The 121,797-nt window shown below is 42.4% G+C and overlaps 2 protein-coding genes across 5 annotated transcripts; both read left to right on the forward strand.

Moving 5' to 3' along the window:
• The first annotated feature begins 924 nt into the window (after positions 1-924).
• Positions 925-32,213, forward strand: eif2ak3 (eukaryotic translation initiation factor 2-alpha kinase 3). Of its 3 annotated transcripts, none has more exons than XM_072677827.1 (17): positions 925-1,414; positions 15,222-15,351; positions 21,644-21,838; positions 21,941-22,071; positions 22,484-22,760; positions 23,029-23,197; positions 23,290-23,430; positions 23,615-23,737; positions 23,876-24,102; positions 24,444-24,553; positions 25,049-25,171; positions 25,276-25,425; positions 26,815-27,496; positions 28,072-28,248; positions 28,397-28,498; positions 28,602-28,664; positions 29,814-32,213. In XM_072677827.1, the coding sequence occupies exons 1-17, from the start codon at positions 1,143-1,145 to the stop codon at positions 29,997-29,999; spliced, it is 3,258 nt and encodes a 1,085-aa protein (XP_072533928.1). In that variant the 5' UTR covers positions 925-1,142; the 3' UTR covers positions 30,000-32,213. The 3 variants fall into 3 exon arrangements, 2 of the variants coding, with proteins under 2 accessions (XP_072533928.1, XP_072533929.1); XM_072677828.1 differs by having other exon boundaries at positions 24,447-24,553; XR_011979635.1 differs by lacking the exon at positions 29,814-32,213 and having other exon boundaries at positions 28,365-28,498.
• Positions 32,214-35,585: 3,372 nt separating this feature from the next.
• atrn (attractin) lies at positions 35,586-121,520 on the forward strand. 2 transcript variants are annotated; one of them, XM_072677831.1, is made up of 29 exons: positions 35,586-36,027; positions 43,046-43,129; positions 46,468-46,581; positions 49,925-50,053; positions 54,251-54,453; positions 57,864-58,032; positions 58,171-58,261; positions 58,715-58,964; positions 59,217-59,400; positions 60,240-60,394; positions 68,974-69,058; positions 71,560-71,780; positions 73,711-73,832; positions 74,959-75,097; positions 75,444-75,625; positions 76,283-76,502; positions 76,631-76,816; positions 77,886-78,134; positions 78,578-78,715; positions 78,834-78,927; positions 80,637-80,689; positions 81,094-81,188; positions 83,102-83,180; positions 83,273-83,430; positions 89,438-89,499; positions 95,937-96,015; positions 109,795-109,902; positions 114,072-114,186; positions 116,174-121,520. In XM_072677831.1, the coding sequence occupies exons 1-29, from the start codon at positions 35,801-35,803 to the stop codon at positions 116,296-116,298; spliced, it is 4,116 nt and encodes a 1,371-aa protein (XP_072533932.1). In that variant the 5' UTR covers positions 35,586-35,800; the 3' UTR covers positions 116,299-121,520. The 2 variants fall into 2 exon arrangements, with proteins under 2 accessions (XP_072533932.1, XP_072533933.1); XM_072677832.1 differs by lacking the exons at positions 109,795-109,902; positions 114,072-114,186; positions 116,174-121,520 and adding an exon at positions 100,173-100,745 and having other exon boundaries at positions 35,587-36,027.
• The last annotated feature ends 277 nt before the right edge of the window (positions 121,521-121,797 follow it).

Below are 121,797 nucleotides of genomic sequence, written 5' to 3' on the forward strand. Positions count from 1 at the left end.
TGGCTAAATGAAGCACAGCACATGATGGATTAAATAGCCAAAATAAAAAGGGCACCGTTATGTTGACCAACAATTTAACATACTTAGAGATTCAGAGTTAATCACTGGCTATTCTCTTAATCTTAATTTTTGAACAAACTGCTTTAAAGTATTTTATATATATATAAAAAAAAACTTTTATAAAACCCAGATGTATCAAACTAACTCCCGAACGCAAACCAGCCGTGTTTCCAGACACGTTTTATTTATTAAAAACCTCCAAACTTGTCGGAAGTGAGTGAGTGTACTTTAAATTGTGGCGCTTGTTCCACACACACACACAAGCAGTGCTGATGAACCCTCTCCGGAAAAGGAAACGTGAACTTGCTTTGCCCACGACCAAGCGGCCACGTCGCTCTTTCCATCTCGCTGTTTTCTGCCTCACGAGATCTTCTGTTGATCAGCTCGTCAGCGGCAGATCCGCCCTTCTCAAAAGCTGGAGGGACTCGCTTGACAGACAGGCTTGCGGAGCAACGGGCAGCTCTCCGTGCGTTTCGCGGCCAACGTGAACGTACCAATGAACGACCTCTGAGCTAAGTCTGTCATTCCGTTGGTCGTATCAGTCTGCTCTTTCCACTAATGCGTTAGGAAGGGCTGGACCCGCCACGCTCCTCTTTTCCTCTTTCGGGCTGAGCCCCTCCTCAGGGGACGTGACTGACGGGGTGGCAGCCAGTAGTATTCTCTGTTTGGGGGGCGGGCCTGCATCGCAGACTGACAGCCCCACTGCGCAATCCCCTTCTGCTTAGTAGACGAGCTGCTCGGATTGATGTGCGCGTGCAGCTATCGGAGCTCGCTGTTTGGGCCGCGCAGGAATCGTGTGTCCCTCCGCGGCCAATGTGCGTTTGGATACGGGGCGGGCTTTAGGTTACCACGGCACGACCGACGGCGCTATAAAGCCAATAACATGGTGCCTCAGCGACTCGTGTTTACGCTAAGAAAAGAGATCCGAAAGTCGCTGGAAAGCTTGTGAATCGCTCAATTTTGGTTTCTAAATCGTGCAAGAACCTTTTTATTTTTAATAACTGGGGTTGTTTTAAAATTAGCGTTGCGTTCTGTTTTGGTATGGGATTGCCTATCTACTAGCTAATGTGCCACTTGTCCCAATGGAAAGGGGGCTTCGGTTTGCAATCGCGGGCATATCCCTTGTGCTGTTGTTGATTTTAAGAGGCGTAACGGGGACTTTGCAAACGAACTCCCTCTCCGGGAGAAATCTGGAGGCCCCGGCAGCGGGAGATGGAGCCGTAATGGAGCGGCTGGAGAGCCCCGGAGCTCCGGGAACAGGAGACGTGACGGTGGAGGACGAGAACGGGGCGACTGGAGGAGAAGGCGAGGAACCGTCTGGAGACAACGACGCAAACTTCCATCAAAACAGAAGGTAGCTAGCGAGCTGAATGTCCCTGTTTCCTACTCCTAACAGACAGAGGCTTTCTAGAAGGCAGCGGGCAGCGTCTTCGTGTCGGGGGCTTTAACTGTCAGTTTGGCAGAACGGAGCTGAACTTCCTGGAAGTTTGCTAGCTAGCTAATCCACTGAGCCGACCTCCAGTTAGCTAGCTAGCTCTGTGCGGCCAGCAGGTTTCGTTAACGGAGAAAGTTAGCTAGCTGAGTTAGACAGCCAGGGCAAAGGAGGGTGTATTAACCAAAGTTATTTAGCATACCCCCCTGGACCAAGTGAAATAATAATAATAATGATGATGCTAGCTAGTGTTAACCGAGTCACTGCGTGCAGCCTTTGTTGTTGTCGTCGACGGTGACAGTTAACTTGGCCATGCCAGGTCGCCTCTGTTAGAGGCTGCTGTTTTAATCCTGTGGTATTTTGAGAACCAGCTATTTATGTCCTTTAGGTTAAAGAGTTGTTGTTGTTGTTATTAATATTGTCATATTACGAATCGTAACCAGATATAAACATCGGAGGCTGTGAACATCTCCGTTATGTATAGCTATATATATATATAAGTTCTCCGACGCCTCCAATGTCATTCTCGGGCTGTCAGCGTTGTGGAGGTGAGACCTTCACAGGTTGACTTGTAGGTTTGCTACCGAGTCAGTAGCAGGGTTTAAAGAGGGAGAGGGCTTAATGGCTGTGTAAAGATAACAGCAGTCCTCCAAACATACGAATAATGAGCAAATAAAGAGCACTGCTCTCTCTGGCAGCAGTGTCTGAAATAGTTTCTAGTCAAGTTGCTGCTAGAACTGACATTTTGGCTTCAAAACCACTCCAGTGTTTGGCTCATTTCGGTAGACTCCGACCACTCTTCACTGGAGCAGCGCGCAGGAGTAGCTGAACCTCCCCCGAAACCGAGTCGAGCAACAGGAGTTGGAGCTCCATTCCTTCAGCGGGCTCCAACTTTTTACTGACTGAAGTGTTATTGGGATTATTCTCTGACCTTGGCGTGTTTGTTAAGCAGTAAACAGTCAAAGCAACCCCAGTCCGTGCGCTACTACAGGCAGGAATGACGAGCGCTGCGATTGACTTGGTGTAAATTGGGAACTTTTGGGGGCTTGGTGCTGTGATTAAAGCCGCATCCTTGGTGAGCGTGCCGACCCCACCCTAAATCTGAATCCGAAACCCAGAGGATGGGCACGCATGCAGACCTGTTATTGCAGCAGTGGACTGTCTCTCTAATGATGCCTGCCAAAATAGACCCATTAGCCCTTCTGGAGTAATGAGGGAAGTTATTCTGCCTACATCTGCTGGTAGATTCAGATTCTCTCAGACTCTGAGGTCAGTCAGCCGGTCCCTGTTTTCATGGAGCTTCCCTGAGCTGTCCCCCCACTTGTGCACCTGCTCCCAAAGTCTCATTCAGATATTTATTATTATTATTGTTGTTATTCTTATTTTCCCTCAGAGTGTCGTTATTCCCAGCTCAGCTGGTGGTGGAAGAGGCGGGAGACAGTGGGGTAGACTGCGCAGTGTGGCTGAGTGCTGTAGAGACCGACACACAGCTGATTTGAGAATTCAGTGTTGCTTGTTTACATTACCAACCAACCGGTCTCTTGTGGTCGAGGTTCAGTTTGAGCGAACTTGCCTGATTTCAGTTTTGCTTCGGTTTGACAGTCACTGGTCACTGAAGCATATTGATCCAGTGCAGACTGATCGGCTACTGGGTGTGAGAAATCTTTAAGGAGGGGGGGGCAGGAGAAACTTCAGTTAGGTGGACCATTCCTATGGAAGGATCAGTGATTTGCCACACCTTAAAGGGCTCATGGCGTTTGTGTGGGGGTGTGTGTACCAAAAACAGTTGTCAGTTATTTTTACTCAACCATTTTCCAACCTTCCTCTGTATGTCTGTATGCCTTACAGTTAACCAGGCTGTTGCTTACTGTACCTTTTTATATATATGACAAAAAGCAGTCAGAGTGTAAACATGGTGTGAATGGGTGAAGTTTAGGCTCATTTGATGGCTATATGTCTAGACTATAAAGTGTTGATACCCCCCCCCCACACACACACTGCTGTCCAGTGAAAAATATGTCCATTTCTGTCTGTTTCCATTCGTTTTTGTTTGAACCCCGTAGCTGCTCTGTACACTGTGTAAAAAAAACCCCGGACTAATAGATCAATAGAAATGCTCTTAATTACTTAGAATAAAGTCTTAGTTTACATTGACTTCCATTTAAAGTTCAGAACATTTTTACCTTCTCCTGTAAATGTACCTTTTTGGAGATGCATGTTTTTCATTGGACATCAACAATATGTACACAGTTACATATATATAAATGTCATATTTAATATTGTTTCAAACATGTAGATAAAGGTGATGAGATTGCATCACCTTTGCAAAAACATTTATTTAACAAAAAAAACAATTCCTACTAATGAAAAATAGGTATACCTGGTATACCTCCCTTTGGCTGAAGTAAACAGAATTCTTTCAGCTGTGTGGTGTTTGAGAGGTATCTTGCATGCACAGCCTGTTTCAAACCACCCCACAGCATGTCAAGAGGATTAAGATCTGGGCCTTGACTTGCCCGCCCCAGAATGGGTCATTGTCATGTTACGTGGTCCATCTTTGTTTCAGCTACACTTTTTGGACAGATAGGCTCACATTTTCTTTAAGCACACGCTGATAAAATAAAGAATTTGTATTCAATTCTGTGATGGCGAGCATGTCAGGCCCTGCTGCAGCAAATCAGCCCCAAACCTTGATCTTTCTACATCCATGCTTCACAGTTGGGATGAGGTTCATGTGCTCAAATGCTGTGTTCAGTTTACAAAAATCATGTGTTCTGTTACTGTGGCCAAATAATTCAGCTTTGGATGCATCTGTCCAAAAACATTGTTTCAGAAGTTCTGGTCTTTCACTAGGTGTTCTTTGCCAAATGAAATGTTAGATGTTTAAATGAGACGGGCTTCTCAAAAATCCTTTCGGACAGCGTTCTAATCAGCTATAGCTGATGTGGAGCACACACTTTTAATTCAACTTTTTATTTTTCCCTAAAAATAGTTTTCATTATTTTATTCAGTTTTATTTGGTTAGATAGATTTCCTCCATCTCTCAATATTGATACATTGAAGATCTATGTTAAAAGTCCATATGTTAAAAGACCAAGATTTTCATGGAGTGTGTCTTTTTTATTTTTCTATTTTTTTCACGTGACCGTATACAGACTAGTGGTGTCAATTTCACTATTCAGTATTACTCCAAAATTTGAGTCTGAGAATATCTTCTGAGAATAAATTCTATATTATATCAAATTGAGTATTTTGGTAAGAAGGTAGCTGTATTTGGCTACTATGTGCCTGTATTGACACAACAAGAGAGGGAAAAAATGTTTTGTTCACCACACACACCGTTTACACCTGGTCACATGCATTTTGAGTATCAGGATTATGTCTGGATAAGAGCACATAAAAACGAAAGTGTAATCAGATTTCCTGTGGCTAAAATCTTATCAGCATACAATCCAGACATTAGTCACATGAAGTGACTAAACGGAGACCTGATTACTGTGCTTGCACTGCAGTTGATTATTTGAGAGTTAGATGATTTTTAAGTTTACATCGAGTCCCAGTCGGGCTGAAGACGCCCCCACCCACCCACCGTGACTGGTACATGGATTCAAAACGCCCTGATTGACCTGTCTGAGTCCAGACTGACATAAAAGGAGAACCAGAAAGTTTAGAAAATGTCAGTTGCAGCATATATTGACAGCGAGAAAGACTGCTCAGATCTTCAGACAGTTTCACATTTTAAACCGTCACACTCGTCTAGACTGAGACCTTATTTCATGAGGAAAGATGGGGAAAGGATTCTTGCACATTTACTTGATTTACTGTATGTTTTCTGTAGTGTTCCCCAGTTGGTTTACCCTAATATCGTCTTTTCAGTTCATGTTCTTATGATTATGAATTGGATTATTCTGTTTAATCTTACACAGGGATTCCTCTGTGAACGTTAAAATATTAACCACACCATGCTGTTTTTCCCACAAAATGGACTGATAGTGTTAAGATTAGGTACACTCTTGGCGAGTGCTGTACCATGTGTTCTTATAGCACAATACAAAGCAGTATATTGCTTTATAGGACAGGCACTAGAAATAACACTGCACTAAAGCTGTCACATCAGGACATTAGAAAATTCAATACATCAAATGGATGAAAAAAAACATTGTTCCCAAATGATTTGTAATAACATTATATTCATGCACATGAAAAGTTACCTGAAGTTACCATTTTGGAGATTTGCATCCTCAGCATTATGGTGCTTGTGTAAGCTTGGGTTTCCATTGAGGGGAATCCTTATTAACAGTATGCCACTTATTTACAGTATACAAAAAAACAGAACAATATGTTAAGAAATTAATGCATTCATGATGATAAAAAACAGTGATGAGCACTAAAATCATAAAGCACAATACAATAAAATCTTACAATAAAAACAAATATAAAAAACCCCAAAAATATCTAAATAAATACATAAATTAAAGATACATTGAATAAAATAAATAAAAACTGATAAAAAAAAAAGATTGCAAAACGCGCAACAACAAAAAAGTGGGTTCTTTGGTTTGCAGTGTTTTATTTTGTTTAAAAATTTGGTAAGGCAACAGAGTTGACCTAAAGCAGGTTAGTCATTGTTTCTGTTGGCATTACATGTGTGACACATGCACACACACACACACACACACACACACACACACACACAGACTCTTCAAGGATGCAGGGAACTGTGCGTCCGTAGTACCTTGCTCCCGCTACAGGGGTGGAATCATTAGCTGCCTTCACATCTGCTGCCAAGCACGCGCGCGCACACACACATACGCACGCACACACACACACACACAAACGTGCTAAACACAATACACCTTGCACATTCACACCTCTGAATGGACCCCTGTGACTTCTGCCTCTTTACCATCTTCAATGGGGCACATCCCAGTGCATTAGAGTCACATCTTCAGTCGTATAATATGGGACTCATAATAACTCCTGTGTTTTATTATACGTGAATAGGCAATATCCAAAGTAAATAAATAACTAGGCGATAATAGTAATCGCTCTGCCCTGTTCACCAGCCGACGAGCACAGTCTACGAACACAGCGGCGCAGAGACACTGGAACCGACCTATTGTGTTCAGTTCCTCGCAACTCCGATGTTAATCAACACCCCCAGGCCCTCCCTGAGACATGGAACAGCTTTACTGGGGGATGGTTTTCTCTAGGGATGCTTTTCTGTGATGCACAGCCTGGCGGACTGGCAAGCGGGAGCCTAACCCAGAGAACCCGAGAGACTTCCACATACTCCACTACAAAAGCAAAAATAGAAGGCGAACGCTTTGTGATGAAGAACCTCTCAAAGATTGGTACCCTTATTCAGTTTGCAGGGCCCAGCGGCAGAAAGATCAATCATATGGGGAGTGGTGGAGGAAAAAGAAAAAGCGCTAATTTCCCCTGTGTGGGGTTTGTAGTGTTGGGTCAAAGACAAAGTCAACAACTCTGGCAGCGAGGTTCAGTTAGACATCACGCATATGCATTTAAACACGGTGTCTGCTTTGACCAAGCAGTGGCCCGCAGCTCCTGTAGGTCATGGCTGTAGGTTACTTTGAGGAACCGGTCAGTTGTCGTGTTTTTCCCTTCAGCTCGATCAGCCAAGACACGTTTCATGTTCAGCTACAAGGTTGTTGTAGCCAACAAGTTATGGAACTCTGACAACCACAATCGTATTATATTAGACATGAAAGCTCCAACACAAAACTATAGAAGGAAACTGTGGACGCCAAACATGTCCTGGACAATCGATTCCTTGTCTTATGGTCTTGGGAGAATTTGTATGATTAAAAAATTAACCACTATCTCTTCTTAGAATGAGAGGTCAAATGGATTAGAGTTGGAAAATAGCACCCTGTTTTATAGAATTACTATAATTTTGTTATTGCGATACATAATATGCTTTTCTGAGCATTGAAAACTCCTGATCAGCTGTGATTTTTATTAAAAATAATATGACTGTTTATTTAGATGGAGTGCAGGGAAAGGCTTTGAATAGCACTTTTTAAAATCTGCGAATGCTGATGCTTAAAATATCATGTGCAAGTCTTTAACTTGTTACACCCCGTACGTAGACCCACACTTCTGTTATTCACCTTCATAATTAATGTCCTAAATAACAACAGTTTCACATGCCCTAAAATAGAACCCTGGGGGACTCCTCAAAATATACTAAACAGTTACCAAATAAGTTACTTCAGAGTCAGCTCTGCATTTGGACTATCAACAGAATAACATATAGGTGTTATGTGATTAATTAAAAATGATAAACTTTTATTAAAAATGTATTTAAACCCCCCCCCTTAAAAACAGATACCTACCATAAATAATTGTGGTCTAAAGCTTTACAGTAATTTACAGTTAATACTTTGCATGTCAGCTCAGCATTAACTATTAAACAATGTATTGTATACAAAATAGCACAAATCATATGAAGGTAAACATAACCAGACAGTGTTTCTGTGTCTGGTGGCTACATGTACAGGACGTGCATTTGTTTGATGCAAAACAAGTGTGGGTTTCTGGACATCTGAACTTTTGTTTCAATGTTTTTTTTTTTTTTTCTTTCTCCCCCACAATAATAAATTTAGGCCATAAAAAGAAACCCAGCCAAACTCGTGACCCTCTCTGAGAGTCTGAGAAGCAGTGCGGTGCCAAATCAAACACAGGAAATCATGTGTTTGTGTGAGTAAATACACTACTGCAGTATCACAACCTTCTCTTGGAAGAAAAAGAAAGTCATAGAAGCAGCCGAGAGGAAGAAACAAGCAGAAGTGAACTTTTTTTTCCAATGTGTTTTTAAAAAGCAGTAAAACCTGGTTAAAGCTAAACCTTATTAAAACGGTTTTTGTTATTATCCTCCACAAAGTTGTTGTTGTTATTCTCCTTAGTGAGTGACCTAACTGTGAATATGTAGACCTGACATTTCTGAAAGGTAAGCTGCCTGCATTGTTTTTGTTTACATGCTCCACTGAAAGCTCCTGCCTGCCTGCGAGGCCTGGTATGATCCAGGCGTGTAGCTCCACTTGGCCTGATTGTGTGTATTTTTGGACTAGCAGAGATTCCAGAGAGACCTTTTGTAAAAGTAACACTTTGCTTGAGGTGCCCTATCTGACACGCGCGCACACACACACACACACACACACAACTTGCTGTTACAGCTCTCTCTTCTGCCTGCCTGGCACAAACCGTAGCAGACGTCTAGCTCCAACTGCCTACTGCTTAGCAACAGCCAACCAGAAGGCTTGAGTCGGGAAACTTGTTAGCCAATTAGAAGGATGGAGGGAGAAAGTGCTCAGAATTTGAGTTGGGTGCTGAGGGAGAGACGGAGGAAGACAGAGGAGGAGGGAAGGAGGGGATGGAGTTTGGATGTCTCTTTTTTTGGGGGGGTGGGGTTGTTGTTTCTAATAGCTTGAGTGTCACTTCAATATAGATAATCCAAAACATCTCAAAGTGTTGAAGCATTACATGTTCCTTAAACTTTTCTCATTTATTTCTGCCCTTTTATGATTTGATTAGTTATGTGTTGATTGAACCAATCACTGAAGAGGTATGAGCAGCATTTGCTGCTGTCCTAAGAAAACCTTATATTTCTAGAACTAAACTTTATATATCACTTTTGCTGTGTTCAAAGTCATTTAGACAGTTTCTATTGACGAATTCGTTACAAAATATAATGTAGAGGCCGGCTGGTGCTCTCATTTGGTACAGAATGGAGTAATTGACCATAAGGATATGAGGCACCTGCATTAGAAAGTTGTGCTTAACCCTGGGGCGTAAGTATCCCAGCTATCCAGGCTGTTTCTGATCATTTTGGGGGGCGAGTTGCCCTATTCTCCTCACCCTTGCACTCACTGCCTGTTTTTCAGGAGTTCGGTTGAAGCACTCAGAACCATTACTGCTTTGCATGCAGGCCGCTCCGGGGGCAGCTCCCGCTTCCTCGGCGGAGGCGAGGGGGGTCCTCGTCAGGCTGCGCTGTTGGGTTGTTGAAAGTTGTTTTTATTTGTTTATCGATTGTTTGAGCTCGGCTTCTCACTTCAGTCATTGCGGAGGACCCACCCTGCTGCACTGCAGCAGTCGGAGGAGCAGGAGAAAGGTGGGGAGAAAGGAACGAAAACGAGGGGAGAGCGACGGAGAGAGAGTGTCAAGCCGAGCTGTTGAGAAAGTGAGGGAGCGGGAGCGAAAAGCCGAGGGCACTAGGACCCGGCGTCGAACGCGAGCTTGTAGTTTGGTTCCTCACTGCTTAGCAACAACAAATCAGCCACCCAGATCAAGGCCAGGGCTTGACCAATAAGAGGAGTGGAGCGCCATGCCACAGAGTTTTGATTTCACCGCCCGTGAGCTGTGTGTGTGTGTGTGTGTGTGTGTGTGTGTGTGTGTGTGTGTGCGCGCGCGAGAGAGAGAGAGAGAGAGAGAGAGAGCAAGGAGGCACAGGAGGAAGACTTGGAGACAGAGAGAGAGAGAGAGAGAGAGAGCAAGGAGGCACAGGAGGAAGACTTGGAGACAGAGAGAGAGAGAGAGAGAGAGAGAGAGAGAGAGAGAGAGCAAGGAGGCACAGGAGGAAGACTTGGAGACACAGAGAGAGAGAGAGAGAGAGAGAGAGAGAGAGAGAGAGGAAGGGGGGGATGGCATGTCTATAGAGATGTATGTGGGGTTAGATGGGGATATGATTGAACATACCTGGATTCAACTCTTACCGTGGGTGTGAGTTTGTGTGTCTGTGTGTGTGAGAGAGAGGGAGACGTAGCTAACTTCTTAACATCACATGCTGAAGTAATGGTGAAGGAGGAACACTTCCTGCCACCGTGTGGATGCTGCGGAAAGTGTGAGAGCGGCCAGATCAGTTTAAGAGCAGAAAGAATGGTGATAGTAGAAGAACAGCCAGAGTTGTTTGTGCCCTTGTATGGAAAGAGTGAACGAGTCCTGCAGGGTCAGTTTAATGAGCGAGCCGGCGCACGTGTGTGTGTGTGTGTGTGTGTGTGTGTGTGTGTGTGTGTGCGCGTGTGCTGCTGCTGGATATGGTGGCGGCTCTTGGTTTGGGTGTGGCTGTAAGTGACATGAACTCCTGGGGAAAGAATTCCTGTGCACAGACTCTTGTATTGATGAAGGCATGTGGGAGAAAGGAAACGTGTCCATGACCATAAAGGTCGTACTTGGTCCTCTCTGAGGGCCAGTAGCAGAATCCCAGCACCTCGGCTCTGAGACTGCAGCTTTTTCAAACGCACTGATAACACTGTAGAACTTCAGAAAGTGTTCAGCACAGCGATGTCGTGTCTGTATCAGCGATAATGACTTGAAAACAAAATACTGACCTCGGACAGATATTAACCGATTTGACCGATATTTCTGGCTGATGCTCGATGGTGCATTTGTTGAACTCCAGAAGAGCAGCATATTTAGGTGATTCTAGACTACTTCACTGAATATCTGATGTTTAGTCATTTTACTCAATTTGTAACCAGTTCAATACCAGTAGTCTCAGTTTCTCTGTTTTTATCTGGCAGAAAAGTTCAGGTAGCAGAATCAACCCCCATCCGTGTTTTTCCACAGCCTAAATAAACATCTCTACGTCTTTCTTTAAGACCTGCAGGTGTCTTTGAATGCTGGCCTACATAAATCTTACTGTTTGGTTCTTCGCTCTGCACAACATGTCAGCACCAGTGGCACACCTTGTACCCACAGTGTGTGTGTGTGCGCATGTGTGCATGTGAACACTAAAAACATGGAAAAAAAGAAAGTCTGGTAAGAGATTTAAATAGCTGCAGACTTAACATACTATGTTCCCCTCATGCTTTCTATATTGTTGTAAAATAACTATCTAACTAATAATTAAAACATGAATAATAGTAATAAACTAAAGAGTAATAGGTTATTACCAGCTATTTTATGATCTGCACATGATTACATTACATTTCCACAGAGTGTACGAGGGCGCAGGTGTTTTGTAATGGTTTATAAAAATAATGGGTGGAAGTCTGGCTTTATGAGACTTATGATAGGACAGTGACCGTGTGTTTCTGTGTTTGGGCTGCACTGCATTATGTGTAGACTAGTGTAGTTTGTTTTTCTTTAGCTTTGAGAGGCCTGGGCGGCTTCTCTGCTGTGAAGCACCTCGGCGCTCTTCAGCTCTGGAAACTGTTTTGAACTCTGCAGCTTCTCTGCAGGGGTGTGGCCTTACATCCACAACTTCCCCACGTGCTCCCGTACCAACCCCCCCCCCCCTCCCCCCCCTCTCTCATTCTGTGTGTTGCGGTGGTACTTGAGGCTTCACAGTGGGCTGACGAGCTGCTTGCTGTTGCATGGTTACAGCGAGCTCTCTCAGCCCATTGGCTAAGCCTTTTCCATGCTAGTGCTTTCTGATTGGACGCCCTGAAGCACATCTCGGTCGTGAGTGGCTGGGAGCTAGAGAAAACTTGTGCGATTGGGCGAAACACCTCAGATACTGTGTAACCGAGTGTGTGTGTATTTTTGCTTTGGTAATGTCTATTTACGTCAGTTTTTGGGGTGAGATCCTCTCGAGTTTCTCTGGGGGCGAGAGATGGCGAGTGAGTGAGAGAAGGAGGGATGGATTGGCCGCTAGAGGTGTGTGTGTGTGTGTGTGTGTGTGTGTGTGTGTGTGTGTGTGTGTGTACTCGAGGATTTGTTTGTTTAGCGTATTTTTTATCCTCGCTGCTTAGAAGGCGTAAGGACGAGGCTGGAGAGGCTGAAGCTTTAGCGGTGTTGACGGAGACAGAAGGCGGATAGCACACGGTGTCGGCCGGCGTTGAAGCAGGCGTTTAAGAAGCTGACTGATGTGCGTTTCACTGACGCTCAGCACAAGCGCTCTCCACAGCCTGTCACACACTCTCAGCGTCCAACTTCGTCCAGTGGTGTGCTGGAAGAGTCTTATCGTTACTAATTACTTTAGGAGCTAAGATGAATTGATCCCAAGCTTAGAAATGATAAATGCGTGACTGGATTCCAGCAGACAGTCTTACATGTATACATGTCTGTGTCTGCTGATTCAGATTTTTAGATTATTTTTTCCATTTAATCAGAAAATACACACTAATGGTATTGAACCAGGAGTAAGTAGCTTTAGCACATTAGCTATTCAAATATGACCTCTTGGCTAAAAAAAAAAAAACTAAACTAAGATCCCAATTAAAAATCTAGTAGTATGGATCTACTGTGTGCTTTCTTTCTTTTTTCTTTTTTAATTACTTAAAGAAAGAAACCACACAGTACATCCAGATAAATAAGTTGAGACGTATTGTGAATTTCACATTTCCTCAAATGTAATTAGAATATTTTTATACCATGTTAAAAATGTATGAGCGTTTATCTGGATCATAGGCTGACTTGTATTGTTGGCAATAAGTAAATATTAAGTTTTACTCTAGTCTGATACTACCCCCTGTTAACTTTGTTTTTTGGCCACCTACTTAAAGTTCAGTTCTGGGTGTTTCCGTCTGAGCATGTTCTGGGAAATGAGCTAAAAGCTGAAGTAGACACCAGAGAGCTCTCTTTTTGTGGCCTGGTCAGTTTTTGCTTTGCCTCATGCCGTGACGGCAATTTTTTCCTTATTCTTATCTTTTTTTTTTTTTGTAAGAGCAGCACAGTGGTCATTAACTCGAAGTTTAATGGGCAGAAATTTGCAGGATTTGAAGTGGAATGAAGTCGGTGTTGAATGGCTGGGGTTAATTCCATTTGAAACAGGTGGAAAAAACTGCCTCCGTCCATTTTCGACCTTCCTTCTGTTTCCCTGAGAGAAATGATCCGATGAAGAGTGCTCTTTGATCTTATCCAGGAAATGAGATTCGTTCTCATTCTCTCTCTCTCTCTCTCTCTCTCTCTCTCTCTCTCTCTCTCTCTCTCACCCACACTCTCTCTGAGAGACACTCTCCTTCTCTCTCTCTCTTTTTTTTTTTTTTTTTTTTTTTTTTTTTTTTTTCCCTCAATCACACAGAGAGGGGTGTGGCCAGTGCAGCTTCCTCATTCATCCTCACAATACCCACTGCTTAGCAACAACCAATCAGTCCAAATATTTTTGGAGGGGGCTCTCAGCCAATCAGGAGTGATGTGTTGTAGCGTTTTGCACTCCTGAATCCCATTGGAGGAGGAGGTGGTAAAGCAAACAGTGTTCGCCTGGAGCAAAGGAGTGATTCCATAGGAACTGAGGTGCCCCTAAAATGGGACCCCCTGAGTGCGGATGACTGGTGTGATGTGTTAACTCCTTTAGACTGGACATCAGAAGCTCTCCTTCACCTCCTTGTCAGGACTCCATGCCCTCTTCACTCCATATCACTCTATGTCTAAGCAAGCCCTTCTATCCAGCGTACTGAGTGTACAACTGCTGCATCTATGGGTGGGGTGGGGAAACCTGCAGTAGGAGCTGAGAGTAAGGTTTAATTGAGCTTGATGAATTGAATGAATCTACTCAACTGTTGATTAGTCTCTTATTATCTGTCAAGGCTTCTTTATTGATGCACAGTGTTTTCAAAAGGATTCCAGGAGTAACTGTGAGAGATTTCAGCTTTACATGAGGCTTGATGCTACACAGTCTGTGACCCACCCGACCACACACACTGCTTTTAGAGACCTCCTTTTAGAAGTATTTAAATTGCTGTGTCACAACACTGTAATTTCACTGCGAACAGTGAGTGTATAATTTCCCTTTGCTGGAACGGCCTCTGCTTCATGAAGTAGGACTTGCTGTATAAAAGTGAAATGAATTGGACAGAATTGCTGAGGAATCAGCAAAAAAGCAGCAAGTCATAGATTTTAATCACTGGCTTGGGTTTGCAGTGAGGGACCCAGTTTGCGTAAGCAATGCTGCACAGTAGAAATGTGAAGCCGTTCATACCAACTTCTTGATTTCTTAATATGAAAAACACTTTAGTCATTTTGGCTATTTCTATCTAAAGTACTCAGACAAACTTTCAGAAAATGTCTGAGGAATCATGTTCATCTACCCTTTCACACATGTATAGTACAGCCAGTAGTTTTCTGTGTCAGATATGTTCACACTACAGGAAATGTTCTGCGTGGTTTAGGCAAGGGGCAACATCTATGTAGGATGTAAAAAGTATGCTGAGGAAATAGTGTTTTGTTTACAGCACATCAAAGATGGCAAACAAGGCTACTGACTCCTCCATAATAGTGTCATCGACACGATCATTGTGAATTCTCCAGAAATTACCTGCTCTGTCCAAACATGTGCTCACGGAGGAGCTATATGTGTGAACGCAAATATCCGGCTCAGTGGTACTGGACATTATCCTGCTAGCCTTCTTGTACAAAGTCCTGGTAAAGTCTGGGTCATGTCTGGTACAACTGATCTGGACATTTGCGTTCACACGTACAGCTGAAATGTTCTGGGTTACTGTTAATGTCTGAAAGGGGCTTCAGTCGTCCTGGATTTTTTATTAATATTAGTATTATTGTTATTATTAGAAGTAGTAGTAGCAGCAGTAGTAGTAGTAGCAGCAGTAGTAGTAGTAGCAGCAGTAGTAGTAGTAGCAGCAGTTGTTGTAGTAGCAAGAGTAGTAGTAGTAAGAGTGGATGTTGCAGTGAGCATACTGTTACTATACAGCACTGTATGGAAGATGGATGGCTCTGTCTGCTTATAGTAGGTCATGGTGGCCAGGTGCTGAAATTGCTGCGACTCTCTGTTTATATATTAAACGTGCTTTCCTTTTGTCTTATCCAGGAGCCTGGTGATCATCAGCACTCTGGATGGACGGATTGCGGCCCTGGACCCTCTGAATCAGGGGCGTAAGCAGTGGGACCTGGACGTGGGCTCTGGCTGCCTGGTGTCATCTAGCCTCAGCAAACCAGAGGTATAAAACCAATTCAGACTCCATGTTTTAAAACCCTTCATACATGAAGAGTGTTAGCGGAATTACATACACTCATAGACACCACACATAGAAATACTCCCTAAGTAAAATGTGCCTCATTCTGATATTGTGATATACAAAACCATATGGGTAGCTCTGACCACAGAGAGAATGGTTTGGCAAAGTCCTGTGTCTGCATGCTGGTGTTTGATTCTGTGTGGGAAGTGTTTGTGAGGACCTCTAACCCCGCAGAGATGAGCATGGCCAAGAGTCATATGGGTTTTGAAACACATAATGGTATGTACCCATGAACACAGTTGGAGAGAGCAGAACACTGTTCGCCAGAGACCAATAAGCAGCCTGGGGGAAGATCTTTTTGGCAGCTTTGCACAGTACAATACGCACATGTACACATGCGTGCATGCCGCAAAACAGTCCAAACGGTGTACGAGCTACTCCAGCTCCTCCGGCTTAGCCAGTTTTGAGTGCCTGATCTTAATTACTTATTTAAAAATGTGTTTACATTGATGTAGATGTTTTTCTGCATTTGGAAATTAAGTCAAGATGTGTATTTGACTATGCTTTACTCACCCTGGAGTTTCCACAAGCTCGCTCTCTCTCTTTCTCGCTCTCTCGCGCACTTGCTCACCCCTCTGTCTGGTTTGGCGGTAACCTCAAATGCCTGGCTGCTATGCAGGAACCACCGCTATTGGTCACAAGCTCCCTCCCCCACCTCTTTTACCCCCGGGTTGCAGTGAGCGGGGGCCCTGATTGGCTGGTGCTGTCCCTCCGACAGCAGTCTGCTCAGTGATTAGAGCACGCGGCCCCCATCTGATTGGCCCTCGCCATGGTGCAGGCAGGGAGCACTTGCCTATAGCAGGCCACAGCACCAGCACAGAGGCCAGCAGTAAACAGCATTGTCTGCACAATCACACTGTCACAACAGAGCGAGGGGGAGGAATGATGAGAACGAGAGCGCATTGGAAGCGGAGAAGAGAGGAGAGAAGAGAAGTGTGCGTGTGGGGCGGGGGGTGGGGGGGAGAATGGGAGGGAGGTGTAGAGAGGAATGCCACTGATGGTGTTGTGGTGTGAGTCATGCTGTGTGGATTTAAGATGAGATAATGCCTTATGTGTAGGATGATGTCATCCACCCAACACGCGCATGCACACACATCCACGTGCCTGCACACACACACTATGCATTTATCTTTTGAGTGAACTCTTTTCTTTTAGGAAGAGCCTAATTGTCATATCTCAAGGGGCCCTCACACACATGCTGTATTATCCCGTTAGTGGGTAGGCAGTAATTGAGGGATTAATGATCTTTATTACAGTGGAGTTTCTCTCTTTTCTAAACACATCTGTCTGTTGATCTGCACTGCTTCATTTGTGTGTAAATGTGTTTTGTTTTGAGCTGCAGAGGGAATTCAGAGCCTGCCGTGGCAATTATGATGAATGTTATTAATTCAGAAATACTGCCAAAATTGATTTTTTCTTGTGCTTAAGGTATTGGTACTGCATATTGTGGGGTGTGGGGTTGTGTTTTATTTTTATTTATTTGTTTGTTTTTTGTGTTAAAACCTGCATCTGAAATATAAAAGTTTTATTTATTTCTTGAACTCAAGATGTGCTTAATGTTTCGGCAGCACTGGCTAAAATAGCTGCACTAAAATAGCTGCATGTGCTGTCTGAATTTCTGTATTTCCCATATTGGTGCATTATTATTGTTGTTATTGTTGTACTTGCTGGACCGCCTAGCGAGCCTAGAAGAGGAAATTTCACATACTGACTGACTGGCTAAGTGAATGACTGAGTGACAAGCCTTGTTGAAACACGCATGCGCAAGGACTGCCTCATTTGCCTAGCAGAGACATTTTCTTGTACTGACGATCTGCCTTTTGCCACAAAGCTAACAAGTATATGTGCTAACTCCCCATTGTTGAAATGCAATTAAATATTCTATGCTGCCAATGGCAGTCCAGCAAAACTAGGCTTGACTAACCTGATCAGCCATAACATTATCAGAATTGACTGGTGAGGTGAAAACATTGATTATCTTTATCTACAGAGGCATCTGTCGAGGGATGGGTTATTATATTCAGCATCAGGAAAAAGTGACCACCATAAAAACCTGTGGCACTTTTGACGAGAGCCAGACTTGTGATGGCTAGGCGACTGGGTCGGCCTAGTACCTATTAGTACCTCACAAAAGTGCTCACAGGAAGATCTACTCACTGTGCTCACAGGAAGATGCTCATGGAGGCTCCACCTCACAACTTGCAGGGCTTAAAGGATCTGCTGCTAACGTCTTGGTGGCAGATACTACAGGACGCCTTCAGAGATCTTGCGGAGTCCATGCCTTGAATGGTCATATCTGTTGTGTTGGCACAAAGGGACCTACTCTATTCGGCAGGTGGTACTAATGTTATTGTTGATTTGGCGTCACCTCTCTGTCGTGCAAAAAATATTATCTCAGTTTTTGCAGTTTTACACTTTATTATTCATTATTTCAATCTGGATGTTGTTCTGTACTCTGGCCCAATAGAAATGCGCCAAAATAAATAAAATCTTTTTACATTGACTTCCATTGAAAGCTAGGAATGGTCTTCCCTTCTCTTGTAAAGTTGCCCTTTTGGAGATTGTATCGTATATGAGGGCATTAGCCATTTGTTTGATTGTAGCAGTGGTCTTGGAATGTATAGTACTTCTGGACTTGACAGGAAGGGCCATGCAGGGCTGTGAGGTAAATGAGGTAATGGTGAGCGTCAGAAATGCAGACTGTTCATTGTTGATGACTCTGTGCTTTTTGGACACGGCTGATTAGGGGACACACACACACACACACACACACACACACACACACACAGAGAAAAAGTGTAAGAGACCGGGGTCTGTGTGTGCGGACAGTCGTGGAGGTGCAGTGGGTTGATGTAATGGTATTTGTCCGATGCAACATCTGAAGAGATGCCATAAGCAGAAGGTCATTGAGTGCAGAGCACGATCCTGTACCTTCCTTCTGTCTCTCTCAGTCGATACAAAATCTTAATCTCCTGATCTACGCAATCTCTCCAGACCAAAGCCAGACAGCTAAACCCCTGAATTTAGGGTTAAGATCCAGTGTCCAGCACCTAGTAAAAACCCAGTAAATGGTACTTAATAACATCCTCTTTGAAAGATATCACAGTTTACAAGTGCTTTTCATAGCTGAATGAGTATCTTTTTGTTTTAGTTTTTGAAGTGTTCACCCCTCTTCCTTGCATGATTGTTGTTGCCCTGTGACATTGCCTTTTGTGATGGTAAGGTTTTCTTCTGATGACCTTTCCATGCAGATCATGTTCGTGTAAGCAGTGCTGCACAGTAGAACAGCAAACCACTGCTACTGTGTCAGCTGAAATTGTCCCTCAGCTCCTTTGCTGTCATGTGGGGCTTGTTGGTGTTGCTTTGCTTTTCTGAGAGTTATCTTGGTCTCTCAGATCTTGCCTTGCCTTACAGAACAATAAGCTTTTCCCTTAATAAAGTCCTTAATAAATGTTAAAATGATTTCTTAGTTAAATCTTTTAAAGACTATGCATGTTATTTATTTATTTATTTTGGTTTACTAGCGTTGAACAATCTTTCAGCATCACTGATTTCTTTTGCCATGACAGATCTACACCCACCCTATTTATTTTACTCCAATATTGGATACTTTTCCAAGATCATGAGGCCCTGTTGTTTACTTTTTTTTTTTTTTTCCCTAACCTAATTGCTCAATTAATTATGAAGATTCCTTTATTAGTAACATAATCAATAGTGATAGGCTGAAATCAAAGGAAAGGTTGTAGTGGTGAATGGTAAATCGATTGTTGTTATGCGTGAGTGGAGGGCGATTAAAGCTATGTGAAATCCTCCAGGAGATCCTGTACAGCTGGAGATCATACACACAGATCACATGCTGGATTAACCCAGTGTAGCAGAGAGATGAGTCATCAACACACACACACACACACACAGACTGTTTAAACCTCTTAACCACTATACCACGAGTTGGCCACAGCAGGTATTCATCCCTCATTGTGCATTTGATTGGCAGATGACCTCATCTCCCCATGCTGCAGCCAATCTGAGCCTCCCGGCTGCTTTCTTTCCCACAGTGAATGGTTTCAGGCTGCCTCTGCTGGTGCGAGTAGGTGTCAAGGTTAGATTAAGTACAACAGGAGGGCTGTGTGATCTCATTTCTTTTGTAGGGTCATATGATTGGATGCACCTCTGTATGTGAGAACAGGCTCCATAGCAGGGATGTGGGTCAGTTACTGAGGCCAGATTTATGTAATGGTCTTTAACAACTGGATTTAATCTGTGTTTAAATTGGAAGTTAGGGCGATGAGCTTAATCTCTAAAGATGTGGTTTTGCTCTGTTGTGTAATCTTTAGATTATGGGCTAAATCTGCCTAAACCAATAAAAGTTACTGTCTCAAACCTGATTGGTCCAGGTCACCCTGAACTGAGGCTCATGGGTTGTTTCATGGGTGTTTTTCCCCCCCCTTCTTTCCCTCCTATCAGTGTTCTGCCTATCAGCTCCATATCAGAGCTGGAGCTGTGTCTTGAGCACGGCAAAACTCACGGATGTGCGTGGCTGTCGGCTCACTGAGCCATGCAAGAGGCGCAACTCACTCACTCACTTTTCTAAATCGCTCTAATGGTGCGATTCTAATGTCACTGCATATCCTGTAACTTAGTTAGGACACCCACTCCTCACCACGTAAACACAATTGAAGACGAAAGCACCTTATCTTGGTGCTCTTTAGTACTCTTCAGTAGAGCTGTTTTTTGACCTTGAGCTGTGAAGAGTGCTCTGCTGCCTTGTGCGCAGGTTTGTTTGTTTGTCAAGTGTGTGTGTGTTTTAAATCCCTGGTAATGTGGTGTTAGTTTGGGGTGCAAAGTACAAATCATGACATCTTAGGAGTATATACAGCTTTCACATGAAGCATACTAACTTATAGGGGTGGGAATCACTAGGCACTTTTTATTTTCTTTACTAAGTTCCTTTTGATACAGTTTGGTACTTTTAAATCTTTTAATACTTTTAAAGTATTTGTAATGATCCTTAATGAATTTTCTTCTAATATATTTTGTTAATGACCCTAATGGAAGTGATTTGGCAACTGGGTCAACTGGATGGTTCTGCAGTGGGGCTGCAGTTGAAAAATGTTAAAAAAAAACATCATAAACATAATTCCTCTTGCCCTAAACATAATAAGCATAATACATCTTACCCTCCTTAGTAGCCTTGACACAGTGGGCCACTGGAGCACTGGCTGAGAGGCCAGGTTTAGCATGTGGGCATACATTTCCCATGTAAGAATTTACCTAGTTCAGCAGCCAACTCTTTGAGTGATTTAGTGATCTGATGTTTCTCTGCTATAGTGTGCTACATCTCGGCCCAGTGATGTCATAGGGACTTCACATTTCATTGGTGATTCAGCGGTTAGAGATCCGGGCCATTGATAACAGGGTTGTGGGTTCGATACTCTGGCTCGGCAAGCTTTTGGTTTTGGTCTTCTTGTAGAGTGTGGGGATCTTTGCTGTGTCAGTAAAAGATCTTTGAGAGGCTGCTGTATCTTTACTCCAAAGTGTGCTTAGCAAGAAAGTCCTGGTTCTCAACGACTGCATACAGACACTTGTCTTTGGCAATAAAAGCTTCGATAGAGTTTGTACTTTGCTTTGTCAATCCAAACTCGACAATCCAAACTTTTATTTGCGTCTACCACATGCTAGCTTTTAATGCAGAGGGTGCCGGTCGGATTCCTCGCTCATCCATCTTGTGTCTGTACTGTCCCAGGGACTGTCAAAATGTACATGATCAATTATGATGTAATAAGTCACAGAGCGTACTACTTTCATGGTACGGTGATTTTTATATATTTTTTTATCTAAAATGTACTGTACTTCATTCATTAAGTAATTAGTCAATTGAAAATGCTCAGAAAAAATATATGGTGAATCATAACGTTTATCATAATATGCCCACCACTAAAGGCACCTCCTCCAGGTGGTATTCCTGCTTTGCTCCTAATTATTCCTGGTAGGCTCCAGACCCATCATGACTCTGACAGGAAAGAAGCTGATGAGCTAAAAATTCATGGATGGCTGTACCATCACAAGTGCATTTTGTCTACCTGTCAAACTAGTGTGATAAATATATTGTGTGATGGAAAAATTTTAAATAAATGCCTCATCACTCACCCCTTTAGCTGTAAGTGTCATATCAAAGCAAAGCCTCAGTGTTTGACCATGCATTTGTCTTCCCCAGGTGTTTGGGAATAAGATGTTCATCCCCTCCCTGGATGGAGCGCTGTTTCAGTGGAACAGGGACAGGGAGAGTATGGAGGCTGTTCCCTTCAGTGTGGAGTCTCTGCTGGACTCGTCCTACAGGGTTGGAGAAGACACTGTACTGGTTGGTGGAAAATCCCTCACCACCTATGGTCTGGGAGCCTACAGCGGCAAGGTACTGCTGCAGGCAGAGTACTGTGGGGCTTTACCAAGCTGAGTGTTCTGAAGTCCTGAAGTCTTATCTATCTTTCTTTTCTTCCTCTCTGTCCCTCTCTAGCTAAAGTATATCTGTTCAGCGGTGGGCTGCAGTCGTTGGGGAGAGGAGGAGACGGAGCCAGAGGACATGCTTTTGCTGCAGAGAACACAGAAAACTGTCAGGGCTGTGACACCTCGCAGTGGCTTTGAGAAGTGAGTCTCCCTTCCTGACTTCTTCCTCCACATTGATATGTTTTTTTTCACAATTGTCAGTAGGTCTGGTTTAAAAAACAAACAAACTACTGCATGATTGTGTCGTTCATATCCAAGAAAAAATGGTGCTTTTATTGCAATTGTGCATTCCTTCCATCTTCCTTGTTTGCACTTTGTGCTTTTCTCAAATGCTCCGATAATAATTGGTTATATAGTGTGACTTGTGGACAGCTTCTTTTGAACCGTTGAACACGCATGAAGAATTGAGCGCCGCAGTCTGCCATAATAATAACGGCAGTCAACACTGTTGACATCGTGAGGAGATCATCAAATCACCCAAGCCTACCAGAGCCGCATTATTTTCCCTATTGCCTCATGTAAATAGTAATATAGCCCTGTCTCCATCTTTCAGGTGGAACTTCAGCGTGGGGAACTTTGAGCTGAAGTTCGTTTCAGAAGTTCAGTCTCAACTTGGCTTCTTGGAAGGGGAAACCGGCAATAAGGAGGTGTGGCGTGAAGTCCGACCTGACGGGTCACGCGTGATCCTGGAGGAGGTGGAATCTCAGAACCACGCTAATGCACACATTCAGGGAGACGGCCTGAACCTGGTGATCAAAGTGTCCGTTCCAGACTGGAAGGTCATGGCCTTCAGCAGTGAGCCAGGAGGACAGCTCATCTGGGAGCATCAGGTGAGCTCTTAAGTTTTCAGCTTCACTGCTGCTCAGTGAGGGCTGTTAGAGCTTAGAGTCTAGACCTGGATCTTCAAGCCTCTGAAATCCTGCTCCTACTTTCAGTCTTTAAAGCACTAGTACAGCCAAACGTCTGTGACTAATTTCGAAGAGACTCCTTCCTTCTGCTTTCTGGCGCTGTATGATGTACTGCCAACTGTTCAATTGGACAGTAGTATGTTGCATAGCTTGAGGGTGTTAAGGGTCTCTCTGTGCTCCTCCTCTGTAGTTCTGCACGCCCATAGCCTCAGCCTGGTTGGTTGGCGGGGGGAAGGTGACTCCCATTAGTCTGTTTGACGACACCACCTACACTTCCCACCCAGAGCGTGAACCTCAGGAGGAAGATGATGACCTCATGGAGGAGGCACGAGAAGCCACAGAGTCCAGTGTTTACCTGGGTAAGGAAGCTCTTGGATATGAAAAAAGAGCATATAGAGATGTATTTATTCATTAAAATTTGTAATTTAACTGTCTGTTTGCCTGTTTACAGGCATGTTTCAGGGTCAGCTGTACCTACAGTCATCAGTCAGAATGTCTGAGAAGTTTCCATCGAAGTCCAAAGCTCTGCATGGCCGGAGTACTGGCAGAGACATTATCCCTCCACCTACTGTGAAATGGAAGCCACTAATCCGTGAGTATATTACCAAACACTTTATCTCTTTCAGCTAAATTGGGACTATTATTTAATAATCACTATAAACTAGTTCCTAACTTTATGGATGAGATTTTTCAAATATATACCTAACTACAGTAACTACAGAGCTAAATTACAGGTCATGCCAACTCATTCCACCTCTTTTCTTTACTGTTTTCAGACTCTCCTTCTCGTACTCCAGTGTTGGTGGGTTCAGAGGAGTTTGATAAGTGTTTGAACAATGACAAGTTTTCCTATGAGGAATACAGCAATGGTGCACTGTCTGTTCTACAATACCCTCACGGTACGCACTACTGTCTCTTCTTTTTAAGCCTGGAAATTAGGGTCTAGTTTTTACATGAAATATCTTATTGCTAGTTGATGGCATTCCATGACCTGTTCGCTACACATGTATAACTCCTCTCTGCTGTTGTATACACAGATAACGGGTACTACTTCCCATATAATTCTCGCTACCGTGGTCGGAGGGAGGTGACTGCTGTCAGTGTGTTACATACAGATGAGCCTGGGGTTCCCAGAATGAGGAGGAAGGACCCCGTGCTACTGTTGCCCTGGTGGAAAGAGATTTTGGGCACCATCATATTTTGCATTGCTGCTACCACATACATTGTCCGCAAGTTCTTCCACCCCCATGCGGTACACATACGGGTAAGAGGGAGAACAAATACTCACAAATACATTAAAAGTATCTAGCATTTAGCATTTTTTATATACAATATAACCTTATGTTTTTTATATATATATATATATATATATATATATATATATATATATATATATATATATATATATATTTATATATTTATATATTTATCTAATTTGTTTGTTTATTATTATTTATTTATTTATTTATATAGACCGCTTTCATATACTACAGTTCAGTAGAGTGCATACAGTACAATGTACACCTCAGCTAGTTCACTCCCTCAATGAACAAATGTTTATTAGCTTGTTTCAGCGCTCATTGTGTGGCTTTCTGTTTATTTCAGCAGAGGAAAGAGTCTGAGACGCAGTGTCAGACAGACAGCAAGTTTGAGCTGGATGTTCCTGAACCCAGGGAGGTCATCTCAGACACTCGTCCCAGTGAATATGTGTCCAGGTAAAAAAAATGAATGGTTGGTTTACGTGTAGGTTTTGGCTTCTCTTCAGTGGGGAGGGACAGCTGCAACAGCCACATGAGACCGAACCTTACCAAACACACACATGCGCACACCCTCACAACCAACACCCTCCACAAACAGCTGAACGCACTCTCCACAGTTTGCCTCTTGAGTCATTGGTGAAGAGCATATGGTTTTGAGGAGTGGTTAGAATTCAGGTTTATGAACAGCTGGTCTATCCATTCCCAGAGCTGCAGATACAGCACCCATCCTTCTGCCTGCTAGCACCTCATTACTTTAACACTGACATGAAATGTGTCCTCCACATGAAGGCAGACACGGAACATCCATGTTCTAAATGATTCAGCATCTGTGATCTCTGTACTTACTGAATGAAAAATGAATGAATGAATGAGTGTTGCTGTTTCACGCACAGATGATCTCTATGATCTAATAGTTTTTTGATGGCCTTGCTGTGTTTGTGTGTGGAAAAGGTACCTGACCGACTTCGAACCAGTGCAGTGTTTGGGCCGAGGTGGATTTGGGGTTGTGTTTGAGGCGCGGAACAAAGTGGATGATTGCAATTATGCCATCAAGCGAATCCGTCTGCCCAACAGGTAACACTCATCAGCAACATCTGCAGGAATGTAGGCCCACTTACAGTATCTGTATGCATCTGTATGTTTAATATTTGTGTGTGTGTGTGTGTGTGTGTATACAGGGAGGTGGCCCGTGAGAAGGTGATGCGGGAAGTGAAGGCCCTAGCCAAGCTGGAGCACCCGGGTATCATTCGCTACTTCAATGCCTGGCAGGAGAGTCCGCCTCAGGGCTGGCAGGAGGAGATGGACCAACGCTGGCTTAAAGATGCCAGGTACAATAACAAGCATAATTAATAGCGTCAGAAAATGTTCACATGTTCATCAAACGTTCTGTATGTGAATTTAATGTATATATACTCACTAACAACTTTTATTAGGTTAACCTGTTATGCTGCCAGTCTCCCATTCTACCTCATCCCAAAGGTGTTCTATTGGACTTGGGTCTGGTGACTGGGAAGGCCACTGAAGAACACTGAATTCATTGTCATGTTAATGAAACCAGTTTAAGCGATTTTTCTGTTGGGTCATAGAGCATTAACATGCTGGAAGTGTCCATCAGAAGAGGTTTAAATTGTGACCATGAAGGGATGCACATGGTCAGCAACAGTACAGTACAGCTGTGGCATTTGAGTGATAATTGACTTCTGTTAACAGGCCCAAAGTGTTTCTAAGAAAACAATGCCCACATCATTACATCCCCAGTCTGGACTGTTGATTCGTAGCAGGTTCATGCATTCAATTCATGCCAGTCTCTGTTTTTCCAGTCTTTAACTTCAACAGTTTTGGTGAATCTTTGCTTGCTGCAGCCTCAGCTTTCTGTTCTTAGTGGAACTTAGTGGAACTTGGTGTGGTCGTATGCTGTTGTTTTTGTGTTGCTGCTGATGCCGGATCATGGGCTGATTTAGATCATTGAATGCATAGGTCGATATGCAGGTTTTTCTTATAAAGTGCTCAGTGTGAGAGAGTGTGTGTGAGAGTGTGTATATATATATATATATATATATATATATATATATATATATATATATATATATATATATATATATATGGTTTGTGTATATAGTACTGAAAAAGGGAACGGGGAACCCTTGGTGGTGCTGTATAGGCAAAGAATCAGTTAAGCATTTGAGTTGTCATGGTTCTGTATTTAACTATTGCCTTTATTAAAAGACCCCTGAACGGTTCCACAATGGGCCGTTCAGTGCAATGAATTCCATTCAGCATTGAGTGGGCAAGGATTTTCCTTTCCTTTTCTGTTGTATTGCTGTACCCTGCATTATTAAACAGGGCATTGTGCTTTCAAGTGGTTTCAGACCTGTAGTGGGGAAGTTCTTGAGCGTCAAGAGTATTCTCTTTTGATACTCAGAATGAACAGTAATGTGTAAATCACTTGTCTAATGTTCCTTGTATAACCATGAAATGCTTTTAAAAGCAGGTGTGAGGGGAACAAATAGCGTTGTTAATCAGTGTTTAGCGTTTTCACCTTCATGATGAAAACCTTCAGATGATTCTGTTGTTTATGGAACTAATTGTATATAGAAATGTTTTGACCTTGACAATTTTTGACCCCATTTTTGTGGTACATTGAGATCTAATGATTTGTTTTTTTGTGTTTTTTTTTTTTTAATTTTTTAATTTTTTAATTTTTTTATTTCCATCAGTACCACGGACTGGCCGCTCAGCTCTCCTGACCACGTGGAAGCATTCTCCGTTAAGGTCCCAGTGTCCACCCCGTCTCCACTGGACTCGCCTTGTGCGTGTGCTGCTAGCAGCGACGAGAGTCTGCTCCTTCGGGATCATGTGTGTGTGGAGGGTCTGGCCCCAGACAGCATGATGTCAGATCGAGACAGTCCTGCTGACCCTGTTTTGGAGCTCTCAGAGTCCCCGCACTCCTTCGAACTCTGCCCTCCACGAGCTCATGGTGCCCATGGTGACTGTACCTCCTCGTCCTTTGACATCGTTTTTGAGGACTCGGGCTGCGATCAGCGCGACAACGACACAGACAGCCGAACCACGCCCATTCAGACCGTATGCCCCTCCCACTCTAGCTCCAGATCCCATCCTGCCGTTTCCTCAGGCCCCACCTCTTCCTCGCCTCCCCGGCCCACTTCTCTTAAGCTGCCGCCCTGCCCCCCGACCCTCAGTGTCCGGCCACCCCTTACCCCTAAAGTCTACCTGTACATCCAGATGCAGCTGTGCAGGAAGGAAAACCTGAAGGACTGGATGGCCCAGCGCTCTCAGCCCGAGCTCAGGGAGCACTCACAGTGTCTCGCCATCTTTTTGCAGATCGCTGAGGCTGTGGATTTCATCCACAGCAAGGGCCTCATGCACAGAGACCTGAAGGTAGGACACGTGTAAGAATAGGTGTACATAAATAAATAATATAAAAATAAAAAATCTAAGTAAAAATAAAAGAATAAATAGATACAGTACACAACTTTGTAGATTTACACAATTTTACCAACTGAATCTATGAACTATTTCATATCATACCACTCTAAATAACTTTTTTCTGAATGATTTGTACACTGTATGTCCAAATGTTTGTGGACACCCCTTCTAATGATATGCATTCAGCTACGTTAAGTTGCACCGATTGCTGACACAAATAATGTGTGCGCACAGAGCTTATCTAGTCCCTGTAGAGAAGTATTACCAATAGAAAAGTACTCTCTGTAGCAGATAAACATGAACCTGTTGGCACCATTCTTAATGCCAGCAATCCTCCAAAATCTAGTAGAATCTCCTTCCTGGACAGTAGAGGCATATAGTGTAGAGTTTGAAAGATCAGTTGTATTCCCCTTTAACTAAATTCCTACATTATCATATACATATATAATCATACATACTCATTCAACTGGAACATTTTGAGACTGGAAGTTTGGAAAATAACTGTATAATCCCTTCTTTTCTCTTAGCCCTCTAATATATTCTTCACACTGGATGATGTGGTAAAAGTTGGGGACTTTGGGTTGGTCACAGCTATGGACCAGGAGGAAGATGATGACGAGGAGCTGAGTACCCTTACGCCAATGCCAGTCTACGCTCGGCACACAGGCCAAGTGGGGACCAAACTCTACATGAGTCCAGAACAAGTGAGTTTCACTACAAAGACTTCTGAAGCTATCAGATATTCAAACCTATGTTCATTTTCATTGTTTATTTATCATTCATTCCTTTACTCATTTTTAGAGTCTCTCTTTATATGCAGTTGAGTCAGAATCGCTCTCTTTCGTTCTGCAGATGTCAGGGAACTCGTATTCGCATAAAGTGGATATTTACTCTCTGGGGCTGATTCTGTTTGAGCTACTCTACCCATTTCGCACACAAATGGAGAGAGTCAGGGTAACTATACACACTCTCACACTGTGACACATACGCCTGTATGTAATCATACAGGGATCCTTCTGTAGTTTTTAATCGTTACTCATTGCCTTTTTTTCATCAGACTCTCACTGAAGTCCGAGCCCTGCAGTTTCCTGCTGCGTTTTACAAAAACAACGTTCAAGAGGTGAGTGTGTGTTTGAGTGCTGAGGGTTGTTTGTTTTTGAGACCGACAGGACAAGCAAAAAAAGGGTAAAAGGGAAAGAGCAACTGAATGAACCTGGAGAAAGCTATCTGCTGCCCCCTGTTGGTGCATTGTCAAAAATGCAACATTTTATTTATTGAAATCTTGAGATCTGTGCATTGTTCAAACTGATGCACACTCAGTTAAAATGTATTTCACACCCATGCCACAGGGAGGTCTGTATTCATCTTGCATGCAAAGAAAGAGTAATATGCAACAGCAAAAAGTGCCCTTTTTTGTATTAACAGTCCAGTTTATCTTAACCTGTTCAAGTGTTTTAGTATTAGAAATCAGACAGTGCCCTCTGCTGGTTCGACCTGGTTCAACAGTATATTTAATCAGACACAACAGCCTGCAGCTTTTAATGAAGAAATGGCCCAATTATTTTGTTTTATCTTTAGTTTGGTTTGCTTTAGATTGGTAAAGTGAGTGTTACTACCATGGTGAGATCCAAAGAGCTTTCTGAGGCCTTTAGAAAGAGTGTTGTAGATGCAGGTGAGTCTGGGAAGGGGTTTAAAAAGAACTCGGAACACTTAAACAGCCGTTCCACTGTCCGCTAAATCATTCACAAGTGCAATAACTGCCAAGATAGCTAAGTCAAGTTCAGTCCAACAGACCACCTACCATCAAAAATAGACCACACAGCTCTCCAACATAGAATCCACTAGGAATTCTATGTTTTGAATCAGAGGGCGCTTGAGGAAAATGTGAGACCATCTCTCTAAAAACTAAAGGTGAAACGTCACACCGCTGAAAGAATTCTGCATGGAGGAGAATATATAACACATGAAATATATAAAAAAAAATAAAAAGTTTTTTTGTGGGGTATATTAACTTATTCACATGACTATACAATCGCAATTAAACTTCTTAAAGTAATGGCATGCTTACACTGTACACGTTCAGTATGTCCTCTACTATAGCATCGTGATTGAGTTGAATCGGGCATATAGAAAAGGAAATGCATTAAAGTGAAGAGATCCGTTATGCATTATGTTTTCCTAGGTCACCTGTGTCCAAGCAGCCGCAGATTGAGCTGCACCGTACCATACTGTTCTGTACTGTCCTGACCCTTGTTTGTGTTCGTTTCAGGCTCAGATGGTGCACTGCATGCTCTCCCGCGTGCCCGCAGAGCGGCCTGAGGCATCCGAGATCACGGAGGCTCCCCTGTTCCAGGAGCTGGAGATGCCCTGCAGGATCCGACAGCGTTCACGAACGTACAGTGCGTCCTCCACCGGCCGGCCCTCGCGACAGATTTCCAGCTCCAACTCCAGCTAAAACAGGCATTCACACGAACACGCAGACATCTCATATACAGTGCTCTTTCTCAACATGCAGAGAGCTTGTCGTTTGGAGACTACGGAGGTCTTGTCCACTCTCGCCCCTGCATTTTAAACGCACACTCTAATCTCAAGTTTTTTTCCTTTTTCTTTTTAAACCATGGCCAGTAGGAAAAACTGAAGCATCTCAGATTCTCAGTCATTCCGTGTTCTGCTGACAGACAAACGTATGCCTTTCGTGTGTCTCAGGCAACCACTCCAAACCAAACTCACTCTCTGCCCACTTACTCGCCCGCCTCACTGCCTTCACTTTGCCTCACTGCCGAGGAGGCTGCCTCTCCTCCCTTCTTGACTCGCTTCACTCAGGAGAGAAGATTTGAACTGAACCGCTGGACTCACTCACTCACATACGTACATACATACATACTTACTTGACCGGCTCTCCAGCTCCGTCTCTGAAGCTCCACGATGCACGCATTGCCATCTTTTACCTCAGTTACTCTTTCTCACACTGCACACACACACTCTTGCGTGGAACTGGCCGAGCTGGGCATTGTGGAAATGGGCCGGGGTTTTTTTTCCAGTTTTCTCAGTGCTGATGAATGCTGACAAACAAGCTGCCTTGGACCGCTGTTCACTCAGCATGTCTTAAAGAAGAGGCTGTGTGGAACCTGCCTCCTCTGAATCCTCTCCACTGTAAATAGACTTCGACTCTAAGTGATCAAAAGGCTTGATAATGATCGGAGAGTGAATGCACGGTGAGTTTGCTGTTCGCTGGCACACAGGATCAGCATACCCAGCTTTGCGATGGAGCACTTGAGGACTTGAATGGGAATTTGTGTGTGAAGTGGGACTGGAGCCATTCAGACCTATATAGAGCATGATTTTTCTAGGTATGACTGATTGACAAGTCAGGCCAACTGACTTGATGCAATGAAAGCAAAGAGATGTTTGAGACTATGGATGTAAAGCTCATCATGTAAAATACTGCATTTCATGAAGACCAGAAGAAAAAAAACGGGTTTATGTACTGTATCTCGAAGTGAATTTCTCTGTAGGTCGCACGAATGAGAGCACGTGGAAGAGACTGACTCTCAACAGCAAGTGTTTTGTTTAGATCAGAGGTGTAGAATGAGATACAGCAAGAGGAATTACCAAATATGTGACATACACACCGTTCATTGTACCATATGAAGTAATAATTCACTATAAGAGGGTTTAAAGGGTTTTGATTAATGGGGACCTTTTTTTCCCCCCAAACTGCTTCTGCACAAATTTTCCCTTAAAAACCAATTGTTGTACAAATGGAGTCGTGAGTTCAGAGTATGGAGACAGAGTGGGTCTTTATTGCTTGACGATAGTGAGTGTATTAGCCCTGTTTGATCTAGAGCAGCTGTTAACAGCACTAGGTGCCTCTGCCCCCATGTAGGAGCAGCAGTGTGCATGTGTGTGCGTGCGAGAGAGAGAGGGTTGGATTGTGCACAGCTTATTGAATGACCCATAACGGTGCTGCAGGAAGGACATGAGATTATGACCTGTGACCTTTGTTGTTTGTTTGTTTTTAAATGATGTTCATACACCCCTAAGCAGGACCCCCCCCCCCTTTCTGTTACCACTGTTATCGTACAGCCTTATGAGCACAGCTACAGTGTTTCTTCCATCAAGCATGCCAGTGGAGGACAACAGATAAAGTTCCTTTAGATTACTGTGTCAGTATGTGATCACAGAGCAAGCGTCTGTATAGATCTCTTCATGTCTAATGATGTTCCTCAGTCCACAGGTCAGATTAACTCTGTCTGAGTAGTCAGTCATGATCATTAACTGTTACTTTGACCAGCTACAGTCTTCTGATCTTTTGCTTTGTCCGTTATCTGTATCAGTGGAATTTGACAATGTTCAGTTTGGAACGGTTCTGCATCTCCTCATTGTTATATGCTTAATCCCGGTTCTCATGCCCTGATCTGTCCATTTTGCTGGCTTCCCTCCTTGTAATCTCTGATCTCCATCTTTGGGCACAATCCTCTCTCCAACGGTCAATGTAAATATGTTCTTGTTTTTATTTATGTCCTTTTCAGAATCAATCCTTTTTTTGGGTTGGTGGTGATTATATAAGTACAGAATATGAATACACTTCATGCAGAGGAGTGTGTTGGAATATTGTGACTTCTTACAAGTCAGAATTTAATAAACATTCTATGACCTTTGTTAAAAATGGTTTCCTGTTTTTGTTTGTTTGTTTGTTTTTTTCCCTTTTGTTTTTTTGTACTACAGCACATTTGCTTACTGTGCTTGTGTTTGTCTTACAAGGCAAAGGATAATCAATGAAATTTACATCAGCTATTTTTACTTTTTTATAATCTAACCTCACTGAAAGGTTAGACTTCTCATTTTGCATCAAGCTTCTAAACAAAAAAATGCATTTTCTTTATAGTCCTTTTCTCCCCCAAGGTTGCCAATAATAACAGTGCATGAAACCTATGAAATCTCAGTTATAGTATAATTAAATGAACCAGTAAGGCAAAAGCATAGAATAAAAAAAAAAAGTATGTTGCTTAAAAATGAGAGAAAATGGAATACAATTTTAAAAAAAGCAACAATAAAATGAATATAAAAGGGAATTTTAAATATGAAAAGTAAATATGAAAATATGCTAATATAAACAGATCAAGTAAACTAAACATTTTCAGCTGTTATATAAATATATATGTAAATAGGTTTAACCTTTTTGCAAGTACGGTTCTACCCATAGGACTTGAATGTTCAGCTTTGACTGTGACTCAACAATTAAGCAATAATACACAAGAGGGAGTGAGCGATCGGCACTGGTGTAGTGCAGTTATAGGCACGAGGTGGCAGGCCGAGTGCTTAAGATCAGTCGCAATATACTGTTGCTGACATTTTTGCTAGGTTCAGCTTCAGTCAGAGTACCATTATCGTGCAGTTGCCAATACTATTCTCCTTGAATGTGTCTCAGCCAATCATGCTCAGACCATCAACTAACAGTGGTATAATCAGCTTTAATTCTACTGCTTTATCAAATCCGTCCACTGATTAGTGTTCCCACAACATATAGCGCATCCCGAAAATGCAGGAATCTAAGTTACAGAATGGTACAGAACAACAGCAGCGCACATGCTAAACGATCTCACTCACTCTGAGCAGGCTGTTACAGGTAGCTGGAGGCTACTAGCAAAGGGGTTTTAACTAGGAACAGTAGGTTTTTTTAAACTGATAACAGAAACCTGCTTCACACAGCCATCATCTGTCTGTGATGCATTCACTTTAATTGCTATGATTTCTTTTTTATTAAATTTCTCAATGTAAACATGGGCTCCCAGGTGATTCGTCCATCTAAGTGTTGGCCCCATTCCAAGTAGATTGCCATAGTGTGATTATCAGCGATGCCATACCCACCAGGTAGCATAACTGGGGGAAGTGTCCTTTATACCTGACATAAAAGAAGTCGATGCATTCAGCTCTACACCCTCCTATCATTAGTAGCATTGTGTAATGAGGAATTACAATGGTTTAAAAATGGAAAGAGAACTGAGAACCCCACCCAACACCACAATTCCCATTTCTATTTAGGACAAGGTTCCTCATTTCTAGTCCTGGAGGGCTGATGTCTTGCACAATTTGCCACTTTCCCTGGCAGTTCACAGTTAGGCAGATGTGTTTAAGTAGCAAATTGCTAATCATTGCTGAACACCAGCTGTCCAGGACCACAACTGAAAAAGCTGTTGGAACTGTGGTGATCTATAGCAGGGTTTCTCAGTTCTGGTCCTGGAGGACATCATGCCCTGCACATTGTAGAGTTTCCTCTGCTCCATGTGTTGAGGCTTTCCTGGGGTGGGCTGTGTGTGTTAGGGCAGAGAATACAGTCCAGCATGGATTACTGAACTAGATTAGGGAGTGTAATGTCAGGACAATTCTTGAAAAGAGCTTTAGCGCTATTGTTGGTATGAGTTAAGCTCAACCTAGAACTTAAGCTTAATTTAAACTTATTCTAAACACTACAGTGTGGCGCTCATTAACAAGACCTCATAGTTCAGGATAAGAGTGAATTCTATTAATGAGCTCCTCCCGCTTCCATTCCATTCCCAATTCTGTCTGGACGCACGCAATCCAAGAACATCCTAAGAAATTCAAATGAAAGCTACATTTAAAGCCTGCTCTAGATCTTTTTCTAATTTCGGAAGATTCTTGCATGAACCAATGATGCCAATGGCACTTGTCTGGGTAAGAAACAGCTATAGATCTGATTCACCAATTCTCCCATTACGTCTGCTCCTCTGAAATGAGGCACTATGTACTGCATTCATCCAGTTCCAGAAATAAGGAGTCATTCATTAAAAAATATATTCAACTAACAGCTGTAACTCCACTTGTTTAATGGAATATGTTCCGGAGTACAGAACCTAAACAATGAAAATAGTGTTACAGTCCAACTAGCAGACTCCACTACCAGTACCACAAATCTTCTTGTATGTCTTGAATACATTTGGAGTTCAGATAAATCCAACTATGAGCCAAATGCATCACGTCAAACACGAAAATAACACTTTCTACTTCCTCCCTGAATTATTTACAATGGGAACATATGTAACTACAATTTAACCAGATTACAACTACAAGATAGAAAATTCTTCCAACCCCTTAAAAACAGACGTGTTAAGTAGACACAACAGTCTAGTTCAAGGGAACTCAAAAAAGTTCAAAGTAAAACATTTTAATCTCAAGTGTAGTTTAGGGCACATGTTCATGAAGGGTGAATGAAGTTCCTCAGGAATGATTGAGTTTTGTAAATGTGAATGGTTGAGCAGTTGAGAGGGATGTATTATCATGAAAACATACATTTCAACCTTTTAACTGATACACCCACAATATGGTCACAAGTATTGGGATTTCATCTGAAAGCGAGGTTATTGAATAAAGCTTATCATGCTTGTGTTGTAGTAACTGTTTCTACTGTCCAGGGAAGACTTTCTACTAGCTCTTGGAGCACTGCTGTGAAGATTTGATTGCATTCAGCAACAAGAGCATGAGAGGGGTCAGGGAGTTGGAGGATCACCAAAATTATTGGAAGAAGATCGCTCCACAGCTCATTTATTAGGGATAATAAATAAATAAATAAATAAATTATTTATTTATTTATTTTTAAGTTGTCAGGAAGAAATTATTCATACTACTCCCAAAATCCCCGTTTATGTGTAAAACATTCAGTATATTATTAAAATGTAGTTTTATTATATTAGTAGTATTCTATATTTCGTTTTTATTCGGTATTTAATGGATTGTTTAGTTGACTCTTTATTTTCTCTCTCATTACCTTATTTATTCAGTCATTTAAATAAAATTGTAGCTTATCTTTTTTTTTGGTAAAATCTATTTGATGTTTTTTTTTCCTGTAATTTATGTACTGTTTCGTTCTACTCTATTCTGCTGTTATCTATCCAGTAGTTTCATAAACTGTGTAGGATCACTCTTTTTGATCTATTCTATTATTTTCCTTTATTGAAAAGCGCGATTTTCCTCAGTGGCTCTTAACTTCCGTGTGGATCTGCGCGCTCGTCATATCCGCTGTGTGTCACTGCGGTGATAATGATCTCTCAGATGTAAATGGAGGAGAGGGAAGATAACAGTGGGACAGAGAGCACAGTCCAGCCGCTCCGATCCTCAGCGACACCGCAGACCCCGCTCTCCCTCCTCCGGCTGGCCTTTCGATAGCCTGTCTCAGCAGCAGCAGCAGAAGCAGCAGCAGCGGCCTCGCCACTCACTGTGTCAGCCATTTTCACGCGGATGGCCGGTCAGGTTTGGAGGGCCGCTGGCCGGAGCCGCGGGCCTCAGCTGCGGACTATGCTGGTGCTGTCGGCGCTCGGAGGACTGGTGTGTATGGTCGCCGCTGCTGAGGCGAAGGACTGCGACAGACCGTGTGTGAACGGGCGCTGTAACCCAGCCAACGGCAACTGCCTGTGTGATCCAGGGTGGGTAGGGGACCAGTGCCAGCACTGCGGCGGCCGCTTCAGGTAAGAAAAGCCGAGCATCCGCCGAGTGGACAGCTAGTGCTAGCTACTCCAGCGGCACCCTGTCATTAACCCGAGAGCACAACAGGCGAGGCGCCTCACCTGCCTCAGTGGAGCCTGCTAGCTTAGGCGTGACTGTCCGCTCCAAACTTCAGCCCTTTAGTGCTGTAGGTGCTGGAGTCGGTGAGCAGGAGAGCTGAGCAGGTTGTGTGAATGTGGACAGAACAGTTTTATCTGCTAGAAAGGTTCACTGACAAAAAAAAGGCACAGCAGCCAAAGTTAGCTGCCTTGCACACCGTGCTGTTTACAGGGGTGTAGGTGCGCCGTACGGGGCACGTTTTCTGGACGCAGATTAACGCCTAGTGATCTTGGCTTTAAATATTAAAGAGGATTAAAATAATCTCTGGTCTTGGTCCAGGTCTATAGTGGTACTACAAAGCTTGCTCTAAGAAGCTAGCTAGCATGCTGGGCTGTTGGTCATCATATCCGCGCTCGGTGTGAAAGTCTACCGGAACTGGTGACCGACTGGCGCTTTAGCTTTGATCCAAATGAGGTCTGGCTCTCATGACTGAGGGCTCTGACCAGACATTAAAAGGGCTGCTTGTTATTGCTGCAGTGTGACAATAGGCTACTGGCAGCGTTTTTGGAATAAGGCTTTAGTGTGTCGAGAGCCGCAGGCTGTTAGACTGTGGACTGGGACAACTGAGGGGTTATTGATGGGCTGCTTGTGCTCAGTGTGGGGTTGGCTAAGGTGAAGCCGGCTCCAGATTGCGGGAAAGTGGAGAGAGAGTGAAGCCAAGCGATCATGTGGTGTCAATCATGGAGCCAACCCTGTTTGGAGCCGGACAGAGGAGGTTTTGACCCTCCTTGTTGAGGATGGGATCTGTCGCTACATCATGGGACATTCAAACAAATACGCTCACAAAGTACCACACTGTCCACTTGTCCTCTGCTGTGCGTGTCTGGGCTTTCTCTAGGGAGCTCTTTGTGGCTTGATGGCCTGTACGCACGTAACTGTAATCCTGGTATTTTTAAGGCATGTCAAGGTGTGTGGCGTGTGAAGTTGAATAGTTCTGTAGTTCTGCTCTCTGTTCAGTTCGATCAGTGCTTGGAGACTTGGTGTTCCAGTCCCAGATTAGGGCCTAAGCTTGGTGGCAGTACAAGGGGGTCCAAGCACTCTCTCAATCTACAGTAAATCTTAAACACTCAGTGGTGGACTATATTGTGTACATGTGAAATGTTTGCAATCCAACTCTATGTAGACTTAGAATCCAAACACTCTCGTGGGCACACCTGGGACTCGAACCCCAAACCACCAAGCCAACAGACGGGTACTCTTATCATACCAGTAAGCCATGGTAAGACCATGTTTCCATCGTGGCTTTCGGCTGATGCTCTTCTCCAGAACTACGTACGCTTGAGCCCTGTTACGCAGCTAGGCGGATGTCGTATTATACAATCTTGCCCAAGGGCTCTTTTTGGTTTAGCGGGGTGTGCTGGCCTGGCTGGGTCTGTTAGCTGGTGATTTCATTTTCGTCCAAACCAAACAACCAGTGGCGCAGTCCAGCTCTTGAGCATTTTGCAGCGTTTCTCAGTGCCATAACTCAAACAACCACAGCCATACCTGTGTTTTCAGACATTTCTGAACAAGCTCTGAAAGAGCTAAATGGATCCACGCAATCCGCAGGGTACAGGGTTCCAGTTTTCAAATAAATGCTGGTGATCATGTCTGTAGTGTGGTGCTGTACCCTGCCGTTTCTCTTTCTGCCGAAAGAATAACTTTCAAAAGCCAGAGATTAGAGTAGCTGTTGTGATGTTAACTGCCAGAACAAAGAGCAGCATGCCAATGAGGAAGTCAACATGTCTTAAGCATCTGACCATGACTATGCGTCTGTGGACTGTCTGTCCACCTCCGGTAAATGAATCTGCTTATTAGTATTACAGTGTAGGCGTAGTTTGTTTTGATACTGCTGTATAGAGTTCTAATCGAGCCATCCTAATTTTCACATGTAAAATTGAATGGTTTCTTAATATGCTGTCTGTTGTGGTTAACCTTGGATATTCAAATATTCAGAAGTAATAAACAACTGAAAGTAAAAGTGAAATCTTTTCATTTGTAGATGTGATTTTACATGCACTATTACCATTTCCTCTTAACAATATTATGCTAATTCAGGTTAACAAAGACAAACAACCTGTTCTGTCAAGCAAGCATTGATTGAGTTTTAGGCCCGACCAAGGAGGACTCAAGGCGAAAGTGTGACTATAGGAAGCAATAAGGAACCAGTCAACATTTCATCAACTTTCCACTGCTCATGTCATGCCTGCTGATGAGGGAACGCTTAAGAACATTTCTCCTCGGGTTTATGGAGCTGAAACTTGTGCATGCAAGTCCCACGCTGGTGGTGACCGCTCAGATAGGAATTGAACCCAGGCACATGTTTCGAAGGTGACATCATGGCCCATGCCAACACTGTAGTTCTTGAGACATGTTGGTGCAAAAAGGAACCAAGTACCTTTACAGCAGCTAGTTCTCAGCACCTCTGTTCCTACTTATTGATTTACTGTTGATTATAATGGGCAGAAATGTGTTGAACACATTGGTTTAAATCAACCAATTAAATGATTGGCTATGAAATGACCCTTAACCTGCATCTGATTGGTTCATATGATATGGGGTCCTGGCACAAATAAGTAAACGTAATTATTTTTATTTTTGTTAAGGTCACCAAGCATTATTAGGGCTAGTAATGTTGGCGCACGTGTAATCAGGTAAAGAATTACTGTTGTGAACGGGGTGAAATGAGATGATCATTGGATTTGGAACAACACTTAAGCATGTTTAACCTGCATTGATTGCTTTTTTTATGTGCTGCACAGGTCTGCATTTGCATTTGCATTTGCATAGAAGCCCCATGTTGCTAGAGACTGTGGGATTGAACCACATGTAGGCAGGCGACTTGCTGTTGAGTTGCTTCTTTAAACACCGAGGGAACTATTCTTGGATTTTATGAATAGCTCCACTTTACGGCCAACTGACTTCAAATGTCATAGTTCGACAGTGTTTTTGTGTTTTTCAAATTTTAAGATTGGCCAAAGCTGACCTTTGTCTAATGCATGCTGAAAACTGATTGGCCAGTGACTGCAGTTTACCCAGTGCAGCAGCAGCAACAGCCAGATCGGATGTGTTAACAGTAACTACACCAACTCTTTCCTTGTGATTTCTGCTACATCTCAGCCAGATCCTCACCTGTGTGGCTCTCCTCAAGGTCTCAGCATTCATTCACAGCTCTGGTTTTGGAGCACATGAGATGGTAGCTGCCACTCGTCTCTGATGAAATGTGAAGTCACGGTGACATAAGATTCTGTGGCAGTGGATGTCCAAGCATCACATTACAGCCACCCTACCCGTTTTCTTTAGTGATTCCATGACCTCGCTTCGGGTCTCGTTGTAGAGTGTGGAGATATTCGCTGTGTCAGTAAAGTATTTTTGAGATATTTCTCTAGTGCGAAAGCCCTGATTCTCAAATCCCTGGTGATAAAAGTTGTGTGAGATTGTAATTCACCTCGCACCAACTTTCCAAGTTAGACGGCAGCTTTGACATCGTTTGCTCCGTGGTTCTCTGGTTAGCAGCAGTTGCTTCCATACACTAGCTTTTAAGCTTTTAGAGGATGCTGTTATGTGCATGCCATGGACTGAGTTGTCCACATCGAGATGCATCTAAGCATAAACGTTTTCCCCAGCCCTATCATTGACCGAGCAGTTCAGTTCAAGATTAGGCTTAACCAGCCAGTTCTTGGCGTCTAGGTACTTCAGGTGTGTTTTTACTCCCTAGTTTTCCTATTTATTGTTGAGCACTGAGAAACTACACTCAGAGCTCTGGTATCATTCTAACCCCGTTTTTGGGTGTGGAACTGATAATTGCGTGCGGTCTTCACGAATGCCGGACTTCTTTTTGCTTCATACCAAATGGCTGTGCGTGAGAGTCAATGAGAGCGATGTTGGCTCATTTTAGTAATGGCTGTCATTCCCCCTATCATCAAGGGTTTGCCATTAATAGAATTATATAAAAGCCATTATTCTCATTGAAAGTGGGTCATTAAAATGGTCAGAGGGAGGATGTGTATCTGCACTGAAGCTGAAGAATAGCCCTGTATGTTCTTTTCCTTAAGTGTCCCTGCGTCTGTGATCCGTAGCCAACTTCATCATTCTGTAACTGAATTATCACAAGCTCAATCTGCTGTAATAAATAGGCAGCGTTTATTGCACTGCTTCGGGAATGACAGAAGCCTAGCTGTCTGCCCTGTCCCATAAACTTGCCAGCACACACAGTCACAAAGAGTCTCCTTCCTCTGTACAATCTTTAAATAGATGAAACGCACATTCCCACCCGAGTTCCAGTGCCGCACTGATGCATCACATCCTGTGGAGTTTTGTAGATGCTGTGCGAAGGCTTTATAAAGAAGAGTCTTTCCTCGCTCTTTGTGTAGCTGCTCTCTTATTGAAGCTGCTAGCTCCCGGTGCTCTGCCGCTCTGCTGCTCTGCCTGCCTTTATTTCATTCTCCTTGCTTTTTTTCAACTCAAGACTGCAGACAGTTTTGACTGGTTCTGTCGGACACCTGTTAGAATGATTGGGTTGTGCCTCTCGTCTGCTGTATCTTGGGGGTGCTTTTTAAAACCTTAGTGTTTTGATAAATATGATTTTAAAAGAGCTGTAATCTGCAAGCTAGAGGTTGGGTAAAACCAGAAGATTGCCCTGGATAGTGAGGAGTTACATCACAGGTTTGTTACAGAGTGTGGTCCTTAACAGAACACACTGAAGGCAGACCGCACACTATAATAAAAAACAAAACAATGGGTGCATCCTCAGAGGTACAGCCTGTGACCCTTAATGAGGTAATGGTACTGAAGATGGAATACTCCAGTGACCTGGACGGAATCAACCCAGTGAACATTAGGTGCCCCTTTTCTGAGTGTGTGTTTCCCCCTACTGTAGAAATCCTCTCAATTGTAGTTACTGGCCCACTTATCCCATCCTAATAGTATTATTATTATTATTTTTCCTCATCAAGCAAAAACCAACACTAGTGCCACAACACCAGGATAGACTAGACAGATTTTAAAAAAGTTATACACACAGACATACACTGACCAGCCATCCCATTAACACCATAACACTGCCTGTTTCTACACTGGTATAATAATTACAGGCTGTAGTGCATCTGTTTCTCTGCATACTCCGTTAGCCTCCTTTCACCATGTTCTTCAATGCTCAGGACCCCACAGGACCACCACAGAGCAGCTATTATTTGGGGGGGTGGTGGTGGTGTTGGTGTGTGCGTTAGTGTTTGTATGAGTAAGAGTGAATCAGACCCTCCTCAGCGACACTGCTGAACTGAGAACAGTCCACCAACCAGAAATATCCAAACGCGAGCGTCCTGTGGAAGCGTCCTGTGACCACTGATGAATAACTAGAGGATGACCAACACAAACTGTGCAGCAACAGATAAGCTTCTCTTCATAATTTTACATCTACAAGGTGGGCCAACTAGTTAGGAGTGTCTGTTAGAGTGGACGGTGAGTGGACACACAGTGTTTAAACACTCCAGCAGGACTGCTGTGTCTGATCCATTCAGATGCACTCAGTGCAGCACACAGTTTCTGGCACAATTTTTGTCATTGACCAGACTTTTTTCCGTATCTGTGGACAAAAGTATTGAGATGCTGGCTTATTCATTGCTTCATCCGAAAATTAAGGAGGGGAAAAAAAATCTGGTGTTTGTTGGTGTAATTGTATCTGCTGTCCAGAGAAGTCATTTTAGATTTTAGAGCATTTCTGTAAGTATTTGATTGCATTCAGAGGCCAGAGCATTAGTGAGCACCTTCCCCAACTCTAGCCATTTTTTATTTTTTAACCTCTTTGTGCAGTGTACTGGTTCCACTGGTACCATGGCAGCCCCAGGGCATGATGCTAGCACCACCATGCTTACTGTTAGTACTCACCTATACTCCATCAAACTTCTCTGGTCAGAATGACTAGGGCGCATTTAACTATGCAACCTTTCTCACCCGACCATAAAACGTTCCTCCAGAAGGCTTTTTTTTTTCTGTGCCTGTGGTCAGCTGGCGAGTTTGATGGTGACTCTTGTCACTCTTTTGGAGTGGGGGCTTCTTTCTTGGCCTCTCCATCCATGACCTCCAAGAAACATTCCTGCTTATTGTAAATCTATGATCTTCTCCGATCTGCACTGAGCTCCTTGAACTTGCACAGGAGGGTGAAAAGTAGTAGTGGACCATCACTATGATTTTATACTGTTATTTTAAGGGGAAAAAAATCCACATACTGTTGCTTTAATGTCTTCAGAATTGTTTTTGGTCTGGTCATCTTTTCAGCTGTACTGTTCAAAATCACACCCAGAATTCCCTGAAAATGACCGTGTGTTTGGTGTTTTCCCAGTTGAGGTACTTTTTACATATTAGATGTTTACATCAATGTTTTGACCATTTAGTGTGAGTAAGACGAGGCGATGTGAAACTGCTCTCACCACGCTGAATGTTTCATTGTTTTTGTGCTGTGTACAGCTTAAGGCCATACATTTTAAAATTGAGTTGAAGCAACTACCATAAAAGGCAGGCCTTTCTGCAAATAACAGCAGGGCTATACTGCAATACATGGAGCGTTTCTAGGACTTTGTAGTCATTTTATCTAACCGTGGTGCCATGAGCGTATCATTGTTTTGTTGGATGTGTTTGGCAGTGACTCAGAATACACCACCTACCTTTTACATATTTACTAAAAAAAAAAAAAACCTTTGAAACCACAAAGCCTCGCTGTGCTTTACTGTCAGCCCTTATACTTTTACATGTTATCAGATGAGTGATGGTGAAGGGTACTTTACACAGTAGGTTATCTACATCTGGACTTTGGCTGTTGATCCTGGCTGTGTTTTGGTCTGTCCACTAACGTGTGTTTACACTTTGATTGTTGTTGATAGGTTTTTGTGTCAATCCTATCCACAGGCTAACTGGACCCTCTGGATACCTGTCAGATGGACCAGGAAACTACAAATACAAGACCAAATGCACCTGGCTCATAGAGGGACAGTGAGTATCCTCTTTTGCTTCCCCGTTCTTCTGAAAATCAGAAGCCTCTTCCACACTCAAACGTCTGGGACATTACTAGGGTATTTTTACTGGTTATTTTCAGACTGTGTTGTCATTCACACATGCAGTGGGAAAACCTGAAAAGCCAAAAGTTTCTTCACTTCTGGATTTTGTGCAGCACACATTTTCATGATCGCACAAAAAAATATTACAAACTGTATATTACAGTATATTACAATTTTATATATATATATATATATATATATATAATACTGTAGCTGTAAAAAATAATAACTTTCAATTAAACATATATATATTTTTAATAGAAATACGCATAATTTTTTTTCTCTAAATTGAAACCATATTAAAATATATTTTCATATTATCAAATATTTTCTGTTTATACATTTTTCACATAATTTAAATAATTATGTAGTAAACAAAGAGGATCCACTCCAAAATAAGAATAAACAACAAATGTTTTTGTAGCTTTAATAATAAAAATAAATAATAAGCTCCATTTGGTATAAGTCATATGTTGTATGTCTGAATTCATTCATGTAATGGTGATGCACTTAAAGACTGCTGTAAGTGGTCTTTCTAGGTGATATTTCGTAGACCCTCCAGACCTTCAGGTATTTCATCTTTTTATTTCTAAACTGGAAGGGGTGTTTGGAATAAAGGATAAAGCTCCAACCAAACAGACAGGCAATAATTCCAAGTGTTTCTACTCTAGTCTTTTGGTGTTATTAAAAAAAAAAAAAGCTCAGCGTGTGGTGTGTGGTATGGGGTATGTGGTGTGTGGTATCAGTTTAAGGAACAGTTCAGTGAAATTGAAAGTCCAATATTGCCAAGATATTCATATCCATGATGAGTTTCTGTAAAACCTCCGACCACAACAGTATCATATGGTTATAGATATCTACAAACCCAGTACTTTGTGATCAAAAAGCACTCTGGTGTAAATAATGTTTGTGGCTGAAAATCACTGTAGCTCAGTTTATGCTAATGTAATAACTAGCCTTTGTCTGACAGATCAAGAACAACGAGTCTCCTTGTAGTATCAGTTCTGCTTTTTTGAACCCTTTGGGCTTTTATAGGACATGGACCACAGGCTATGACAGATGAGACAGATGATGTCATACTAAAAGCCCTGAGATGAGAGTTCTGTGTTCCTGTGGCAAAAACATCAAGAACCAAACAGATCTGCCCTTGTTCACTATGGAGAATAAGGCACTCTAGTAATGATGGCCAGGCAAGAACATCACTATAAAATTAGTTGCTAAGACATTAGCACTGATCACAATTGTGAAAAGGGCTCAGAATTGGACAAAAGCTTTTGATGCAAGGTCACTAAATGTCCATTAACCTCCCTAGTATCTGTGTCACCATAGTCCAGCTGCATAAGGCTATTTATTTATTTTTTCTCCCCTCTATTCATCACTGATCTTTATGCTGGAACTCCCAGCATGGTTCTGACACAAGGTCTCCCAGTGGTTCTCATGCTGGATTGCCCATTACACCTGGTGACGACTCTCCTACTGGTTCTGATGATGGTTTTCCTGTTTTTCGTATCAATGGGTCTCCTCGCTGGACCTGACGCTGGGTCTCCCTGCTGTGTCCCTATTTGTCCTTGGTCTGATGCTGAATGTTGCACATGCTGACACTGGATCTCTTAGGACCCCATGCTGCCCCTAAAACTCACAATGACTGTCATTCTGAAGTTGAGAATATACCATACCTGCCTATAAACGTACGGACATCAATAATTTGACTTCGTGTCTGTGGTGGTATGAGCATTCTAACAGTGTTCCACTATTCTATTCAGAAAAGCCTTCATCCATTCATTGATTCCTTGGCTGACCATCTGGAACTGGACAAGGAAGATGATTGCTGCATTACTCTAATGCGTCTATATAAAAATGCTGGATGCTGCAGTGGTCTGCATCCAGCTATTTTGGTAAAGCTAGATGTTGGACGAGAGCCTGGGTTGTCCTCTAGCGTGCCATGTTTGGATGGTATAAAGTGTAGGGCGTTTTCGGGAAAGTAAGCATAGTTCACTTTCTTCGTTTTTAAGCACAGACCTCAGACTCAAATAAAGAAGTGTATTAGAAATACTGCTACTTGATGCCTGAATCTGGAAGATTTAGTTGAAACCAAGGCAGTGTATCTGCCACAGTATTTAAATGATTTGCGTTATTAACTTGCTTTCAGTTTTTAATAGGGGTGTTACAGTACATGTATTTGTCCCGAATTGCCTTGGTATGCTGTCGCATGGACAAAACACGGTACACACTATTAAGATAATTACTGTAATTGCGGTAATTCCATAAGCGCGCGGGCCACCCGAAGGCCACTGGATTTGCATGATATTGTGGAAACTGTAGTGTAGGAGTATTAGTATGCTTCTCCCTCTCGTCTCTCTGCCTCTCGCTTCCGCGTGTAGAGAGAGCGTGGGACTCAGACGCTCATTTTTACCTCTGTTTATTCTTTACCTCTCACTGCTCTCAATGTTCTGGATTGATGATTCGATTAGGGCGATTATGTGTTGTAAGAGGGTATGCATGTGACCTCACAGGTGGCTGGGGGTTCCTGTGGCCATGCCCACTGCAGGCCAAAAAGGCTGACTCCGTTGCAGCATTAGCGTTCAGTGTGAATGTCGCTAACGCAAAATCGAGCTATTGGCCGATTGACTGTACAAACAGATTTGGTTGGAGTTTGGCGCTCCCTTCTTACAGACTGCTGAGAGCTAAAGAGAAGAGCAACTAAAGGACTGCTGCAATTCACAGAAACAACTGGAATCTAGGTACTGGAACGTGTGGAAGCTCACGGAGTTGTGAAATCACGCTCTGAAAACATTTGGGGCAAAAAACAAGTTTACACGTCGGGTTAATGTGCACTAACTAGGGTTAGTGTAATGTTTTTGTGGCGTGAACCGAACTGTGACTCTTGTTACACCCCTATTTTTGTGTATGTTGAACATTGATTTTTTTCTGTTTAATTTATAATGTAAGGTATTACATTTTATGCTGTTTATTACATTACACTACATTATTGTGCTGAATGAAGGCTTGATCACATCACCAGCAATTTATTCTGTTTACACAAAGCAGTCTAGTCATTTCCCAGATGTTGTACTAGAGCACAAGTTCACCCCGGTCCACTCTAATGGGAATTCTTGTGTCCTCCCTTAACACCTACCTGTTTAATTAGCAGTAAATACTCCGGTAGTCAAGAGTGCATGTGTAAAAGGGTCCAGACATACTCCCGTGTCATTTTCTGTGAATTATTCATAACATTTACGCACAGTCACACACTGATGTTTACTCTGTGTGCAGGGCTAACTCAATTCTGAGACTGCGCTTTGAGCATTTCGCCACTGAGTGCAGCTGGGACCACCTGTATGTGTACGATGGAGACTCTATCTACTCCCCTCTACTGGCTGCATTCAGGTAAATGAGCATGTTTATGAAAAATGTGTGTTTAAAAAAAACAAAAAAAAAACAAAGTCTAAGCTCAGCTTTACATGATTATTATCTTGCACCTTCTTGTTTCCACACGTCTTACAAGCTTTCAGGGTTTTTGTTTCCCTTAATATAGTGTGTTTATTACAGGTGCTCCGCTGTGGGTTAAGTGAAGTTCAGAAGGAGAACGCCTCTTACTTTCTAACCTAAGTTTCCATTTAACTGACACCCCACTGCTTCCCCTCTGATTATGGAAACAAGGTGGTTCAGCCTTTTACTCTTAATTTAGCGAAATCTGTGCGTATTTCAGTGACTAAAATGTGAACAGTCATTAAGAGTGAGTGATCTAAAATGTTCCTCTGTAGAGACACTAACAGAATTGTTCACAGTGGTGTTGGGAGGAACCACACACCTAAGGTTTAACACCTGTAAAAGCTATGCTTAAGACATGGCTTTATGGTTGTTTTGAGAAGCCTTTGACCTTAAACATAAGCTGTGTCCAGCACTGTGCCCTGTGCATGTAATGCACTACTTTGGGGTTCTGCCATTTTATAGTGGTGTCCGAAATTGTAGTGCCGAATTTTCAGTGCACTGTAATGATCCCACAATGCACTGCAAGAAATAGCTTACAAACGATGTACACTAAAAGGATGTGGTGTAATCTCCATGATCCATCCCTTTGTTTGGTTTGAAGATTCGTGCTCAGCTTATCTGAGGAAGACCGTTGGTCGGATGGTTTATGCTCACGCAAACAGTGATGCGTCCGAAATCGTTCACTACCTCGAGTTTTGTTCCCCACAATAGTGCACTATATAGTAATCTGGATTTTCAGCCATACCTCAGAGTCTAGTTGCGGTGCCTTTTCCCGTCACAACCTGCTCCAACCCTGCTGAGCTCGGCTACTGTTCCTGTTCCAACCCTGCAGAGCAAGGTGAATAGAGTACGGTTTGGCACACAGCTATAGTTTTCAAAATCCACTGATTGTGGAGAGTAACTTGGGCATTCCAAGGCAAAATAGCTCCTGATTGGGAATAATAGCAATAGCATTGTGGCATTGCAACCCCTGGTTCCCATTGCCGCCACTGAAAGGAATCTGACAGTTTCCTCTTCTCTCCTGACCATGCATCATTTTACACCAAATCACTCTGAATAGCTTGGCTTACATGTCAAGCATTTAACTATACAGTGGTGAAATCTTAGTGGAATTCCCCTTTAAGGGATCAGACACACCAGACCAATGAGGAAGGCTTAGCACCAACTAAGGCTGAATGATCTCCTTCTGTTAGCTCTGTCTTCTCTTGTGTTGTGTAGAAGTTTGTAATGTGCACATGCCATAACAACCTGTGTGAAAGAAAAGAAATCTCCATAGCAGGAGGGGGGCTGAAGGCTGTGTTTTAAATCAAAGAAAGAAAGAAAGCTAAAGTATCCACAAGGGTGCAGGCTGGCAGATTTGACCAGAAGCGAAGGGCTAACAGACTTTTCCACAAGGGTAAGGCTTTAAGTAAAGGCTGCTGTTGAAAAATGAGGCTACGCTCACTGTGTACCCTCTTGAGAGTGCAGTTTGTTTACTTTGCTCTCGTTCATTTCTCTCTTAGTGTGCTGATTTGCAGCCTTCTCCCATTGCCGATGGCTATGTAACTTGCTCCAGTGGCCCGAGTGGTGCTAACAAAGTGCCGCTACCTAGAGTGGGACACACTAAACAAACTTCAGGTGCCCACTGACCTTTTTAGAGTCATCTTCCCTCCTACAGCATGTAAAAAATAAAAAATACAAAAGAAATACAAGACTGCTATTTAATCTGCCTGTTTAATCAATTAATCATGTGTTCCCCTGATTTGCTGATATTGCAGTTTCCAGTTTAGAGAGGATGGAGCCATGAGTGTACCACTCAACTCAAGCTTGTCTAGAATTTACAGTTATCAGCCCACATTTCAGCTGTAGTCCAGGACTGTAGCAAATTAACATGCAGTGGCCAGCTTATGTCCAGAGAATATGGTATTTTGTGTTGCTTATAAAACACACAATGACTGTACGCACACACGCTCAGAGCGGTGGGCAGCAAGGTGTCGAACCCACAACCTTGTCATCAGTAGCCCGGTGCTCTAACCGCTGAGCCACCACTGCCCCTCAGTAGTAACGGTCACTGAGCCAATAGGCATGCTTTTCCCTGGTGATAGTTAGTCTGGTACTACATTCATGTTCTGAACATCAGCACTATGTGAGCTCCAATTCCCAAAAAGATTTTGTAAACGTGGATTTAGAATGGCATCTAAACACACTTATGAGTTTTAGATATTTACAAATATTATATTATTTATTTATATCATTTTCTTATTTATGTGGCTTAGACTCAGACCTCCACTGTATGATCCTTTCTGCTCATGCTGTGCTTGTTAGCATTGCAGCTATCCTGCTCCTAACCTGGTGTATTGCATCAACATGTTGGGTGACTTGATGTACAAAACTTAGAGATTTCCACTGGAAGAATATTTGGACTGTCTCTTTCACCTGAACGTTTCGTGCTGCACTCTGCCATCTTGCATGCATGCATCTTACATCCTGTCCTCTCGACTGTTCCATTGGTTAAAGTCACGCACATGATTAATTGTCCCTCTTCACGCGGCTGTCGTACTTATATGCCAGATTAAAATTTATCAAAAGATATTTACTGATAATTTCTGAAGTTTTTAGCTTGATAAAATCTTGCTATTTAACTTTATTTATTAAATGTGAATCACACTGGCATATAAAGCTGTTACCAACAGGTAAAGCCAGTTATTGTGCACTTGCTATCCGCTATCGAGCTAACCTTGTGCAAGATCAGCATATAATTAGGATCCAAATAAAATAATAAAGCGAAGTAAAAGGAAAAAAAAACTACAAGATACAAAACACAAGATATAAAACACTATGAAGGCGGGGCAACTCGATTGGCTAACCAGTAGCATGCTAGCTACATCGGCTGGCTGACGTATTGGGTCCTAAATGGTCCTTCTGTAAGATGATTTCAGAGGGGATAACATGTGTCCCAGGGGATAGGATATGTCCTGACACCGGACCGGCTAATAAACTAAAGGGCCAGAGAGCAACACACAGAGGATGTATGGCTTCATTCTCTGCTCCACTACATCCTTATGTACTTAATTGTTTGCCTCTATATCAAAGTTTAACACACTTTTCTTGCTGAAAAGACTTCCTCTTCTTCTGAAACTTCTTCTTTAGTGCTGTCAGTACTTCACATCCGATCATCTGAGAACTTCAGCCTGCTGAACATGGATTTCTTTCATTCAGGTATGTTTTCAACACTAATATTCGCTCTCTTTTGTTGCAGTGGACTGATTGTTCCTGAGCACTACAGCAATGAAACGGTTCCAGAGGTGGTGTCCGAGTCCGGCTATGCACTCCTGCACTTTTTCAGTGATGCTGCCTACAATCTTACTGGCTTCAACATTTCCTACAGGTGAGCTCTGAATGCACATCACCCCAAAATCGTTTCTTTGAGTTGTTTTTTTTACCTCAGATATGGTGAGGAAATGCATCTGAAACAGAACTTTCCAAAAAGGAGAACCAATGATTTCCCTTTTTTTCACTATTCACTATCAGGCCTGTGTTATCTGTCCTTCTCTAAAAATCTGGTTTTCCTGTTTGCGACAGTAGTCTGTCACTGACAGGGTGAGAACATTTAGTCTTTAGCATTTCTTAATGCTTTTCAGAAAGGAGAGCATTTGCTTCCATTTTGTTCACTTAGCTTTTTTTATTGATTTCTTAAAAGCAGTGTGTCTGTTTAATTGACAGGCTGAGTTTAAGACAGTTATTAAAGGGATTTATAAATAAATAAATAATTTCACATTTGTGCCTAGGCAACCTCTGAAAACCTGTGGACCACAGAAAATGTAAGATTCTACATATGGACTAGAGATTTCTTTTTTTTTTTTTTTAATTAATTGGCCATAAAAGTCTAAAATTGGACTAGTGAATTATGGTTTGCAATTAGCAGAGAATTTTCTCTAACGTTATACATAGTCTTATTTTATCGTCTTGTATATCATTGCTGTGACGGCCCAGTCTAGAATCAGGAGTTTGAGAATGGCCTCTTTCCCCCAAAACCCTCTGCCAGACCAAAAACCAGACATTTGCAGGAGTGTTTATGCGGGGTTGAGCATGTGCGAAAATTACAAAACTGCTTCCACAACATAAGTCCTTGAGGAAGTCCATTCACTCTGCGGCCATCGCCCGGCAGTCATGAAAGACCAGTCTCTATCTCTATGAATGGGGAGAGACAAAAATACTGGAAACTGAAGGTCAAATTACCATTTCAAATGTAAATCACTGATAATATCTGATGAAAACCCATAAGTTTGTAGCATTTGGGTCAGTAATGCACATAATGTGACACTTTATCTTGTTTATCTCCACGTCACCGGGGGCGGTTCCTCGTCCCGTGATGTAACAAGCAAGCTGATTGGCCCTTTATGTTGAAAGGCGAGACTTTATCCGTAAACCGATGCCATGTCTCCTCATTTATTACTTCTCTGTTGCAACACAACCAGACCAGAAATAAACTAAACAAACCTGAAATAAAAGAAACCCTTAAAAAAACAATAACTTCCTGTTGCAAAACAGAAAACGGTTAAAGTCCATCTACCTTTTCCCCCTGTTAAAGTGCCGGATTGCTCTGAACAGGATGTCCAGGTCATCTCTTTGCTGGTGACAGCTTCCCTCCAGGTGGAGTCTTGTGCCTTTTTCTTTTATAGAGTAAGAGCCCTGTGTGGCCAGTCATAGATCTGCGCTTAGGAGACCCAGAGGCCAAAAATGGAAACTTTACATAAGAATAAAAACCTTAACTTTCAATGGAAGATTTTATTTCAAGTCATTTCGGAGCATTTCTGTTAATCCTGAAAATTTCGCACAGTGTAAAGAACAGTTTTGCACAGTGTCACATTATGTCAAATAGTGAAACAGACAAAAATGGAGATCTAAGGAGACTGTTTCTCCATTCTCATATTCGGTAACATGTATACCTCACCAGAGGGCAGTATAGAGCCCACGTCTTGCCTTTCGGTCAGATGTTCTAATCTGTTGAGTCCACTGAAGGAAATATAGAAAAGCTACTGCAGTAATCTAACTGATGCCATGCGTTGTGCTCTACCACAGCTGCACCACATAGGAAGCAGCACGGAGAAGCTCTGATGGACGCCACACTCAAGCTCATGTTACACTTCCCTCACAGATTTAACAGATTTGACTGAAGTCTCCATCCTTCACATAGATATTAATGGGTCCAATCCACTGCTTAGTGACCACAAAGATGAAAGTCACATCTAAGTGTGGATCGTAACAGCACTGATGACTCCTCATCCAGCTAGATGGGGTCTTTTTCCTCTCATCTCGGAGCACCCTGTGGGTTGTCCCCTGTAACAAGACTGTGGCGTAGGGAAAGAGGGAGCACACAGATGTGTTTGATGGCTTTGGCCTCAACGTCTGGGGAGTTCTGGTGCTTACTGGTACGGTTTCTATAGCGACAGCATTCATTTTGGACCCCCCCTTCCCTCCCAAAGAAACACTGTGGAGTGTGATATCAAAAGAACATCAAACACAACCCCCCCCCCCCCGGTCTCTGTGTCTGTCTGTGTGTGTCTCTCTCGGTCTCTCTCTCTCGCTACAAACACACATTCATGCTCATCCTTCAGACACTCCTCTCTTATCCACACAGAAAAACAAGGCTCACTGAAGAACATCAAACAGATGCTTGACTAGTTTGCCGCTCTCCCTTTCACACACGCCCTTGTACACACACCCTGGGCTCTGTTCAGCTGTAGAGGAGAGTGAGCTGCCTACTAATCGGGGAAGCAGTAGCTGTGCTATTACCAGCGCAGGTTTAAAAGCAGCTCCTGGGCTGAGAAAACTGGCTAGAGCTAATGTTAGCGGGCTGGCGCGCTCTTTCTTTATCTGCTCAAGCTAATTGTATTTAACACTCTGTGACTAATGTCAGCACAGCTGTGTCTGTGTTTACACCTGTTCTGTTGGTGATTTAAGGGAAAACAAGGGTTCAATACCAAAATTATACAATGATTGTCCAAGACGTACTTAAGGAATCCTACAAGGTGGGGGGGTGACTACTTATGTAAGAGAAGAGGTGAAAGTGTGTGCAGAATGTGTGCCGGTGTACTTCCTTATTGTTCTGGCTAGAGCTGCTCAGTGCAGCAGGCTAGTCATGTGTGGTACCAGAATGAAGTGAAGATTATTCATTTATTCATTTTAAAGGTCTGCATTCTTTCTCTTCTTAAGAAGCTTCATGAAAACTGAAATTAATATTTGTATTATTACCGATGACCTGTCTCTCTGTCTCTCTCTCTCTCTGTCTCTCTGTCTCTCTCTCTCTGTCTCTCCCTTGCTGGCTGTCTGTGTCTCTCTCTCTCTCTCTCTCTCTCTCTCTCTCTCTCTCTCTCTCTCTCTCTCTCTCTCTCTCTCTCTCTCTCTCTCTCGCTGGCGTGCTGGCTGTCTCCCTCCCTCGCTGTCTGTCTGTCTGTCTGTCTCTCTCTCTCTCCCTCGCTGTCTGTCTCTCTCTTACTCTCTCTCTCTCGCTGTCTGTCTGTCTCTTTCTCTCTCATTTTTAGTTTGGGGTTCTTTCTCGCTCATGCTCTTTTTTGCTTTGTCTTGCTTTCTCTCGCTCACTCTGGCTCTTTCTCACTCCCATTTTTATTTTGTCTCTTCTATAACTCTTCTATTTTTTGTCTCTGTCTTTCATTTTTGATTTGTCTCGCTTGCACACCTGTACAGATGTTCTTTTCTTTTCTGTAAATACATCTTTCAGCTCTTTATTACCTTTATTACCTTTAGTACTTTCTACTTTTTTTTTTATTTATCCCCTACCCTATTTATTGTTTAGTGTAATTTTCCTTTAGTTTAAGACTGTGTTCTGTGTTTCTTTGTTACTTGTCATACGTGTTGCTCTCACCAAGACAAATTCCTTGTATGGGTAACATACTTGGTGAAATAAAGAGATTCTGATTCTGATTCTGATTCTGATTGCATCTTTATCAGTCTTTCACTCTGTCTCTCTTGCTCTTTCAATTTGCTTTGTCTTACTCTGTTTATTGCTCTGTCTCTCTCAAGCTCTCTTACTTTCTTACTGTTTTTTCTCTCTCCCTCTGTCACTCTTTCATTGTTGCTTTCTCTTGCTCTGTTTTTCTCTCTCTGTCTCGCTGTCCTTTTTCATTTTTGCTTTGACTTCTTTCTAACCCTCGTTCTGTCCCCCTCTCGCTTTTATTTTTGCTTTATCTTTTTCTTTCTGTTCTCTCACCCTCACTCTGCCTCTCTGTCTGACTCACTCCTCTGTCTTGCTCATTCTCTGCTTCTCTCTCTCTCTCTCTCTCTCTCTCTCTCTCTCTCTCTCTCTCTCTCTCTCTCTCACTCCCTGTGTTGTCCCTCTCTAAGGTGTAAGACACATTTGTATTTGCGTATGAAGCTCTGTCTGTTTAGCTGAATATTGTTGATTATGCTGGTTTTTCTACAGTGTAGGTGTAATGATGCATACTCTGTAACAAGTAATAACACCTTATTATGGTCTATAATTAATGTTCTGTCCTGTCCAGTTATTAACACGCACTCTCTCTCTGTCTCTCTGTGTGTAACTCTTCCCCACCCCCTCTCCCAGGATAAATACGTGTCCCAATAACTGCTCTGGTCATGGTGTGTGTCGGCTGGCTAACTCCAGTGAGACGGTGCAGTGTGAGTGTGAAGAGGGCTGGAAAGGAGAGGCGTGTGCCGTGTCATACTGTGCCTTGAACTGTGGTTACCCTGTGCGGGGCCAGTGCCAAACCAGCACCAAGCGCTGCCGCTGCAAACCCGGGTGGCAAGGTGGGCTATGTTTATTTGTGTACGGCCAAAGACAAAAGAAAGAAAACCCTTCTGTTTCTGTGCTCGATTTATCTGACCTGCTGTGTGCATTTGCTGAAAACAGGAGATGAGCTCTCGCAGCGTTAGCCTGCAAGGTGCCTTACTCCAGGGCTAATTGTCAGATCACACGGTTTCAGTGGAAACTTGGCAGAAAACGCTGGCTCGGCTGAGGCTGGCCGGTATTGATTCATGCTTTTATTTGTGTGTGTGTGTGTGTGTGTGTGTGTGTGTGTGTGTGTGTGTGTGTGTGTGTGTGTGTGTGTGTGTGTGTGTGTGTTTTTCTGATTAGGTTCGCAATAGCACGCCCATCTCTATCGGTATGTGGCAAATATTGCGTAGCTGCTTGTCATCTGGCCTACAGAGTTTGTAGGTTTATGGCTCTATAAAAATTCCCCTCTTGTAAAGCTATTTTTGAGGTGTGTTGAAATGAGTCATGGTGGATATTAAGCTGCCCTTGCTGTTCCATCTTTATGTCTCTGCAGAACTGTTTTCTGTGTATCTTCCTAGTTCATTTTCTCTCTCAGTCTCCCAGTCTTTTTGTCTGTAAGTCTGTGTACAGGATTTACCACATTACACCCTGTACTTAGGCACATACTTCAGTCCTTCACCCTCTTAACTGTACTCTCATAACATCAGTTTCCTAGACCCTAAAAAAAGAACCCTGTGGGACCAAACCATTTGTTGTAAATCCAACATAATTATACACTGACCCAGCACTTCATTAAAGCCATTGTCCCTTGTCTCTATATCAGCTTCCCTTACCATATAGGGGCACTTGGTGGTTAGGTAATTCTGTATTGTAGTCAATGGTCAGGACCCCACAGGACCACCACAGAGCAGGTATTGTTTGGGTGGTGGGTTTTTCTCGGCACTGCAGTAACACTGGCATGGTAGTGTTGTGTTTGTGTGTGTTCTGCTTGTACGAGTGGATCAGACTGAGCAGCAGTAGCCAGAAATATCCACACTAACACACCACTACCATGATGTCAGTGTCCCTGCAGTGCTGAGAATGACCCACCACCCAAATAATACACTGCTCTGTGGTGGTCCTGTGGGGTCCTGAGCATTGAAGAACAGGGTAAAAGGAGGCTAACAGAGTATGCAGAGAAACAGATGGACTACAGCCTGGAATTATAGAACTACACAGTGCTCTATATGGTGAGTGAAGCTGATAAAATGGACAGTGAGTGCAGAAACAAAGGAGATGGTGTTAATGAAGTGGCTGTTTACTGAAAACCTAGGGTTCAGAATGCTAGGGAAATGAACATTTGAACAGGTTAGGGGTGTGAGGCTGGCACTAGTAATAATGTGGCTAGACCTGAAGTCTGAGCCGGTGTTGATGTGTAGGTATGAGTTCTGAAGAGGGCTCACTCTATATTGCTTTGTCACTGCTGGCATCATGTTCTTCTGCTAGCGGGCTGTGCTCACGCAGTCCGCACTGTGTCAGCACAGTTCAGTTTTATATCACTCACTGCAGTCGATACAGTCTTCCAGGGCCAGATAGCACTGCAATTTACTGTCTGTGTGTGTCTGTTGATTCCAGACAGAGGTTTAATGTATAAAACTACAGTTTCTGCTTGACTGAGTAGCACTTCAGCTTGCTTTTTGTGCTTCGTTTCTGTATTCCAGTCAGATGTACATACAGTGCCCTCCATAATTATTGGCACCCCTGGTTAAGATGCGTTCTTTAGCTTCTAATAAATTGAGTTTTTTCTAAATAATATAGAACCACGATGGAAAAAAAGAGTAAAATCCAACCTTTAACTCAAGTGAATTTATTCAGTAGGAAAAAAATCCCACATTAAGAAATAATTGTTTAACATCAAATCATGTGTGCCACAATTATTGGCACCCCTGATGTTAATACTTTGAACAACCCCCTTTTGCCAACAAAACAGCACCTAATCTTCTCTTATGTTTCACAAGATGGGAGAATACAGATAGAGGGATCTTTGTAGACCATCCCATTTCTGTGTAGATTTGGCCATATGTTTTGGGTCATTATCTTGCTGAAAGTGACGACCCATTTTCAGCTTTTGGGCAGAAGCCACCAGATTTTGTTTTAAAATGTCCTGGTATTTCAAAGCATTCATGATGCCATGCACCCTAACAAGGTTCCCAGGGCCTTTGGAAGAGAAACAGGCCCACAGCATCACTGATCCACCCCCATATTTCACAGTGGGTATGAGGTGTTATGCCAGACCCACTTAGAGCATTTGTTGCCAAAAAGCTCTATCTTAGTTTCATCTGACCAAAGCACACGGTCCCAGTTGAAATGGCCTCTGTTTCACATCATATTTATACCCCAGGGAAACAGGAAGTTGTGAATTACTAATTAAATGTTCCTACATACTCTGATCAACTTCGTAAACTACTGTAGAATTGACAAATACTTTAATTACATTTATTTCCTAAGAAAGGTTAGAGGTGCCAATAATTGTGGAACAGGTGATTTTATGAAGAATAATTATTTCTTAGTCAGGGATTTTTTTCCCCCTTAAAATTCACTTGAGTTAAAGGTTGGATTTTACTCTTTTTTTTTTTTTTTTCCATCGTGGTCCTATATTATTTAGAAAAAAAACTCAATTTATTAGAAGCTAAAGAACACATCTTAACCAGGGGTGCCAATAATTATGGAGGGCACTGTATAGCTATGTTTTAATATTTAAAATTTAGTGTGCTTTTATATCTGGATACTGCAGAATGGAATTAGCATTGCTGTCGAGATTAGTTAAGTGTTCTTCTACATCTCTTGATGTTACAAGGCCGGAGCAGGAGGTGGTATTTTGTAAATGGACCTAATGTTTGCTTGTGCTTGGGGTCATTTTCATAAGTAATGGTAACTAATTGAATTCATTTTTGCAGGCGCGTTTCATCGTTTTACGTGTCAGGTTTTTATATAGCGTTTAATTTGCTCTTCAGCTTGATGTTCCTCCCATTGCACAAAAACACACTCTGCTCAAGATCTCATAACTACAGGCCAGCATTGATTCTGTAAGTCATTCAAGCAATTCTGATTCGGCTTGCGGCTTGTCGATGTAGATTAGTTCTGCATATTTAGCCATATAATATCATTTTACTTCTGAAAATACACATTGATTTAAGATGCACCAGATATTGGCAGTGATTTGAGAAGAATTCAGTTTAACTTAAGCTTAAGCATGTCTAGAAAAAGTGTGTATTTCTCCAACTCTTATTTTTATTTATTTATGGACAAATTCTGTGCTTCCTGCTTCCAGTGATAATACCCTCCTAGTTTTTGACCTTGTTTGTAGGTTAGACTTCAGCGTGTCTGGTAGGGAAGAGATAATGATTGAACCATCTTTTTATGATGTGAGTTAATAAGTGACGTGTGTGTTTCTTTCTCTCAGGCCCTGATTGTTCGGTGTCTGTACCTGCTAATGTTTCTTTTTGGACACATGAGGAGTACAGTGGGTATGGGCTGGCTCGGGCATCCCATAAAGCTGTGGTGCTTAGAGATGTCATGTGGGTGATCGGTGGACACGTGTTCAACTACTCGAACTACCAGATGGTGACAGCGTGAGTTTGAATGGAAAAAAATCGTGGGGGGGGGTGGTGCACACATATATCCACCTGTACCATGAGGAATGACCTCTCTCTCTCTCTCTCTCTCTCTCTCTCTCTCTCTCTCTCTCTCTCTCTCTCTCTCTCTCTCAGGTTCAACCTCTCCTCTCAGACGTGGATATCTCTGAACCGTTCAGTCAACTATGTCGCTGCACGCTATGGTCACTCTCTCGCTGTGCATGAGGTGTGTGTATGTGGACATTTTAATTGTGGATTCTACTGTGAACCACTCCAAGCATGACCAGCCTTTTAAATGTGAAGCACCTCCACATCCCATTTAGATTAAAAAGAACCCTAGAACCCTTTGTCACATTGCCTACCAGTACAATGAATTTCAGTCTCCGTAAGTGAAATGCTCTGACTGGTGATGAGAGCAGTGTTGACGCTCCACCTCAGCACCCTGGGGAGCAGTTGAGAGATTAGGTGCTTTGGTTAAGTAAAACTGCAGGATTCTCCAAGTGAGAGGGCTTTTCACATTTAGCATTAATCACTGAAATGAAATGTCAGTCCTGGTCATATGTACTTGTGTGTGTGATGCTTTGTGCAATAGTGTAATGCTTTGCATCTGTGACAATGTTTTATGTCTGTATAAACAAATGTTTTATTGTGTGTGTGTGTGTGTGTGTGTTCCTCTCAGGATAAGATTTACATGTACGGAGGTAAGATTGATTCCACAGGAAATGTGACCTCGGAGCTGTGGGTGTTTCACACGCGGAATCAGTCATGGGAGCTGCTAAGCCTTCAGGCTAAAGAACAGTACGCTGTGGTGGGTCATTCTGCTCACACCGTCCACCTCCAACCCGATGGATCGGAGCCCGTCATGCTGGTCATATTCGGACATTGCCCTCTCTATGGATATATCAGCCAAGTGCAGCAGTACAACATCGGTCAGCAGCGCCACACACACTTGTCACGTTTCCCTTAGTAATAATATAGATCATTTGTATATGTGCACAATTTAATTAATTAATTATTTATTTTGATTGATACCTGTGTGTTGTCGTTAATATGTAATATTATCGTTAATACGTTAATATTTTTTTCAGTTAAACCCATTTCTACTAGATTGTACTGAAACATTTTCTGCATGAAGAACCCTTTCAGCTGCAGTGTGGTCTTGTATATCTTCTTGTATCCAGTGAAGAACAGGTGGAGTGTTTTGGATACAAAAGGTGCACTGGTGCATGGGGGCTATGGCCACAGCAGTGTGTATGACCCTCTCACCCGTGCCGTCTACATCCATGGAGGCTACAAAGCCTTCAACGCCACAAAGTACGGCCTGGCTGGTGACCTCTACCGCTATGACGTGGACAATAGCATGTGGTGAGCTGATGAGGAGTCCGTCACTGTGCTGAATTATCCTTTACTTATAATAAACTGCATTGACCAGGAAGGGTCTTCAGGCATGAGCTGGCACACAAACAGCTAATAATGTGTCTCATGTTGTGTAACATTAAATTGTGATGCCTTAGCAGACCTATATATGAAAGTATTTCATCAGGATGATGGTGTTTGTTCAGTGTGTTTGTTGGTTTGATTTGAGTTTCTAGTGTCCAAGACAAGGTTCAAGTCATTTATGTCTTATATTTTCTTTCCAGTGAAGAAAGTCTGAGACTGGGCTTTGAAAGCATATGTTGTTTGAGTTTGAATCCCAGAGTCTGAGACAACACTATTGGCTGTACTCTCTCTGAGAGGGTAGATGGCACTCTCTCCCCTTATTACTCTTAAGCGATGTTAGCCAGCACGGGTGTCCGTTAGCTTGTGCGGCAGAGCAGGGGAGCTGGTTGTATTTGCAAAGAGGTAGAGGCTGGTTTCGCATGTATCAGAGGAGATGCAAAATAGGTTAACTGGCAGTACCAAATTGGGATAAAAAGGGAACATTTTGACCAAAAAATACATTTTTCATACTTGTTGCGTACAGCCAGAGATCAGGCATTAGGCAGGGGGCAGCGCATGCAGGAGGCACGGCAGGCTGTAAAATCTGCTGTGGAAATAGCAGTGTTTTGTTTACAGCACCAAGATGGTGAACTAGGCTACTGGCTACAGGTTTTGCACCGTAATGTAGGCGTGGTCAGATGTGTATAAAGCTGTTTGTGACTTTGACCTCTGTAATACCAAATAAGCCTCTGCAGTTTCTACAGTGATGTAACATTTCTTCGCAGGTCGATCCTGAAGGACAGCAGCTCTTTCCGCTACCTCCACACAGCTGTGCTGGTGGGTGGCAGCTTGCTGATTTTTGGAGGGAACACCCACAATGACACGTCCATGAGTCACGGTGCCAAGTGCTTCTCTTCTGACTTTATGGCGTATAGCCTGGGTGAGTAACAGTCTTTAATGCTCCACTCACTCCTGCGACGTCCAGTGCAGCTCCTTTGTTACATTAGCAAAAGGTAAAGTAGGCTTAATCTGTTTAGGACTGAACACTTTGTTGGCTTAATGAGTTTATAGTTTTTTGATGACCCCATTGTTTCAGTCTTAAAAAAACAAGGGACAGGTGACTTACAGGTAATGTTGTAGTACTCAAGTCTGTTCTAGGTCTTAAAACTGCTAATGAATGGTCTTGGTCCTAAAATTATTTTGACTCTAGTCTCAAGGCAAAGCTTTTTGCTTAGATATATAACTCTAACTAAAAGTCAAACTGCACAGCTGGACTAATAATGTTCCTAATGTATTACTGTATCACATAATGGAATGCCACCTGCTCCAGGTCTTGGCATCATCTCTACATATCATCTTGTTTACAACACTTGCAGTTAGTTGTTTCAGGGACTTTACCCCCCTGTTTCTTTTGCTTCTACTGCAATGCATTACATTCTTATTTGGCTATGCACCCTTTATGGTGCACCTAGGTTCACCAGATTTTAGCAAATTTTCACCAAGATTTACTGGAATTCAGCAAACATTTACCACATTTCCACCAGGTTTTACCAGAATGTTCTATTAATGATGCACTCTGTGTATCCAAGATTGGAGTGAATTAAAAGATACTGCTGTATAATGTGCGTTTGATGCGGGTGTCATGGAAAATGAAAACAAATTTACCTTTTGAATCAAACAACAAAGAAAAGAAAAAAGTTGTAGCATTACTTGTTTTTATTTAATATACCTCATGAAACATCATGTGATATGACACATGCACACATTGCAATGACAAAGCTGAAACAATGTACTGTGCAGCCCTAAAATACAGTAATATCCAAAACACCTTCTGAACCAAGTTGTACTCTGATCTGAGCTTCAGAATTTTGCCTCTCTTGTTCTTCACTGACCTGTTATATTTAATAGCAGTATGCAATGGCTTTCCCATGCTGCCGGTATGTCTGAAGCCTGAGCAACACAAGTAGTAATGTTTTTATAAAATAACAATTCTTACATTAATAAATAATATAGTTGTGTATATTACACTTACGTCAAATATGCCTCAGCCTTGTTTTACAACCAAATCTATCTTATAAATCCAGTGATCATCATATTTAAAAGTTTTACAGTCAAACAAAAAAAAACACCCAAACACTCTCGCTCTCCCCCTCTCCCCCTCTGAGGTGATTGTCGTTTGCACAGCGAAAGATTTATAAGCAACAGGACACGTAATTTAGTTATTACTTCATGAGTGACCGATTTAAATATTACCAGTTCACAGGGGATCTGAAAAATGACTGGCTGGCTGTTTTTGTTTTAATTGTCATGTAGGGAAAGTGAACAGAAGAGAAATTCTGTAATTAAGAAACAATTAATGCAAATGTGTCATGGCTGTTTTTATAGCTGACATCTGTAGTGGCTCTGCGAGTTGAATGTCATTAAAGTCTAGCTTTCTTAATGCGTGTTTAATTGCATGTAGATGTGTTTCTTTGAAGACTTTTTAACAGCACAGTTGTAACCGTAATAATACCCAAATAATAATAATTGCCTTCATGACATGTCTGCTAACTGCATCAGATCTGCTACCTGCATTTTCTTCATCATGTCTGTCGTGGGAACAACACAAGTTACACACAATCGATAGATTGAGCGGACGTTTTCCGAAGTTCCCGCTGGCTTCCGGTTTGCACCACCATTCAATTTTTTTACTTTCTTGCTGCTGTTCCAGCTGGTTATCAGACTTAATTTAACGCAGACTTAATTTAACTAAGTCAGATTTAACGCAGTGCTGGGCTGATCACTGTGACATAATAGGCCTATATAGTCTGGCAGGAGTGAGGTGGCTGCAGTTTTCAGAGCCAGGCGCCGCTGTTCCTTTCAAGCCGGCAGAGTCTGCTGAAAGATGGCTTGAAGACGACATGGCTTAGTCTTCATTGCCAAGCCTGTGCTGACAACTGGTTAGACGTTCTACTGAGTACAGCATGCAGCCTTTTGAAATGTGTGAGGACTGTGCTTATTTTCAGGTGTACAATTCATATTTCTGTTCTGAGCTACAGGAGCTGTCTGATTTGCGTTGTTCAGGCTGCAGCTGGGGGAACTTATACAGCTTCATGACTGGCTTTTTAACTCTTCACTTGACAAAAAATGATTTGATTTTGTCTCACTAGCATACAAGCAGTTCTCTGAGTTACCTCGGTCTTCCAAATCTCACCGTGACCCCCACAATTCATCTGAACTGCCTTTTTCTAACATATCACACTGAAGAAAGAAACTGCAAGCGGTAACTGCTTGGCTGTGTCCTTATGGCCTTTCCCTGCCTTGCGAGCATCGATTCATTCAGTCAGATCTTCAGACTTAGAAGAGCCCATGTTGGAGAAGTGTTAGGAGTTTGGAGAAGGTTTGTGGAGTCTGAGAATTAATAAAGCTGACCGTTCCCCTTTACAGTTGAGCACATACCTGAGGCCTGATTTGCTCATCAGAATTTTACAAGCCTTTGCAGCGTTTACTTTTGTAAACCCGTCCGGTTTTGCGTCCAAACTTTGGAACACGTTACACTGATGATTTGGATACCTTGGGTATCTTGGCTGCAGTCACCAGAACAGCCAGCAGAGGGCAGTGTACACCAAGACATGATGCCAGACAGATCTTCACCAGGAGTATGCTCATGTAGTTCAGTGTGCAACTGTCACGCAAAGGACAGTTTATCACCCAGTATAAATGCCATTTCCTTTTTCATTTTCTCATTATCCTCTGCCTCTTATCAGTATTCCTGGTTTACACTTGTAAAAGGAGTCACAAAAGATTTAACTACATTCTGGTTTGCTGCATTAGGCATAAAGCCTGGTTGCTGTCTTTTGGAGGTTAGTGTGTGTGTGTGTGTGTGTGTGTGTGTGTGTGTGTGTGTGTGTGTGTGTGTGTGTGTGTGTGTGTTGGGTGAATAATTATCTTATCTTTTAGGTTTACTTGCATGGCTGTTTTACAAAATTAAGCATTTTCAGCAACAGCCCAACACCTCTGAGAGAAACCTTAAACAGATTAGAAGGTTATGCTTTATGGTTAACGATGGTTTATAGATGAGCAAATAGCAGTCTGTATGGACTTTAGGCAACACTGCATTAGAATTATCTTCTGTTTTTTAATGTAGCCTAGACCCTGCTGGCAAAAAACTGCTGGTTAAGATTGTTGCATAGCTGAGCTTTGGGCCAGCATAGGGTATATATTTGTATGAGTTTGATGTTTAGCTGGTCTGCCAGCATGACCAAACTAACCAAGCTAGTCACCCAGTATAACCAAGCAGGTTGACCAGCATGACCATGCTAGTCGACGGGCATGACCAAAGTGGTTGACCATCATGACGTATGTCCAGCTTGAACACCTGTTCAACCAAGTAGTTCGTTTCAATGAAAGCTGATCATGAGCTAGACAGCTCAGTCAGCTTAACTGGCTGGCTAACCAGCATTGGGTATGTTTTCACCTGTTTTTCGACTAGCTTTTCAACCACATTTAACCATCACAGACCAGCTTACACCATCTGAAATTCCCAGCAAAAGCTGGTTGATCGAGCTAGATATTTCAGCAGGGGGCTTATCGAGTATATGCAAAAGTTAAGGCTCCACACAGCTATATTTGCTAATCATATTTCTTGTAAATAATAAATGATTTCACATATGTAGCAGTGGAATCACAGTGGTATATTGCCTGTGCCTTACAGTCTAAACAGCATGACCTGATTTAGTGCAAAACTAAATAAGCAGTGTTTAGACCCCCAGCATGTCTTGTCTGATTGACTGTGTAATGGTGCAGAATTGTGTAAATTAGATATTCTTGTGAAGATCTACTTCAGTCAGTGGAGATGAAGCAGGAGAGTCAGAATAAAGAAGAGTGCTTAAGGATTGAGGCATCCGAGACGTGTATTGTGTTTGTAAGTGTTGACGAACAAGACAATGGCTTTGAATAGTGTATGATAGCAGGTGTCAGGCATTCTGTGCCATGAGTGTCAACCTCTAGAAGCTCACTACTGTCAGTAGTGAAGTGCCAATGATCCACCATCCAGAAGACAACCAGGTGAACAGGCGGTCTGCAGTTTGACAAGTGACAACAACAGGAGGCACAACACAGTGTTAGGAATACTCCCCAAATGACATGTGCAGTCGGCACGTCTGATCACTGATGGTTCACTTAGAATGTGAATTAGTATTGAATGAACTGGGTGTGTGTGTGTAATATAATATATACACACACGTGGACAAAACCATGCTTCAACAGAATTATTTTAAAAAGTGAAAGTCTTTGAACAGGCCTGGACAAAAATTATGGTACCCCTGAAAATAATGTGACCAAAGGGACATGTTAAATCAAGGTGTGTCCACTAATTAGCATCACAGGTGTCTACAATCTTGTAATCAGTGAGTGGGCTCATATATAGGGCTACATGTAGTCACTGTGCTGTTTGGTGACGTGATGTGTACCACACTCAACATGGACCAGAGGAAGCGAAGGAAAGAGTTGTCTCAGGAGATTAGAAAGAAAATTATAGACAAGCATGTTAAAGGTTATAAAACCATCTCCAAGCAGCTTGATGTTCCTGTGACTACAGTTGCACATATTATTCAGAAATGAAAGATCCATGGGACTGTAGCCAACCTCCCTGCACGTGGCTGCAGGAGAAAAACTGATGACAAATCAAAGAGACAGATAATACGAAGGGTAACAAAAGAGCCCCAAAAAACGTCTAAAGAGATTAAAGGTGAACTTCAAGCTCAAGGAACATTGGTGTCAGATTGCACCATCCATCGTTGTTTGAGCCAAAGTGGACTTCATGAGAGACGACCAAGGAGGACACCATTGTTGTAAACAAATCATAAAAAAGCCCAAAAGCTTCTGGCAGTGTCTTTTGGACAGATGAGACAAAAAATGAACTTTTTGCCAAGGCACATCAGCTCTATGTTCACAGACAGAAAAATGAAGCATATCAAGAAAGGAACACTGTCCCTACTGTGAAACATGGAGGAGGCTCTGTTATGTTCTGGGGCTGCTTTGCTGCATCTGGCACAGGGTGTCTTGAATCAGTGTTAGAAGCTTGGTCTCAGTCGCAGGTCATGGGTCTTGCAACAGGATAATGACCCAAAACACACAGCTAAAAACTCCCAAAAATGGCTGCGAGGAAAACATTGGACTATTCTGAAGTGGCCTTCAATGAGCCCTGACCTAAATCCTATTGAGCATCTTTGGAAAGAGCTGAAACATGCCGTCTGGAAAAGGCACCCTTCAAACCTGAGACAACTGGAGTAGTTTGCTCATGAGGAGTGGGCCAAAATATCTGCTGAGAGGTGCAGATCTCATGTCAAGTCTCATTGCCAGTTACAGGAATCGTGTGATTGCCTCAAAAGGTTTTCATTGGTTAATTTTCATAGCATCTTTATTTATTATTACTTTTGTCAGATTCGAGTTATTTCTGTGACCATTGTGGGTTTTTCTTTCATTAACTGAGGGGTACCAACGGTTTTGTCCACATGTGTATATGTATGTGTGTATTCCTTGTATTTGTGTATTCACAAACACATTTATTTATTTATTTATTTCTGAATTCTATTTTTGAGATCTGCAGTTGACATGATGTAAATATCAAGATTTTAAAGTGGCTTGATGACTTTTTTTTTTTTTTTGTCAACTGTCTGCCACATAATCACACAGTGAAACACGTGTGCTAGATAAGCTTATTTGTACCTGAGAGCGTTCACACTTGGCAGAAGTGGAAGCGCTTCACAGATGAGTGCCTGATTTGCACAGTAAAAGTTGGAGGTTTTCAGTTCCTGAGGCTAGACCTGATGTGGCTGAGAAGTTATCAAGACTTAATACGTCTTCACATGGGTTTTGCCTCGAGCTGTCCGATTCCAAAGAGATCTTCTGTTCTGACTCAAAGAGCAACTGCCTTTTAGTCCTTGACTTTAATCAGACGCTCTACTTTGACGTATACATGGAGACAGGTCCTCATCGTGGCTACAATGAAAGTATAGCTCTGTGCTTACAAATAAATTGAAGGAGCACACTCGGTGAAATTACCATTGGTCCTAGAACGGCATCAAGGCCTACTGTTTTTCACTCTCTGGTTGGATTTTAAAAAAAAAAAAAAAAAAAAAAAAGTCACATACCTTCTATATAGACCTCTGAGAACAATGTGAAACTCTTGTATAGCACCTTTCAGCGCTGTTGTCTCTGTTATGATGAGCTTCAAATACCAAGTGAAAGGTTTGCTTTCTATAATTTCTGTTTGGTTAAGAGTGTAATTGCTGAGAGAGTGCTTTCTCTGAGACATTAGAAATAATGGGTTGAAATTGAATGTCTGCGCACACAGGTCAGGGTTTGGTTTTGCAATAAATGGTTTAATTATTGCTTTTTACGAGTTTAATGAAAACAATAGATTAGGAAAGGCAGAGGATGAACTCAGAGTCTTGTTATGGCTTCTGTTCTTTAATTGCCTAATCTTTCCTGTGAAATGTTAAAAAGATAATGCTGCACATGAATGAACCCTGTGCACCGGTTATTGTGCCGCTCCATGGTAGTTTAGATGGAGTGCTTAATAAGAAACCAGCGTTATTGTTATTTAGAGCTCAAAACATGCTGACCCAGCTGCGTCGGGAGCGGGCTTATAATTCACCCAGTCCATTCAGTGTAACGTTCCTGTCTGTGAGAATTAGTGCAACTACTACTTTGGATGTGCCGGACTGTAATACAATTGCTGAAGGGCAGGACTTGTGTAATGTGTGATTATAGCTGTTATTGGTTCCTGTTCCTTCCACAGCAATGACGGACAGGTTTATTGTAGGTTTGCGTCTCTGTGTCAAACATGAGCGTACACCCATCTGCCATAACATTAAAACCACTGACGGGTAAAGTGAGTCAGGGACACTTTGACAAGGGCCAAATTGTGATGCGTAGATGACCGGAGTGTCAGAAAGTCTCCAGAAATGTCGTGTGTGTGTGTGTGTGTGTGTGTGTGTGTGTGTGTGTGTGTGTGTGTGTGTTTTTCTGGGCTGCAGTGGTCAGTACTTACCGAAAGTGGTTCATGGAAGGACAACTAGTGAACTGGTGACAGGGTCATGGGCGAACAAGGCTTAGTGATACTTATTGAGGCACTACCTCACAACCTACAGGACCTCTCAAAGGGTCTGCTGCTAATGTTGCCAAATACCACCTTCTTGTGGAGGTCTTGTGGAGTGGTTTTAATGTAGGCAGGTGGTAGTTATGTTAATTCTGATTGGAGCGTATGACCATAAGATTACAAAGCTGACCTCGATGCTTACTTATAATGTGAAAAGAACCTTTTTCATTGGTAAATATATAACCTTTACATCAAATGTCAACTTCTTCAGACCTTTAAAAATGTTCCTCACACAACTGTTACAAACATGGTTCTTTACTGAACCAAAAGTGGTTCTTCTCTGGCCTTTGAAGCACTTTTATTATTAAGAGTAGAGGTCAGTTCTGGAATCATATGGTCACAAATGCTCTTGTTTGACCCTGAGGACCCTTTGAAATTTGTTTTGCTGCAGGCATGATTGAGCGAGCTTTATTACTTGGAACAATGGTTCCTGATGAGTGGAGAGACAGAAACACACCCTGACAGCTACTGTGTGAATTGTCTGCCTGAGCTAGTATTTGGACTTGGATGTTCTGTGTACTTGGACTCCTGTTTACAAGTGAAGTAGTGAAACTGGTAGAAGCTGTTGTAAACCAGTGAGATATTTTGCAGTCATTTCAGCACCAACCGAACCATAAATTCTTTAGCATTCTTTAGTAACTCCTTAAAATACAAGCATCTTCAAGAAGTCTAGTTTTAGGTGTAGTTGATTTCTATCTAAAATTGTTGGTGGAATGCCAGGGTTTTGTGTGCTCTAGTCTTTCCACTGTCCTCTTTCCACTGGATACCATTGCCTTTGCTCTGTTTCTGGCAAGACTAATTAGTTTTAGATAATTCTCATTAGTTGGAAACCTTGTGCTCAGTCTTTCATTAAGATGATTAAGCTCAGTTTAAGAGGTTCTGCGGACAACTTCCATAGATGCTGGTCTCCTTTTATAGTCTCCATGTCCCTCCTACAGCTTCCTGCTGAGAACCACCTTTTTAATTTTTTATTTTATTTATTTATTTTTTAAGATTTAGATTATGACCACTCCTGCGTTCTTGTCCTCGTTGGCTTTTTGACAAATTTTCTATGTCACTCTAACGTCTCTTTAGTCTGTTTAAACCAAAATATGCCTCAGAACTAATGCACGTTTGTGTCAAAATGGACAATATTCAGTTTAGTTGCTGTCTTTATGAGATTTGGTAATGAAAAGCTCTGGCTTTGGATTAAAAAAAAAAAGACAGCCTGGGTTTGATTAAATTGTTGAGTATTAAATTGACATTGTTTTGCAGATAGATTTGCAGTGGGATGAAACACACAACACATTTAACAGATGGCTGGTTTGGTCTGTTTCTTTAAATTTCAGTGTTTTTTTGGTTTTTTTTTTGTTTTTTTTTCTCTTTCTCTGTTCCAGCATGTGACGAGTGGACTGTGCTGCCCAGACCTAATCTGTACCATGACGTGAACCGATTTGGCCATTCTGCTGTCTACAGCAATGGGTAACCTCTTTAAATGTGTTTTACTTTTTTTTTCTTTTTTTATTACTAATTCTAAAATGTCCCAGGGCTCAGAAAGAGACTCTGTCTCTGAATCACCAGTGAGTGGTAGAGCGTTCGTTGGATCGTTGTGTGAAAACTCTTGCTGGAGTCAAAGTAAAGGGACGCTCACTCTTCAGATAAGAGTATTATTACACTGCTGCATGCTACCCCAGAGGCAGAGCTGCTTATTGGTATATAGCACTAGCACAGCCATTTTTGACACTGTGTACAGAAGGTGAAGGTTTGATCCCCATTCCATTTACACGCTGCTACATGGATTTTTGTGTGCTGGCATCTGCCAAGAACATGGCAATAAATATGGAGTCTGCAGCTAAATCCTGCAGTAATCTCCTTCAGCACAGATTAGGCAAATGAAGTCAGAAATCAAAATGAAAAGCCCAAAATAGTTAATTGTCAGCCTTGTTTCAAATTGTGAAGTAAACACGGACTAGCACGCACACTTATTTGAGGACACCCAGAGACACAAGCTCCCGAAAAGACACGTTTCATCTCCGCTGCTCTTTTTAGGGCTTGATATTACCAACTAGCTTGCGCTGCAGCATAGATGAGATTCAAGAGGAACGTAGAGACACCTTTTAACCCATCTATGCCGTAAACACGCGCACACGCACTAGTGAGCAAACATGCATAGTAATACAGTCTTTGCTGCGGTGCCCAGGGTGCAGAGAGGGTTAAGGGTAGGACTAAGCAATAAATCGGCCATCAGAACCTCTTATCGGTGTAATATTCCCCATGTCCCCTTTTCCCTGTTAAAAACCCACAGAACCAAATTTAGCACTGCCTAATTTAGATGCATCACAAACCGTGAAGTGTTGCTAGCACCAACCTTGATACTAGCACCAGCCACTCCCCAACAACCCCAAGTTTAAAGTAAACCTGCTTGCTACTGTCAGAGAACTTGCAATTATGGAGGAGAGTAACTCACGATTACCATCTGCAGAGGCGAACTCTCAACCAGCAGCTCTGTGAGACATTCAGCCACAGCCTCAACGCACATCTCTCTCACTCCTTCTGCACGCTGGCATGAGCACACACACACACACACACACACACACACATGCACAGACTGCTTGCTCACTGTATGCTAATGTCTGGAACAAGCTGAAAAATCAGATTTGTTGTGCGTTATTGAGCCGCATGCTATAATTATTATTATATTTAAGTTTCTGTCAAATTTCATCAGTAATTTAAAATAAGTATGACCGTAAGTATGAATAGTTTGACCTTCAGTTTTTAGTATTTTGTTCTCTTCCCATTCATAGTGATGGAAGCCTGGTCTTGTGCAGTCTGGAAAAAGCTGCAAAGATGGCTCCACTGTCGCTCAAGATGAAATGTACTTTTACTTTTTATAATTACCGCTGTGGAACTCCAGACACTTGCTGAGAGGGTCAAATCTCGTGAATTCCTGCTCAGAACTGCACTGTAGAGCTCAGAGTGGAAACCCAACAGAAATTCCCACACTTTGAAGGGGATTCCTGTTGCTTTCCGACTGTTTCTGCTGCACTGCTGCTGCTTGAGGTTAAGCATGGTCTGCACTGTTTGCAGTTTTGTGTGGTTAGCGGCGTTTGCTAGCTCTGCAGTGTTCTGATACTGTTGTGGGATGAGTGATGTCCTCTCGAGAGGGTTATCCGGTTAGTGGTGTTAAAGTCTTCTACGAGGCATGTTGGTTTTACACATTCTACAAATGTGTGAGTGAGTCAAATTTAAAAAACAAAGAAAAGAAAAGAAACACTGATGAACATCAGCGCGCTGAGCAGCGTACAACACTGGCTGTAATGGGGTTCAGCAGCCATGTACAAGCTCTGTAGTTCTGTTTAGCGGTCGAACAGGGAACTGCAGCATCCTGGGACAAAAGAGCATTGTGCAAAGCTGATGTAATCCTAGTTACTAGCATATCTTTTTTTTTTTTTTTTTATTAGTATCAAGTGTGATGGCATTAATTTAGTATACTGACGTTATCTGAACTTGCTAGGAGTTCATTCATGCCTTATAGAGTATCCCTTGTTTACATATTTGTACCTAATATTTTCATCTTCAATTCAGGTTCATAAGTATTCGATTTGTTGGACTCAGTGATTTGTGAGCTGGGAAAAACCCTACAGATCCTACTATGAGACTTGTGTGTGTGATTTGAATCATTACCCATAATCTCTCGTGTCATTGTGGCTGCTAGTTTGACCTCTCTGTCACCTCCCTTTAGGGATCTCTGGCAGAACAGCTTTTCTCACTTTACCTGTCAGTCCGTTCCTCTGTGCCAGCTATTGATCTCCCCATCTAACAACTGGCCTGGTCTCTTTACTTATGTTCTTCCTGTTCCTCATCTTATCCTCCTCTCTCCCTTTCTTCCAGTCACTCTCCTTTGTCCCCTTTATGTAACTTCTTACAATGTCCTTAGTGAATTTTCGAAATAAAGTGTATGTGTGTGTCTCTCTCTCTTGCAGGGTGATGTATGTGTATGGGGGCTTTAATAGTCTAATGCTGAGTGATATGTTGAGGTTCGCACCTGCCCATTGCGCTGCCTTCTCTGAAGAGTCGGAGTGTGTGATGGCTGTGCCTGGTGTACGCTGCGTATGGAACTTCACCACCAGTATGTGTCTGCCTTGGGAGGTGACCAAATCCCCAGAACCAGAGACCCTGCTCAGCATGTGCCCTCCCAGAGTCTGTAAGTAGCTCCAAGGCCTGAACTAGTGTATTTAAGGCATTTTGGGTGTTATGTCTGCAGAAAAAAAAAGATTTTATAAGAAAATAGTGTGGTAATATTTCATTGGTGTCATGCAAGTACCTCTGTTTTTTGACACAAGTTTAATCTGACTGTTGTTCTTTACATTATCAGAATTTTAGTGATGGATAAGCCAACAGAGATGCTCCAAAACAACTTGGAATAAAATCTTAATGTTTACAAAACTGCCATCTGGCAGACTGTACCATAGCATCTAGTCTAGAACAAGCTAAAGGCTAAAGAACAGTTTCTACCCACAGACTATCAGGCTAATAAACAAGTCGTGAAACTGTGAATTTACAACTGATACTGTATTATCATTTTATATACCTGCTAATGTTACAGAAGGAGCTGTCTTTACACTTATACACCGTACATAAGTGTAAATTTGCTACACACCTTCCATGTGTCACTTTATGCGTAATTCTCATTGTCGCTTTCTGCTAGTGGTGTTTACAGTCTCCTGCTGTTCACACTGTGACTTACCATGTCTATTTTTACCATATTCTATCTTTGTAATAACACCAGTGCAACTCTGTTGTTGCCCTTTCTCCTACACAACAAAGATAACACAACTGCTGTCCTGTTGCCTAACATATATTAAAGATAATGCTAAAAAAATATGTAACACATTTTGTACATCACTTTGCACAAAATGAAATATGTTCATCCTCCAAAAAATGTGTTTTCCCCATCTCATGCAAATAATACTTATTAACATTATGCTTTTTATCCTGGCTGCTCTAAAGGCTCACTGGAGTCACTTTGTTGCTTTGATGACCAGTAATAGTGTACTAATTATAGACAAGTCAGTCAAACTGATGGCATCATGTAAGGCTTGCATGCAGCTTCTCATCCATGGAATCCAATTGCATGAAGCTCCTGGTGCAATTTTTTCGTGCTGATATTAAAGCCAGAGAAGGTTTGGAACTTTGCAGTTATTGAGTCCGTGGCACTATGCCCCCTCAGCACTCGACGACCCCACTCTGTAACTTTTTTGTGTTTTTTGTGTTTTGAGTTGCTGTGGTTCCTAAATGCTTCCACTTTTTAATATTACCACTCACAGTTGTTTGTAGAATATATGTAGAATAAGGGAAGACACTCCACAAACTGACTTGTACCACACTGGAATTCAGTGAGCTCTTTATAACGACTCTAGGCAGCCTACATGGCTAGGTCCTTGATTATATACACCTGTGGCAATGGGACTGAAAACGTCTGAATTTAATGATCGAAAGGTTTGCCCCAGTAATTTTGTCCATATAGCATATAAGCCTGGAAATAATAATTGCTTTAATCATTGGAAACTTCAACATATGTTTTTGTGCTTACTTCATCTCCTCCAATGTGGCAGATGTAAATGGCACCGGATTTGTACAGTGACCCCTCTTTACTGAAGTTCTGCTCTAGAATAAATACCTAAGCCTCACCATAAGCATCTCAGTGCATGAATGTCCTGACCTGTGCAAATCACAAATGAACCTTGACTCGACTTGACTAATCGTTAATAGTGCTAAGTAAAACAGCAGCGTAGTCTGGGTGTAAACATTAGCTCTGCAGACTCTGAAATGCTTCATTAAGTGATTGTCTGGAAAAATGTCTGGCAGTTATTCATGGCAGACCACTACGAACATTGAGAATGCAGGGACCAGCCACCCTCAGGCTAGTCAGTGAGGTGTGTTTGTTGGTTCAGTACTATGAAGGGATTAGAACTACAGTAAACAGTGTCATTTAATGAGTGTTCAATTTTACTAGGATACTACACAACCACCATGTTGGCCATGAACACCTTTGCTTTATCTCGGTGTGTGTGTGTGTGTGTGTGTGTGTGTGTGTGTGTGTGTGTGTGTGTGTGTGTGTGTGTGTGTTTCAGATACAGACAGTGATAAATGTGACCAGTACACAGACTGCTACAGCTGCACAGCGAACACCAACGGCTGCCAGTGGTGCTCTGAGCGCTGTTTGTCCGCCCACTACAATTGCACCGCTTCCTCGGTAAGGCTAGAGGCAGGGGCGCTGAGATTAATACCCGGGAGGCAGTTCTGGGGACGCTGATAGGAGCGGGGGAAATGTACTTTATTTGGTGTTCGAGATGGATGTTCTGAAGCTTTTGGTGTGTGGTTGTATTCAAATGCTATGTATCCTGTCGTTTATCTGGCCTTGTTTGTTTCGGTGTTTAAATTCTAGCACTAAACCTTACAGATGTTGAAATCGTAAGGCTTACTAAGTCTTTCTCAGGGATGGATGCCCTTTGAGGACAAATAAGTGTCAGTCCATTCAACTCCATTATGTTAAACAAATGTTATGGGATTGAACGTTGTGGTGTTGAAGGGTTTGTGCTAAAATAGCTGGCTAATTCCTTTCTGTGCTAGCACAACACTGTTGGAAAAAAAAAATGGTGCCTTCAGATATTGTTGTACCTGGCACTCTGCCAAATAGTTTTCTGTGAAAATTTGTTAACTAAGAAATGAAGTAGGGTCAGGGCTGAAACAATGAACTGGATGATCTTGAGCTTGATTGAGTTACAATGCTTTAATATGTAGAGAAGAAGGACAATAATATTACCTCTATGTGAACCATGCAGTCAGGGACTTTAATGATGTCACTTCCTCCAAATGATTATTCCTCCGAACCATTATTCTTACAGCGGGAGAAATGGCAGTGTTACGGGATTATGGGAAAATGCTGCAACGTTTAAACATTTTTACATTTTTATAATAAAAAACGGTGTAAACAAAATGTTATGTTAATTAACTAAAATGTGTGACTTTTATTTATTTATTTATTTATTTATTTATTTTAGTAGTCTACATAAATATTATATTAACTAGTGGGAACATAATCACCAAAATGCTGAACTTTAACACTAACAGACTAGCAGCGTGTCTTGGAGACTTAAAGATTCTCAAATCCTGAGAATAGCTCTATTATGTAGCAGCTGCCTGGAAAGCAATGGAAATTAAATGATTTTCTTAGATTGATATCAGGAGAGAGGCTGTATGATGTATAATTGTTGTTTTCTGTATTACCGAACAAATTAGTGGCTTAATTACTAACATTCAGTGATGTTTACTGCACAATGTATATTAAACTATGTTTGTGTGTTTTCTCTTGCCCACAGGGCTCGATATCCGAGTTTGAGGCATGTCCTAAGGATGTCCACTCTTACTTGTGCAGTAAGAAGACCAGCTGTAAGAGCTGTGCTACTGACCAAAACTGCCAGTGGGAGTCTAGAAACCAGGAGTGCATCGCTTTACCTGGTACAGACTAAACAGGCGTTGCAGTAATGTTTGCATTTACTGTTCATGGTTGTTTTTGTCTGCTTCACAATGCTTTGAGGAATTATTATTTATACAAAATTTAAATCAGAGGAACTTTATGAAAGGCAAGCTGTGTGAAAAGTGGAAAAATGAAAAGGATGTTTTGCACGGCACCAGTGAATATATAGTATATACATGCTTGATGATGTTCATATCTACAAAGCGACCAGAGTGATGAACGTGTGTGTGTGTCTGTGTGTGTGTGTCTGTGTGTGTGTGTCTGTGTGTGTGTGTGTGTGTGTGTGTGTGTGTGTGTGTGTGTGTGTGTGTGGTTGTGTGTGTTTAGAAAATATCTGTGGGGAGAGTTGGCACCTGGTGGGGAATTCGTGTCTGAAGCTGATAACGGCAAAGGATTCCTATGACAATGCTAAACTGGCCTGCCGCAGTCACAATGCTGTGCTAGCCTCCCTCACCACCCAGAAGAAGGTTCAGTTTGTCCTCAAAGAACTACAGAACAGAGCTGCACAGGTGGGTTGGCCTACACACACACACACACACACACACACACACACACACATACACACACATTTCTTTAACCTCCTCAGGTCATGGGTATTTTTTGGGGAGTGAGTGATTATATGTACTGTTAAAGGTGCCATTAAATGTGTTTGTTGAGTATTTGAGCTTTTTTACAACCCTGTTATTATGCCTCCAGATCTGTTATGGCTTTCAAGTTTTTTGTAATTATTTCCAAGTCTTCCTGCATAGTGTTGCTGGCGTCTCTGTGTCCTTTTGGTGTCCAGTCAGCATGGTGGGCAGTTAGTTGGATGCTAAGCTAAAAGCGATCTCCTCCAAACCCTACTACAATCTCTTCAGCCTGCTATCACCCAGTTAATGTCAATGGCTTTCTGCTCTTTTGCTTCTCATCGGCTGCAGCACCCAGCTAGGTTTTTCTGCTTACCCCCTAATAGCGGCCAAGCTTCACTCAGTGGCTAGTGTTAGCTTAAGCTTTTTTACCCTTTCTTTCATATTATCCCAAAGTAGCCCTTTTATTTTTTTCACTAGTGGACTGGGTGAATGTAATTATTGTAAGTGTGAATTTAATGTTTGACATTCACAGTATGTTCGTTCCTGTTTGCCTTTAATAACTGTCTCTTTGTGTCATTGCTCTGTGTCTGTTTATAGTCCAAGTCAGTGGTGACTCCCTGGGTGGGCTTGAGGAAGGTGAATGTATCGTACTGGTGCTGGGAGGACATGTCTCCCTTCACCAACACCACTCTGCAGTGGTTACCAGGTGAACCCAGTGACGCTGGCTTCTGTGGCTACTTGGCTGAGCCCAGTGCCTCTGGCCTGAAGGCGGCGGCCTGCATCAACTCCTTCAACGGCAGCCTGTGTGAACGATCAGGTAACTGATCCTGAGGAAGAGTGTGATGAATGAGCTAATTGCTGACTACAGAAGATAGACCTGCAAAGTCTACAAGGATTTATTTCAGTTGTTTTGCTCTGTTATTTGCTCCCTCTTTTTATATCTAGCCAACCACAGTGTGAAGCAGTGTCGTACTCCGTGTGCCCTGCGTTCTTCCTGCAGCGAGTGTACGAGTGGGGGCTCAGAATGTATGTGGTGCAGTAACATGAGGCAGTGTGTCGACTCCAATGCCTACGTAGCCTCCTTCCCTTTTGGCCAGTGCATGGAGTGGTATACCATGAACAGCTGTCCACGTATGTATATGTTCGTTGCCCAACTTGGCAGATTACTTAAATGGTTAAAAAAATCCTGATGCATTCAACACACTGTTAATACAGATCCCAGCAAGTGCAGTGTTAGCTGTGTTAGTCTTCTAAGGTAAAGGAAGTGGTAGAATGACAGTTACAAACAAAGGGGCCAACCAGAATTTTAGGCTTTGTTCTCAAAGTTGAACATGTAGTAAAAACTACAGAAATATTCCTTAATAAAAAGAATTCTCTGCTTTATTATGCAACTCAAGTCATTATTCTCCAATTTTATGGGCCTTATAAACTTAGTTTTAGTGTTTGTGAGCATTAAAGTAAAAAATAAATTGTGAATTGTAAGAAATTTAATTGTGAAAAATATTTTTTGACACTAAAGTTGCACAAAATATTTCAAAGTATTAATTTTTTTTACTACGTAAAATTTCTCAATTCTTGTACTTTCAGAACATTTTAATACTTTTTTTTTGATATTGCAGTAAACTGCAACAAATGAACATTATTTTACCTACAATCAGAGTTCTGTATGTATTATAAAAACAAATGAAACTAATGAACTATGCTGTAACAGTGATTAGTGTTTTTAATGTTAAAGTATCGAGACACTTCATTTTATAACGGTACCGAGACTCTAGAATCATGACAACCCTGGTTTGTAACCAACAGCAAGCGGCAAACATTTTTTCATCTGAAATTATTGTAGAACATGTTGATTTCTGTCTAAAGAGTCTAAACAGCTCTTTAAGTTACTATGTCAATGGCAATCATTGGGGTCCAAGCACTGTGCAACATTTTGGAGCCAGTAGAGCATAAATTATGGCCAGTGTTTCACTGAGATGAGCAGTCTTGAAAGCAGATATCTGAAAATGACTTGAATTGATAACGTTTTTAAATATTTTTAGAATGACCAGAAATACCAAAGCTCTGCTACAGGGCTTCTTCAAGGTTTTTGAAACATTTTTACTGCTAATGAGTTTTCATGTCTGATATAATAATTACATGAGCGGTCAGTGTGTTTGTGAGTGTGTGTGAATATGTATGTGTGTGCTTTTGTCCACAGCGGAGAACTGCTCTGGGTATAGAACTTGTTCTCAATGCCTGGATCAACCTGGTTGCGGGTGGTGTACTGAGCCCAGCAATACTGGAAGGGGTCAGTGTATGGAGGGCTCTTATCGGGGACCAATTCAGACCCTCTTGCACGCTCCCTCATCCTCAAGGCCCTCTTTCATACCTGCCCCTCAGCCGATGCTGAATGTCAGCCTGTGTCCACAGGAGAACAAGTACAACTGGTCCTTCATCCAGTGCCCAGGTATGCTGATGTGTGTGTTGATCTGTGGGTCTGCATTTGCGCTTGCATACCTTGCATACTAAGGCCCCACACTTATCCGTCTACTTTTCTTACACTGTGATTGAACATAAAGCGCTTACAATAAAAAAAAATTTACAAAAACTTACAGAAAGTCAACAACGTAGTCTGCGTTTGCATTACAAAAGAGAAAAGGTTTTAATTTTCTTCCATTAAAACCCAGAACTAGATTTCTCCTCTGCTTCCCCTTATATGACCTGGATCAGTAAACCCGTGTCAGTTTTAGAGATACCTCTCCAAAGATCAGCAGCTGGCGAGAGAAGTGATTTGCTTCACAGTAGTGTAAACCCAGCGTGACCTCTTTCCTTCATAGAAATACTTCACTCCTTAATTGATTTTCTCCCTCATCTTCTCACTCCTGTCTTTTTTTTTTTTTTTTTTTGCAGCATGCCAGTGTAATGGCCACAGCGCGTGTGTGAATGAGAGCGTATGTGAAAGATGTGAGGATCTCACCACTGGCAGACACTGCGAGAGCTGCATATCTGGTTACTATGGTGACCCCACAAATGGGGGCAGCTGTCAGCGTAAGTGGCGAGGGCATGGGGTCAGTGATGGCACTGTGACCCGCTGCGAGTGTGAGCGCAGCGGATGCTGTGTGCACAGCATGCTTTACACCGCGTGTGTCTGTGTGTCTTTTTGCAGCCTGTAAGTGTAACGGCCACGCCAGCATGTGCAATTCAAACAATGGCAAGTGCTTCTGCACCACCAAGGGCATCAAAGGAGACCGCTGCAATCTGTGAGTAGCGCGTGCACACACGCTTTCCACACACAGAATGCAAAACAATGCCATACTAAAGCTTTATTGACCATGTTAATGTTGCTAATGGTCAATAAATGACCACTAACTGCATTTTGCACATAACCTCAAACTTTACTGATTGTTGACCACATTAGCAAGCTTGGCAAAGCAGTTTCGTTGAAGGGATCATTTGACTAGCATGATTTATCAGTTAAACTGCTAGCAGTTGCCCAGTCAAGACTTTGTTTACAATCTAAGCAGGAAATGCTGGGCTCACATTGCTAATAGATACTGGATTTTGACTCTCACCAATCTCATCTGTGTGAATACAGGCTCAGGAACTTCAGTCATCCCATTCCAAACATATATGGATCTCTTTATTTGTTTGGCACAGATAAAGCAATGTTGTTTAAGAGCACTGTGTGAATTCTCTGCAGATGGGATAGCCATTTTGTGTAGCCAGAACCACTTGTACCTAGAGCTGGGCAATATGATGATATTTTTTGTATCTTGATTAATTTTATCATCATGATAACAATATGCTTTTCGAAGCATATCGAGGATACTGTTAGTGCTTAATAAACCACAATCAGCTGCAGGCTTGTCTGTAATTGATTGATATGCGCGTCCATCTATGGTTTTGTGTGACCAGTGGACACTTAGAAATGTCTTCCGCGTCTCACTATACAGGAAATACTCCATTTCTAAAATCAGACCTTTTTTTAGGGTCAGATGGTCTCATAGGGCTAATTCCTGAGAGAGCTGAGATTGTTTTAAACAGTTTGATATGAAACGTGGATATTATCTTGTGCCTTTAAAGCTGATTTTTTTTTTTTTTTTTTTTTTTTTTTTTTTTTTTGAATCTATAGAACAATGGGGACAGTCTATGTCCAAAGCCAGTGTTTGTTTGCAATGCTAGCCTAGACACTCTTATGATGAACTTAAACATTAGAAACACACATCAGATATCAAGCGTGTCTCGACTGATTCGACTGCATGCAGGGTAAGTTATAAATGATGTTAATTGGTGGGTTTTGCTAAACTACTCCTTCAAAGAAACGACAAGTTTGATTGCTAACTGCTCTCTGAACTATGGCCTCGCCTCCGTCAAAACCCAGGTACGGTAAACCCACAGCATTACTAAAGAGGAATAAAGACTGGGTCCTTCATTTGCATTAGCATGTTTCATTGATTTGACAAGAAAGGTAGATTATATATAAGTCTTATATATCCCACATTTCTCACCATGCTCAACTGGACTTACACCAAGGGTGATTTCAGAGCTGACCTCAGTTATGAAACGGCAGCTGAACAGGCTTTTTATAAGGAAACACTCTTAATGACAGCTGGAATAACAGGGCTGTTACAGGTTCAGTACAGTTTGACCCCGACAGGAAATGGGCCCTTTTTCGAGATTGCCAACCCAACCTCCTGCTTTGTTTCCATTGCATCTCTGGATGCTTGTTGTTACTTGTGTAGAAGGGTTTGTGTTCCTATAGACTTTCTCTGTGATTTTATATATATATATATATATATATATATATATATATATATATATATATATATATATATATATATATATATATATAAAAAATTGTTCTTTATGTGCATCAGCCTGGCAGCTAATTGTATTATATTACTTTAGGTGTTACTTATTCCCCTGAGATTTTTTTTTTTCTATTTGTCTCTCTCTCTCTCTCTCTTAGGTGTGAAGTGGAGAATCGTTACCAGGGCAACCCTCTAAGAGGAACCTGTTATTGTGAGTGTTGCAGTAAAAGAGTAATCACACAAAAAGAGGGTGATTGAGGACTGACTGCTTGTCACAAAGCACTTGACTCTTTTAGTACTTCTTAGTAAACTGCCTCTCGTAGCCTCATCTGCCTTTTGCAGTGAAGTGAACGCAGACTGAGTTCAGTGGAAAACCGTGGGTAATTCAGTCTGTAATTTTCTCAGAGGAGGAGGGAGAAAAACACAGACATGGCCGATCCGGACAGAAGTAAAATCACAGCATCTGTGAAAGACAGAATTATCTTAGGACAAAATGTAAATGTAATTTTGTTGAAATATGGCTCCAGAGGTCTGCTACTTGATCTGAGCCCAACAAGGCCCTGGTAACAACTGTAAAATTCTCTCTCTCTCTTTCACTCTCACTCTCACTCTCAGATACACTGCTGATAGACTATCAGTTCACTTTCAGCCTGTCCCAGGAGGATGACCGCTACTATACCGCCATCAACTTTGTGGCCACACCAGATGAGGTGAGCTGGGGGGTACAATTTACTTTTCACTGATGTTTATGGGTAAAATCTGACGTAGACTAGTTTTGCAGTCCTGTATTTGTATCAACATTTAACAATGTAGTTTTTGTTTGTTTGTTGTTTTTTTTTATTATTTAAATACTCTATAGAGCAAATAGAAATGGGGACATGAATACCTGTTGATTTCTAATATACCAAGAAAAACATTTTAATACAACAAATAGTTTTTCACAGCCAGAAAGTTCTGAACACATGGGTCTTTAAGCCTCTTGGAAAAGCATCTAGTCATACACAGCAATGAGCCAAAACTTTACAATCACTCACAGATGAAGCTAATGTTGGCGCATGTCAAGGTCTAGATGTGTGATGGACAGCAACTGAGCAGTTGTTTCTCAATGTCAACACATTGGATGCAGCTGAAATTGGTAGTCTTGTGGCAGGGTCCTGGTTAGCAGTGGCGATCACCAAACAATAGTGGTCAGAGTAGGGATGAACCAGAAACCAGCGTCAGGGCTGGTCAACTTAACTTATCCCATCTGGTGTGAAACCACAGAACAGCTACTGCTGTACAAGTCATTGGGATGTTTAATGATGGTTACAGGAGGGGTGTTATACCATACACAGCGTGTTGTGCACACCAATGCTAACCCCTATCCACCAATGAAAGTACCACAAATCACTGTACCTACAAATCACAAATGTCAAAACCAGACACTGAAGACATGTGGCACACACATACTTGGCTTTTCTTTACCTGTGGAAGTGATGGCACCAGGTTTTACTGTCTGTGGACGGGGGTCGGTGCCAGAGATTTGTTTTTGTTTTTTTTTGCTGGTGCTGTATGGGGGTAGCTTGACTTTTCAGCGAGGGTGCTCTGAAATTTAGGTCAGATCACCTGTGTTGGCTTAAGGTTTTTAGCCTAAAAATGATTGACTTGATTTATTTACTTTTGAAAATCTCAGTTTGATCAAGCTTCTGTGAGATGGGCCGGAACAAGTCCACTCTGCAACGGTTTCTGGCTAACTTGCAAGATTTGCACAGGGCATCTTCAGAGTTCTTGTGGAGTCTATGCCTCAGTGAGTTGGAGCTGTTTTAGTGGCATGTGGAGGACTGTCTGCATAGTATGCAGGCAGCTCTGTGTTACTCTTTTAAGGCCACTTCTTTCAACAGAGTCTACGCCGTAGCCTGTGAATGTGGTCTACACTGTTGTGAGCGCTTATACTTGCATGCGTTGTTGCCTCTGCAGTTACACTGCCAAACACTGGCATACTACAAACAATGGTGGCCTTTCATTGAGTTTCTGATTTGCTGTGAGGGTCCAGCCACTTTATTAGACGATGCTCATGCGTGATAAGTAATCAGTTATAAGTAATCAGAGCTTTATGAGTGGTGTTAATTTAGCATTTATTTAGACCCATTTGTAACTTGCCCTAGCACAAGCAATGCTTCCGAAACAAGGACTTCCCCTGCAATACAAGCGAGGTTAGCCGCCACCTATTTTTTGAACTGCTGCCGACACGCACAGAGGAAAGCGCCCGATCACCAGCTCCACCACGCCTGCTAACAGATGCCTGTGCCGACCAACACCACTTAAGAGTGATGAGAGCTTGCCGTCTACCCACCCTGACTGTGGCCACTGATGGCAAATCAGCATATCTCTCCTGAGTGATGTTGTAGTGGTGTTAGTGTGTCTGATGAGTCGATCTTTATGAGTGTAGATAATTGCAACATATTACTTTTTATTGTTTGTGCAACAAGCAGTTTACTCTTGGGGACCCTTCGGTACTCCCCAGCACTCACTGCTTCATAAAACTAATTACAGGCCTAAAAAGCAAGACATGAAGACGAGCCTTTTGTTTCACTAAACATTAGTCTGAACTCTTTATCTCTTCTTATCGTATCTTTCCTTTTAGCAAAATCGAGACCTAGACATGATCATTAATGCCTCCAAGAACTTTAACCTGAACATCACCTGGGCCACCAGCTTTGCAGGTAGGAGAGACTGAACGTGTATAGAATACATTTATGCTGTAGTTTATGTTGATGTCAGTTTATTTATTTGTTCTCTTTGGGTTCATTCTCAGCTGGCACTCAGTCTGGAGAAGAGATCCCCATCGTTTCCTGCAGCAACATAAAGGAATTTAAGGACAGCTTCTCCAACGAGAAGTTTGATTTCCGCAGCAACGTCAACATCACCTTCTTTGTTTACGTCAGCAACTTTACCTGGCCAATCAAAATACAGGTAGCCTTCAGTCAAAGTACTGATATCTAATATAAGTCTATGGTTATATTTATTTATATTTTACCTTTCTCATATATATATATATATATATATATATATATATATATATATATATATATATATGAGAGCTGGGTTTGTGTCTGATTAGCACAAACACACACACAGATATACATGCTCAACCTCACACACAAGCTCAACATCAAATAGCAGGCAAGTACCACTTGCCTAAATTAAGTGACTTGTGTATGTACCCATCTCTGACACTCTCTCTGTCTCAGGTCAGTTCAGGATTTTGTGCTGGCAGCATTGCTATAAGAAACCGTTTCATTGCTGATAATAAAGATGATGCTCATCAAACTGGATCAGTGTGTATTTAGAACCATAATTTGGGTGTGAATGCACATGGTTTTGTTTGGAGATACATAGAAAACACACTATCCTGTAGTACATCTCTCTCTCTCTCTCTCTCTCTCTCTCTCTCTCTCTCTCTCTCTCTCTCTCTCTCTCTCAATGACACAACATTCATTCAAATGTCAGCAACAGTGAAGACAACAACAATAGCAGATGATTAAAATCAAGGTTTTGGCAAATTTGCAGAAAAATACTGTAATAGCTCATGATTATGAGGAAAATGTCTGAGGCACAGGTCTGTCTCTTTTTGACTCACTCTGTTGCTCTCACTCTTTCATTTACTCATGTTCACTTGCTCTCACTCGCACTTCCAAACTGTCTCTCGTTCACTCCTCGTTTCACCTCCTCACACTTACTTGCTATCACTCACTTTCACTTTTTCACTTACTTGCTCTCACTTTCGTGTACTCTCTCTCTTTTGCCTTCGCTGTTAAAAAAAAAAAAAAGATGCTTCAACTGGTTCTGTGAGTGATGCCATGGAAGAACCTCTTTGGTTCCTTAAAAACAATGTTTCTGATTGAGATGTAGAAGTGTGAAGAAGCTTTAAATGAGTTCTGTTACAAATAGGGTTCTGTATGGAACCAAAAGTGGTTCTTCTATGGCTTCACTCAAAGAACCAGTTGAAGCACTCTTTGCTTTTCACTCTTTTGCTTACTCACTCAAACTCCTTCACATACTCACTCTCACCTTTTCAGTTACTCACTCGTTCACTTACTGGCTCTCACTCTTCTACTCACTCATTCTCTCTCCCTCTCACTCACACTTAATTTCTTGCTCATGCTCTGTCACATACACACACACTCACACTCTTTCGCGCTCTCGTTCTCTTTTTCTCTTTCCATCTCTTTCTCCCTTCCAGCTCTTGTCTAGCATGGTCAGCCAGTAGTCTTGTCTGGAAGTGATTTAGCTGTGCTTTCGTTACCCTCCCTCCTTCTCTTCCTCTCCCTTCTCCTCTCCTCCCCTACTTCTCGGAGGCCAGCGCAGCCCCGCTATAGTGAGGCTGGGGCTGGGTAAAGTCAGGATGTGTGTTTGGTCGCCCGCCCACCGAAAGGCCACGTTCTCTTTTTCAGCTGACAGAGTGGAGCTAGCTTTCAGAGCGCTTAAAGTTCTCCTCTCCTTTCCCCGGCTGTCCGGCTGAAGTCTGGAGACCGCTTCTCGTCTCAGGAGGAGAGTGTGTGTGCGGATGTGCGAGAGCTTAAGGAAAGAGACTGACGAGTCAGTGGGGAGGTGAGCTGGTGGAGGACAGTGAAGCTGTTGTTGGATTGGGGGGGTTGGGGGGGAGTGTTGTGGCGGTCTGCTTATGGAAAGCAACGCGAGTGAGTGAGTGTGGGGGCACTGTATGGGGGCCTTAAGAAATCCCCAGTGTTTTAAAGGTGTTCAGCAAACACTGAGGGAGCTGGAGTGTCAAATGGAATTTTAAGTTGAAACACATGGCGCTTTGAGGGAGAGCGAAAGTGACTGAGTGAGAGGAGAAAGAGGAGAGCGCGAGAGAATAAAGGGCGAGAGAAGAAGGAGACGGCACAGACAGGGAGATCTAAACGCGGAAGAGGGGTTTCATCTTCGTCTGCAGCAGCAAGATTCCAGCCTTCTGTTTCCTTCCCTGCTTTTCTTTGCATGTGGTCAAAGGCTCTGTGCCGTCTGTGTAGTTTTTGGCCAGCGGCTTGAGAGCGTGTGCGCGAGAAATCCACCCCCCCCACACACACACACACACCTCCACATGTGCTGTTTTTGCAGGCTTGCATGTGAGGGAGGGAGGGAGGGAGGTAGGGGTGGCAGATACAGAAAGAGAGTGAGTGAAGGGAAGAAAGGCTCTCTTTCTCCCTCTCTCTTAGCCAATCTCTTTCTTCCTATGTTACGTTACCCACTAAAGCACATGCCAGTGATATAAACAAGGGGAAGGAGTCTATCCACTCTCAAAGGCAACACTGTAGTATCGTTATTTGCACAAGTTTAACTCCCTGGTAGCAGAATCAGAGTCTTTTTTTTCTGGTTTGAGAGGGAGCCAAATCTGAGAGCGGATGGCGACACTTTCTCAGGGTTACAGCTACTGCATTGCTTTAGCATTTCAGCGTTATTTTGATCCAGAATGTTGGAATAGATGAGGGAGTGTTAAGCCAAGCTTTTCAGTCCCAATTTTATCCTCCTGATCTGGCAACTCTGAGGCAGACTGAATTTTTATTTCTTTATTTATTTCTTTATTTTTTCCTTGTTCTCATACCCTTTCATTATTTGGCTCACTAAATGTCCTTTTCTTTGAATTTCTCCCCTATTTTTTTCCTCTCTCTCTTTCTCTATGTGTGCTTTGGCTAGTCGCTTGTCGTTCTTGCATTATTCTAGCTGTGAAAACAATCATCAAAGTGTAGCCTTGTTCTGACTGGCACGTTTCCCTGCCAAACTAGCTGGCTTGTCGTGACGTTTTTACATCGCAGTTTTCACAGCAAACATCTTTTGGGAGTGCGAGTGGCATATGCTGCGTTCTTAAACATGATGTGAAAACCCCTTTATTTAGAAATGCCTGCAAATGCCTGTGGTCTGGCTGGCTAGGGGTGCCTTTCTGAGGCCATGCACACATTTATCAGGCCAGATTCAAATGGTCTTGGTTTGCAGGATGATGATGGTAGTGAGTAGGTTTTTGTTTTGGAGGCCAGAATTCATTTTGCTTTTCAGCGTTTCTTTTCTGTGTTAAAAATGATGTGATCCTACAGAACTGTAGTTATTTAACACAGTCTAAAGATGTTGTTTTGAAGCACAGTAGCATGTCCATGCACAAAAAAAGGAATCTTCTAAAGTGGCGCAGCTTTAGAGTTACAAACAGTACCACAACTGAAGAATACCTGAACTGCCAGTACCAGCGCATGTCTGTTGTGAAGGTGCCCTTGCTGGAAAACTGTATCTTTCTTTGGCATAGCTGAGTAATTAGAGTTTGGTGAATGGAAGTGGCAAAGCATGAACGTCAAACACTGAGAAAATCCAGCATAACCAAAATAGAGCTGTGAAACGGGCCAACCCCAAAAGCCCAAAACTGCTCTGTTACAGTCCTGCTCACCCTAGTTAGAGCTGCCAAAGTGGTCAAATGCAACAGTTCAATTTTGGTTCTTAATAAATGCAGAAATATTCCTTCCATAACTATGGATGTTAATATGTACAAATTCACTAACAACTTCAAAGCTATTGTTTGGGGAAAGTCAGCAATAAATATGACTTCCAAAATAGCAAAACTCTAAAACGTGATTAAAAGCATGATTAAACTTAAACAAAATATTTGAACTTGACTAAAATGTTTAGTTTTTGTCGACTAAAACTCGACTGATTTTGAACATTACCTAAGTGACTAAGGTATGATTTAAAGCTAATATTTTAAGACCACAAAAGGGAGCAGGTATACAGCACAATCCAAAAATGGGCAAAACTTGTTGTAATCAATAGCCGTGGAAAAGATTGCATCTTAGCGTTTCGCATCTTAACCAAACTTACATATTTATACAGCAAACAACAATCTAAAATGTGGTTGGTGTGGCGCTACAGATAACACCACTACCTGCCACTGAGTTACAACACCATGTGGGAGACCAGGGTTCGATTCCCGGTCTGGGTGGGTGACTGTGCTGCGCTATACCAATAAGAGTCCTTGGGCCAGACTCCTAACACTATATTGGCCCACCCTTGTGATATGAGTTATCTTGTAAGTCGCTCTGGATAAGAGCGTCAGCTAAATGTCATAAATGTAAATGTAAAAATGCTCAGTAAATGCGTTCTATGGCACCTTTAACCTGCCTAAAACTGAAATCTCAACATTTCCCCAAAGCTCAGTGCAATCCAGTGTAGGTCTGCACTACAAATGGGCTTTGTTATCCCTTCTGTTAACAGACTCGACAGCTTTGCAGTAGTTTGAAGTCTCTGTGCATTTTGTGGAACTTTTCTTTCCAAAAGTTGAGCCGGTGCTTTCTTTTGGCAGTGCTGTTTGAGCGTAAGCGTTTCGGGGCAAATTTGAACATATCCCGAGTGAAATGGATTTAAAATGCGTTTGACTCTCAATCCACTTAAGCCACTAGTCATCAGAATAGTGCTGTAAAATGTTTTACTACAGAGAGAAAACAATAAGAAACTGATGAGAATTGCCTCATTTGAATCAGTAACACGTCCACAGTGGGGAGTTTATTCATCTCCACAGTCAGCTTTCTCTCAAAGAACTCCACGCTGCATTTCCGCTAGGTGTTCCCCAGTGTCACTGCAGCAATAGACCAACTGCTCTGCTGCTTATCAGCAGAGTCATTAGCCTCTGAGCCCCACTTGAGCCCTGCTGAGCCCCACTGAGCCCTGGGTCAGATACAGTAGACCCAGTCAGAGGTCGTGGAGTCTGATTAATTAGCTGCTTGTGCACGCTAAGCTTTAGAAGGCCAGTGTCTCTGGTCCTGACCTGCTGTGGTCTCCCTTTGAAAGTTCAACTGAGGGGTATTAGAGGCTGTGTTGTGAATGGCCGGTTGCAGCAGCAACGTCCACTGTCTTTTTGTGTCCCTTTGACTGTCTCTCTCGGTGTCTCTTAATTCCTGTTCCCTTCAGACTGTTACTCAATGTCCATCTCTCTGACCATCTGTCTTTGTCTGCCTTTGACGTCCTCTCTATGTTTCTCTCCTTTGGACTGTTTCTCAATGTCCCTTTCTGTCTGACTGTCTCTTAACATCTGTTCCCTTCAGACTGTTTCTCAATGTCTATCTGTTTGACCATCTGTCTTTGTCTCCCTTTGACGACCTCTCTCAATGTCTCTCTGCCCTGGACTGTCTTCTAAGGTCTTTTTCTCTCTGAGTGTCTCTCTGAGTGTCTCTCTCAATGTCCCGGTCTCTCTCTGAGTGTCTCTCTCTGAGTGTCTCTCTCAATGTCTCCTTCTCTCTGTGTGTCTCTTAACATCTGTTCCCTTCAGACTGTTTCTCAGTGTCTATCTGTTTGACCATCTCTCTGCCTTGGACCCAATATCTTTCTCTCTGTGTGTCTCTCTTAATTCCTGTTCTGACAATTCCTGCCAGACTGTTTCTCAATGTCTATCTGAGAGAGACCATCAAAGGGAGACAAAGACAGATGGTCAAACAATGTATCTCTCTAACTCTCTCTCTATCAATGTCTCTTTCACTCAAACTGTCTAACTCTTCTCAAACTGCCTAACTCTCTGCCTCTGTCTTTCATGTAATTTTCCTTTTTTTTTATTTTTTATATTTCGTTCTCCTTTTCCCTCTTCTCTCTTTCACACTCACTCCAATCTCTTCCATTTCCTGTTTCCTGCCTGCCCTGTCTTTCTGTCCCTCTCTGTTACTTTCAGTTTCTCCTTTCTCACTCGCGCACTCTCATTCGCTTTTCTAACGCACCTTGCTATCACAGATGTGAATCTCAGCTTTGTCAGAATTGATTAGTGCATGGCAGCACATCTGAACTGATCAGAGGAGGGAGTGTATGTGTGTTTGGAGCGGTGTGGAATGTCTTCAGCAGGGGGCAGTGTTGGTCCAGCGTTGATGGATGTTGGTAGTTCACTCAAGTGTGGAGATGCAGCATGAAGCCTTTTTTCCCTTTACTGTCTAACATGTGACTGTCTCTCCTTCCCTTTCAGATTGCATTCTCCCAACACAGTAACTTCATGGATCTGGTACAGTTCTTCGTCACATTTTTCAGGTGAGCATGTGGTCTCCTCTAATTGGTCATTTAATGAATAGCCCATTTAAATCCAGACCTGAACTGTGAATGCATCTGTGTGTATTCCCTCAAACAGCACCTTTATATGATCCTTGAATCTTATTCACCCCTCTGTATAGGATGTGAAGTGATGTTTCTGATGGAAAAATGACCCAAAGCCAAGTATGGTAGAGACCATACACCTTTTTCCCCCTCTTAAACACACACACACACACACACACACACACACACTTTCTTATCCACAGATTGAAAAATGAGGTTTATTTTAGTCTTTAATGAATCAGCATTAGGGGAAGTAGGACAGTCACTGTGATCAGACTATGTATCCCATACAGTAAACACACTCGCGTGCATGCACACACACACACACACACACACACACACACACACACACACACACACACACACACGCACGCACACACAGTATAAAAGGCACACACATATAGTGTGCTGTGGTTGGCCATGGTTCCCCATCATTAGTTCTGTCAGCTCAGGCACTATGATGAATTACACTGACTCTGCACTCTCTTGGTAGGGGTGTGCGTGTGTGAGTGCGTGAGGTGGGGTGCTAGGAGAGCGAATCCGTTTATTCAGCAGGCAAACCTGACTGTTTCTGCCTTTTTAATCTACGTTTTGTTTGCATTGATATCAGTAATACGAGTGCTGCTGTTGAATCTGTATTTTGAATAGATAATTTAACAGGGCCAGAGTGCGCACTCGCTTTGTTTGAGCGAACAAATTATTTATTTAATAAACATTCATTAGTTCCTACCCATGTAAGCCTCTAACCTTTGCAAGCAAAATGTGTCTTGTGCATGTGCTCCTGCTAGTACACAGAGGTACACTGGAGGCATATGTACTTATAACATAAGGCTGGAATAGGCCATGTGAATTGGCTGCTGCAGCTCTAATGCAATTTTATATTATTTTATTTTGGTCGGCGCACATGCACTGCCATAGGTCATAGAAGAATATTGATATCCTAAGTAACAGTAGGAACAATCACCCTTGGCTTGGATGATACTGGTGTGACATTGTGGCGTGGACTGTATTAGGCGATGGACGATGCTCATTATATAGAGGTTAACAGGTCAACAGTGGCGCTGGACAATATGACCTTAAATCAGTATTTTGATGTGACTGATTGGTAAGGTGATCAATTGAACATTTTACCTCCATTATTATATAAACTGCATGAGCTGCTCCGTTGGCTCAGTGTTTGGGTAATCTTCTGTGTTGCTTTCATGTCACAGACTGGACAAGATGGAGTCATGTAACAGCACAAATTTAAAAAAAATCAACATGGGCAAGATTACATAGATTATGAGGTTCTGAATGTCGGGAGGGACTCAATTTGCAAGAAGTCTTGAAATTTTCAGAACACCTCAACTATGGCGACTCTAGAACATCCCACAAAGTTGGCGGCTTCCAATATGTTCCTATCCTTCGCCCACAGTCCTTTTTAGAATATTTTGCCAACCCTTGGTTTGGAATTAACTCTGCCAGGGATGTCACAGATGCCCCTTGACGGGATTTGCTGCAAGTATAAATGAGCGAGCACACAAGTCAGTCGTAGTAAAATTATGGTCATGAGCACAGAACACGATTTGACTGATGTCCAAAATGGCATGATGCTACGGTACCAGGCGAAGGGTGGTAGCATCTCTGAAACCGCTAACGTTGTAGAATGTTTCAGAGTGGAGGAACATAATAGTGGTGCCCTCCAACCTCCACTCACCTAACGCAGTCCATGCCACAATGTCTCTCTAGTATCTTCCGGGCCAGGGGTGGTTATTCCCACTGTTGGGTAGGTGATTAAAATATTCTGATATGACTGTATTTGCTAGTGGACTTATACAAATCACAGTTAAATGGTAAGTTTCTTGAATCAGTGTTAAATGTTTTATTATAAAGAACAGAATCTTTACTATTTGTTTGTTTACTTGTTTTTTTGTTTGTTGGTTTTCCAATTTCATGGTATTTAGTAGTGTATTATAGTAGCTGCTGGGTAATACAGCCGTATGCAAATATTTGGGCAGCTTTGCCCAAATTACATACTTTGTTGTTGTGTGTGTTGTGGTTTGTTTGGTTTTGTTTTTTTGTGTGTTTTTTTTTCTTCTTCAAATTGAGGGAAGGTGACCTGTCTAAATGTTTGGTCACACTAAGCCTTGCACAGGCTAAGATTTGATTTTAAAAGGTCTCCGACATTGATTTAGCAAATCAGGCCTGAGGCATGCAGTCAACGATAATTAGGCACTGTCAGCTGAATCAAATTTCTAAGCTTTCTGACTTCTGACATTTTCTGACTCTTCAAACCTTGTGTTAATACTCAGCAACCTTGGGTCCCTCAAAGCAACTGTCTGAACATCGGAAAATGAAAGCGATCGATGTCCACAAGGCAGAGGAAAGTTATAGGAAGATAAATAAGCGTTTACAGCTTGCACAGTTATTAAGAAATAGGGGCTCCAGGGAACTGTGGAAGTTGTTTCTGCACTATACACAAAGGACAGAAAGCTGTAGGTATAATAATGTTAGTACACCATGTGGGTGAGCAGCTGTTAATGTAATAATACTGATATGATTAATAAGTGGTGGAAGAGCATTGTTTAGAGTTTGCATGGCATTATGCTTTTAATCACTGTTTAGAATAGTAAGCAGTGCAGTTCAGTATGTTAAACTTCACATTGGTTCACACAGGGTAAGACCACTGGGCTAATTAATAGTATACAATCTTATATATGGCACACTGTACATTAAAAATTAAGCAAAGACCATATATAAATACAACCGGAAAATAACCTGCATAGGACCTGGTAGAGGGAGAGTACGAGAGAGTAGGAATAAAAATAAGAAAGTGGGGAGGGAAAGGGAGAGGGAGAGAGAGAGGACAAGCCCTGCAAAATGGTTATTCTCTCCCTCTCTCCCTGGGGTTTCTTACTCTGCCCTTTTATCTGACCAACCTGTTTTCATTTGAACACATGCTAGTCTAACCAACCAGTTCAAAGGTTGAGGTGGAGGTTGAGCAGCTTCCCACGGTACAGCAGAGATCATAGAATGCAAAGCCTATAGATTAAAGACTACAGTGAGATTGGAAGACCAAGAAAACTGAGAGAACTACTTATACGATGGGTGGAAAATCACCCCCTCCCCCATATAAATAACAAGAACCTGCAGGAAGGTTTAGCTAGGCGGTCACTGTTCCACTGTGCAGCGTTGCTTGCGCAAAAATAATAAGGGGAAAAATTGAACTGCGTTTAATGAGAAGAACCCAAGGCCAACTGGGAAGCATGGGATGGATCCATCATTCTTTAGGGTTGCATTGCTGCTAGTGGCATTGGCAATGTTGCACGGGTGGAAGGAAGAATGGATTCAATAAAAAAAAAAGCAGCAAACCCTGATGCAAATGTCAAACCATCTGTCAAACATTATCAAATAGGCTGATTTTTATCAGTCACCTGTAATGAATGTAAAGTGAAGTATGAATTCAGTCATCTTTTTTTAAAAGTGACCTTCATGTGGTCTTGACTCATTGTCAACTTGATGTAGTCTTTAACAGTCTACTGCTACACCCTTAATTCAGCAGCCACGGTGCAGCAGTGGTTCAGCAGGCCACAGTGCTATATTTGCTATATCTTTAGCTATTTTTTTTGTCTGAGAGCGCGCACACACACGCTAATGTCAAACCACCTGTTAAAAAGTTAAATATTATATGGCTTTAACTGGATAACTATTCCAAATGCAGTATACCTCAAAATCCACCATGGACTACCTGAAGAGAGACAGACTGGAGCTGTCAGAATGGCCCTCACAGATCCCTGACCTAAACATCATGGACAATTTATGGAAATGCCTTGAACAAGCTATGCATGCATGCATGAAAATCCCAAAATGTGTCAGAACTAAAGGAGAAGACTTCTAGCTGCTACAAAAAAAAGTTCGCAAGCCGTGATTTTCTGACCAAGGGTGTATTCCTGACTCTGAGATGTCCAGTTCCAGTCCAGTCCATTTCCAGTCCAGACGATTCTGCTCTCAATGCTTGGCAGACATCAGACATGTTTTTGGAACTGGAGCAGTAATTGGCTTAAAGAGCAGCCTCTGTGTCCACATTGAGTTCTGCAGACGTCTGGATCAAGTGTAATATATCATTGGACAGACATGAGGGAGGAAATATGGGCCTGGACAAACGGATGTTAAAATGACTATTCTCAGCACAGCAGTGGCATGTCATGCTTGTGGCTTGATGGTGTGGTGCTTGTATGAATGTATCATTCACACTAATCCTCTAGTCAGTCAGTCAGCCAGTCAGTAGCCAGTCTCTGACTGCAGGACCAGGACTGTTGGCTAAATAGTTTTGGTTAGTAATCTTTGGCAACCCTGCAGTGGCACCAATGCTGGGAACACCACACACACTTCCACATAACAGTGTTTCTGCTGTACTGAGAATGACCCACTTCCCAAAATAATATGTGGCCAGTGGTGGCCCTATGGTGGTCCATTTCCACTGATGGATGGAAAAGAGGGTGGCTTGTGAGTTGTGTGGAAACAGAGGGGCTACAGTCGGTAATTGTAGTAATCATACTGCGGCTCTATAATGGATGTTTTTGACAAAATGGCCAGGGAGTGTAGCTAAAGGCTAGATGTACTTAATGAAATGGCATCACAGCATAAACTAATTCACTGCCACCAAATTCCTATTTATTTAGACAGAAATAAGCATAGATGAGTGTAATGTCACAAGCATGCGGGCAAAGGCTACGAATTTCCTAAGGGCTGAGGAGAGAGTGAGGAAAGGTTGGTGTGGAAAAATCGAGAGGGTGTGTATTACTGATTCATTCTGGAAGAACATACCCTGTCTCTGGAGTAAAGCTCAGCTTAGATTGGTTTATTGATATCTCAGGCTGGTATTATCCTTTGGCTGATGCGTTGGGGTTTTAATGATTTTGATATTGGAATTTAACCAGAGGTGAGTGGATGAAAACTGGCGCATAGCTGTCTGAGCTTTCCCAGAACAAAGCGAGGCACCATTAAATACTGTTATGTGTTTCTCTAGTACATCATATGCATTCATTAGTCACTTGCACATTCATAGTGGGTTACTAAAACGGGTCACTGCTTTCCTCTTGCAGCATTCAGTCAGTGCACTTGTTTTTTTCTTGAGTAGCCTCACATTAACTTTGAGATGAAGGAACAAAGAAATACCATCATTATTTGCCATCAGTTGCATCTAAAGCTGTGGAGGTTATGAAGGCTGTTGGTTGATGTTGATTTTTATCCATCACCTGTAATGAATGTAAATTGAAGCATGAATTCGGTCATCTTTTTAAAAAGTAACCCTCATGTGGTCTTGACTCATTGTCTACTTGATGTCTTTAACAATCTACTACTACACCCTTAATTCAGCAGCCACGGTGCAGCAGTGATTCAGCAGGTCACGGTTCTATATTTTTAGCTATTTTTTTGTCTAAGAGCGCGCACACATTTTATTTCTCAGGTACAGTTTTGTGACCGCATTGTTATGTAATGATAATAATAGTTAACAAATGCAGCAAATGGCTATTTTGATGGTGTCAACTATCTACTGTCTGTTTTTCTTGGTATAAATCGCTCAGTTACCAAAAAACTCTTATGTAGCTATCAGCTTTTACATTTAGCCTGTGGTAGTTTTATGCATTTGCTTACTAGTAATTCACTGTATTAATGAACTTTCCTGCTAATTTAAAAGATAAATAAAACCTTTTTTTTCCTGTGAAATCTCAAATTCTGACAAACGAAACCAGTTTTCCCTGAATCAATTTCCAATTATTTTTCAAATCAACAACAACAAAAAACTGGAACTCCAGTAAAAATCTGAATTTTAGCTTTCAGTGTGAAAAGTCTTTTGTTTTTCTGCTTTATTTATATCAGTGACAGTCTGTTTGTTGGTTTGTATTAGTGACTTTTGTTTTGACCTGGTTTGTTTGGGATGTGCGTTTACAGAGTGTAACAGTTTTATCCACACACTCCATTCACGTGGCGGACAGCTCTGCATCCAGACTGAGGGAATTATTACTGCAAAAAGAAACGGCTGCACTAAAACTGTATCCCACTGTTCTGGTTAAACCTTGCTGCTTAATAAGCAGTTCACATGCATCCCACTCCGTTCCAGGTTAACACAGGAAACGTGTGATTACGACACCATTACGAATCATTGGTCGATTTTAGTCGGCCAAGCTGATAAGTCGTTACAACCCTTATAGTTGATACTAAAAATAGTGACATTGTTTAACAGTTTCTCAGGCATCAAGCAGTGTATTCGTAGCTATTAAACGCTAATGTCTGATTGCCATGGGTTCCAAAGTCTCTCATCTGTTGGGATTTTTGCCTGCAGTCTTTTTCCCTTCTTCATTTCTCTGACCTCATGTCCTGTCTGTTTGCAGTTGTTTCCTGTCTCTTCTTCTGGTGGCAGCTGTTGTGTGGAAGATCAAGCAGAGCTGTTGGGCGTCACGGCGACGAGAGGTAGGCACTGTATCCGCACACTTGTGTACAGCAGCAGTAGTCATCTTTTTATTTAGAAGACTGTGCTGGACTCCCTCCTCATCATTAAGTTCTAGTTATTCTGTCGGTGTTCACATAAAAGTGAAACCCACCTCACATGACACTGAGTGCTTTCAAAAAATTGACATCCTGTCCTGAAATTATGAACAAGTAGAATGCTGGAGAGGGTTATGCGAGCGGGAGTGCAAGCCGAGCAGAAAGCTTTCAGTGTTATGAAAGGCTCTTTGGAAGGACTATTTTAGAATTACAAAGACATTTATGAGGGGTAATAGGAGTGTTCTTTTAAAGGTTAGTGATGTCTTTCTGTACCCCTCCCCTCACTATTTGGCCTACTAAAGTGCTCTTATCCCGTGAATAGTCATACAGGAAACAAGGCTTCCTCTGAAATGCCAGAACACACACACAGTACATCTGTTCTCCACTGACCTATAGCTTTTGCTAATGGGGTTTGTAGAGGCCACACATTTCGAATAGAATGAATTGTAGTTTGATCACTCTTTGCATATATGCGCGCACACACACACACACACACACACACACACACGTACGTCCATACCATTTGGACAACGCAACTTTACATGACACCGAGCTTAAGCCAGTGTGAAGCAATCTGAAGCATAATGTGACGTGAGGAGCTCAAAGGGTGTAAGGGAGGAGAACCTGTGTTCTGACCAAAGAATTCAACATCGCAAAGTGAACACTAATGCCTGAGCTGTAATTACATTCTTTTTATTACTGACCTTTCTATAAAAAAAAAAAAAACTGTGTGCATGTGTGTGAGAGCACATGCGAGAGAGATTCATGTAGTGAGTGAGTGTGCAAGCTCTCTACTGGTAGTGGTAGAATGCAGCGCGAGAGTGGGAGGTGAAAGAATAATTATATGGATTTCTGCTGCTGGTGTTGTAAAAGGGTTTGAGGTGACAGATTAAACTATTCTCAGTGCATCAGGAATCCCGTGGGGGTGCAGTGTGGCTTGACCCAGAAAAAAACACAGTTTCAAAAGAGGAGCTCTTGGCACAGATAAACGGGGGCCTTTCTTACTTTTGATCATGTTATTTTCTTTAATCTTACTAATATGAACTTCATCTCATTAATGACAGCAGCAAATTGGAACTCTCGTGCCCTTTCTTGCTCTCTCGTGCTATCACTCTCTTACCTTCTCACGTGCTCTCTTGTCCTCTCGTGTGCTCTTGCATCAGGGCTCTCACAGGCTCTTGCATTCGCACTCTCGCATTCACTCTCTCGCATTAGCCATCTCTTACACTCTTGTGTTTGCTTCTGCCTGTTCTCTCTCATGCTCCTTCTTGCTCTCGATTTCACTTGTGCACCTCCTCGCAAACTATTGCTCTCATTCTTTCTCACTCACTCTTCCTCTCATGCTCTCTCTCTTTGTCTCGCTGTCTTTCACTCTCACGCGCACACACTTTCTCTCTCTCTCTCTCTCTCTCTCTCTCTCTCTCTCTCTCTCTCTCTCTCTCTCGACGTCTAGGGTTTGACATCTTTATTAGGTGATTGCTGTGTTTACTCAAAACAATCACCTTGGCTAATCGCCTCCTTATTGATGTCAGCTACTGCAGCCAGCGTCTGCGGCATCTGCGTACTGTGACTAAATGTGATGTCCTTCCTTTGGTTGTTTTATTCTTTCAGTCTGCTTTTGCTGCTAATGACCGGAATACTCAAAAATAAATAATTTTTTTTGCAGTTATATTTTTGCTTAGTTTAATATCCTGTGTGTGTGTGTGAGCATGCGAGTGTGTGCACATTGTGACTGTTCAGTCTAAATATGTTTATTTGCCCTCTGCATGGTGATCTAGCACACAGCAGTATGATGCGCTCTGTTTCGGAGTGTGTCTGGTACATCAGAGTAAAGTGCTTATTGTGGTAAGAGTAGTTCTCCCGGGAATGCTCCAACAGATTGCAGGCATTTCTGGCGTGAGCTGTATGGCAGCTGACCAATCACAGAGCTTTCTGGTAAGCGTTCGAGGAGCTCTCTGAATCACGCAGATGCGGCCTGCCAAATGTACAGCCGTTTTTGTCACAATGATGCGGCTTGTTCTAACCTTGCTTGTTGGAGACATCAGATGCTCAGCTGCGTGTTTGCCCCGCTTCAAGTCTTAGTTCACTCACAACATGGAGCCCTGAAAACACACAAACAATCTCGAGCAGTCTACGCATGCATAGGCAGGTGAGTAGATGGGTGTGTGTATGGCAGGGTGCAGGGTCAGAGTTTTGTTCATTACATAAGACCATCATCATAGTCATCAAGCCCTGCTCATCGGAGACTAATCGTTTGGGATGGGGAGGAGTGAACGGGAGAAGAGGATCAGGGTGACCCCTGATGGTGTTTATTTGGCCTCATCCGTTGTGCTCATCCATTGTGCGAACATTTTCACCAGGTCAGCAGAGACTCTTCCTCTACCCTCCGCCTACTGCCTGCAGGGGATTAACTGTTTGAGCCTTGTAATTTGTGTGTGTGTGTATGGGGGCATGTGTGTTTGTGGACAGGTTCATCAGTGATGCTCTGGATAGGTGTCCGTTCGAGGTCAGCTTTCCTCTGTGGATGGTTGTATGTATGCACACACAGGCATGCATACATGCACATACTTAATAAGTAGAGGTGCAGGCCGAGACCGTTGTTGTATTAATAAGCCATAGTCTGAACTCTGCAGCTCTGGTCTCTCTCTATTGCTGAAAAACCAGCAAAGCTGTAGCTTTTAAAAAACAGGGAATTTCACTCTGGAATCTACTGATAAGAGATCCCTTGCTCGCCCTGCCCCTACTGCGTTGCTCTTGAGTAAACAGAGGAAGCAGCTTAAGCCGTGTGTGTGGATTTTAGCTGTTTTTCCAAGCTGGATTATTTGCTGATAGTTCGTGACAGGTCAAGAGCTCCATGCTAGGGTAGCTAGGGTAAGTCTTGCACTTTACGATGGCATGTTAGTCATGTCTGTAGGCTACTCTGATCCTGAGTTATGAAGCCTAGAATACCAGCGATGTGGGAATCGGGTTCAGTAAATGGATCGGTCCTGTAGATCGACTGAATTATCCGATACCCGATCCAGCTAATTTTGTTAGTGTCAGGACTGATATCCAATCCTAGTATCAGACGTATATTGTAGGGGTATATACACAGGCTGAAATGTGACATTATTTTTATGTAGCTTAACAAATGTAAGTAAAACATGCATTTGCTCATCTTCTCTTATTGTCATAGCAATGTTGTCTGTGAGCCCACCATTCACACTGCACACTAATATTAATCACTCTCTGTATGCCTGCAACATATCCCAGTTTTAAAGCAGATTGCTGTGTAAAGTGGCATAAGAGCCAGGCTATTGTACAGCTTCCACATGAGGGTTAGTTCTTTTTTGCATTAGTATTTACATTTTAACCCATTTTTCTTTGCCAATCACTCAACCCTCTAATTAGTACTGTTCCCCCTTCATTAGCGATGCCCCCGATACTGGGTGAGTGAGGACTGACACATACCTCCTTTGACACTTGGGCAACCAGCCGCCTGTGCAGAAAGAGAGCAATCTACCCATCCAGAAAGAGCAATGCCTGTTGTGCTCCCTTGGGCTCTGGCTGCAGAACCGTTTCTCTGGTCACAGCGGCAGCCCTTTAGGATATGTTTATACTGTAATTTGGTTCCCTTTCATCGTTACATTTCAGTCCCTAGCCCCATTTTAGTTTTTTTAGTTCATTTTAGCCCCTAGGTTTGCTTTGTGTTCATACTGAGCATACTTGATATTTGCAATCAAATCAAAATTAGAGGGAAAAAAAGGTGACACGCGTATGACTGAAGACTCCTGCACCATAAAACCTGGCGTATTAAATCATGTAAAAAAAGGGTAAAAAGGTAATGGTGCACGTATTTCACTGTACAGTGTACACCCACATTTAACCCATCAGTGGTAGTGAACACACACACCCAGAGCAGTGGGCAGCCAACTCCAGCGTAAAGGGCCTTGCTCAAGGGCCCAACAGTGGCAGCTTGCCGAGCCCAGGAATCGAACCCACAACCCTGTTATCAATAGCCCGGCCCTAACCGCTGAGCCACCACTGCCCTCTTGAGATCAGTTTTTAACCACATTTTGATAATGTACACTTGTTTATTGCAGCGTCCAGGCTTTTTCTGTCCTGGCACCAAAGTGGTGGAACGAACTTCCCCTGGGTGACCGAACGGCCGAGTGGCTCGCTGTCTTCAAACACAGACTGAAGTCCCACCTCTTCAGAGAGTACTATGGTCACCTTATTGTCTTGTGTTTAGTAATGTCTAAGCTTAAAGGTATCTTTGAATTATTAGTCTATTCTAACTAGCTAAGGTTTTCTTGGGTAAATAGCAAAGCACTTTGTAAGTCGCTCTGGATAAGAGCGTCTGCTAAATGCCATAAATGTAAGTGTAAATGCAGCGGAACGAAGCTTGTTAAAGCTGTAAAATGTAACAATACTGTACAATATAGACAATCAGTGTATGTCAATAAAATGTATCATGTATTCTGTATATATAAGAGCTTTTGACACATTCTCAGTAATCACTTTTATTTTGATGCAGCTATTTTGCAGCTCAAACAACAAATTGTATTGAATTGATTGCGTTAGCATTTTCAAGCAAACATGGCAACTAACCCTCATCCTGTTGGGTAACACAGTAGTCATTTTCGGCTTAATTGGTCAAAAACAGTAACCGTAGATATGTAAATTACTATAATTTATTAGAATGTTGGGATATGCCCATATGTTATGAACATAAAATATGTTCCAGTAATAGCTCCAGTTTTAGTGTTACGTGTTAGTGCATGCGTGTGTGTCAGGGTGTGGGTATTTTTGTCTCTCTCACACTCACTCTCTCTCTCACACACACACGCATATATGATAGTTGTTGGGCGGTGTAAGGGCGTCTGTGAAAAGTATGCAGTGGGAGTTTTGAAGGTGCACATGTGCTCGCTCCCCCTTATTGGGTGTATCTGTCTTTAGGTATCCGACTGCCACATTAGACCGTTTGCCCCCCAGGGCGACAAGTGAGGGGGAAGTCTCCCCCTGCGGATGAGACGCCGTCTCTCTCCCACTCCAGTGGTTTTAGGTGTGTCCCACCTGCAAAATTTTCTTCTAGTGGTAGGAGAAAAAGTTGGCCATGAGCAAATCTACTCTGCCTCGTGAATGACTAAGCGGCGGTGTTTGTGAGGAATGAGCGGTTGGTTAGTGAGCTGGTACATTTAGGCGTTGAAGTTTTTCCGGTGTCTCCTTTGTTTATGCCGACAGCCAAGGTTATCATCTCCAGTGTTCCACCGCTCGTTTCTAATTGCAAAAAGGGCTCCGTTGCTTTGGGGAAATTTGCTAGAAAGATGCCATGTACGAACACGTCCTGTTGTTCAGGCGGTCAGTGTTGGGAAGAGAGAGCGGTTGGTAGGCAGTGTCTCAGAGAGTAAGCGTGATGAGCAGCTGGCTGGTCAGGGGGAAGGTGAGGCTTGTGCTGGGGTGAATGGAGAGGCTGGGCTAAGTGCTGAGGGAGCAGTGTTCCTTTGCAAGAGCTTGTGGCAGTGAGCGAGTCTCAGTCAGGATCAGCTGTGTCCGTAGAGGAGGACAGGCTGTATGGGGTCAGAAAAATATCACTGCAGTCCGAAAGGCAGGACCTGCTCTGACTGTATAAATGTAAATGTATAATCAGCGTGCCTCTCCTATCTGCTTTTCCTGTCTGCTGCTTTACGCTTTATTCCTTTTCTCCCTTGGAAGGGAATTCTGAGAGTTCTAAGAGCAGGTTCCCTGAATGTTAATGGGTTGAGAGATCAGTCCCTTTTTTCAGATTTTTCTTTTCAGCTTCTGAGGTCCCTGCAATGGAAAACTGCATTTACCCTGACAGTCAAATAATGAGAGTTCGGTATGCGGAAGTGACGAACCATGAAGATCAAGCTCTGTTGTGTCTGGATAGCCAAAAATACAACTGGAAAACAGGCCAGTTCCAAAACACGCTGCAGGGTCGAAGAACCCACTATCCAGTACCCTGCTAGCCCCAGTCTGGCCTCTTCTTCTGAGTATAAAGGTCTTTGCTGTTCTTGCATAAGGGCGATAGTACAGTCACTGCAGAACCTGCGGAGAAGCAGAACCTCTCTATACAGTTTTATTCTGATTTGTATGCAGCTAGAGCCTTGCACTCTTCTGAGCACTCTTCTGAGGCTTTTGCTCAGTGATCTCCCTCAACGTTACCGACCGCACAGGCAGGTATTGGACGCCGCTCTGACTTTCAAGGAAGTTACGGAAGTGAAGCTGTCCACCTGGCATTAATGGTTTGCCTGTGGACATTTATAAGACCTTCTGGGTAGTTATCGAAATGGACTTGTTTAGTGTTCTTCAGGCAAGCTTTGATGCCAAGATGCTTTAAAAGAGCTGTCAGCGGGCAGCTCTCACTCTCTCCTGCCGAAGAAAGGAGACCTCTGCTTGCTTGAGAACTGGAGGCCTATGTTGCTCCTCTGTTCTGACTGCAAGATCCTGTCACAATGCATTGCCAACAAACCTTAAGAGGTTTTGCACACACTTGAAATTGTGACCAATCATCAGATAAAAGCTTTTGATCGTGTGGACCACGAGCCTTTTTGTCACTTTTTTTAAATTATTATTATTTTCCATATTTGGGTAAATTGGTGTACACTGCTGCATGATTAAGGTTGGGAGGAGAGCGGAATAATCCAGTCCTGGTTAGTAAGGGAAATCAGGCAAGGGTGTCTTCTAACGGAACATCTGGCAGCAGAGCCTTTTCTTTACTTTGGAAGATGTTAGATAAGTTTTCTGCTTAGTCTGATAAGGCTACTTCAGTAATACAAGCAAGATGCTCTATGCCAGCAGTAGTATTGTTTCAGCTTTGTGGCACAGGTTTACTGTGCTAAATCCACCTGACAGGACACCTCCACATGACTGATTGATGACATTCTGAGGGCAATGGTGATTTTTAATTTATTTTTTTTATTTACATTTTTTTTATTTTATTTATTTTATTTTTTTTCTATATCATTTCTGGATTGGTCATCGCTGGCTCAGGGCTGCTATACCATGTACCATGGCAGGAGGGTGGACAGGACAAGAGCTGATGCAATTTGTTCCGGTGTTGCTGTTCTGCATTTGCAGGCTACGCAGTGCCTATTGAATCACAATCTTCAGAGCTGGATAGCCCAGGCACATGTTTTCTCTCTTTTTGGGTACAGTGGGTTTGGAAGACTTGACTCCCTTTACCTGTGCAGGCCATGGAAAAGAGAGAGAGTGTGTGTGTGTGTGTGTGTGTGTGTGTGTGTGTGTGTATATGTGTGTGTGTGTGTGTGTGTGTGTATATATATATATATATATATATATATATATATATATATATATATATATATATATATATATATATATATATATATACACACACACACACACACACACACACACACACACACACACACTGCTATAATGTCGCTTTTGGTGGCTCAGAAGCATCTCATACTCCCTCCTGAGGTGACTTGTCTCTGTTTTGAATGCATCTTGGGTAAGTTTACACCTGCATTTTTATGCAGCTTGGCCTTCTCCAGAAATAATTATGATACTCTACACACCTGAAGTTCACTAGTGTAAACAGGGTCTAAATGGATGGTGGTTAAGGCAGTCTCGGCCTCTAAAGCTAGCTGGCGGTCCCTGTACAAAAGGCCCATTGAAAAGAGTGGGCGAATTGATCCCTCAGTTGGAAAGGATTTCCTGCAACATTTTTTCATGTTTTTCCTCCAGTGTTAACAGTTGGATCAGATTTTTGGTTTTAGTGACTGAATAAGGTTTGAGATTTTTAGAAATCTAAGTTTGTCCCATGTTTTTGTAGTCAAAATCTCCCCATCCCTCCCCTTCCCCTCTCTCTCCCTCTCCCTCCTTTCCTCTGGAAGGCAGTGATATTAATTCCTCTAATCTGTAGTCTTTGGGGCTGGGTGTGAATAATTGAGGTGCTGGATTAAACTTCATTAGAGGGATTATATTGCTGCATTAATCTGAGCCACCACCAAACCTATCTGTCAGCTTCTGTTTTTTGCCCGTGACCTCGCTCTGCTAACCCACACCTGTGAAATCTTTGGCTACACAGAGTACTCTTAGGAGGCGGAATGAGACCCAATTCACTTAGAAGAATTGTGGATTTTGTGTGTAATGTGGCTGAATCTTATCTCTGTCCCAGAAGCTCTTACCTGTTACATTACCTAAAGTCCTCCTCACTGCTAGAGCCAGAAGTAATACTTCTCTGAATATGACTCATTACAGTTCCCGTGATTCAGCCTCAAGGCAAGTGTTTATACAGTATTCTCAACGGCATTAGCTTCAGAGTTTCTAGTGGTTCAGTAGCCATGAAATTAAACTGGAATCACACTAAATTATTTTTTTTTTTCGGGGGGGAGAAGAAACATTTTTAATGTATAAAATCAGTATAATTGTTTCACCTTTGTATTAGACATGCACAATGTGAATGTGAGTTTGGTCCGAAAATTCAGCTACTCTGCGTCCAGAGTTGTAGCTCACTTATTTAACTACAGCTTTTACTTGACTTTTACAGCGATACCAACAACAACTCCGGCAGGCTACGCGGGACCGTGCTTATGATAGACCATGTGATTTAGTCATAAATCAATAAGCAGCAAACCTGACAAATACAGAGAACCCAGTTTAAACAGTTTTATTTTTTGGATATTTTTTAGGTTATCAAACCTAAATGATCTATTTATTTTTAACTATTTTTTAGTAACTCTTTTGTTTTAAGTAACTAAATTCTCATTGCCTCAACATTTGCCTTATTGTTTATGCTAAATGTGTAAATAATGTATATTTTCAGCTTTTCTTTTTTGTTAACTGAAATATAATGCAAGTTGTTGCTGTTGGATTAAATATTTTAAAGGCTAATTAATTTAAAATGCAACAAATACAAAAATTTTGTTGTAGTTCGCTCTAGTTCACAATGGAACTGTTAACAGACTGAAGTAATGCAAACTTGAATTTCAAATAAATAAAAGTTTAAAAAAAAAAAAGAGAAAAAGAATAAGCACCCCTTTCTCTGATATTCCGAGGACTCAGATTAGCATATTGGCACCATTTTCTTGGGAATGAGGTGTCAGCTTGCAGATACAGATCTTCCTGTGATTCATGTGCTGTGAAGCACTAGCTGTTGAAATGAATAGGTAGGATAATCCGTACAAGCGTCTGGTTATATTTTAGTCTTGACAGTCTCGTGCTGTTGGCTCATCATAGGTCACATGCCTTAGCCCATGCCTTGTCAAAATGCCAGAATAAGGCATAGCCTGCGCTTCATAAACACCACAGAAATGGAAAGTGTTTTCTGTGTGACGGAACATTACATGCCATCTGCTAATACAGGTTTTCTTAAGACTGCGGTAGGATATTCACTGCTTTAGCCCTACTGAATGCGTCACACAGATTTCTGCAATGCATCGTCTTTTGGAATCGCCACAGGGAGGTGCAGGTCGCCAGTCCCACCACCCCACCAAGCCTTTCTCACTTGTGTTGCACCTACCTTCCAAATCACTAAGCACCATATATAGAACTCTGAGCTCAGTTAAAACTCCTGGACTATGGGTGCCTGGCCTAAAAACACCTTGACACTGAAGAGAAAATAGTGAGCTGTCTAGTGTTCTGCTGGAGGAAGTGAGTGACCAACACAGCCACGTACTGGACTTGAGCATAAGGGGCAGCGGGAGGAAAAACTGGCTGGGGTTGTAAATCGAAGAGCCAATCTATTGTCTTGGGGGAATCTCCATTACAGGGACATGAAACTACGCAAAAGTGGTGAATCAGGTCTAATGGAAAGCTGCCATAGATCTATTTGCTGTGAACAAGGCCAAGATGATCAGGAAGCACTAATGGGAATAGATGCTCCCGCACACAGTTGGTCAAGCATTTCTGCCGCTGGCCTTTATGCCATCACCTCACTTATCCTGATAACACAGAACTGACTGAAGAGGCAGTGGTCACTAGAAGGATTTTAGCTACTATGTGAATGAACATGGGCCCTGCCATTAAGCAAGAATGTCCTCACTTTTAGCATGTATGGGTAGATTTTTGACCCATGAGAGGGTTAAACCTTACAGTAGATGGACTTCCCAGTAATGATTAAAGCAGCATTTTTAAATGCTAGGACCTCATCTACTCATGGTCCGTAAGTGGAGCCTAGGGATAGCGTTAGTATGAAGCATGGCCACCATTCAGACTATTCCAGTTATACTTTATGGGGAAAAATGACATCAGCACATGTTCCCTATATGTTTGTGGACTCATACCTGAGTGACTGTTAGCCATTCCTGAGAACCAGTCAGATCATAGACCATAAAAATCAATGTTAAGGCCAAGTTTAAGTCCAATTACCGACCGCATGTTTGGGCTGAAAATCGACTGATCTTGATAGCCCAATGATTTTTCCATCTCCATCTTTCACTGATGGTTTTCATGCACACTAATATTTCTGTCTATAAATCTGTACAGGTTTACCTCAGATTTTTTTTCTTGGTATAAATTGTGTACAAAATCAGTTGTGTGCATAATTGTGTATCCCTTTTTTTTTATCTTTTTTTTTTGTAATGGTGTAGATCTTATATATAAACAAATGAGCTTTATTAACTGCTCTGGTATTTAGTTATTCCCCAGTTTGAAAACCCTTATTGACAGAAAATGGTGATCTGTAGAGCTGTCAGCCCTTTAAATCCAGTGTACAGTCTTCTTACAAAAGCCTTTAGAGAAGGTTGAGCAACTATTAAGGCGTTTTTGGCAGCATGTTAATCTGTGGAATGGCCTCTGACCAAGACACTTTCCCTTCCGTGGGATCTGTCACTGCTTTGCATGTTTGGGTTGGTGATATTCACACGCTCTAGATGCCCCCAGCATGCATTAAGTCTCCACCCGAAGAATCAGAGGTATTATTGAGACCTAATCCTGTGTTTATTCCGCAGGTTATTAGCATGTTTTCATGTTTTCCTCTTTGAAGGCCTTCCACCCCGATCATTTGGCTCTCAGGTGCTGCAGTGTTTGCATGTGCTGTGTTAAGTGTGTGCACTGCACATTTACATGGGCCTTTCCTCACAGTTTTGGGAAGCTTAATAATAACCTGGATGTTCCTTTGCCAACTCCACACTGCGGTGTGGGCTCGTTTGAGGGAAAGGGCTCGCCGCCCAAACCTGAGTCATTTATGTTTGAATAAATGGTCTGTCCATGCGTTGCAGTCCGTCTTGAAGATGAGCTTGTCTGCTGAAACAGGATACGGAAACAAATGCCTGAAAGAACATCTCATAAACGGAACCCAGATTCCCTGATAGCATGTGAGGTATCCCACCAGACCGCCTTTCTTTGCGTGAAGCAAGAAAGGCAGTGTGTGCTTGTGCAGAATAATGATAAGACTTTGCATTGGCCAATAGAATGGAGGTGCAGTGAACTCTACCTGGCACATTCATCTGGACAGCCGTTTAATAGGGATTGGTGTATTGAACGAAGAGCCTCTGAGCTCTATGAGAGGGTGGTTGTGTCCATGCTGGGAGAATCAGGGTTCCATTTGTAGCATAAAGCTTCTAAAGATTTTGGTTGCATTTCTCTTGATAGGCTTGTTTTATGCTGAAAAGTGTGTCTATTTTTTCCATTTTCATTTTCTGCATCACTTGAATTATTGTCCTTTGCTTAGTGAGGACGTTTTATGATAAATGGACCAGTTGAAATGCTCTAAAATTACTGGAATGGCAAAAAGATGTCTTTTTACATTGTTACATTCAGAGCTTCCGCCTCATCCTGTAGGCCGTATTGCTCAGGACTGGGTTTCCGAAAACGTCATAGCACAAAGATCCTTAAATGGTCAAGTGAGCATCACACTAAACACTTTCTCTACCACCCAAGTTGATCTTCGCACTAAGGATGTCACAATACCAGAAATTTGTTTTACAGTGCCACTACAACTAAGATTTATTGGATTTTGTGTACAAATTTCAATACCACAACAAAAAAATACAAGTTTTATGTTCAAGTAACAAAACAACACTAACTGTTAGTAATAGATGTCCTTTTCTTTTCTGTAAATATATTTTTCAGCTCTTTATTACCTTTATTACCTTTATTACCTTTAGTACTTTCTACTTTTTTTTTTTTAATTTATCCCCTACCCTATTTATTGTTTAGTGTCATTTTCCTTTAGTTTAAGACTGTGTTCTGTGTTTCTTTGTTACTTGTCATGCGTGTTGCTCTCACCAAGACAAATTCCTTGTATGGGTAACATACTTGGTGAAATAAAGAGATTCTGATTCTGATTCTGATATAACGTTTAGTTGGTAATAAAACACTAACTCTCAGGACTGTACTGGATATTTTGATAATTTTGCATACCTATATTTGTCTACAAATGACAAAATATTTGTATTATATTTACAGTCACACATGCCAGATGTGTTTGTTTGTTTGTTTGTTTGTTTTTTAAAGGATATCCTGGGCTACTCAAACATCTCTTCAGTCAAAATGTACATATAAACAACGTTTAGATATTTAGACCATAAGACACATTGCACATTGTATTTTTAGATTGACAAGGATGTTTCCAATAGGTTCTTTATATAATACTTGACAGTAGTCTACATGCAATAAAAAATCTGAATATCCTTTAATATGCACATAAACACCAAAAACATTGTGGTGTCTGGTCTCAGGACTTTTATTCTAAAATTTAAACAGCCCTTCTCTCCTCATTCTTTCTTATTTGCCAGTCCAGCTGTGACCGCAGCTATGTTACCCCTCCCCCTTCGGACTCCTGTCTTCGTTCATTACAGGTGGAGCTCTTGAGCTGAGCTGTTCAGCTCTGGTCTCTCTCTGTCCCTCAAAAATGTCAGAAAAAAATTCAGAGTTTGAATGTGGAATGTTTTGATGTTTAGTGAGTCAACATGTCATCTGTTGCCTTTGGACACTTTTGCGACTCCCTAGAACAGTCAGTCCACGTGTGTGTGATCCTTTTCAGCGCCCCTCCTACTCGCACGTCTCTGAAAAACAAGCACAGTCACGTTTTAGAATTTTGGTATTGACCTGGTACAGAAGTATCGGTTCTTATGGCGCCCCTACTTTGCACTGAGGTGCTTTTGGGAGACGTGGCCCAGTTCACTGCTCAGACTGCACTTCTGTTCACTCCTTTGTTTTCTTTTCTTGTTCTTTCTTTCTTTCTTCTTTTTTTCTTTCTTCTCCTTTTTTCTCAGCGTTCTAAAACATTTCCATAAATATGCCCTTTGATGTACTGCTTAGGGACATGCTGTTGGAGTGTGTGAGAGTTCTATACAGTTGCTCCGTTCCTGGAACTCCATCTATGAAAGTCTGTGTGTGTTAGGATGGAAAGCGCTTGCGGACACGCAGCGTCAGTCAGACAGTCATACAGTCATACAGTGGGGAGTTCTAATTGAGTGGTTGACTGTGAAGAGGCTTCTGTCTCTCTTCCTCTGTCACTCTCTGGCTGGAAAGCCACATTTTAGTGGTCTCTGATGGACTGTTAAAAGATCCCTCATTGTGTATATGTGCGGGCAGAGCACAAGCTTATTTCAGTGGTTACGATTCCACGCTGACGCTTTTCCAATTTGGTTTGAGTGTTAATGTTTGTTTCTTGCTCGTGTGTGTGTGTGTGTGTGTGTGTGTGTGTGTGTGTGTGTGTGTGTGTGTGTGTGTGTGTGTGTGTGTGTGTGTGGATTGCTGCATTATCTTCTTTCTCCTCTACTTTCTCAGCAACTCCTGAGAGAGATGCAGCAGATGGCCAGTCGGCCGTTCGCCACCATCAACGTTGCCTTGGAGACGGACGAGGAGCCGCCCGACCTGATTGGTGGAAATGTGAAGGTGAGTGTGACCTCCTTGGACAGTGGACATCGTGGCTGTGTCCGAGACTGCGTTAATGGCCGCATCATGAGGCCCGACCATCAACCGCACATCCTTGTTAACAAGCTGAGTCAGCTGGTCTCTGAGGCCATTTTGCACTCTTCTAAAGCTGCCAGTGTTTCCCCGCAGGACCTGGGTGTCCAGCAGATTCACAAGTTCATGCTTTTCAGTGTTGAAGTCTCACTCGAACTGTTTCTAAAATGACACTGGAAAGGCACATAACAAGACTGAGGACTGTGTGTGTGTGTGTGTGTGTGTGTGTGTGTGTGTGTGTGTGTGTGTGTGTGTGTAGCAATGCATCACTCTTGAATATAGCTAGATCTGATCGGTTGTGTGTGTTTGTGTTCCTAGGCAAATTGTGTATCTTTTTATGCTCTTCATCTTCCCCCTTTTCATTGGAACTCCCCATGTTTTCTCCCAGGATAGCAAAGACTGCCCTGAAGCAAAGATTCAATTTAGATTTACCCCTCTTCCATGTGCTTTCTCTTTCTACCTCTCTCGCTTTTTCTTTTTCTCTTTTGCTCCCTCTCCCTGCCACATATTCATGCCTCCACTTGAAAGATTTCCAAGAAATACAAGTTGCGTCAAATCTTGCAGAGGAGACAAGAGGGTGTCATTAAATGGAGCAAGTGGAAGGAGGAAAGGAAACAAATGACACTTTGGTGCTCCCTGCCCCATGTGCTGCAGTGTGGCGCTGAATGCTTTCTCACCGGCGGCTAGCTGATACACCCTGTCCTTGGCCTCCCGTGGGTTTATGCTGAAAAAACGAAAGAATTTCATCATCACCATCTCAGACCCGCTGAAAGGACCAGCAGCCGCAGTGACCTTGACCAAGTGAACGGGTTTGTGTTGCTGAAAGGACCAAACGGCCAGTGTGACCATGATCACCCGATGTATCCACATGTGGGGCTAAAATAGCTGAATTAGTGTACTTGTACAACAGATGTCTTCAGCATCAGGCAGCTGAAAAGGAGGGTCAGTCCATTTGTCCGTAATAAGCTGTCTTATAAGATCTCGGAACAGAAATCAGCCGCTCCACCGTGGAGGACATTTAGAAGTACTGCCAACCTGGATAGGTCGGCCCAAAAGCAGCCTCCAGCAATCATAAAAGGTCCTCGTGGGGCCTTGCTACAGTTAATGTTAACGTCCGAGTCCTTAAAGGCAAGTCTGCCTCTGCTTGTGGTGTAACCAGCAAGCTGGATGGCTCTGTTTGAGAAAAGCCAAGACTTTATCCATAAACCGAGAACCCCCAATCATGTTTCAACCAGTGGCCGGTTCCCTAATTTGTAATGTCTCTGGTTAAAGTACTGCATCTGCCATCAAAAAGCAGTTTGATTTTCATGGGAGGTGTTTAAGAAGGAAACCTTTGCTGTCAAATAAATTGGGGTATCGCCCATATTCCTTCTCCATCCATATTGAGCCGGTCAAAACAGAGCCCACACTTGGTCTTGTCTTTAACATTCCTGTCCAATTTTTTTATTTTTTATAAATAATTCTTCATGGGATTATCTGTGCTGTTCAGTCAGTTTGTTTGCAATCATTTTAAAATATGCTAATTTATTTAGAGCTCCAGTCATTCTAGTAGAGGTTGTATTGCTTCATTAGGCTCCTACATCAGAGGTTAAACACAAGCTTGATTGAAGGTGTTTTTCTCTGCAGCACACCTGCAGCCTTTTTTTGTTCTTGCCTCCCTTTTCTGCAAGCAGCTAATAATCTCACCGCCCAAGCCTGCTTCTCTCAGCTCCCAGCCAACAATAAAACCCACCCGCTTTAATCCACAACCTGTTGTCTTTTTGCCCGCTATGAGCGCAGTGCTGCAGATTTGATCCTGCCTGCCAATTACTTTGCGGATCATGCGCGACCTGCAGTTTGGTCGAGGCAAACCGGCCTTGTACAGACTTCTATCCTGGAGTAGCCCGTGCCCTGCAAGTGTTTTTTTTTCGCTGCTTCCAACACACCTGATCCACTTGATTAGTCCATTTACTAGCCCTCTAGGAGATGAAGTGGTTTGGTTAGAGGAGGGGAAAGCCCTGCGCTGGAGTTAAAAGGGTCATAATAGACATTTCTTCATTTCTTAATGGCTGCATTAGCCTCTTATCACCAGACTTCGCACAACATGCATGCCTCTACTGATCGTGCTCCGTTTTCCTTCTCCTGCAAATTTACATCACCGCAGACAATATGTAGTTATAGAAATGATTGCGACATTACATACTGGTTACACTACTCTATAATACTTAAATACATTTCTAAACAGGGTAAAGCTAATGTGACTGGTAGTGGTGTAATGGATCATGGATTAATCTGTGATCTGTACGACTGCTCGGGACGCACATGACCTGCCGATTAATTACCAAAGTTTAACCATAACAGTGTGGGATACAGTTTTCCTGCAGCTGTTACTTTTAACAGTAATAATTCCCTCAGTCTGGAGGCAGAGCTGCAGTGAAAACATACAGACTGAGCAGCTGTCTGTCACGTGAACGGAGCAGAAGGCAACACACTAAGCATGTCCTCACATCTGCACTGACATCACTCTGGTGTGCGATTGAAGTGCAGAGGTATACTAGTGTGAAGAGTTGGAGTGTAAAAAGGAGAAACCTTTGAGTTAGTCAATCAAACCGTGTCAAAATAGTCACCAACACAAACCAACAAACAAACCATATCAAAATAAAAGTCACTAAAACAAACAGACAAGAAAACAAAGCAGTAACAAAATATTTTCAGACTGATCATGTTTGTTGTGTAATCCGTTACACTTCTAGTTAAGCAAAAGTGCACAAGTAAGGAATTGGTAGACAAACGTTAATAAAGGGAACAAATGAGTAGTTTAATTTCCTCATAAATGTATAACAGTAAAAAAGTAAAGGCTTTATCAAATAAAATGTTAATAGGCAGAGATACTGCCCTCATCTGAGAATCACCCAGTAAAGATTATTGAAAACAAGGTAGATTTCTGTCAGTAGTTCCAAACCTCTTTGCTCTTTGAATAAATCTTGGCCTCAGTATGTCCCACCTTATCCCTAAAATTCAAATAGAATTGGCTAAACTCACACTCTGCTCACATAAAATCGTTTTGTCTGCCTTCTGTCAAGCCACAGGCATACTGGCTTCGATAGGCAGCAGAGTTCTGAAATAATTCTGAGTAATGGGTTCTGTTGCTGTTTCTTTAAAAACTCCTGGGTGTTTCCTAGACTTTCTCTGAAGCCTTGGAAGACTTAATGGCATACTTGTTGCAGTCCAGTAGCTTCCTTCTCTTTCTCTATAGGCCTAATTTCTATTCTCTCCGTCTCTCTCCCTCCTCCCCCACTCCTCCCCCTTTTTATTTGTAAGAGTTAATTAAACAGAACCTGTGTTTTGCTGGCTCAGTCTGGTTGCCTCAGATAATCTCCCAAGCCCAAACAGAATGGACACACACACACACACACACACACAGACACAGACATAGGCAGTGTTCCATTCCCAGACACAGTTCTTCTCTGAGGCGGTAATTGAATTTTATGAGGTGTTTCTTCTTTTACTGTCACCCCCTGAATTTGAAGTGTGTGGGTGGGTGGGTGTGTGCGTGTACATGGTGGGAGGACTGAGGAGATAAATGAGGTTTTCCTCTTGCATTTAGTGAGAAAGAGAACAGTCTACAATAGGATAAGATTTGGCTTAAAGGGTGGAAAGTAAAAGGAAGAGTGTGTGTGCTTGAACAGTGGGTGAATGTGCAGTAATATACGTGTGTGTGAGAGAGCGAGAGCGAGCGAGCGAGAGAGAGAGTATTACACTGGCGAGTAAGCCTTGGGGAGTGAGGGCAGAATAAATGATAAAATGGGTCAGTGTTGGAATGTGTTTAGTGAGTGCGAGACTGAAGTTGTGCCAAAAGCAGAGGAGGGGATGTGTGCTTTTAACCCTGGCCAGGGATTTCATACACACACAGACACACACACACACACACACACACACACACACAATCTCTGACTATAGAGACCACAGTAATTAAACTTATATTGACCTATTTTAGGATGCATTCATGAGGTGTGTGTGTGTGTGTCCTGTGTCTGCAGTGCTGGAACAGTATTCTACACATGTTGTTATTGAATAATTAGTGGCATGTTCTTGTTTTTGCATGTCCGTGTCTGCAGGCAGTGCCAAAGCCCATAGCCCTGGAGCCCTGTTTTGGGAATAAGGCAGCAGTGCTGTCCATCTTCATCAGATTACCCAGAGGCCCAGGAGGCATACCAACTCCTGGACAGTCAGGTTGGTGTCTCTCTTCAGTCCCTAACGTTTCTCATAGCACTTGGTGGGGGTGGGGGGGGGGGGGGGGTGCATAATTATGAAAGCCAAACCTTAACTAAATTAGCTGTGCCAATGTAACACATTCCTTGCACACTACATGCACTGTCTTTGATGGAGCTATTTATTGGCACCTGGTAATACAATATATATCACAATACAGCAAAGCATTATAAGCATTATACAACTAAGTACAACTGAGTTTTTAAACACAAAAAGAGCCACTTTCTGTCACCAATCGTAAATGTAAACTAATAATCAATTCTGTATTTTTTTTAATTGATACAATATTGCAAAACAATATCACAGTACTTCAATATATTTTCTTGCATTTCTTATGTTTGAGAATCTTGCGGCTGAAACTTACGTTCTTACTTACGGACTTACTACGTTGGTTACGCTCACTTTATCCGTCTTGAGTATCGGGATTATATCTGGATAAAGCCAAGCCACACACAAATGCAAGTGTAAACACACCCACGACTGTGTGTTAATTCAGCACCACATTTAAAAACACCAGATTACCAGACTAACAAGCCCAGGGATCCCTACACAGGTTTCACTGTTTGAGTAATGCCCCCCCCCCTGCTGAAATGCAGATTTTAATTGGTTCTGCCTTTGAGTTTCACCTCTGTGCACTTCAGATAGGTTGGAGGGTTGTTTTTTTTTCCTGACATAAGCAACAGAACCATGAATCATAAACTGGTGGAATGCTGCCCCAGTACTTTTAAAAAGTGGTGAATCGAATGCCGGATCGCCCCTCTGCTTTCAGTGGGCATGATTGCTGGTGGCCTGTTATGTAGATGTAGTAGAGTGCGCACTGTTTGAGAAATCGCAGATGATTACACACTCCACAGTTTTTTGCCTTGAGAGACGTGTGATGAAAATCCTGCCATTTCATGAAAACAGCTTGAGAAGCGTCTGTCTTGTGCCAAACTGGAAGTTGAAACACAGTTCTCAGCAGTGCAGATACAGGAAGTAGTAAAAAATATGATCTTTCTCAGAAAACTATTTTTTGACCTTTATAAAACAACAGTCATCTTTTTCTATTGCTAGACTCTCAGTATGCTCTTGTCAGCTGTAAATATTGACTCTGGTTGCTCAGAGTGGCAGTGAGCAGTGTCGAATCATTACTCCAAAACTGTCTTTAACCTCTGTGCCATGTTTATTTCGGTAGGTCACACCTTGCTCCCAGAGGATTGTGTTTCATGCTCTCATTGGTGAGATTCATTGGCCAGAATTTCAAGCATTTTTGAAAATATCAGAGTTTCTGAGACAGTTCCAGTTTGCACACTGGAACAGAAGTCTATAAACCATTCACACCGTACAGGTGACCATCCCAGTGCAGGCCACTTGTGCAGAGGACGATGACGAGCTGAAAGGTTCTGTCTCAAATCCTTAAAATATGGTGGTTAAGATTGTGTAGCATGTTGGAATTAGTCTCAGCACCAAATGCTTATAGGTCTTGTTGCAGCAAATGTTGGAATTAAATAGAGGAGAATGTTTGAGTGAATCAGTGTGTCTGACGTTATCTGTAATATCTGGCTGTGTTAGTTATGGCTGATCTGTGAAAATCCTGGAGATATTATTTTACAGCTGGAATTCAACGCTTGTAGTTTCCATAGCTGATTAAAGAGTTGTGTTGCAAAATTCAAAAAAGGTGTCTGCTTCTAAACACGAGCAGTGTAGGCTCATTAAAACACAGCATTCAGTGGTTGTGTCTGAAAACTGCTGACAAATACTTGTAGTGCAGACCACTTCTAACCGAGATTAGAGGCTAGATAAAACTAATAGGTTTCAGGCTATTAAAGACTAAACGTTCTCTGCTGGACCAGATTGAGGTTGTGGCCGTTGTAAAACAACCCCTGCAGGCCACTGGTTTTAGAGATTATTAAAAAAAAAAAAATCTCTCTACCCCCCCGCCCCCCTCTTCACTCTATCCATTTCTTAGGTCTGGCAGTGGCGAGTGCGCTGGTGGACGTGTCTCAGCAGCTGTGTGGGGGCTATAAGGAGAAATCTGGAGGACTGCGCAACCGCAAGCAGCAGCCGTTAGCACAGCCCGCTACGTGCATCTGACCTTTACCACCTTCTGCTTACCCAACTCCTGAGCTTTGACCTCCGCCTGGACTGAGCCACGGACCACCGCAACACACATGGCGGGGGTCACACACACTCTGGTGGACCAAGGGTCTGACGTTCTGCAAGAACTCTATGATTGATTGGAGGAACTGAGAGAAACTCTCCCGGCCAATGGAATGTACTCCAAAAAAAAAAAAAAAAAAGGAAAAAAAAAGTGAGAGAGAGAAGAGGAGCGGCAGAGAGGAATGGACAGATGAGAGAGAAATGAAATGTGGAACCCTCTCCTTCCTCAGACTGACTGCAGATAGGACTTCTCTCCTGCATCCGTTATATGATATTTAACTTATTACTGTTGTTTTAGTCCCTTTTTACACTCAGGAGGAGGTACCCCTGCACTGCTGCAACATGGTCTCCACGGCAACACACAGCCAGACCGCCCATAGCTATTACACACGTTACCTTCCCGGACACACTCGCTTTGATTGCACACATGCCAACCCATGCTCCCTCATTTGCACGCAAGTGGGCGATGGCACAGGGTCTGTGTCCCATAAGTCGTGGCTCTGATTGCAGCTGTTCTTTTCGAATCTCTGTGTGTGCGTGCGTGCGTGCGTGTGCGTGCGTGTGCGTGCGTGTGCGTGCGTGTGCGTGCGTGTGCGTGCGTGTGCGTGCGTGCGTGTGCGTGTGTGTGTGTGTGTGTGTGTGTAAATGCGTAAATGCATGTTTCCATGAGTGGGAATGGATAGTCTAATACAAGTCCAGTCCTGGTCATCTTCCACCCTGAAGAGTAGTAGGTTGTTAAATGCAGGACTACATGTCCACATGTTTGTGGACATCCCTTCCATGTTGCACCCACTGCTGACACAGATGTGCAAATGCACATACATAGCTTGTCTAGTCATTGTAGAGAAGTATTGCCAATAGAATAGGACTCTCTGGAGGAGATAAACATGAACCTACTGGGACCATGACTAATGTCAGGCGTGGCCTAGAGGGGTATAAAGCCCCCATGCATTGAGCTGTGGAGCAGTGGAACGGTGTTCTCTGGAATGCATGTTCTCAGTCCAGTACTTTTGGGATGAGGTGGGGTGGTGATCATTCAACATTCGGACCTCACTAAGTTTCTTGTTGCTGAATGCAATGAAATTCATCTATATCATTTGGCCTTTTAGGATCTTGTTCTGGGTTTAATTGAACACAATAATAGCAGAAATCCTGGCTAGTCCTTCTCTGAGTGGTACTGCGCTTATTATTTTATTTAAGTAAGGGTGTATTTTTGTTTTTTATTTTAAGCATCTATTAGCCTGATAAATATCCACTTTCAGCCTGATGATAAACCGGCCACTTTTTACTCTCTTACCTGAGACTCCGAGCCTGTGGGTTCAGATACAGATTTAACTGAATCAAATCAGATTTTGTTGGAATTTGTTTAACGTTCTCACTGCGAGGGCTAATGTGACGGCAGGTGACAGCTTCTGTCTAGAACGTTTCTTCAGTCAGTAGTGATGGCTGGAGTATTAAAATATTCATTGGTGTCAGTGCTGATAATAGAAATTATTCCGCTAACAGTTAACTATTGGGGGGGGGGCGCAATCAGAAGATGGCTGTAGATGGTTTTGAGAAGAATAGGATTTAGTCAAGGTTTGAGTCAGTTTCCTAATTGGTCCAGACATCAGGGAACAGTTGTCTATTCCTTTATTACTGAAGTATATACATACATCAGGATATTCTGACTCGCCCCCAGACCCACTTACCATTTAAGGAGCACCAGGAGCATACTTTGGTTAGTCTCCATTCACCCTATTCTTCGAAGCTCAGGACCACCACAGAGCAGGTGTTATTTGGGTGGTTCGTTCTCAGCACTGCAGTAATGGTGTTCGTGTGTGTTGCACTGGTATGAGTGGATAAGGCGCAGCAGTGCTGCTGGAGTATTTACACCTCAGCGTCACTGAGAATAGTTCACCAACCAGAAATATCCAACCACCAGCGTCCTGTGGGCTGTATCCTGTGACCACTGATGAAAGACCAACACGAAGTGCAGCGACAGATGAGCTTTTGTCTCTGACCTTAAATCTGCAAGGTAGGAGTATCTAAAAGAGTGGACAGTGAGTGGACACAGTGTTTAACAACTCCAGCAGCACTGCTGTGTCTGAACCAGTACAAACCAGTGCAACACACCACTACCATGATGTCAGTGTCCTTGCAGTGCTGAGAATGACCCACCATCCAAATAATACACTGCTCTGTGGTGGTCTTGTCCTGACCATTAAAGAACTCCTATATGGTGAGTGAAGCTGATATAATGGGCTGATTATATTCCAAACCAGGGGTTGTCATAATATTCTGATTTGACTGTGTATATGTATATTCTTCATTTTGTCCATCGGAGTCATTAAGCTGGTGGCCCCACTGGTCAGTGGTCAGTGACGTCAGTGACTTTTAAAATCCAGGACTGGAAACCAGACTGAAGGTCTAGAGCTGAAGACTGTTCCGACTCGGCTGACTCGAATGTTCAGATTGTATGTGTGTGTCAAATTAGGCTTGGAACCAAACTCTCCAGGATGGTCGATCCAACAGGACTGGACTAGTGCTTCCCCCAGTCTAATGGGGTCAAAGTCAGATTCAGTCAGATTCATTCTTCTTCAGTTTTGCACTGCACTCACTTTTATATCTTCTCTCCTACTGAGCAGAACCTTGTTTACTGCTTGTTTGTTTCATCAGGAGCATTTTAGCAAAGTTTTTCAGACTACAGGAGGTTTTTTTCCCCCCCTTTTCCTCTCTTGCTCTCTGTTTTGCTCTGAGTGCACGCACACACGCATACACACTCTTTATCTCCTCTGAGATCTGAGGCCATTTCTCAGACTCATTTTAGTTCCCGTCTCGAACAGAAACAGAGTGAACCAGGAGAGTGCAGAGGCAAAGGCCTCAGAGAGGTTTGTGAGCAACAGCTTTTGTGGGTTTTTCAAAATGTCAGATGCCATTTTAGACCATGTTGTTTTTCTGCACACATCGGCTCAGTGGCCACCCCATTCACAATTAAATTTAGTGTGTGTGTGTGTGTGTGTGTGTGTGTGTGTGTGTGTGTGTGTGTGTGTGTGTGTGTGTGAGCATGCACTTTAGGCTGTGTGAGTGCGTGTGTATTGGATGTTATGATTATTATGGTTAATAGAAGATTTTAGAGGAGGAAAAGGTCAGATTGGAAAATGTGACATTGAAATCTGAAGCAGGGAGGAAACATGATCATGTTCAGTTCCTGACTAAATTAGTGTGTATAGGAAGAATTTATATCCTCACTGTCGTTCAGAAATCTTGTATTGTGTTTTTCATTTTTAAACATAATGTGAATCTGGCTGTTTGGTGTCCTGAATGGTTCCAGTTTTAGGATGAATGGACCAATAGAAATGCTCCAAAATGTTGCTATTTTGGAGATTTGAGTTTTTTGTGTGGCAGCCAAGAAATGATTCTTCTTTTTTGAGGGAGGAAACCTCTCCATTTTCTCCACCTGTTCACTCTCTGTACCTAGCCACTAGAAAGCCAAACTAGAGCCAAATTGACGCTTCACTGAGCTCGCACTCGTAAAAACAAAGACTGCACAGAAGATGATTCTTTGAGTGATCCCACAGAAGAGCTTTCCCACTTTAGGTTGCCTTCTTTGTAGTAGAGATGTGAGTGTGAAGAACTTTAAACACTTCTCTTGATGCCGGAACCTTTGCATCAAGTTAAGGTTTTTTTGCCCAATTTTCTCCCCAGTTTAGCTGAGCCAATTAACCCACTCACTCACTAGGACGCCCATCACTGGCATGCCTTCTCTAATGCATGCAAAGTCATCCACAGCTAGCATTACAATAGGAGTGATGAGAGAAGACCGCACCATCTTCCCACCCAGAGAGAGCATGGCCAATTGTGCTCTCTCGGGCTCTGGCTGCTGATAGGGAAGCATCGCATCTCGCGATTAGAATTCTTGGGCCATCTCTTTTTTTTCTTTTTTCTTTTTTTTTTCTTTTTTTTTTACAACCATTAAAAAGTGTTTTTTCAGAGGTCCTGCACGTTCCTTTGGAAGGCATTGTTTTTGTTTAGGTTGTAGATTTGACACCCATGTACCTTCAATTCCTGATTCCTTTAGTAGTGAATATTCTGGTGCAGTACGTTCTACTCGTCTACTGATTTTCTGCCTTCAGAAATTGCTTTTGCAACAGTATAAGGTTTCCATCCTGCTCATTTTTCCATAAGGGTTTCTATTCCGCAGTCACGCTGAGGTTTACAGTATATCATGTCTGTCGTGTGCAGAGCTTTATGGTTGGAATTGAGATTGGGGTTTGTGTCTGCCATTGCCTGTCTGTCAGTTTTCTTGTGATATGAGCTATATGAGCCATGATTGAGGTGACACTGAGCATTCACAAACATCACAGTGCATTCCTTCAGAGCGCACGCAACCATACGAGACCCACCGCGGCTAAATCACACCAGGGTCGAGAGTGATGTGTGATTACGGTGGGAAATTGCCTTTCCGGTTTATGGATCAAATGTAAAGCTACATTAAACCGTGAGGTAGCACCAACAGCATGGCAGCTCCTGAAGAACTGAGTATGAATCTGTCCACTTCAGCAGCTGCGCAGTAGAAAGCAACACTGAAGTGTGTTTTAGACTATACATGATGAGTAGTGCAGTGAAGCTAAGGGTTATGAAGCGCACTGGCACTACAGTTACACACACACACACATACAAACGGGGTGGAGCCAAGTTATCCAAGGAGCTGGTCTCTTAGTGTGGACGCCAATTAGAAGACTGTTCATGATGTTTCAAGCCTCAAACAGAACTCCTCCTCCCTCATTGTACACCCATTCCCTGTTCCCAGCATCAGCTCTCTGTACAGTAATCACTGTAGATACCGAGGTCTGTAGTTTGTTAATATGTATAATGTAGCTGCAGATGCGCTCTTGTTTTTTGTACATATGATGGACAATAATGTGAATGCCCTTTCTGTTTCTGAATGACTTGCTTGGCAGGTGAAGTATCCCAGGCTTTTACAGTGGGAGCTCACCGCAGTTTCTTTTTGTATGTAAGATGGGGAATGTCACCACGAACAAACCTTAAATTAAGCACAACTGAGATGTGTGAAAAAAAGAAAAAAGTTCTCAAATTATAACTGGAGTTGTAATTATATGTGTACATAAAGAATGACATAGAACATTTTGTCTATAATTAAATGTTGAAATTAAGCATCTTGTCTGTCTTTTACTCAAGTCAATCTTGAAGATGGCACCAATCTGATATCAGGTAGTGGTATCGGGACGATATCCGCCTCGAAATCTAGATGGCGTGGCGTAAATCTGATGTCAGGTAGAGGTTTCCGATTGATATCTACAGAAAATGCTGGATCACATGTCTCTGATAAGGTACCAATCTAATACCAGGTAGTGATATCAGGCTGATATCCGCCACAAAAGCAGGATTCAATGTCTACGAGGCATCAGTCTGGTATCAGGTAGTGGTACT

The sequence above is a fragment of the Salminus brasiliensis genome, chromosome 4 (assembly GCF_030463535.1).
Source record: "Salminus brasiliensis chromosome 4, fSalBra1.hap2, whole genome shotgun sequence".
Classification (NCBI taxonomy): Eukaryota; Metazoa; Chordata; class Actinopteri; order Characiformes; family Bryconidae; genus Salminus; species Salminus brasiliensis.

What these genes read in the sequence shown, in the direction of transcription:
- eif2ak3 (XM_072677827.1), top strand. Translation starts at nt 1,143, where the DNA reads ATGGAAAGGGGGCTTCGGTTTGCAATCGCGGGCATATCCCTTGTGCTG. An exon ending in CCCATGCGGTACACATACGG is followed by an intron (nt 24,103 to 24,443) that starts GTAAGAGGGAGA and finishes TGTTTATTTCAG; the next exon opens with CAGAGGAAAGAGTCTGAGAC. An exon ending in ACAAAAACAACGTTCAAGAG is followed by an intron (nt 28,665 to 29,813) that starts GTGAGTGTGTGT and finishes TGTTCGTTTCAG; the next exon opens with GCTCAGATGGTGCACTGCAT.
- atrn (XM_072677831.1), top strand. Translation starts at nt 35,801, where the DNA reads ATGGCCGGTCAGGTTTGGAGGGCCGCTGGCCGGAGCCGCGGGCCTCAG. An exon ending in CACTGCGGCGGCCGCTTCAG is followed by an intron (nt 36,028 to 43,045) that starts GTAAGAAAAGCC and finishes TCCTATCCACAG; the next exon opens with GCTAACTGGACCCTCTGGAT. An exon ending in CTTTATGGCGTATAGCCTGG is followed by an intron (nt 60,395 to 68,973) that starts GTGAGTAACAGT and finishes TCTCTGTTCCAG; the next exon opens with CATGTGACGAGTGGACTGTG.